This window comes from Gastrolobium bilobum, unplaced genomic scaffold (assembly GCF_033153095.1).
Source record: "Gastrolobium bilobum isolate Gb01-03AN ecotype WA unplaced genomic scaffold, APGP_CSIRO_Gbil_v1 utg10862, whole genome shotgun sequence".
NCBI classification, from domain to species: domain Eukaryota; kingdom Viridiplantae; phylum Streptophyta; class Magnoliopsida; order Fabales; family Fabaceae; genus Gastrolobium; species Gastrolobium bilobum.
The window spans coordinates 122,927-242,233 of NW_026897833.1; the positions used below are offsets into that span (position 1 = coordinate 122,927).

The 119,307-nt window shown below is 32.7% G+C and overlaps 9 protein-coding genes across 12 annotated transcripts; 5 read left to right on the forward strand and 4 right to left on the reverse strand.

Moving 5' to 3' along the window:
- Positions 1-5,942: 5,942 nt before the first annotated feature.
- Positions 5,943-23,645, forward strand: LOC133310717 (anaphase-promoting complex subunit 4). Its single transcript, XM_061511688.1, has 19 exons — positions 5,943-6,134; positions 6,238-6,349; positions 6,583-6,674; positions 7,295-7,378; positions 8,094-8,333; positions 9,178-9,258; positions 9,882-10,018; positions 10,232-10,392; positions 10,467-10,567; positions 10,663-10,737; positions 11,525-11,704; positions 12,929-13,011; positions 13,086-13,184; positions 14,564-14,668; positions 16,336-16,477; positions 16,647-16,874; positions 16,985-17,137; positions 22,588-22,669; positions 23,416-23,645. Exons 1-19 carry the CDS (start codon positions 6,066-6,068, stop codon positions 23,508-23,510), a joined length of 2,319 nt encoding a protein of 772 aa, XP_061367672.1. The 5' UTR covers positions 5,943-6,065; the 3' UTR covers positions 23,511-23,645.
- Positions 23,646-24,604: 959 nt separating this feature from the next.
- Positions 24,605-30,487, reverse strand: LOC133310718 (calmodulin-binding protein 60 B-like). 2 transcript variants are annotated; one of them, XM_061511690.1, is made up of 8 exons: positions 30,055-30,487; positions 29,729-29,804; positions 28,885-28,943; positions 28,024-28,517; positions 27,789-27,949; positions 27,513-27,716; positions 26,801-26,975; positions 24,605-25,757 (listed from the first exon to the last, which is right to left on the reverse strand). In XM_061511690.1, the coding sequence occupies exons 1-8, from the start codon at positions 30,165-30,167 to the stop codon at positions 25,204-25,206; spliced, it is 1,836 nt and encodes a 611-aa protein (XP_061367674.1). In that variant the 5' UTR covers positions 30,168-30,487; the 3' UTR covers positions 24,605-25,203. The 2 variants fall into 2 exon arrangements, with proteins under 2 accessions (XP_061367674.1, XP_061367673.1); XM_061511689.1 differs by having other exon boundaries at positions 26,741-26,975.
- Positions 30,488-33,659: 3,172 nt separating this feature from the next.
- LOC133310722 (ribosomal RNA-processing protein 17) lies at positions 33,660-35,794 on the reverse strand. Its single transcript, XM_061511696.1, is given in 4 exon segments — positions 33,660-34,232; positions 34,234-34,391; positions 34,925-35,033; positions 35,556-35,794. Coding segments are annotated over 4 exon segments (714 nt in total). The 5' UTR covers positions 35,775-35,794; the 3' UTR covers positions 33,660-34,004.
- A 2,092-nt stretch (positions 35,795-37,886) lies between these two features.
- On the forward strand, positions 37,887-41,720 carry LOC133310720 (sphingosine kinase 1-like). Of its 3 annotated transcripts, XM_061511691.1 has the most exons (10): positions 37,887-38,313; positions 38,407-38,529; positions 39,100-39,200; positions 39,282-39,354; positions 39,533-39,619; positions 39,728-39,805; positions 39,951-40,021; positions 40,427-40,723; positions 41,030-41,152; positions 41,280-41,720. In XM_061511691.1, exons 1-10 carry the CDS (start codon positions 37,986-37,988, stop codon positions 41,469-41,471), a joined length of 1,473 nt encoding a protein of 490 aa, XP_061367675.1. In that variant the 5' UTR covers positions 37,887-37,985; the 3' UTR covers positions 41,472-41,720. The 3 variants fall into 3 exon arrangements, with proteins under 3 accessions (XP_061367675.1, XP_061367676.1, XP_061367677.1); XM_061511692.1 differs by lacking the exon at positions 38,407-38,529; XM_061511693.1 differs by lacking the exons at positions 37,887-38,313; positions 38,407-38,529 and having other exon boundaries at positions 39,279-39,354.
- Positions 41,721-46,080: 4,360 nt separating this feature from the next.
- On the forward strand, positions 46,081-50,910 carry LOC133310721 (sphingosine kinase 1-like). Its single transcript, XM_061511695.1, has 10 exons — positions 46,081-46,511; positions 46,597-46,719; positions 46,858-46,958; positions 47,037-47,109; positions 48,578-48,664; positions 48,782-48,859; positions 49,004-49,074; positions 49,457-49,741; positions 50,098-50,220; positions 50,348-50,910. Exons 1-10 carry the CDS (start codon positions 46,184-46,186, stop codon positions 50,537-50,539), a joined length of 1,461 nt encoding a protein of 486 aa, XP_061367679.1. The 5' UTR covers positions 46,081-46,183; the 3' UTR covers positions 50,540-50,910.
- Positions 50,911-70,485: 19,575 nt separating this feature from the next.
- Positions 70,486-84,310, forward strand: LOC133310716 (B3 domain-containing protein Os07g0563300). Its single transcript, XM_061511687.1, has 14 exons — positions 70,486-70,744; positions 72,139-72,220; positions 72,360-72,458; positions 73,560-73,884; positions 74,000-74,342; positions 74,458-74,554; positions 77,290-77,464; positions 77,934-78,013; positions 80,063-80,107; positions 80,192-80,455; positions 81,453-81,502; positions 81,897-82,010; positions 82,689-82,759; positions 83,060-84,310. Exons 1-14 carry the CDS (start codon positions 70,605-70,607, stop codon positions 83,815-83,817), a joined length of 2,643 nt encoding a protein of 880 aa, XP_061367671.1. The 5' UTR covers positions 70,486-70,604; the 3' UTR covers positions 83,818-84,310.
- Positions 84,311-86,587: 2,277 nt separating this feature from the next.
- On the forward strand, positions 86,588-87,502 carry LOC133310710 (syntaxin-124-like). The gene has a single exon (XM_061511681.1). It carries the CDS (start codon positions 86,588-86,590, stop codon positions 87,500-87,502), a length of 915 nt encoding a protein of 304 aa, XP_061367665.1.
- Positions 87,503-90,861: 3,359 nt separating this feature from the next.
- On the reverse strand, positions 90,862-92,771 carry LOC133310728 (vacuolar protein sorting-associated protein 28 homolog 2). Its single transcript, XM_061511704.1, has 2 exons — positions 92,606-92,771; positions 90,862-91,972 (listed from the first exon to the last, which is right to left on the reverse strand). The coding sequence occupies exon 2, from the start codon at positions 91,824-91,826 to the stop codon at positions 91,197-91,199; it is 630 nt and encodes a 209-aa protein (XP_061367688.1). The 5' UTR covers positions 91,827-91,972; positions 92,606-92,771; the 3' UTR covers positions 90,862-91,196.
- Positions 92,772-107,570: 14,799 nt separating this feature from the next.
- Positions 107,571-108,155, reverse strand: LOC133310712 (uncharacterized). The gene has a single exon (XM_061511682.1). It carries the CDS (start codon positions 108,153-108,155, stop codon positions 107,571-107,573), a length of 585 nt encoding a protein of 194 aa, XP_061367666.1.
- Between the last annotated feature and the right edge of the window lie 11,152 nt (positions 108,156-119,307).

Below are 119,307 nucleotides of genomic sequence, written 5' to 3' on the forward strand. Positions count from 1 at the left end.
TCAAACAAGTTTTCTATCCATTTCTGCTCCTGGGAGCAGAAATTTAAAAAGAATTGATTCCGAGAAAGCTGTCATGCACACCCTAAACATCAGAGAGATTACAATAGAGTTTGAGGATAACTCTTCCATCAAGTCAGAAGTGTTTGAATATTCAAGAGATTGTTTAATGTTATTTTAAAAATAAATCATGTTAACATTTTCAAACTAACCCAAATGTAACTAAATATTAAAAAATCCCCTTATAGAATTAATAAGTACAGATAAATAATTTACTGAGTCCTAATTTATTTTATATAATTAATTATAAAGCATTACCCTAACTAACACAAACTATTCTAAACTTTATATAAAATAGAGAGTCTGCGTACAAGAATTGCCTCCACTCCATACTCGCTAGTTGGATTTAACTTTGGTTTATATATACCTTCAGAACCAAAAAAATAAATAAATTCTGATTGCAAACCTTACTAGGTTCATTTTTTCCCGAAATGAAAAAATTCCTCCTTCAGTCAAAAACTTCATGTAATTAGCTTCTCTCCCTGCCATCTCTCGTTTGTATATTGAAATTACTTTACTAAGATTACTAGTATTAGGAATTAGGATTAGGGTTTCAACTTGCCAAACTTATAAAACCGAGAGGATCAAAATTACTTGTGTTAGTCCCTCATGCATTCAAACATTTCAGATTAGATAATAGAACAAAATAAATATGAAGAAATTTTCGTTTCTTCATAGTAATTATTGTTCGTACATTTATTCAATTGGACATAGTTGAAGTCGTTTTTTCTTGGAACAACTCAAACCACTTTGCCATCCACGCACACCCATTGACCCACAAAGATAAGGTTACAATTGATATTGGGATTAATGTCAAGGAAGTGGCGCCGATCTAGATTGAATGTTTGAGTGATGGTGGTGCAATTTTCACTTTCTTCCACGCCATGAACTTTGTTACATATGATATCGAACTCTCCTCATTCGTACATGGAATTACTTTTGTTTTTAGTGTTAAAAATTAGGATTAGGATTTCAACTTGCCAAATGTATGTAAAAGAGAATCAAAATTACTTGTATCAATCCATTCATGCATTCAGACCGATCACTTCAGACAAATTGTGATGATAGAATAATATAAATATGAAGAAGAAAACTTCCTTTCTTCTTAGTTTTTCATACATTAATTTACTTGGACATAGATCGAATACACTTATTTCATACATTTAAACATATCAATTAAGACTGTATATATTTATAATGTGATAATATAAGAATGGAGAAAAACTTGTTTCTCCTTATTGTACATTAATTCATTCGGACATATATCTAATTTGGATTATTGGCACAACTCAATTCACTTTGCCATCCACACACACCCATTGCCCCACAAAGATACGATTACAGTTGATATTGGGATTGATGCCAAGGAAGGAACTCTCATCTAGATTGAACGCTTGAATGATGCTCAAGCAAGTTTCACCTTCTTTCACGCCATGAATTGTGGTACATATTGGATGTGCAACTGCAAAATTTATATATACAAGTGTTAGACAGTGGTTTTTTACTATCATTTTAGAATTTATAATCAAATCACCCTTATACATTCTAAAATCACACTTCTCTCATACTACCTTTCCCAATCTCCCAATCACTAGATAACAATTTATAACTAGTTGCATTTATTCTAAAGTACTAGTCAGATGAGTAGCACCTCCATCAGACAATTAGTGTGACTATATCATGTGTCTGTTATCATAACTATATATTGCATCCGATAAAGTAAACTTTAATAAAAAAACTACAAACCAGTGTTCCTATAGTAGCACTCAAAATATATTACTGATTTAAGAAGGCAATTGGAGACTTACCAGCTGGTGTTGGAAGACTTTCAGCGATTAACATTGTCATGAGAAGAAATGATAAAATCAGAGCAAAGCTGATGTTAATAGACTTCGCCATTCTTCCCTCTTCCTGTTCCCTTTTCAATTATTTTTCTCTAATTATGAAGTTGTGGCTTTAAACATTGTGGTTTAGTTTATATAGGAGAAACTCAATCTGCATAGAGACAACTAGTTATCGAGGTATGTCATTTAATTTTAAGATGGAAGCCGGCTATACCTTAATTCTTTGCAGGCAGCTTATATATGATAATTTGATATAATTTATGTGCATTTTAAGGTATCTAACTGTCATAGGTCGATGCTTCTTCCCTCACCTCTTGTAACATTGTGAATTTGTGACAGTATATTATACAAGAAGCCGACTGTATAGCAGCCTACATCCTATATATGAGTTATTACATGTCTTTTTGTTTTATACACAACAAATTCTAGGAAGAGGAAAGATGGACTGTAAGGTTGACCAGAGGTGAATTTAGATTTTTTTTTTTTTTTAGATAAACCCCATATATCCTCCACAAGAAACAATCATGTTTGAGTTGAAAACATCTATATTATGGTGGGGCGAACTTTCCCAAAGAGAATTTTTTGTTTTCACAAAACCTTGAACCAAAGACCTTGCTTATAAGCGAAATCTAAGCATGTATAATTTGATCATTCTAATTATTACTATACAAATAAAGTGCACATTTAGTATTCCAACTAAATAAATTGCACATCTAGGTTCGATGAGACATTGTGTAATTGCTACCGAGTCTGCATCGATTTAAGTTTTCAACATTTACGTGTAATATTACTTTTCGACACTAAATACTCTGCCAAAAAAAAAAAAAATCATCATTATCTTTTCACTATCAAGTGTTGTGTAGCAGCCCATGTGATCATAAGCAGCGAAATAACTATTAGTTTCCTGTATGCGTTTTAAAACAGGGTTAGGATATTGTAACAACCAATAAGTATTATTATCAATGTTACTATAATCAATTTCACCGTTAGATCGATTATATGGATCCAACGGTTATATTTATTTTCACTTTGCATGGTTATGATTCTCCATATTTAATATTTTCACATTAAATATGAGAAATCATAACTATACAAAGATGGAAATAAATATAAAGTATTAAATATGGTGAATCATAATCATACAAAGATGAAAATAAATATAACTGTTGGATCAACATAATCGATCTAATGGTGAAATTGATTGGTAGTAACATTAGTAGTAACACTAATTGGTTGTTACAATTCTTCCCCGTTAAAATATTCTCATATTTTATATACACTATATTTTTAATTGGGATGGAATTAATTTATATCTGTGTAAGAATAAAAAATCTTATATATATTATTAGTTGTATATTCATTTGTATGCAATGGCTTATGTAACTAACAAAATAGAACCATTAAATATAAATAGCATCAGCGCCCAAGATTGAAAGTGCTATAACATACATTGGTATAAAATTATCTGTTCTTTTTTAATAATTCTGTAATCTTATTTAGTATGTTGTTAATAATTCTGATTTAACAACTTTCCCTTAAAAAGTATTATTTCATAACACATGTTCTACTGTGTGTGTCTTTAATAAATAGAGAGAATTTCTTTTGTTCCAATTTGAAATCTGATAACACATTTTATTATGTGTGTATTTAATTATAATTAATGTGTTTGTGAACGAAGGAAAAAAAGTTATTTCTTCATTATTTTTAATTTTTCGTCCCTTGCCTACCGATTAACAAAAAAAATAAATAAATCTGTTTAACAAACATCATTTTTAACCATTTTTATTTTCAGTACTGAAAATAAAAAAATAAAACAAAACTATTTTTTTTGGCAATACTCAAAGTGGAGAAGAAGCAAAACTGTATTCTCATTTCTGGTTTATTCATCAAGTACAAAAGTTAATGGATCTATTTATCTCATGTTGCATTTATCTCATGCAACAGAGACAAGATAGTGTGATTCACTATTTTTAAAAAAAATAATCATAATAATAAACTGCACTAATTTATCTCTGTTACCTGATATAATTATCTCATATATAACATGAGATAATTATTTCCCAAAAAGTTAATATAGTAGTTGAGTTATCTACACATGCTTGACACAAGGAAGGAAAAACAGAAAGCAGTTACAAGAGTACAATTGACTAACTCTAATGCCACCTAAGCATGATAATAACTGAAAATAAAGAAGCCGCAAGCTGCATAAACATTCGGCTTTTTTATTGTACAAAAGGAAATTTTCAAAATAAAATATTAAAACAACTTAAAATCGAAAAGATTTACCAAAGTAATGCATTTAAATGCGCAAGGGATGCGCATTTAAATGCTACGTTCAAGTCGTGTATGAGGTTGGAGATGGATAATTTAGCCATAGTCATTATGCTACGATAAACCTTCTAGATAATTGTAATCATGTACATACAAAATGACAGCAATGGAATGCCAATCTTCGGGCTCGCTAACTTTTATTGAGTTATGTATGGCTAGTTGTGCACCCACGTCATGGAATTAGATAGCAAGTGAGATGGACGACTTTTGAATGAAAATTAGACACGGTAAAACTCTAGCAAAATAACTATGATTAATTATGTCTGTGTTACTTGACAAACACCGATTTGTCCAATGCTCAAACGCGCCCCTATCTCATACGTGAATTATTGACATAATTTGTTTTTCGTCAAAAAATTTTACATCAGTTTTTGACTGAAATTCATTGATTTTTCGTCGAAAACTTTTGACGGAATTTTATTAATTTTTTGTTAAAAATTTTCAACTGAAAATTTTTTGTATAATATTTTCGATGAAATTTTTAATTTCATTGAAAAAACTGTTATCAACAAAGAGAAACTCGATGGCCTAAATTCCGTCGAAAATTTCATTTTTGACGAAATTTTCACCATTTTCAACAGAAAAATTCGGTTGAAAAAATGGACTTTTGTAATAGTGGCAATGGACGCACATTATAATGTAAAGCTTAAATGATGATTTTAATTAAAATAAATAATTCTTACATATCTTTTGCCTGCATACATGTATTTGTATTTCATAAAAGTTTAAATTTTTTTTTTTGATAGACTAAAAGTTTAATTTAACTTGTAAACAATTTTTACTAATTATACCATTTACTTTATTTTTTAACATGTACTTCTCACTTTAAAAGATTAAAATATGACAAAAAAAAATAGGAAAGAAGCAATGATAGTGTTTTTCGGTTCTCTCACTTTAAAAGATTAAAAACGAAACAAACCCTTTCTTTCTCATTATAGGAATTTGTATGAAATAAATTGATTTAAAAAATAAAAAATCTAAACAAACTGTTTGATTTTTTTTTTTTGTGTGTGTGTGTGTGACAATTGATTGATTCAATATGAATCTTAGTTTTCTTTATAAAACAATTATGAATTAAATTGATCGAATTATACATAATTATTTTATACTTTGCATACTTAAGGAGGACATGGTGTCAATTTGTTAAAATTTTTACATAAACTTGTCGTTTTTATGGAAAATTATATTTTCATGTTTCTCTCATATTATACTTATATGAAAAAATGTGTCTCTTTTTTTAAAAAAAAAATGTTGGAACCCATATTATTTGTCTCTCAATATGAAAGAGCTTGTTTCTTATTACATGAGAGAAATAATATCCATTTTTATTTATGAGAAAAGTATTTGTCATTTTAAATGACATAAAGTTATGTTATTTTAGGAGAGAGATAGACACAAAATAATTTTTTTATTTAAAATTTTAATTAAAAAAAACACCTACTTTCTCTCTTCCATGATTTTTATTTCTTGTGTTTATCTCTCTCATAAAATGACATAACTTGTGTCATTTAAAATGAAAAATATCATACCCTTCATTTATTTAATGATATTCTGTTAATACTTATTCTCTATTTTGCTGTAAACAAAAGCAACATATTTCCATCAAACGAAATACTTAACTTTGAAGTTGAAGACAGAGAAAATAAAAAATAAAAAGCCCGCCCCGGAGTCTCGTTCCCTCCCATTTCTTATATCTTAATTCTTACTACCACCTTCACTGCTACACTGCTTAGGGTTTTGCTTCGCCCACGGCATTTGCTCTTTGCTTAAATCAATTTAACTGAATCACTTCACACTTTAACTTTTTGATCAAGTTCAGCGTTTGTGTTAGATATGGAAATCGACGAATCATGTCGTGTGCTTCCCTTTCAGCTACAATTCGATAAACCTCTCGCCTCCCAGGTTTTTTTTGCGAATTTCATGTTGCATTCTGTAACTGGCATTTAGATGAGATGCACCATTTTTATAGTTTGTTTGTTTATGTGAATGAATTTTGGAATAATAGATTAAAATTGCGGAGTGGAATCCCGAGAAGGACTTGCTTGCTATGGTTACTGATGACTCTAAGATTTTGCTCCATCGTTTCAATTGGCAACGCTTGTGGACCATATCCCCAGGTCTGTCAACGATTTCGCTATTTGTTTGTTAATTGATTGTGAAAATTGCTTAGTCGGAACATGTGATATTCTATCATGTTCTTTGTGAAATGGTTGAAATTTGAAACTTCCTTTAAAGAATAAACACCGTTTTGGTCTAGTCACTCGTTTGGATTTTGAAGTCGTGGTTGTGTATCAAATGATACTACAACTGCTGTGCTTGGTCGTTAATTGTATGTTTCTTTTTCCTGTAGGAAGATGCATAACGTCCTTGTGTTGGCGTCCTGATGGAAAAGCAATTGCTGTTGGGCTTGAGGATGGAACGTTGTCGCTGCATGATGTTGAAGTGGGTAGTAGTTTTTTTTCTTCTTTTTTGCAGAATAATCTTTTTAGGCATTTATTCTCGATCAATTCTATACACCTAATTATGTTTTAATAAATGCTTTATTTCATAAGGTGCCCTGAGAAATTTAAACGGAAAAATGTATTTTTGGAGCTTCTTAGAGTTCCTAGACTGACTGTTTATTCAGAGTTATACCAGAGTAAACAAGCTGCTTCATGTTTAGTGTCAAATATGATTTTGTTTGTTACGTTGATGTATTGAAATATTGGTTTGAGTCTATTGTTGTGCACTTTTACCATTGTGACGGATGTCTATACAGGCCATAATTCTGGACCAAAGTCCCTACTTGTTCAATATTACTTTGATAATAAGATACTTGAGATTTGCTAGTCTAACAAGTTAGCAATAAGGTATTCTTCAATCCAAGGAAGAAATTCAGTAAGAATCCAACAATGTGCTTGAACAGGCTTGTTTTCCTGGTCAATATAAGAAGATAGAGAAAGTGGATCTGTTCCTTTTGTGGTGGTGCTTTTGTCTTTCCACCTATGTGTGGATAGGGTTTATGGTTGGTTTCCTTTAAATTTTTATGGTGTAACTAATTCCTGGTATTTTGTATAAGGCAGAATGGAAAGCTGTTAAGAAGCTTAAAGTCACATTGTGCCTCCGTCATATGTCTCAACTGGGAGGAGGACAGTCACCTAATTACAGTATGCTTCTTCCCATGTAATGGCTAATTTTGATATTTAGTAGTAGTTTGATTTTTAAAAATTGATTCAGAGGAATGTCTCGAAGATATTTACTATCTACTAAAATAATGTTTTTATGTATACCTTGATTTTGTAAAATCCAAATGGCACATGATGCTAAGCCATGTGTTAAACCATGGACATCATTTTCTAATGCGTAGTGAATATAGTATATGCTGATCATAAAGTTCAGCTATCACACCATACATGAAGTATTTCTTATAAAATAATCTGTAGCATTGTAATTCTTTTAAGATGATTTCTGTTTGGTTTGTGTTATTGTTCATGGTTATGATTAAGTTGGAATTAGAGTTAAAGATTGGAAGAATGCGTAAAACATATGGTGGAACAAAAACAAAGCAAGAGGAAAACAATTTCAAAAGTATAAAATACCAATTACATTCTTATGGTTTATTGTTTCTCTTATTTCTCCTTGTTTTACTAATAAAAGTTTGTTCCAAATAAAAACACCTATGCATTGTTTCTTCAACAGAAACTATGCACAAGTACCATCCCACATTAATATTTCTTATATCAATGGTATACGACTACTCACCCTTCCCCTTTCTGTAGGGTGTATTTGCACGCTTTCTCCTCTTTTTCATTTTTTGTGAAGGGGTTGGATTGCATTGCATTTTCCAGTATTTTAATTTTTCCTCCCTAAATTTTCTTTCAGGATGACTGTGGTCACACTTCAAAGTATGAAGATAGAACCTCTCGATTCTTTCCTCCTGCCCCAAGAGTTCCTCGTATGCCCGGATTGGTATCTGGGGATAATGGCTTCATGGATGATGGTGAAGATTCATTTCAAGAGCTGTCAAATTCCTCCCACCAACGATTCAACATCCTGTGTAGTGGAGACAAAGATGGAAACATTTGTTTTAGTATATTTGGCATCTTCCCTGTAGGGAAAGTTGTAAGTTATTGTCTGTCATAGAAGTTATCAATTTTCATAACACAAATTAATTGCTGAGGTGTGATGTGGATTGCCATCCTAAACTTTGGGATTGTGTTAGTTGATTTATTACTTTATCTCCTTCCAATCAATTTGATTTTTTTTTTTTTAAAAAAAATAATCTCTGGAAACCTACTAAGCTGTATTTCAAGATCAGAATGCTTAAGAATTAATTGAAATTTAGTTTGCAGCGATAATTAATATTTGATTGTCTGGCTTAACTAAAGTAACTGCAAATGCTCTCTTAGTTAGTTTCTACGCTAAATGAGGATAACTATTATGGTGCTGTTGATTCAATGTAAATCTTAATGCTGTAATATACCCTTCCTGCTCGTACATTTTTCCTTATTGGTTAGTGAGCTTAGCATAACTTTTCACTCCAAGAAATTTATAATACTATTGAAATTTTAGGGATCAGAGAGAGAAGAGGGGGAGGGAGGACAACAAAGCATGTTTTATTAATGAGATTCTAAATAATCGTGATACATTACTTTAACTTACTAAAAATAATGACTACGAAAAGACAACTATGTGTTTACTTTAGGTATAGTATAATCTACTACTTAATTAACTAAGATTTTCCTAATAACATAATAATTGTCCTATCTTAGAAGATATCACACATACTGTTGATATTTTTCTGAGAAAACCAATAAAATTTTTGCAGACAAACACTTCTAAAATAACCAATACTAAAAATTAATACCAAATTAGCCTTGTCTATTTTTTATTGCCTTTATTTTTTGTTATTATGTTTTCTTTTTCAATTAATATTAAAAACTTCTTATGCCTGTTGCTATTTCAGAACATACATAACCTCATCTTTCCTGCTTCCTGCGATGGTGCAGAAACAACTCATCAACTTTTAAATGCTTCCATACACAAGGTAGATTCTCTTTCTATATTGACTGCTGAACATAATTTGAGGCACCCTTTCCCCTTAGTTGGGGACAGAAGCAGGAAAATACAAAACTATAATTTGATGCTTGAAATTAAATAGTATGATTTATTAGCATATGTATGAGTATTTTCAACTTATGAAATATGAGAGATGGAACAAAGCGAAATTCCACTGAGGCAGCAGAATGAACTATGTCAAGGATGACAAACTATCTATGTCTTTGTTCGAAATTCTGCCAAAAGATTAGTGAACTGTTGGACCCAATGCTCTGTACTCAACCTTTAGAGGAGAAGGGGGGTGAAAGTGAGATTCCATGCTTAATGCGTATTAATGCTTGAATGAATCAGGGAAGAAAGAAAAAAGTTGAAACTACAACTTGCATAAGTTAATTAGTACCTGTAATGAATCAACTCCTTTAAAAGTTTAAACTTTTAAGCGAAGGCACATAAATGATTTCATATTACATTTCTAACTCTCCCCCATCATGCTAGATCCTTTTGGGCTTGAAGTTTGGCCAATACACTTCCCCCCATCAAACTTCAGTCCACTTCTCTCCCAAAAGCTTAAGCTGATTACTTGTAGAAGCTGATGTAGTTACATGTCACTAGGTTGCTTTATCAAAAGATCTTTGTCGTTTGATAGTCATGTGCTCAGGAGACCTTGTTGAAGTTGGTGTTCACATGGCTGGGCTTAATGAGCATGGCCTGCATTGCTTAGCACTGGATACATCTATATTTTGGAATAGGTAAACATTATTTGAGAAATACAATGTTCTACTGTTACATGACTTGAATGTTCTACTTTTACAATCTTTCGAGATGCCTCATTTTTGTTTTGTAAAATATAAAACCTTATGTCTTTGAGAGAAAAACAAATGTAAATGATGTGGTCATGCTTTATAAGGGACATTCCTTCTGCCTCTTATTTCTGCAATTCGATTCCCTCTACCTTTGTATAGGAAAAATGAGCTCCATCAGGTAGCTCAACAAGCTTCTAATATTGAGGATTTGACTGAGGTTGTTCGGACATCGTTATCAGTTATGTGTAGGCAGTGGTCTGATGCCATGCACACATTTCAGGAGAAGTTCAGCTCTTTGTCTACTTTGATTATAGATCACGGTAACTGAATAACAGTTATAGGATTCATTTTTGTTATATCCTTTAATTCATTTGTTTCTATCATTCATGACTAGGATTTGATTCCTCTCCTCAAGAGGAGTTTTTGAGCCTTTTGGGTGGTGCAAGGACTGGTCCAGCAGTTCATCAATTTCTTGTTAACACTCTTGGTGAAGTGGTATATGGACAGCCTTATCTATCTTGTCATGTGTTTACTTCTTCATGAAAAGTTTATGAATGTAGTTTTCATTCAGAAAGTTTATTGCTTTACAGGGTGTCAAGCGTATTTCAAAGGTTCTTTGTGGTGCTGGGAAAGAACTTCAACGTATTGTCTTGGACCACCTCCAGGTGCAACATTGAACTCTCCCATCTGCAGCAATATTTACTAATTGATCATAGGCTTTTTTCTTGATCAATGAAGACTGTGTCAAGGTCTTTTTGTTGTTTCTGTAACTTTTCTTCAAGCCTCATAAGTAGGTTAGACGTAGGTAATTTCACTCCTGCCATGCCTTTGCAAAGTAGGCCGATGGCCAAGCCTCCTCCTAGCACAATGGTTTGGGTCATTAGAAGCTGTTGCCTTGTGGTCAGCTTGAAGTGTCTGAATTTCAATGTCTTTTAGAAGTATTGCAATTGAATTTATAATTCTAAAGCTGAATTTCAGTTTTTTGTCACAGAGAAACCTTCATATAATTTTTTTTCTTAAGTTTTTTCAAAGGAAAAGTTAGCTTCACCTACTTTTATAACAATGATGGAGAGTACGTCCAGGAGATCAAAACTCAATTAGTGCATGGCAGTGTATTGTATCAATTGTTAAGATATATAAAATCATTCGTGTGTATTCACCTAATGAATTAAAGTTTTTGGATGATTGGTTCTTCCATTCTTGACATGGGATTAGAACTTGTTAGGGACCCATTTGCAAGGTATTGGACTTGGAGTCTCACATTGGTTATATGGGCAACTAATGTGGGGTTTATAAGGCCTTGGGCAGTCCCACCCTTTGAGCTAGCTTTTGGGGTGGTGCACCTCAAGGTTCTTATCAGAACTTCATTTGCTTTTTAATCTATTCGAAGTATTCATACAAACTCCACTCCAAGCTCTTATATATGAAACTTTAAGAGATGTATTTTGTCAGCCTGCTGCAGAAGTTATTGTATTCAGAATGGGAGAACTAAGAGGGCTTTCAAGATGGCGTGCACGCTATCACGGCATTGGCTTGGATGAGTCACTTATTAATAATGCAACAGAAAAGGCTGGTATGCTACTTGTACAAGTTGAACGATTTATGAGGGTTCTTTCATCTGTCGTGCAGCAGGTGTGCCTTTTTTAAAGTTTGAAATGGATCTTGCAGAATTTAGCTTCATTATTTCCAATGTATACTCTGTTACTATCAACATTATAATAGTTTCATGATTTTCAAATTTATACTTTCATGCGAGCTGTAATAATAATGCAAAATCTGTGTATTGTTCTATGACTAAAGTATATTAATTCACTTATAATAAATAATTAAAAGGATAAATTTAAAAGGAAACTCAAGAACGAACATGGACAAAGACCGGGGGGGGGGGGATATAATCAAATATCGATAATTCAGTTAGTCATCAAATCTAAATTTCAGTTACACGTATATTCTTGCAAAGATTCCAAAATATTCCTAAACATTCCTAAACTTACTAACACATGTAAACCAGCTTAACTTCCAAGTGCCACTTTGGGTATCTGGTGAAACCACAAAATTACTTTTGTAGTCAAAAAGCCGGAAGTAACTCTTGGCTTTTTTCTGCTTTTTGTGGGGTCAAGTGTGATTCTAGAAGCAACAAACAAAACCAAACACCCTACAAATAGTCCTTCGTAAGGTAATAGATATCCTGATTAAAACAAGTCCCCTGAACAATAGGTTAACAATTTAATGAAGTCTTCGGTCATGTAGGAACTTTAAATTTCTAAACTTTTGATCAAGTTGTAACACTTAACAATCAATTTTAAACAGACTATTGCAGGTACACTCATCTCATCCTCATTAATGTACTATGTTACATTTGGCATCACCTTTAAATCCACATGACGAATTTGCTCACTGAAAAGAACTGGGGATATAAACTATCCAAACCAAAATACATAGGAGTTCATGACCAATTAAATATCTTGTGTGAATAAGTATTATATTGATTCATTTTTTCTTGAATTTGAGTGATTCGTGAGAGGTGTTTCTTCATACCTATAGCTTTTGTTACTTGTTTTTCCATCAAGTTAGAAGCAATACTTTTTAGTTGGATGAACACTCGACTCTAAAATGGTGATGTATGTATTATCTCATTTTGTTTGAAGCTTTTTTTTCTTTGAATATGTATCTATTTCTTATGCTATGGTTAAGTGAACATTTTGTAATATCAAAGAGGAGTATTTAGATTTCACTTGTTTGAACAAAAGCAATGTTCAAAAGATGTCCGTAGATGCATTTTTGTATAAGCATATTCTGTCTGTTAATTTTGTTTTTGTTTTTTTTTCTTTTGGTTTCCTACTTTTCATCAACCAGTATTCGAACTTCTTCAACTGGCTATTAAAGTGTATAAAATTACTCATGTCAGAGCCAAGTGACCAGCTTCTACCATATAACAGGTTTGATTAACCATTCCTTACTGTTTTGATTGTAAAAGATGTTTTCTGTCTGAATCTAATTTTGGTTTTGGCAGTGAACTTGTTATTATATTCCTGAAGTTTCTGTATGAACAAGATCCAGTTAAACAATTGCTGGAAATATCAGAAACAGATTATGATGTTGAAATTGATTTGTAAGTTTTGTTTTCTACTCCCAATTCGTTTATTATTTTATCCAAATTTATTGTCAATTTGCAATGTACATCACGATCAAAATAACATATCTTTGCTTTGTGATAGTATTGGCACAACTCTAGCTTGTACAGCTATTATAGAGATTTGAATGTTATTAACACTTCACACTTGATATTTCTATTTCTAGGAAATCGGATATGGATGAAATGGTAAATTTAATAGTTATATATCAAGAAGGTTTATATATCATGTCCAGGAATTTGATTTTCAACCTCTGCTACAAATTCAGAAATGCTATTGAGGAAGAGAAAGAGAGTAGTAAAAGAACAGAGGCGAGAAATCCACCATAGAAAAAAAAAAGGAAGAACCACGTAAAGCTTGCCTATCTCTTTACATTTCTTGCAATGAAACCCTCCAAAAAAGTGAAATTCCTTTAGTTGAGCACCATAGAGAAGCAAAGAAAACTGCCTTACACATAGGAGAGAGAGAAGCAAAAAGTTGTACTTGAAAATTCTGGCATTCCTTTCTAACCCATAAGCACCAAATTACAGCGTACACTACACACCTCCAAAGGACTTTCCCATCTTTACTCCTCCCAAAACTTCAGAAATGACATAATAGAAATTTCTTACAACTCTGGAAGATCAAGATTCACCAAAATTACCAAAGACAGAGTCTATGCCACAATAATCTAGCAGCTGAAAAATGTAAAAATAAATGACTACTATTCTTGGAATTAGTGAAATTAATAATTCAAACAGTAGGGGAGAGCTTTGTATTCTCTGCAAGTCTGCATGAAATCATTTGTATTTATCCTTCTAAGTGCTTAGTGCAAATGAAAATTTTCTCCTTAGAGGGAGCTTGGACTTCCAATGGGGATTTGCATGAAAAACAGTTTTCCTTATTTGGAGAATAAATAATGAACTGAAATAGTATTTACTAGAGCACACTCCAAGGGAGTTTAAAAACCAAATCCTGCTATCTACTGAAGAATGGTGAGCAGGGTTAGCAAACCAAAAAGTGATTCTAGTTCCAAAACTTCTCTGGGGAAAAAGGAAATTCCAGATTAAGTATTCTGGAGAGAAAAGAAGTTGCTAATGATATAGTAACACGGAGAAGATTAATCATTCAGAAGGTGGTGGAAATAAAAGAAGAATGAACCCCAACCCATAAATCTTCCCTAATTTTAATACAAGATGCATTCCCAAATCTAAAAAAAGTAAATATAGGAAAGAAGCATGAATGAATTTCCAGTAAGTGATAGAATGTTGTGTAGATGGTCTTATACAAAATATTCAGAAAGTGTGCATGCTTTATAATAGTTTGTTCATATTAGTATGAATTTCTGATTCAAATATGATTTTGTCAAATTCTTCAGGGAAACAATGCAAAGAGTTAGAGAATTAGTTCAGTTTGGGGGATTTTCTGACACTGAATATCTAAGGAGAACATTGGCTAAAGAATTTCAGCAGATGGAATTCAGGTATTTCTCTTTGCCCTTTCATTCCTTCTAATTGGATAAGGTTTGGTTGTTGCTGTTGGTTTTGCCTTTATGTTGCACTCATCACCAAGTTACTGACATGATAAATCAGAAATTATTATGAACAATGTTGCAGAAATCTTGCGAAAATGTCATGAAAAAACTATTTTCATTCTTTGTAAAAATGCTTATTCCATAATAAAAAGAAATATGGAATTGTTCTCAGTTCTATTACCTAGAGAATCTTGGTGTATATGAACTCTGAAGCATTATGACTCTTTCAATTTATTACTCTACCAGTTTAGATGATGAGCTTGAATGCATACAATCTTAAAATAGTACTAATGAAAAAGATTTTCTTTTTCCTGTTTTGAAATTGATTTATGTGACTGCAAAATTTTCCTTAAGCTAAAAGGAAAATTCTATAGAACTGCAGTAAGACGTGCAATGTTATATGGAGCTGAATGTTGACCAGCACATAGGCAACATGAACATAAAATGGGAGTAGCAAAGATGAGGATGTTAAGATGGATGTGTGGTTATACGAGGATAGATAAGATAAGAAATGAAGATATTCGACGTAAGGTAGGAGTACTATCGGTGACTGAAAAGATGAGAGAACATAGATTGAGGTGGTGGTTTGGGCACGTAATGAGAAGGCCCCTGGATGCTCCTGTAAGAACAAAAGTTTACTACCAAGAGTTTGACGCAAAGAAAGGTAGAGGTAGATCGAAACTTACTTGGGGGAAGGTAGTAAAACCATAGTAGTTAATTGCGCCGCAATAGCGCCGCGAGCCGCGCTGTATGGGCATTGCGGTGCCTCACCGCAAGAAACCGCTTCGCGCCGCATCGGAACGCAACAGCGGCCATTGCGATCACAAATCGCGGCAATATTGCTGTCATAAGGCAAAATGTCAATTTTTCCTAAAGTTAAATGTGTATTAGAAAATTTTTAAGGATTTTTTAGTTTATTTGTGTCTCTTTCTGTCACTTCTGCTATCTCTGCCTTTAAAAAATGTTTTTTTTTGTCATTATTTCTGTCATATATCTATTCCGCTATTTCCGCAACCGCAACCCGCTATAGCGCTATAGCGTTTTTCAGGGTTGGCCGCGACATACCGCAATCTGCATTTGATAACTTTGAGTAAAACAAGACTTAATGGAGTGAGATATAGATTGGCGGGCGGAATGGAGAAAAGCTATTAGCATGGTGGAGGGTTAGATCTGTTGTTATTCCTATATTCCAGATGGTCCCTTTTTAGTCCTTTTCCTCTTTATTTCCCCCCTTTTCTTCTTTTCCCTCTCTTTTCCTTTATCTCTTTTCCCCTTCCCCTTCCCCATCTTCTTCCTTTTTCTTTTTATTTATTTATTTTTTATTTTTTTACACCCCTTTTATTTTTACTTATTTTTATATATTATTATTATTATTATTTTATTTTTATTTTTATCCTTTCGTATCTTTCATTTGGGTTAATCTACAACTGACCCCAATTAGTTTGGGATATTGATGTTGATGTTTGAAATTGATTTACCTCAAAAACTTGCCCATTTTCACTCAGCAGAGAAGATAATAAAAGTTAGGTCTTCTAAATCCCAAATATATCTTTTTCACATTGTTCCATGTCACTGGATTTCTTTCAGATTTTCATTGTGACTTTATTGGTTTTCAGCTTTAAAGAGGCTTTTCAAATGCCTTTTACTATAATCTCAAGAAAGATACTTTGTGAGGATTTATTACCACTGTTTCCTCTTCCTTCCTTGGCAAAAGAATCTTCATCCATGAGAATTCCCACTTCAGTATCATATTACGAGGTACTTCTTGATATAATGAACATCTTTGCTAATTTTTTAATATTCTAATCTAGTGCATATGAGGCCTTTTATTGTAATATATCTAGAGTAATTTGAATTTGGTGTCAGTTGGCTTCTAAATCTATCAAACTGCTGTATGCTTATTTTCTTCATTCCTTTCTTTCTGTAGGATTCCTCAAGAGCTTCTTTGTCACATTACACTAGTCAAAATCAGTTCGTCGATTACATATCTTTCCAAGTACCTGATGAGTCTTTCTCAGATATAGTAAATTGCATATGCATAGTCAGAGGATTTATGCACGACTCACACTGTCTAAAGAAGGGGAATAGTTCCTTGGAAGCTGTTCTGTTACGTATTCCTGTTGATTATCAATGTGTGGATCTGTCTTTGTATAAGGTAACATCGGAGAAAATTGGAAATATTTCAAACGACCGTTCCAGTCCCAATTTATAACCTAATAGCAAATCTTGAGATTTGATATTTTTAAAATGTGTTGTTTGAAATAGGATAGTCAAATTGCTTTGTTACTAAACAAAGCTACTACTACGTCAGAAAGTGCTGGAGATGCTTGTATGATGATTCTGCAAGCTAGTGATCTACCATATGTCTCTATATCAAGATCTGCTTATATAGATGCCTGGAGGTTACAAGAACTGAAAGTAAGTCATACCATGTCCGTTGTTTTCATTGTTGATGGATAAATCAGTTATCTCTGTAACCAATGCTTTTATAAATTGCTATTTATAGAAGTTCAAATTCATTAAAGTTAAAACTATGGACTTGAGGGTATTTGCAAATTACATCATATGTTTCCACTTCTTTTAGACCACTCTTGTTCTTATATTTGTGAGTTGTATATGTGGTACTGTTTCTTTTTCCTTTCCTTTTTGCTTATCCTTATATCTCCTCAGAAGGGAGAAGCTCAGCCTTGGTATATGTGCCAATAGTAAATACAATTTATAAAAAATGGGAAAAAGGATAATAAAACAAGTAAATAAGGAATAAATATTTTACGTAGTATGAATACCGAATACTGCGTATAAGTCTAGGTAATTGTGCAGACCTAGGAAGCAATTGAGATGCTCCAGGAATCAAGGAGTAAATCTTTGGTGTCCAGAAGAAACACATCCTCCTAAGGTAGGGAAATTCCCCTTGTTTTGTGCATCTATTCTGTATAATTCTTTACTAATCCAAAGGCCGAGAGAGATTAATTTTTTTATCCTCAATCATGTCATTATGGGCTGTCAAGAGTCAGTGCATCCTGTAAGTTTAAACTGTCGGAGCCCATGAATGGCTCTTATCATTATGATAGGAATTAACTAATACCAGAAATGTAATGAAGAAACAAGAAACAGATTCTGATATAGATTTAGCAGATTCAATTGAATTCTGCTACCAAATTACAAACTTCAACTTCTCAAGACAAGAAAGTTACAAATAAAAGAGTAAATCTGGAAAAGAAAGATAACCCAAACACCCTCCCAATACAAGCCCAAATTTCCCAAAGTGCCTACTATCATACAACTTTCTCTATTTAACCACGGTGTCATCATGCATTCTGTTAGACACGTCAGCATAGGTGCATTCTGTTAGACTTTTTGTCCGCATAGGTGCATTCTATTAGCAACTATATTCTCCCGTAACAGCATAGGTGCTAACTCAGCAAGTGGGAGTGATTTCATGCATCTCTTCCTAGCATAAACCTTTTGGGGCCTAACAATTCTCCCCCACAAAACTCTCACCTTGTCCTCAAGGTGAGAAAAACCAATGATAATTTCCCCCTCGATCCTATTGAGGGAATTGTGAAGGCCAACTTATACTTGAAGCATTATGCTTTCTCCTAAGATCCCATTGACTTTGTGCATTAAAGCCATCGTGACTATCACACACTTGAAGAGCATTCAATGCACGAACCTCATGGTTGAAGCCAAAATAAGAATAAACCTTTGAAATCCCATTATCTGCATTCTTCACTCTTCCAATAATGGGGAAAATGATCCTAACAAAATAGTCCAACTCTTTACTTGCATTGCAGCAGCCCCATTCCATATTAGACTGTTCTGAATCGAAATGTCGTAACCATTTCTTCCAAACAGCATCCAAAAAAGTAGCTTGGAATTTTAAATAGTTGAAAATAGAAGAGAATATATTATTAAGTTGTGTATAAACTGTACAAAAGGTTCTCTATTTAAAGAGACTACATTACCTATTAGGCTAAGTCCAAGGAAGATTCTAAAATACAATAACAAATAAAATAATAATTATTATTTACAACACTCCCCCTCAAGTTAAGGAATAAATATTTATCATTCCCAGCTTATTAGTAAGTTCTTGAAATCTATCTGAGAAAAGTCTGTCAATATTTCAGCTAATTGACACCCAGTGGGAATGTACGGAGTGGAAATCAACCCGTTATCAAGTTTCTCTTTGATGAAATGGCGGTCGACCTCAATATGCTTAGTCCGATAATGTTGAACTGGATTATGAACTATACAAATAGCGGACTTATTATCACATAGCAGCTTCATAGGTCCCTCACATCTTATTTTGAGATCATCAAGTATAATTTTCAACCACAATAACTCACAAATGCCTTGAGCCATAGCTCGAAATTCAGCCTCTGCACTTGACCTGACAACCACATCATGTTACTTACTTCTCCACGTCACCAAGTTACCACAAAAAAACATACAATAACCAGTGGTAGAACGACGGTCAGTCACAGATCCAGCATAATCGGCATTAGTGTAAACTTCTAAAAAGAGATTGCCATCATGCCTGAATAATAGTCCTTTACCAAGAGTGGCTTTAAGATACTGAAGAATTCTTTCCACTGCCTGCATGTGTTTCTCCTTTGGATTATGCATAAATTGACTGACAATACTGACAGTATAAGCTAGGTCTGGTCTAGTATGAGCCAAATATATCAGTCTCCCAATTAGCCGTTAATATTGTCCTTTATCAACTGGAGGACTCTCTTCTTCATAACTCATCTTGTGATTCTGCTCAATAGGAGTATTAGAGGGTTTACACCCAAACTTTCCTGTTTCTTTAAGAAGATCAAGGACATATTTCCTCTGGCTGATAAAAATTCCTTTCTTTGAATGAGCTACCTCCATCCCTGGGAAATATCTCAGTTTCCCAAGGTCTTTAACTTCAAACTCAGAGGCTAGTCGTGTTTGCAGAATATGTCTCTCATAATATCATCACCTGTTATAATAATATCATCAACATACACAAGGAGCAAGTGAGCTTCCCATCTTGGGAACACTTAAAGAAAAGTGTGTGATCTTCTTGACTCTGTTTGTATCCAAAGGTCATCATAACCTTAGTAAACCTCCCAAACCAGACACGAGGGGACTGCTTCAATCCATACAAGGCTTTTCTTAATCTACAAACTTTATTTTCTCCATCCACAGAATCAAAACCAGGCAGGATTTCCATGTAGATCTCTTCTTCTAACTCACCATTAAGGAAAGCATTCTTCACATCAAATTGATTTATATTCCAATTGTAATGGGCAGCAAGAGATAACAAGACTCTCATAGTATTCATTTTTGCAACTGGAGCAAAAGTTTCTTCATAATCAATGCCATAGGTCTGAGTGTAACCCTTGGCGACTAACCGAGCCTTATATCTCTCAAGAGTACCATCAGAATTATACTTTAGGGCATAAACCCATCTGCACCCTACTGCTTTCTTTCCATTAGGTCTATCAACAACCTTCCATGTTTTATTTTTCTCCAAAGCATTCATCTCCTCTTGCATGGCTTGAGCCTAATTCTCATCTTTTAATGCTTCGTGTACTGATTTTGGGATTGAAATAGAATCTAGTACTGAAACAAAACTTTTGTCCTGCACAGAAAGGTTAGTAGAAGAAACAAAATGAGAGATAGGGTGTTGAGTACAAGAGGGATTAGAGGAACAAAATCTTTGGGGACAAGATCTTTTTCCTTTTCTTAGGGCAATGGGTAAGTCATCAGAAGCAGAAGCAATGGGTAAGTCATCAGAAGTACTAATATCACGATCAGAAACCAGAGATTTAGGACTTACCAGTGGTTCAGACGATTGAGGTTGTTGGTGAAGCAGTTTGGGTTGTTTCTTTCTATGATATACTGTTGTAAATAATATTTATTTATTTATTTGTTGTATTGGGCTTAGTCCATTAGGTCATATAGTCTCTTTAAATAAAGAACTCTTTGTACAGTTTACACACAATTCAATAATATATCAGAATACCCTTTTTCAAGTTGGTATCAGAGCTCTCGATCCTGAAGGCTCTGCTTCCGCGCCTATTGCCTTTTGAGCAAAACCCTAATTTCTTTGCCTCTTGCTGCCATCAGCAGCCACTGGAAAAAAAATTTCGGGGACCTTTTGGACCAAGAGGACCACCATTGACCTTATTTTTCTTCGATCTATCATTCTACGCACCGTCTCTCAGCCACAAACGACCCAAACACCTCCGACCGCCTCCAATCAGATCTGTTTTCACCTCTTTTCGATGACTTTTTAGGTTCGGTGGTTTTGGTAATCATGGTGGTTCGACTACCACCACCGGTGAGTGTGGTGTCACCAGAACATGTGAATTCTGAACCTTCCTCATATTCTTTTGATCTTTACTTCGAATAGCTCCTTCGTCATGCTCTTTCGTTCCAAAACTTCATGGTTGTTCTCTTGGTACCATCATTATCTTCCCTTTGTTTCTCCATTTTCTTTGAGTTTCAACAACCACTCCTTCGATTGTAGGCTTCTCCTCAGCAGTCTTGATCTCCTCCTTGTCAAGTGTCAACTATGTGCTTCATCTTTACAGCCTTTGTTTCTGGTTTTGGAAATGCTGCTGCTGCTTCCTTCTCCACGATCTTTGCCTTCTTCTTTTCCATGTTCTTTGATTTCACTTTGTAAAAAAAGTTTGCAATTCTGACTTTGGAAAGTCGAATACCACAACTTCATCTGCACACATATCTCAGGCTGGTATTTTTTTGTAGAAATACCTTCAAAAAAGTCCACCACCTTGCATTCTGATTAAGCCAACTCCTACATTTGCACCAACTAAATGCACTTCCTCTAAGCCCTTTCACCACCTCTGTCAACTTCTCATCTTCATGTATTTTCTCCGCCTTAAAATATTGTTTCATTTAGATTAACCATCCCCAAACTTCATCATCTTCTCCGTAGAACTTGAGAATTTCCTTTCTCCATAGCTTTCTTCGTAACAAAGCCATGGTTCAAAGCTACTCGGATCGGATAGCTCTGACACCAATTGATAGGAATCAACTAATACCAGAAATGTAATGAAGAAACAAGTGAATTCTGCTACCAAATTACAAACACCAAGAAAATTACAAATAAAAGAGTAAATCTGGAAAAGAAAGATAACCCAAACAACCTTCAGAGCAATTCGAGCAGCTCTGTAACGCTCCTGATACAAGCCCAAATCTCCCAAGAATGCCTACTATCATACAACTTTCTCTATGTAACCACGGTGTCATCATGCATTCTGTTAGACATGTTAGCATAGGTGCATTTTGTTAGACTTTTTGTCATCATGCATTCTGTTAGCAATATATTCTCCCCTGACAGCATAGGTGCTGACTCAGCAAGTGGTAGTGATTTCATGCATCTCTTCCTAGCATAAACCTTTAGGGACCTAACACATTACCACACCTCCACATTGTTTACTGCCCTATTTGCTTTGCTAGTGTCAAATAGCTGATAATAAGATCAGAGCCATGTGAGACGTGGTACATCAATTTCGAATAGTCATGCTAGCAGATTTGGCTATTGAGTCTGCCGAGAGAAAGAAGTCAAATAACTTTTTGACATAAATACAAAATATCAGACCAACAAAATGATGGAATGTTATGGACCAGATTGAGAATCAAGTAATATTTCAAGGACTGCATTTGTTTTTTTGAAAAAATATTAAATATTTTCCCCTTTCTTTCCAGCTTAAAACTAGTAAACTACCATGAATTAATCTCATTATCTATGTTCAATATAGTAAATTCCACTAAAGTGAATTGCTTACATAATTTAACCTTTATGAAGCTATATATAATTTCTATATTCCATCATTATAGTCATGTTTTTGTAATTTATGTGCATCCAGGATTCTGTCGCTTACCTGCACATAGGGGATGAGAAAGCTCGCACCATCCCTCATTCTGTAATTGCTCCGTTGGCAGTTAGTGGTGAGTACTCACTCTCTCGTTTTCTGTCTTAAAAGCATCAAAATTGTACGAGAACAATCTGCCTAGCACAAGTTCCTGGGAAATATCAAAGTGATGGAGAACTTATACCATGCTAAATCATAAGTATATTCTAATTCTACTTAACCGCAGAATATCTGCACCCAAGTTTAATTACATGCAATATAATTGGTACGAACTAATATCATAGTGTGGGGTGTTGGTCTTCATCTTTCGTGCAGCTAATAAATCGGAATAAGACGTAAAAGATTGACGCATAGTATACATAAATGCATGTTATGCATACGAATTCCAATTTAGGAAGTCAACAAAACATATTTTCGCTTAAGAAAAAAAAAATCAACCAAATTCGGGAAGAATTGTTTTTTCCATTTAGTCTTCCATTAACATTTATCAGTATCCAGATGTCCAGGTTTTGACGTGTTAGAATTTGGAATGCATGTAGGTTTTGTATTATATGTTTTAGAGAAATTAGATATGGGGATCTACAGATTTATTTTATTATATTCAAGGATCAATCATTAAACGGTTCTTGAAATTAATTTTTTTTTTAAATAACAAACTTCTGAATTAAATGAAGTCGATCCTTTTGAATAATAAAAAATTTTCTCCCTAAGATAGTTCATCTCAGTTTTTCATTGTCAAACTGGTTATTGTGTTAATCTGACTATAAGCAATTCAACTGGTTAACTGTGTCTCCTCTGTTCCCTCGTATAACTGGCGAACAGCATCCAGAGGCGTGGCTTGTGTATTTGCTGCAAGGAAGCGTGCCCTGGTCTACATTTTGGAGGAAGATGAAGATGAGGTCTCAGATGCAGAATAATTCGCTCCACTGAATTAATTTTTCCTTTTTTAGCATTTTGATTTGTTGTTATTTATTATTATTATTATTATTTTATTTTTGGGTAGGGGTTGTTTGGATAATCTGTTGCCTCGTAGTTCTTTAACATACAGTTGTAGCAAGTACATATCCTTATTAGCGTTCGTTTGAAAGCACGAAATTAAATGAATTGTTTCTCCTAAGACTAGACGAGTATAGCCTAAAAGTTGAAGGAATAGTTGAAAAACTCAGTAGTATAATTTTTATCCCACTATCCACTGAAAAACTTTTTTCCTTTGATATGGGAAATACGATAGTGGTATGAAAAATAGAGGGAAGGTATAGCACAACATATATTCTCACTAATGAGATCTAGTTTAACATGGTAATTGGTGAATTTCTTTGTGTAAAATTATCTTTTACACATAAAAAAATGTATAGGGTTCATGTGAAGTCATACGAAAAGAAGAGAGAAAAAAAAATGTAGATTCTATATATTTTGATATTTATATAGGAGATAAAATTTATTTTTTACAACATAAAAAATATTAATTCATTTTTTATATAAGAATCGAATGCTTTTATTTTGTCATGATTTTATTGTATTACTGTCGAATCACAGGGTCAGAATCAACTTATATTGGTGTGTTATACTCAATTTTAAACATTGGTCTCCTTTATATTTAATACTTCTAATTATTTATATATAAGTGTGATTAATGACAATTAGAGCATTTAGATATAAATGAAATTAATAGCTAAAATCAAAAATAAAATTCTTGTTCTTATATAGTGGTTCGATACAAGTTAATTATGTCTCATATATTTTCAAAAAGTACTCAATCCAGAATTTTGTTTCTTCTTTTATCTTTTAACTTCCATTCTGTGTACCAAACATGGCCTGGAAATAATTCCATATTTTGCCAATAGTTCTAAGCCACTGCATGATCATGTAGGCTCCAGAACTGGGCTAGCTGCCACCAAAAACATATGAACTGTGAATTGTATATTCCACAGTTAATTGATTTTATTTCTTTGCCAAGTATATTCAGGTATATAACAAGTGAGAACCAGCATCTTTCTCAGTTGATGTCCCAAGACTACTATCCCATGAAAAGGTATGCAAACTTGTACGGCTACTGAAACATTCATTTGGCAAAGAGGCAGTAAACAAAAGTGCTCCAAGTGCTCAGCACTTCAAATTATTATAACTACTACGCTACAGGGCAACTACACAACAAAATACATAAGCTAGTTAAACATTATCCATCATACTGCGCAAAAACTAATAAGACCCCATAAATGTAAAGATCCTAGTTTCCAGAGATTCCACACTTAGGCCCTGCCAATTTCAAGCAAAAATTGACTTCAGTTTAAAACAAGCAAACTGTCGAGACTTTACAACTTGTAGACAGGAACGCCTGGTGGAAAATATCACAAGCAAAGCAGCTATATAAGAGTTGTTGCAGAGTGAAATTCTTGTACAGGCAGAGATCTCTGCACAACTGTTTATGAGTTAAGACACAGTGAAATCAAAGTCAAGCCTGTGCCAAATAATTCAATCCAGATTTCATGTCATTGCTCATGCTACGAAATTTTAGCATGATGGCAATTTTGAATCTCAGCAAAGAAGCCTTCCATGATATTTCCAGAAAAATTGTTCAGATCATAAAAATGAGTAGTACCTCCAAGTTCTCTACGAGTCATCCAATTCAACGAGTTGTGCCCGTCTCTCGGCAGCCTTCTTCCGAATAAATATGCCCCACCTCAAAGCTGCCTTGAGCTTGAGCCAGCCCACAACAGCTTTTCCTGAGGAACGGTTTGGCTCATCATCAAAATTGTACCTCACAGGGGTTGCAGGCATGTATGTAGATGAACTAGGGTATCCATCTTCATGGGCATTAAAGGAAGCATGTGCTTGGCCCCCCAGGTTAAAAATACGGAGAAGATGCTGCATATCTTCATTTTCTAGCATCTCATGGCTTCTAATACGGATCTCCTCCTCTGGGAAGAAGTCTTCAACTCCTCTGTATGTTGGATTTGAAATGCTGGCAGTCTGGAAGCCATGTGTGGCTGATTGTAGTGGACCAAGAGTGAGCCCATTTTCATTTGTTGGAAGTTGAGCTTGGTGTGAAACACTAATCAACTGGTTTTGTATTGAAAATGCATTATCATCAAACTGAATAGAAGAATTATGATTAGCATTCGGTGGTTGCATGGAGTATCTGGTAGTTGTACCATCATGATAACCTGCAGACATTCATATATAGCTATAAAAAAATTCCCCTGGGCTCACCATTTTTTAAAGGGCAAACATCTATTGTTAGTAAAACAGACAAGAGATTAACATGCAATGAGAGTGATAGAAACTGAATCATATAATCAGAGAACAAAGAGAATGCGCAGCGTTTGGCCCAGAAAATATCTGAATTTTCAGTATATTTCACTGAAGGTAATGCTGAATGCAAAGAAACCAAAAGACAATTACAAATGGAAAACATAGACAAATTACAGTGACTGATCCTAATTACAGAAGCTGAAATTCTAGAGGAATTATAGAGCCCCTAGTCTCTCCCAAATCACCCTAAGGTGCCCAAGGTTCCAAAATGCCCAAAGATGCCTCTCCTCCTTTCCCTGTTGCCTTTTAACCACCACACCCTCTCTCTTTGCCAACTCATCACTTCTAACAGAATTAGAGCCTTCCAACAACCTCACCTCTTGAATATTCCTTTTATTAGCTAAGTCATCCTTCCTAAATGATTCCCTGTGGCAATTCTTATGATAAACCATTAGTGGGGTTCCTATCAGAGAGCAGCTCACTACATTGGTCCTGTAATGCTGTAATTCTCTTCTGCTGACATTTACCACATGGGTTAAAGTTTTCACTACATAGGCATTACAAACTTATCCTATCTAAACCATGTTCGGCACTCTAAATTCCATTTGCTAACTTTATCAGATTAAAGAGAAGAGGAGAGGAGAGGAGAGGGAAAGTTCGGGTAGGGGATACAATCTGTCCACTTTTAGTGAAATTGGGTTTAAAAGAGAAATATTATGAGTAGTGGGTGTATGAACAAAGTGAACAAAAAATTGGCAAAAAAGAATACAGAGAAGAAGAACGGCAGGAAAAGAAAAAAAGGAGGGAGGTTCAAAAATAATGTAAACTAAAAACAATTGCAAAGGCGTTTTGCTTTTGTTGCTAATATAATAATGTTTTACTGGGTAATATATACCTCCAACTGTTATTCCTGAATCCATTGAAGGCTGGCCTGTATGTTCTAGAAATGGCAAACTTGGGATGGAAATCTGCGGAAATGAGTTTGAATATTCCTGGGGGCCCATTTGAGCCTGACGATGAGCAGTGTCCAAAGTCTTATCCTGACTGTAATTTAGCAGAGACTTCCCATCATACTCAATAACATGCATCCAATTATCATATGCCTTCTTCACCAACGTGTCTACATAAACCTACAACAAAAATCATCAGCATTTTAAGAAATTTCATCTTGTCTTTACCTATGGTTTTGAACAGTAAACATTTTTTAAATTTCCATTTTTCCTTTTCTGGAAGAGAAGAATTCCTACCTTGTCTTCGTAATACTAAAAGTCTACAATAAGTTGCATTAAGTCAACTGCCTACCTGATCTATTCACACAAGTACCAGAAACAACATTTATTATTGATACCCTATGCCTGAGTAAGGAGTTTAAACTAGCAAAAAAATTACATAACACAAGAAAGACTCGAACAATAAAACAAAACTAAGCAAAAAAATTGCAGCCAAACACAGGACATTGTTATGTTAACATTGTGAAGCCAATTATGCACATAATCTTTTAGTTGGACACTTTCAACATGAAGAATTGCTTGTGCAACAACCAGGTTGCAAGGAAAAACCAAACTTTATTTACATTATAGCATCAGAGATCAGGTTAATCATATCTTGGAAGAGTTGTGGTCCGAATTAAAACATATATGAAAAAATTTCTGTAAAGGCGTGCTTACCTTCTGACTCTCAGAGAGGGAATCAGCAGAGTAATATTGGTCGCTGGCAATTAAGCCACCCAGTTCATAAATATTGTTGAAAACAACACCCACGTTTCTTGCATCATCAGGATAATATACATAAAGTTTTCCACTGAGAACACAAGTCTTTGCATGCTCAACAAGACTATCCCACATCTTATTTGACATGCCGCTCCCAAGAATCTACACAAGGATAGTTAACCTATGAAAACCTTTGACAGATAAAATAAAATGGACATAAAACTGGATTCTTACATTCCGCAATCTCTGAGGGTCTCTGACCACAAGTCTTAGGAAGTCTTCAACAGTATATATTCCTGCTTTATTTAGCCTTTTGTGAAATGACCCATCCTTGCCAATCTTCTCCAGTCTCCAGACCTCGTCATTCAAAGCAGGTGGGTAGTGTTTCTTGTATACTATAATCCAATAGAAGTTTCATTACAATAAGTCTTAGAATGATATAACAAATACAAGGAAGTTATGAACTTACATTCTCCACGATGATCCTTAACAGTGAAAGCTTCTGTTTTGGCTTCACGAATACGCATTCTCTCACAATAACCCGAGGCAACTTTTAGCCCCAACCTGAACTTCCTACTCCTTATCCAGCTTGAGTTGTCTGTAAAAGTGAGCTCACCCAGTGTTCCTACACCCTCTTTCAGTGTGACTTGCAGATCGCCAGTCAGAAGAGGCCTTTTTCCTTCCCGCTCTTTCACAATATGACTCTCAAACTCATCTTCACTCCAAGTATCATCATCTTCATTATTGAAATCCCCCTCAAGAACAATGACATCTAATTTGACACATGACTCTGGGCCCGATGTGACAACATGGCCCGTGTTTGCATCAATCAAAACAATATGTACGGTTGCTCCTTGCTCACCCTCCACTTTCCCACCAGTAAAGAGGGGAAGGGATAGCCTGGTCTTGAAGTGCAATTGTAAATTTTTGCCATCAGGGCCTTCTATGCGCTTTGGAGAAGAACTGAATTTTACTTTTGAGTATTAGAGAAACAAATTTTAGATATTACAAGCACATTGCGATAATATAAGCTGAAATAGACACACAAATCACCAAACATTGGTCACTAAATTTTGACTTTAAAGGATCTCCATTAAGCTTATACCATCTGTCTAATTCCACTATTCCAACCTCTAGCAAAGCAAGTTGATGCAGGAAATAATCTTGTCATGAAAGCATAAGCAGTGAAAAGGTAGGAGAACTTTTATATGATAAAAGTATTAAATTTTAAAGCATCGTGCAAGACTTAATTTACATTATAAAACCATGTGTTACGCAAATATTCCTCATACAAACATTTTTTAACAAGCTGAGGGGACACAAAAAGCACCTCCCAGTAAGCTTGGCAGGGCCTAGTTTTGCCAAAGCACGCTCCACTTCTTCACTAACCTGAACAGCAGCAAGCCAGAAAAATAAGAAATAAGACACAAATCCATAACAAAACATTACTCGTGCAAGGTAGCATACATTCACTTCATTAACAGAGTTGTTCCTTTAAATTATATTTGACAACACTCGGACACACAGACACTGCAGGACTACTTATTCCAGAAAGCCTCTCATAGATGAGTAAATTGAAAAGGAAAAAAAAATATTTTTAAACTTAAAGAAATATAATATAAAACAATTAAAGTAGCCTTCACCTAATAGCTTAAGCTTTTGGGTTGAAATATTAATAACATGGTATCAGAGCCTCTGTGACCAAATAGTCACAAGTTAGATCCTCACCGACCCCATTCAATTAATAAATAATTAAATATTGTGGAGTTTCTTAGCACATGTATATGAGGCTGTGCATTGTCACCGTTCAAACCCAATGAACTTTTGTGTAAGGGGGCGCGTTAGAGAAATATAATATAAAACCATTAATGTGACATTTACCTAATAACTTCAGCTTTTGAGTAGAAATAATTCTTTACAATTACTTTACCTTTTTCGATTTGAATATCAGAACACTGATTTCCTACCCAATTCTATCTAAGCCTGAGATCGAGCCAAGGCCTACCGGACTAAAGGATAATAAACGGGGGTTGCTGTTTTAGGGGCTGATTGGGCAAGCAGTATATGCAAGTGATAACTTCAGGTAATATAGTCAAACAAATCAATTAAAAAAAAAAAAAAATATCAGATTATCATATTAAGAATTAATACCACAATGAACTGAATTTTCTTACAACTCTGCGTAAAATAGGCTCCAGTGATGAGCAAAGTTTCTGCAGACTATCCACCTTCAGGGCTTCAACAATTACACTGCACATTAATATAAATAAATGAATAAAAAACAATAAATGCATCCATAAGCAAGTTTAAGAAATCAAATTAAGCTTTAACAGATGAAAACATAAGTGCTTAACATTAAGGTTAAAATTCAAATTCACTACTTCTCCATCATTTTCATGCAAATATTATTAGTAGCGCAAAGTGATAACAATGTTAACGAACAATACAATTCAGGGAACTTGAAGAATCAGAAAATAGAAGCAAAAAGCTGAGTTATAACCTAGCCAAAGCAGGTCGCTTCCGATCTGGTTGTCCTTCTTCAGCAGAACTCGAATCCAAACTTCGCTTCTCCCTCGCCACACCGCTCGATCTCTCCACATACCTCCCGTTCATTATTCCAACTCCAAACTGAACAGCGTTGTTTGGTTACCGAGAAAGTGAAAGAAAAGATCAGAACTAGTAGGGTTTTTCAGTCACGTAAACCTCAACAGTTCAGTTTGACTCGGAACCTCAAAATAAAGCCAAAAAAAAATTAAAAAAAAAAGAGGGAAAAATCTGCAGTTTGCTCTACTTTTCCTTCGTTTTCTCGGCAGCCAAACGAAATAAACGAGAAAAAGGAAAAGGAAGCGGGAAAGGTTGAAAGGTACGGAATCTGAGAAATTTCCGGGAAGTGTCTTTCCGCTTCAAACGCTATTTTGCAATCTGACGCTTATTTTGTCGCACGCCACAAAACACTCCCAAACTCCGTTTTTTCGTTCTTGTCTGAGCATATAGATGAACAGGAGATCTAGGCCGTTTATTGTGGATCATTATCGATGCTTTAAGATTTTTCCACGTGGAGTGATTGGGTCCGTCCGATCATTATAAGGTGGCGTGGTGCTAGCCGTCAGATTTTAGATGCTAATGTTTTTTCTATTTATTAAGGTTTGAATTCAATTCACATTTTCAGCAGTAATAAATTTATCTTAGGTGGTGTTTGGTCGGCTACCTGGTTCATCCGGGGAGAGATCGAGCTTCAAGAAATAGTGAACGGTCTTATTAATACACAAATGTATAACTCTCCAGAAATTTCAATTGCGCTTATATTCATCACCGTAGGAATTGGGTTCAAGATTTTCAAAAAATTTCCTATGCACCTGAGTGTGGGGAAGAGTGATGTCCATGTTTGGTACAGAGTTTTTAAGTATTTCTCCATCACTTCTATTTGCATAGCTTTCGAGAAATGTTTGTAAAAAACAAGGAAAAGTTACTCTTACAAAAGACATCTTCATGGTGGTATTTTCTTGTTAACCGGCTAAATGCAAGATGGGCAACCAAATATAGACCAACTTACCCTCGTCGGTGAAGAAAGATAAACAGTTTACTTTTATTGATGCGGTTATTAAAGCTAAACAGACCAACTCGATAATATGACCAACGTACCTCTGCAACGAAAATTGATGCAGAGACTAAAATCATATCGTTACTGAGGCAAGGAGAGGGTGAGAAGGAGGGAAAAAAGGTGAGGACTGAAGTGAAGGTGTTTGAGAATGAGAGAGAAACAGAGGTAGCAGAGGCAAATTCTGAGCTTGCTAAGAAAAAAGCTATGTGGGAAAAGGCGGCGCAGGTGGCGGAGGTGGAGGCCACTAAGGCTGTGGTACCGAGAGAAGCAGAGTTGTAGGGAGAGGTTGAAAAAATGAATGCTTTGACAAGAACAGAGAAGCTTAAAACTGAGTTCCTCATCAAAGCAAGCGTTGAGTACGAAACCAAAGTTTGTTGATTTTTTAAAAACAAGATTATTTTCGTAAAAACAAATTTTTTTCCCATCTATATTTTAACTAAAGCCAAACATAGACTTTATAAGTCTTACCTAATTTGCCCGATAAATTTTTTTTCCACCAAACAATTTTTTTTATATTTTTCTACCAAACTCACTTTCCAACCATTTCCTTATCAATTACATTTTTCTAGTATTCAAAAAATTTCTCCTCAACCAAACACCTCCTTATTGTTATAAAATGGATAGGGAATACAAGACAAAGAAATAAAATTCTGCAGAGAAAGAAAATGTATTAAGATTTTTATTACAAAGAATTATGAAGGATGTCCTTATTTATAGAATTTTTTTTTCACTATTTACACAAATGATTTATGCGTACGAATAGTAATTATTACGCGTATCAACAGTACTGAATGGTTATCGGCATATAATCGCATATGAATAGTATTGAATAGTAAGCCGTGTATGAACAGTAACCATGAACAGTACTAAACAGTACCCCGCGTATGAATAGTAATCATGAACAATAATCTGTGTACAAGTGATTACACTACTCATAATAAAAAAGCTATAGCGGTAGGGAGGTAAAACATTCACAAATTTATTTCATAACATTTATGCGTTTTAAATAGCTTTATAGCAAAATTGAGATTGTTAACATTCTTCCTCCTTCATGGCAAATACATAGGCATATTAGTTTAATGGTTTTATTAATCTCATGTTAAAGGAGATAGTTATCTCATGTCATAGAGATAAATTTATGGACTCCACCACTTGAAAATATAAAAGAAAAGAAAAGAAAAATATGGCACAGTTATCGAAGGGTGTGTAAGAAAGAAAACTTATCTCATGTAACATGAAAATTGTCTTTCCCTTAGTTTAAACTATAGTTTTCTCCTGAAATTCAATGTTTGCACTCCACTAACAATATCTCTGTTACAAACATCACTCTTAGATTGCAATATGACCAATATGTGCTAGTCCAAACCTAATTTTAGGTCTTTAATTGTTTGATTAATTATATAAAGGTTCTAAATATGTTTAGCGGATTTGATATATGATGTGTAAAAAGTTCAAGACATCAAGTTTAGGTCTGATCTGTGTCTTGGGCCTCTACATATTATCCGGCTAACTTCTCTAAATGCGGTATAAATTTTTGGTGCTATTGTTGCACCAAGATTCAGTGCATCTCACCAATGAGAGCATTACACATCATAGGAGAGAGAAAAAATTTGGCAAAAAAAAAAAAAAAACTTTAGCTGACATGTAATATTTTTATTTGTGGAATATACTGAATCTTTAGTGCAAACAGTAGCATCAAAAATTTATTCCTAAATGCGAGGTGGTCCTTCGATTTCAGATGCAACCAAGTTTTGTCCAACATCAACCGAGTAATATATAAATCAAACCTTAGCCTATGCTAGGACTTCATTAAAATATGCCTCATCCTCATCTATTCGTGTTTGAGAAGTTATTCTGCTACATATAATGCATAATGAATATCTCAAGTTACGATGTATAAAGGTAGGATGAAAGTTGACAAATTAGCTTAGAATGTTGGAACATGGAAGTTTGAATGTTATAAATATATAGTTGGAAGTTTAGTCTCCTTTTTTCAGCAAATATGCATGCATTAAAGACAATTGAATTGAGATGCAAACATACGTATAATACCCAAACCTTGTTATTTGTTCTGGTGCCCTGCAATTGGAGATCCACACTCGTGGTAGTATCATATTCCGTTAGCCCAAAATGAAGATGATATATTTCGATTTTGGTTAAATAACGCTTAGTTTCATTAAATTTTTAACTAAGTCACTAAATGAGGAAAGTTATATTGACATAATATAATTTGTAAATAAAAAATTTATAAATTTAACCTTCCTCCACTAAAATTAATAAACTTTTAACTATTGTTCTTATTGTTTTAAATTTTTGTAATTAAATCCCTAGAGGTCAACAGTCGTTTGAACTCTTACAAGTTTTGCTGATATGGCATAGAAAACTCTTGGTTAAGGTATAAATATAACCAACTGGCAACCGCTCTGATCTTTGAAACCAGCTTTAACTTATTATTAGCTGAGTACATAGACTTCGACAGAGGATAAAGGGTTTGATTCATTAGAAAACCCTACATATGGATGAACTATAGCATCAAAAAACAAAAACATAAACTGAAAAGGCTTCTCTTTGGGTCAGAAGCTGAAATTTTAGAACCCAAAAAAATATGTAAAACTAGAAAATTAAAACTATGCATGATTTGAATGTATACAACACAATAATATTACCGATTAGCAAAAAAGAAAAGAAAAACAGAAAACGGAAAACAGAAAAATTAGGTGTTTGTGTCTGCCATCGTATCTTCCTTAATCCTTAAATTCCCCATAATGGATCAAAGCTAAAATCAGGAAGACACATGACCCCGGCAGAAGAAAATCCAGTCATTGACATTAGGAACCATGTAACCCCAACTAGATAACTATGAAACAAGCCCAAACTTTGCAATAAGCAAGCATGAGTTCTCCCTTCTCAGTAGATAAGTTGCTGAACTCAATAATCACCTCCACAAGAATACAGTTACTTGTAGACTTGAGTGCCCAGCTACCATTACTTCTTTCCCGGCTTCTTCCCTTTCTTTTTATCTCTCTTACTTCTTGGCTTTGGCCGTGACTTGTGTTTTGCAACCTTTTTAAAAGATTTCTTATTATTTACCGGCACATTGTGCCTTTTATCAGCTACAACAGAAAGGGGGGACACTGCTGCCATCTTCCTTTCACTAGGATAACTTTCTTCTTCGGGGTTGATCTCACTTGTTACGACTGTGACTTTCAAATCAGCATTTTCATATGTCTTTGTTCCTTTCAACAACAGAAGGTAAATCCAATTATCAAATGAGTCACAAACCGAAAGCAGAAGGAAATCATACATCATATGCTAAAATTCCATTAAATAGCTTGACATTTATAAGTAAAGAAGCTTCAGACAGGTTTTAGTTAAAACTTTAAGCTACTTAAGTTAAACACGATGTGTAACTCTGGTCACATGCCATGATGAATGATGAAGGATTCCCTGTGGATGCATGTATGTCCAAAAAGGAGCTCAAAAATATTCTCATGCTTTATCAGTTTATCACCAACAAAGTATGAAATGACTCGTGCATAAATAAACCGATAAGAAACAAATTGACTCTATCAAATGTAACTATATAAGGGTTCAAGTATGGAAAACAACCTTTTTACAAAAATACAAAGATAAAGCTATGTAAAATTGACCCTCCCCCCTCCCTCTCGTAAGTCGGAAAGTCTTGTGTACAGGGGTTTGTCCATGTAACTCTATTCAACTTAGAGAAATATCCCAATTTACACAGATGAAGAGTTAAAAAAAAATGTACCAGAAGTAGATTCAACTTCTTCTTCTTGGCACTCGTCAATTTCATCTGGTCGAGAGTCAGCGGTTGGTGCTACGCCTCCATACATAACAAATTCTCTTTCCAACTTCCTCTGCAAAATTAGTCCACTGAGATAGATAAGAAAACTAAACATAGAAGTGCCTTTGCAAATATGCAAAACCATAATGCAGACATGTAATTCTGTGTCCCGAGTCTCAAGTGTCATACAACAAGGAATTTGAAAAATGGGAATGCAGAAGATTCAATTCAACCCAGACCCTCCAATAGGAATGAAACAAACAAATTACTCCTCATATAATTTCTTCATATCCAAATTTTAGCAATGTTCTGATACGAACCTGGGAGAATCTCACCCTAAAAAAGATTAAGCCCAAAAAGTCTATATAAACCCCACACTGTAATCTTATTTTTCTGACGACAGACTCCAAATCCCATACCTTGCAATTGGATTGTAATATGTTCAAGAGGGAATCATTTGATTCCTATGAATAATTAATTATTTTAATGAATCATAATATAACAACAAAAGAGCATGCAAGTAATTAGAGAGCAGTGACATGGGAATGTAAAAAAATAAATGAATAATTATTGGAGGAAGAAAAAAAGAGTACACCTTTTTGCGCTCCTCGCTGCGTTTCCGCCTCAGCACCTCCTCTTGTTGTTTCTGGGCTTCCTTCCTTCTCTTCTTCTTTCGCTTGTGAAAACCACCGACATAGTCCTGAAGATCTTTCTCGTTGAAAGTGACACCCAAAGCTTTGTTCTTTAAAGCCCTCTTCTTAAGGTGTCCCCCTTTCCCTTTCCGCTGCAACACTCCCACTGCTCCCTCTTCCATCTCCCCTCAACCACAACCTACTGTACCAAAAAACAAAAACCCTTGCTTTTCGTTGCTCCATTATATAGTTGTAATTTTAAACAATTTTTTTCGCTCAAATATTTAATAAATATGATATAAAAAAAAAAAATCAGCTAGAATTTAAAAGAGCATAAATTTAAATAGAAATGTCTTCAAGATTGAAGAAAATAATACTTTACATCAACCCTAATTACCTGTTCAACGGCTCGCGATATTTTCACAACTTTCAATTCTTCAAACTAAGTGTGAGACTAGTTTTGAGTTAGGCTTAAAAAAATGTATTGAATTAAAATTTTAAAAGATTATTTTGAGATAAATTTTTTTAGAGATTTTAAAAGACTATCTAAAATTGTAGTGATTTTAAAGATTATTTTATAACACATTTTTTACGATCAAAATTTTATAAGATTGTATTTTAAAAAAATTTAATAGAATTTGTAAGATTTGAAATGACAATATGAATTTATAAGATTTTAAAAAAATTATATGAATTTTTAACAAATATTCAAAGGTGATTCTTAAGAAGGATAATCAAATCAAAAATTTCTATGTACAAATTTTATTAAAACTTTGTGATATCTTTACATGTTATTAGTGTGATAGAGCATGTTATTCATATTTAAAAAAATTATTTCATTTTCACCAATATTTTTAAAATATTTATTAAATTATTATATGAAATTATTTATATTAAATGCAAATGTATTTATCCCAATTTAATAGCTCATAAAGTGAAAAAACTGACATATGTACTATGCAATGGGCTTCTTCTACTCATTATCTTGTCAAATAGTAACTTGCATTTATTATGGTACGAGAATAGTTAACATTGTTGAGTAGATATTGTTTTAACTAAGTGACAAAAACAAGTTATGTAATAATAATATCAATTTTTTCTTGTTATTCTACAAATGAATATTGAAATTTTGTCTTTCATTGTGTGCCTAATATCGTGCATAAAAGGTCTTGAGAAAATTTTATCGGTAATATACTATTTTTTAAACATGTTTATCGTGTATTACCCGTGCTATGATTATATAAAAAAGAATTGAACACATCATTAGAGACACAATCACAACCATAACTCATTAATTAATCATGAGAAGAATAACATAAAAAGGAATGTCAAAACTAGAGAAAATATATGAGAGTAAAAAAAAGAAGATACCTTGGCTTTAAGAAAAAGTTAGGATAGATTGTGAGATACTATAATAGAGAAATTTCAAAAAATCCCAAAGGTTAGAATGAGATTGTGAGAGAGGTGTGTTATTTATACTTTTCACAAAAAAATCTCATAAAATTCACACTAATAGAAAATCCATTAAAATCGTCAGATTTTGTAATACCACAAAATTATTTTTTATTTGTTTGAAATAATGATTGAATACCACCAGATTTTGGACGAATTATAAAATAATCTTTTAAAATTCTAATCGAATACACGTGATTTTTCTACAATCGTTTAAAATTCTAATTGAATATCAATAAATTTTTTATCCAAAAATAATTTCTTAAAATCTCAATCCTATACATCCCCTTAGTTACCATTAAAACTCCTCACCCCCTCCTTATAAATAATATACACATTTGGACTAAAAGAGAATTCAATCTTAAGATTTGATAAAATAGAAAAAATTCAGAACGAAATAGAAAAATTAGATAAAAATAAAATAATCACTTATATATATATATATATATATATAATTTAATAAATAAGGCGTATTAATAATAAGAGATTACTTTAATTTTTAAAAATGACGGCTTATTTTTAAACTCCCTTAAAAAAAATATGACTTCAAAATAAATAAATTTAAACACCCTCTTTTATAAAAAATGACTGCTTGTAGTATTCACAGACGGTGTGTGAATATCCCGGAAAAACAAAATAGTTAATTAGTTAAAAGAGATTACTCGTCAATCGTCATATATAAAAAATTAACGTCACAAACACTACACATATATCAAAAATTAAAATGTAGATAATTAATATTTTTAAATTTTATCAATAAAGTAGTGGGGTCAGGAAAAAGAAATTAATAGAATAATTTGGGTGGCGTGCAAACGCAAGCAAACTTGTTTATTCATAACCCAAAAGCCATAAGCATTATTTTGTCCCCCCAAAAACCGGTTTATTTAGTTTTTTTCGGTCTAGTGGTTTCAATCAAACCGGTCCACCGGCTGTCGTACAAAATGGACCGATCCGATGAACGGGGCCCCACAATAATCTCGGACCGGGTCGTCGTCAACGGGACGGTAACACCACTAGCTCTGCTCAGCGACGGGAGACTTTGGTGGCCGGAGGGAAGTCAACGGAGTTTGACCATCGAAAAAGAGGTTATTGGGTTCGTCGCCGACGGTCCCAACATCAAGCTCAAAACCGTGGTGGAAGCCAGAGATGGCTGCTGCGCTTGTGGTAGCAGAGGAAGACTGGTTAGAAACGACGTCGTGTTTCGGCCCTCGTCGGAGGAATCGCATAGGCTCTGGTGTCAGAAGCTTCGCGAAATTATCGATTCTCTCGGTAACTAATTTGAATCACTTTGTTTTGTTTGTTTGTTTGTTTCGTTAATTTTGTTGGTTATGTGTGGCAAAGTTTAGATTTTGAATGGAACAGGACGCCCTAAGAGGCTTTTTGTCTTTGTTAATCCATTTGGGGGAAAGAAAGCTGCTACCAATATTTTTCGTGACCAAGTAAAACCTCTTCTTGAAGATGCACAATTGCAACTTACAGTTCAAGGTTTTGGTTTTTTTTTCATTCATTGCTCCATTTTTTTTAACCTTTCATTTATTTATTTATTTTTGAGATTTCTCCCATTTATTGATTATTCAACTAATCGGGTCGAGCCAAGAGAATCATAGTGTACCCTGTGTTAGTTGATCCACATGCTTCATGATTAACCCTTCCTTTAGAGTTTGTTTGAATTTTTTTTAGCTTAGAAGCTATAAGCTTAAAAAAGAAGAAGTTGAAAGCTGCTTGATAATTACATAAAATTTTTAAATTAAAAGTTATTAAAAATACATATTTCAAGAAAATTATCTTTCTCTATCTTTATAACTCTTCATTTAAAAAAAATCTACACAATTCAAGTAAAAGAGCTTAAAAAAAAAGCTCCTTCTAAGAGCTTTTAACTTTCAACTTTTTTCTTCATTATAAAAAAAGAACTTTTCATTGTAAGAGCTTTTCCCAAAACCTGTTTGGCCTAGCTTATACTTAGTTTCTAGCTTAAAAAAAAGAGTATCGAAACATGCACTTATTCATTTAGTTAATTTGTGTGATTAATATTATTATTATTATTTATTATCACAGAAACCGAACATCAGCTCCATGCAAAGCAAGTTGTTCAGTCCCTTGATATTTCCAAGTACGATGGGATTGTTTGTGTTAGTGGAGATGGGATTTTGGTCGAGGTTAGTTCATTGGACATTAAGTAAATTGTTGTTGGTTGCGATAAGTAAGTATTCAGTTACTAGGTCCCACATTTTTAGTAGGTTGTAAATGGACTGCTTCAAAGGGAGGACTGGGATACTGCAATAAAGATGCCCCTTGGAGTTGTTCCTGCAGGTTTTATCCTCCTTTTTCCGTTGTGTAGACAATGAGTGTAGTTATATAGATTTAGTTATGTTTTAAGATTAACTTAACTAAATCTGTATAAGTGTATAACTACATTCGTGGGAAGTGGTTTAATCTTCTAATTATCTCTTCCATGACATTCATACAAAATGAATGGTTCTATTTGAAGGTACGGGAAATGGCATGGCAAAGTCTCTTCTCGATTCAGTTGGTGATCCTTGTGCAGTAGCTAATGCTGTTCTAGCCATCATACGAGGTTTCAATTCATTGTCATACCAACATGTCATATCCTGACCAATAACATTGTTTTTTCAGTGTGCTAATATAAACTATAAAGTACTAACGTTATATTTAATGCTGTCAGGCCATAAGCGATCCCTTGATGTGGCCACTATCACGCAAGGGGAAACCAGATTTTTCAGTATATTGATGCTTGCATGGGGTAATTACCTTCACCATATATTGGATTTTGGCAATGAGGTGGACGTGCAAAAACATCTAAGACAGTTGTGCCTGCTTCTGGTTCTAACCCTGAGATTCACTCAGACATGTTTATGATATCCACTGAAAATATTATTCTATTTCAGGTCTGGTGGCCGATATTGACATCGAGTCTGAAAAGTATCGGTGGATGGGAAGTGCTCGTATAGATTTTTATGTTAGTAAGCCATGTCATAATATTACCATGTCATGTTTATTTATGACACTTTTCTTTCATTAAATGTGTCTCTTGATATGGATTATTGTTTCAGTTATCTAATACTTGGGTTGAAGGCAAGAACATAAATGATATAGCATTTAATCATCATATAATAAAGTCATGTACGTTAATTGGGGGCAGTTTACAATCTAAAGCTGTTTGTGCTTATGTAGAATGCTTTAAACTAAAATCATATTTTGCTAGTAGTCTTTGCCGATTCCTATCAACATGGTGCACCCACACCTCAGTGCGAATCTAGAACAATAATATGTTTTCATTGTTATACTCGTGCTACAATTACTTTGAAGTACAATGATTGAAGTTATTTCTAATTTTTTTCTTTTTCATTACCTACTGTTTTAGAGTCTCACTCGAATCTTCCAATTGAGGCATTACTTTGGATGTATTTATTTTGTGCCTGCACCTGGGTTTGAAGCTTACGGGGATTCCACTAGTTACCCTGGCAATTCTACTAACAAAGTCAGCAACAGGGATCCAATTGATGTGGAACCTGTGAGGTTACAAAGGCTCGGTTATAAGGGACCTGAAATTAACGTGGAGAATCTGAATTGGAGAGTTGTAAATGGACCTTTTATTTCTGTCTGGCTTCACAATGTGCCTTGGGGTGCTGAAAACACTATGGCAGCACCAGATGCTAAGGTTGGTTTTATGTGTAAGAATTTATGCATATCGGATTATCATTTACTCTCTTACACACTTTTACTTAATGTCATTGTGAGAATTGTTTTCTATTTCTAACATCGCAGTGTTGGTGACACTAATAGTAGGATCAATATATACATATAAATGAGGATTAACTATTTGCATATTAATTTGCCTGATTTTAATGACTACTACTGATTTGCTCCTCCATCGTAGGACATCATTACTTATAATAATTGATAATAGTCGTTTGGAGTGATGAGTTTGACAATTCTTTTTGTCATTTCAATTTGGTAAATGCAGTTCTCAGATGGTTATCTTGACTTGATCATTGTGAGGAATTGCCCAAAATTACCATTGCTGTCAATGATGTCAGAGGTGAATAATGGAGGTCATGTAAAATCGCCATATTGCATGTACCTAAAGGTGTGGTCACCAATATGTATCAGTGCAATACTTTTCCTTGTAATTGCTTTGGGTTCTTAAGTGTCCCTGCTTTGATCTATTTGCATAACAAAATTTGATAATTTCTGTATCTTGCAACAAATAATAGGTGAAAGCTTTCATCTTGGAACCTGGCCCACGCTTGGAAGACCAAGAGAAGGAAGGGATCATAGATGCAGATGGTGAGGTTCTGGCAAGGGGGAAAGGATCGTACCAGTGTGAGCAGAAGGCTTTGATGGCCTATGATAAACTTCAAATAACAGTGGATCAAGGTTTAGCCACTATTTTCACCCCTATATAAAACTCTTTGACTTTTATACCCAACAACAACAACAACAACAACAACAAAAAACGAAAGAAAGGAAGAAAAAACTCTTGGTTTAACTATTTTCCTCGGTCCATTCTATTCCAACATTCCATGCCTTTAGTCTGCAATTGCACACACGTAGATATATAAGTTGAACCTTCCACAGTTTAACGAGTTATTTATATTGTACACTGTACAACACATGACAAAGGAATCATATTTGTTTGAAACAAGTTTGCTTTACACCACCAATTGGTGTGGATAAGAGAATTGTTCTATTTTAAATTATCGTGACGCAAATGTTTTTTATTTTTTCATCACCCTTTTTCCTCTGGACTGAAACACCTAATCTGTTTCAACATGCCTCTTTATAATTACGAATTTGATTAACTTAGAGAAAACTTTCGATTGAAATGTGGGTGTGAGTAGATCCTCCTCGTGTGGTGTTATTAATAGAGCTTGACTTGTCCTGCAATTACTTCAAAAGTCTTGTATATTTTTTTCCATACTTGTTGGTTAAAATCATGTATTTTATTTTTTTTTATTTTTATTTTATAAAGCGTGATCACAAATTTATGCATTGGTAAGAATGGCATGTATTAATATTCAATCTCTTGCATTTTTAAATGCATATAGGGTAAAATATATGGGCTTATTCACTCATAATGTGAGCTTTTCAAATATTATATAAATTTAGCATATGCATATACAAAATGGCCACATGTATGTTTATTATCAACTCACATCTTCACATTTATGAGATTATTTGCTCAAGTGATAATATTAAGAGCATAATTCGTGGATTATATAATAAAGATAAATTGTCTTGATAATGCTGGTGAACTTACATATCAGGCAGTTAAAAATTATCGTATGTCAATTGAAATTACAGTTGAATAACTTGTTGCTAATGATCATATCTGAAATGGTTTAGCATATTAATTATTAAACATATTCAATTAATAACTAGGTCATTGCTTATGAGAATAAAGCTCCCGTTTTGATATGGAGATATGTTATTTTATATGCTGCATTACTTGTACGCATCATGTTAACAAGTTATCATAAAATCTCTCCATTACAATTGACTCATGGTTAGGAGCCAAATGTTTCTAATTTTGTAATTTTTGGATGTGCGATTTATGTTTCAATTACTCCACCATAACGACTAAAGATAAGTCCCCAATGATAGTTGAAAATATATGTTGGATATGAATCTCATGAAGATTTAGTTAAAAACAAAATTTGCTTATTGTTATCAGTTTTTCCAACATGATGGGGAGAGAATAAACAGTTAGAAAAATATATTAATTAGAATGCATATAATTAGCTTATATAAATCATCACACAAAGCAATTATAAGAAAAATATATTATACATCGACTGCCAAAATGTTTGACTATTCAACAAGTCTAATAATCCAACCGTAAATGCTTCAATTCAAATTGATAAACTACACTTAAAACATGGAAAAATGATCGGTTCCAAGGATAAAATTACTCAAGAAAAGGAAAGAAACATATGATCAAGATGGTCATAATATGGAGACAATTGCTAATCCTGAAGACATAACTTTTATTAAACCTCAAGGGAGGTTCAAGTACCTAAAAATAATGAAAATGAAGAGATTTCTATTAGTTATGTCTTTACACGAAAAAGTTGGAATCGTAAAATTATAGTTCAATATTTTAGCAAAAAATGAAATAATGAAACAAGACAAGAATATTGAAGCTAATTTGTTGATAAATGTAAACAAATAAGTACTGGCCAAAATATAAAGACACAATTCAAACGTAAAGCTTTTGGACCTATAATCCAAACATATGAAGGTGTAAAGCCAATGAGATATAAATGTGCAAAAATATAATGAGAAAAATGAAGTAGTAAGATATAAAACACAACTTGTAACACAATGATTTTAACAAAAGCCTGTCATTTATCATATGTAATATATATTATCTTGTGGTGGATGTGATAATCTTCAGATATCTTATTAGTCTGGTAGTACATGAAAATTAACATATGTTTAACGGATGTTACTATAGCCTCAAAATGCTTGAAGCATATAAAAATTTTCGGGAATTTTTTTTGAAAAAACTTCAAGTTCATTAAATGAATTAAAGAAATAAAGGTGTATGTGATGTAATCTCCTTAATATAATATTTATCTATCAATTGACTTATATAGAGAATATTTTAAAGATATTTTACATGGATAAAGCACATCCATTGAGTACCCCAATGATTGTGAGCTAGTTTGACATAAATAAAATATTCATTTAAACCCCATGCAGAATAATAAAAAAATTTCTTGGAGCCATATCTTAGTTCAATCAAAGCAATCTTACAAGCGTATAATAAATGATGAACATCCAACGAGGAGTTACAAAATCTTATAATGGATGTTTGACTTTTGAACTTTATATCTTTTTCCCATTATTTTTACATTTTATCTTTCTTATTGGTAAATTTGTTAGTAGCATTTAATTCTTCTTTGATATGAAGATATTAGAATAATGCAAGATATTTACCTGAACCACACAAAGGCATATCACAAGCAAGATTTCCATCACTAGTGGAAGCACAAATATTTCATGGCGTTCAACAAATTTGTTCAAAAGATAATTTGGCAAACATTGCCTAATTCAAGTTTTGATAAGCTGATATGTGAGTCTGTAATTTATAGACTCAGAGACATTAAATATGATGTTATAATCACGGGGAGTAAAATATATGCTACACTCTTTTTTTTCTTTACCAAGATTTTGTCTCATTGAGTTTTCATAGTAAAATTTTTAATGAGACAACTTGTAATACATATTATTAGAATATTTTGTTTTTCCTTTACTAAAATTTTCCCCCACATTATCTTAATGGGCATTCAAGATGGAGTGTGATAAACAATATTACAGAAAATTATTTCTGCAGTTAATGCAGATAAGTTATCTGCATTTACTTTCAAAACGATGTCGTTTTGGATTGAAAGATTAAAAAATTATAATTATAAAGACTATAATAACTCTAAAATAAATTAAAATTACAAAAATACCATAATTTCTGCCTAAATACGACGTCGTATTGGGCTTACTGCAAATAACTTATCTGCATTAACTGCACTAAAAACGAACCCATAATATTATTGTGAATGACCACAACTTTTAAAGAAATAATGTGTAACTTTTATAAATTCTAATATATAATTAGGAGGATTCAGTTTTATTATTTATTTTATTATAACTCATTATTGGTGAGGATATATGAATAAAGACCATATACAGATCTTTGACAATGAAAATTATTCTTCTTTCATTTTTGTACTAATTTTCTCTTTTTCTTTCTTCTCTTGTCGTTCCTATATTCTAGTTAACTTTTAGTTTCAACAATGACTTCAAAATAAATAAATCTAAACACCCTCTTATATTATTCACAGACAGCGTGTGAATATCCAGAAAAAAGAGAGTTTATTTGTGAAAAGGGATTACTCATCAATCGGCATATATAAAAAAATGGAATTAATGTTTTACTTACGCATAAAATTATATCATTTTATATGAGAGAGAAAAATAGATAATGAAAAATGTGAGAGAAAAGAGTGAGAGGTTTTTTTAATTTAAATTTTAAATAAAAAATATTACTTTTAATTAAAAGAACTATCTTTTAAAAGAATAAATATTTTTCCCATAAAAAATTAATGTCATAACCAAACGGGTTGGTCAAAGTGATACATGATTAACCAAGAAAGGATTAACAAAGGACTAGAGTTTGCAAAAGACAAAGGATTAACAAAGGTAATCATTGAAAGGACTCTTTAACCATTGTCACTCTGTTTACCAAGAAAGGTAATGCACTTCGAGAAAGCCACCTTGTGTCTCGAATTCGAAGATTAATCAACATGAATTGGTCTGTGAAGGTGTAACACACTTGTAGGAAATGCAAAAAATGTGCAGATTGGCAAACCAACTATCTACTACGATGTAACGAGGAGACAGGCTATAAAGTCTTTGAGGCTATTCTAGTAGATCTTAGAAGACGTTTGGTAAAAGAGAAATTTTTTTTTATCTGAAAATTTCAATTTTCAAAAATATGATTTTTACGTTCAATTGACAATAATATCCGAAAATTTAAAAATTTAAAAAAATTAATTTTCCGAAAATCTTAAGAAAAACCACGTAACAAACAACCCTTTATAGCTTTATTTTTTGGGGGAGTCCCGTATCTATATATTTTCTTAATTTTCTCTTTGGTTTTGTGGGCGACTGCCCTTTAAACTATAAAAAAATAAAAGTGATATATATTTGATTCAGTTTAAATAAATTGTAGAGTCTAATACAAAAAAAAAAATTGCGGGAATTAGTCCCGCCATAATATAAATATTCCTTAATATGAATATTCCTTATTCGAATAAAATTACCTTCCCTGTAGTATACTTGTGATTTATTTAAAAAAAAATAAAAATAAACGTCACAAACACTATTTATTAAAAATTAAAATGAAGATATTTTTAAATTTTTAAATTTTATCAATAAAGTAGTGGGGTCAGGAAAAAAGAAATTAATAGAATAATTTCGTTGGCGAGAAAATAGAAGCAAACTTGTTCACCCAAAACCCAAAAGGCATTGGCATCTTTTGTCCCCAAAAACCGATTTATTTGTTTTTTTTTTCGGTCTAGCGGTTTCGATCAAACCGGTCCACCGGCTCTCGCACGAAATGGACCGATCCGATGAACGGGGCCCCACAATAATCTCGGACCGTGTGGCCGTCAACGGGACGGTAACACCACTAGCTCTGCTCAGCGACGGGAGGCTTTGGTGGCCGGAGGGAAGTCAACGGAGTTTGACCATCGAAAAAGAGGTCATAGGGTTCGTCGCCGACGGTCCTAACATCAGGCTCAAAACCGTCGTGGAGACCAGAGATGGCTGCTGCGCTTGTGGTAGCAGAGGAAGATTGGTCAGAAACGACGTCGTGTTTCGGCCCTCGTCGGAGGAATCGCATAGGCTCTGGTGCCAGAAGCTTCGCGAAATCATCGATTCTCTTGGTAACTAATTTGAATCACTTTGTTTTGTTTGTTTGATTAATTTTGTTAGTTATGTGTAGCAAAGTTTTAATTTTGAATGGAACAGGACGCCCTAAGAGGCTTTTTGTCTTTTTTAATCCATTTGGGGGAAGGAAAGCTGCTACAAATATTTTTCGTGACCAAGTAAAACCTCTTCTTGAAGATGCGCAATTGCAACTTACAGTCCAAGGTTTTTTTTTTTTTTTTTTTTTCATTCATTGCTCCATTTTTTAACCTTTCAACTTGATTCACGTGCATGTTGATTAACCTTTCATTTATTGATTTAGTTAATTTGTGTGATTAATATTATTATTATTTATTGTTACAGAAACCGAACATCAGCTCCATGCAAAGCAAGTTGTTCAGTCCCTTGATATTTCCAAGTACGATGGGATTGTTTGTGTTAGTGGAGATGGGATTTTGGTTGAGGTTAGTTCATTGACTTTTATTGTTGTTGTTGGTTGCTATAAGTAAGTATTTAGTTACTAGGTCCCACATTTTTAGTAGGTTGTAAATGGACTGCTTCAAAGGGACGACTGGGATACTGCAATAAAGATGCCCCTTGGAGTTGTTCCTGCAGGTTTTACCCTCCTTTTTTTGTTGTGTAGATAATGAGTATAGTTATACAAGATATAGTTGTGTTTAAGATTAACATAACTAAATCTGTATAACTAGACTCGTGTGAGTTGTTGGTTGTGACTTTGCAAAAAAAAAGTATAGAATTCAAAAAGAATTCAAGTATCGTTCTATGGGAACGGGAAATTCAATTTCTTTTGGTTATTCCTTTTTTATTTTTCTTGAATATGAATGTAATGGCTTTTTCAATGGAAGTTATATTTTCTAAAATGCAAATTATAGTAAGAATGGTAAGAACACATTTATATGAGTAAAAAAATGAATATTAAAAGTTTAGAATTTTGATTTCAATGATTTTCCCTTAAAAAATTGCATGTATGCGTTTAACCGCTGTAGCACCTATAATTGATGGAATCTGACTTTTTGTAGAACCTCACTAAACTTTCCCAAATTCAGTTATAAAATGATTCAAATTAATCCCTTAATCTTGAATCATTTTATTGATGACTTGTAATCAAATTCTTTCTTAGATTATTCCTAATCTTGAAAACTTGAATTAATGAAATCATGAACTCAAATTTCCCAATACAAGTTCATGCAATAATCTTTAAGCCCATCCCCATGGAACGTAAACCAAGAAATATTCACTACTCGAACATCAAGAACATGCACAACAATCTGAATCAGTTAATGGGTACTTGTCATTTTCATCAGAATTCTAGATAAAGGATTTAGCAATGCATGTTAAAGATTAAAGCTAAAATGAAATCTGAAATAACAGTAAACATAGTTTTCATTCAAAAATACCAGAAACAGCAAAAGTAGAAGGTAACAGACCGATATGTTCTTCAAGTTGAAATTGCTACAATTAAAGAGAAACTAAAGAACGAAGTTACTGTTCCAGGAAGTTGCATGCAGAAATCTCCTCTTGAATCCCTTCAAGAATGAGATTCTCCAAGAAAGTTTCAAAGAAAATTAAGCCCTCCAAAACGTAAAACTGATTACAACGAAAATTAAAAATCTCTATTCAACGAAAATCTCTCTTCTTCTAAAATCTGAGTTCCCCCTCTCTCTTTTTTTAACGAAGACTCTGACTTTTCTTCAACTAAAGCTTCAAGTTGATTTTGTCCCTTAGATCCAAGGAGCATCCAACGGCCTTCAATCTTCCATCTCATCTTTTTCTTTTATCTTTTCTTGCCAAGTGTCCTTTTCTGTGGTAAAAAATGAAAATAATTAGTGAAAATCTAAATTGCCTTTTTTTTTTACTTCTTTTTACCAACTTGGGTTTACTCTCTTATATTTGGCCCAATTTCACCTGCATTGTGACAAAATCAGCCCATAAAACATAGGATAATTACCACTAAATTAAGTAGAAATTAAGACTAACATGAGTCGGGTTTAATGGGAGGTGTTTTAATCTTTTCATAATCTCTTCCATGATATTCATATAAAATGAATGGTTTTATTTGAAGGTACGGGAAATGGCATGGCAAAGTCTCTTCTTGATTCAGTTGGTGATCCTTGTGCAGTAGCTAATGCTGTTCTAGCCATCATACGAGGTTTCAATTCATTGTCATTCCAGCATGTCATATCCTGACCAACAACACTTGTTTTTTTTTTTTTTCAGTGTGCTGATGTAAACTATAATGTATTAACTTTATATTAAATGCTGTCAGGTCATAAGCGATCACTTGATGTGGCCACTATCATGCAAGGGGAAACCAGATTTTTCAGTATATTGATGCTTGCATGGGGTAATTACCTTCACCATATATTGCATTTTTGGCGGTGAGCTGGATGTGCAAAAGCATCTAATCCAGTTGCTTGCATCTGGTTCTGACCCTGACATTCACTCCGACATGCTTATGATGTCCATTGCAAATATTGTTCTATTTCAGGTCTGATGGCCGATATTGACATCGAGTCTGAAAAGTATCGGTGGATGGGAAGTGCTCGCATCGATTTTTATGTTAGTAACCCATGTTATAATTACCATGCCATGTTTATTTATGATTCTTTTTCTTTCATTAATATGTGTCTCTTTATATGGATTATCGTTGGGTTATCTTCTAATACTAGGGTTGAAGGCAATCACATAAATGATAGAACATTCAATCATCATATTATAAGTCATCTTCTTCAATTTGAGGCAGTTTACAATCCAAAGTTGTTTGTGTTTATGTAGAATGCTTTAAACTAAGAATCATATTTTGCTAGTAGCAACACACACTTCAGTGCAAATCTAGTCCAATGATATTTTCTTTTTGTTATACACTTGTACTACAATTACTTTGACTTATAATGATTGAAGTTATCTGTAATTTTTTCTTTATCACTACCTACTGCTTTAGGCTCTCATTCGAATCTTCCATTTGAGGCATTACACTGGATGCGTTTATTTTGTGCCTGCACCTGGGTTTGAAGCTTACGGGGAGTCCACTAGTTACCCTGGCAAAGTCAACAACAGTGATTCAATTGATGTGGAACCTGTGAAGTCACAAACGCTCGGTTGTCAGGGACCTGAAATTAACGTGGAGAAGCTGAATTGGAGAGTTGTAAATGGACCTTTTATTTCTGTCTGGCTTCACAATGTGCCTTGGGGTGCTGAAAACACTATGGCAGCACCGGATGCTAAGGTTGGTTTTATGTGTAAGAATTTATACATATCGTATTATCATGCGCTCTCTCACACATTTTTTACTTAATGTTATAGTGAGAACTGTTTTCTATTGCTAACATGGCAGTGTTGGCGACTCTATTAGTAGGATCACTATATACAAATAATTGAGGAATGACTATTTGCATATTAATTTGTTTGACTTTAAACCTTAAGGACTATTACTGTTTATAATAAGTACCGTGGAGAATAAATTGATAGAAACACTCGAAATTTGCTCCTCCATTGTGGGACATCATTACTTATAATTGATGATAGTCTTTTACAGCCATGAGCTTGACAATTCTTTTTGTCATTCTAATTTGGTTAATGCAGTTCTCAGATGGTTATCTGGACTTGATCATTGTGAAGAATTGCCCAAAATTACCGTTGCTGTCAGTTCTGTCAGAGGTGAATAATGGAGGTCATGTAAAATCGCCATATGTCATGTACCTAAAGGTGTGGTCCCCAATATGTTTCAGTGCAATACTTTTCCTTGTAATTGTTTTGGGTTCTTAAGTGTCCCTGCTTTGATCTATTTGCATAACAAAATTTGATAATTTCTGTATCTTGCAACAAATAATAGGTGAAAGCTTTCATCTTGGAACCTGGCCCACGCTTGGAAGACCAAGAGAAGGAAGGGATCATAGATGCAGATGGTGAGGTTCTGGCAAGGGGGAAAGGATCGTACCAGTGTGAGCAGAAGGCTTTGATGGCCTATGATAAACTTCAAATAACAGTGGATCAAGGTTTAGCTACTATTTTCACCCCTATATAAAACTCTTGACTTTTATACCCAAAAAAAAAAAAAAGGGATGAAAAAACTCTTGGTTTAACGATTTTCCTAGGTCCATTCTCTTCCAACATTCCATGCCTTTAGTCTGCAGTTGCACACACGTAGATAAATAATTGAACCTTCCACAGTTTAACGAGTTATTTATATTGTACACTGTACAACACATGACAAAGGAATCATATTAGTTTGAAACCAAACAAAGTGGACATAGTTGGCTAAGGGTTTAGTCCATACCCCACAAGAGTACGAGTTCAAACCCTGCTAACCGATGTGAAGACTTTGTTGGTGAGTAATATATAATCTATCCTAGAAATTCTCAGAGGTTGGGGGGTCTTTCTTGACTCTAGTTGGATACCGATGTCTAACTCCACTTAAACTTTCCGTTTAAAAAAAAAAAAAAAAATTAGTTCGAAACAAGTTTGCTTTACTCCACCAATTGGCGTGGATGAAAGATTTGTTCTATTTTAAATTATCATGACGCAAATGTTTTTTATTTTTTCATAACCCTTTTTCTTCCTGACTGAAACACCTAATCTGTTTCAACATGCCTATTTATAATTACGAATTTGATCAACTTCTTTTGATTAAAATGTGGGTGCAAGTAGATCCTCCTCGTGTGATGTTATTAATAAAGCTTGACTTTTAGTGCAATTACTTATTTTTTTCCCAATTGGGTTATGGATTACCTCACTTGTCTAGTTTGAGCGCCATTAAATCCATATAGGAGTTGGTTTTTTCAATATTATTTTTTCCATTTTGAGGACTCCATCTGTAATTAAGAGTAAATATCTTATCACTTGAATAAATAATTATTGATTAAAAGCTTTTATTTTTATATAATAAAGCCTGATCATAAAATCATGGTTTGGTAAGAATGGCTCGTATTGGAATTTCAACTCTATTTGAGTTAGGAGCAAAACGACAAGTCAAGAATCGAATACAGGTTCTTTCGAAAGAGAAGTGTATCACTTTTACTATGTCAAACCATGCTGCTTAGGGACTTAGGGTGATCGTCCCTTGAAATATGTCTGTGTTCTGACAAATTTATATATACTTAATATATTTTTTGGAGTTACCCAACCCTAATTATCTCTTTGAGATGAGTTGGCTCCCTCCAGTATTCCCACGAGCTTCGACTCTTTGAGCCGGCTATGAGACTAATCCGGAGTGCGGGGGAACAGTGATGGCTAAAGGTTCAGCCCCTCCCCAAGATATATACTTAATATATACTTAACACATATGCGACTATATAAAATTATAAATTAGAATAAGTGTATTGAGTATTTTTCATGTTGTAAAGTGAGTATTTCTGTGATGACAGTTTATTAGCTAATCACAAATTAATGGATTGAAGGTTGGTTAATGTATTGTGTCAATTTAAAGTTTTAACCTTGATTTTTAGTTAGTTATTCTTTATTAATGAGTCATTTTTAGGTCTTAAAACTTCATTAAAACTAATAGCATGTTTTAATCTTTTCAATTGAAAAATAAAAGATAAAAAAAACCAGAGGCGCATGCAGCAACCCCTTGCATGCCTGTACCGCAGACACAACGAATTGACACATACAAATGGCCCACTCAGTCTCCAACAACTTCAGAAAGTTGAAATTATTATACAATGGAATATGATCGGCGGAAGTTGTGTGAACATGTCAGAGGGAATTCTTAATTACAATTGTATCAGTAAAAAAAGAAGAACTTCAACTTTTTTAAAAAAAAAATATTAGACAAATATTCAATTTTATGATTACATGATGAACTATGGTCAAGTCAAGAAAATGTGACGTTGCGGTTGCACCCTTCGTTTACGTTACAACGTTGCTTGTTTGTCTTATGATTGCAGACATTCATTATATAACAGCGATCTTGCACAGGCTAGGTGGGATGTTATATCATAACTTTTAGTTTTTTAAATAATTTAAGTTGTATATAGTTATTATATTACATATTTTATTTTTTATACATTTATAAATTTATAAATTTATATACAATATCTAATTGTACGAGTCTTTCAAATATTATACATGAGTTGTCACGTATCATTTGTACTTTTTCAAAGATAAAAAGGTTATGTACTTTTACTAAACTACTATTATTTATTTGCGTATTATCACATGTTTGAATATATTTTTTGTTAATTATACAATTTTATATTAATGACATATTTACATGTATATTATCTCTTGTTTATAAATATTTAATTATATAATTAATTTCATATTATATTATACTTATAATTTAATTTTAACGCATACTTTAGATGTTTTAGATATAAAGACTATGAGCTTTGATTTTCTCTTGTTGTATGAAAAGTGTTTTCTTATATTGTTACCCTTCGATTTGTATTTTTTTCTTTTTTTTTCTTAATAAGTGTGAGGTCCACCATAGTTGAGTCTCACCATGAGAATTCAATTCTCATGCAATATGAGAAAATCAAAGTCTAAAAATTATATGTATGAGTTTTTATATAATAGTTTAAATATTTGAAATATGTAACCCGTTGTTATTGTTATTTAGACCATGTTGAAATTTTAGGGTTTAAATAATGAAAGCAAAAAGAAAGAATAATTATTAACAATGAATAATAATATTCACATTGAGGTGTTACTCCATAACATAATAACCTGACTGCAGCTATTTAACTAACCGAAGCCCACTACTAAAACAACTAATAACCCTAACATCTTCTAACTATATATAGCAACTATATCTCAATTATTCTCCAATCAACTTTGACATTTGTACGTTATAATGTGTATTTCAAGAACAATTAGAAATCTCTATGTACACTAAAATATATTAACTGTATGTGTTGAGATATATAGTCTTACATTGATTGTGTGGACAACTAATGTGACCTTTATAAGGCTTTGGGCATTCCCTTCCTTTGAGCTAGCTTTTGGGGTGGTGTATCTCAAGGTTCTTTACATGGTATCAGAGCTTCGCCGCCCTCCACTTTCTCTTGTGGCGTTTCTTAACACCGGTAGGCTGAGCCTGTTGCATTGTCCACTCTTCAAGTCCAATGAACTCTTGTGCAAGGTTCTTTAGAGTATGTACACACAAAAAAAAAAATATTAACTGTAAGAGTGGTGCCACACAGCCCAAATGGTAGCTTGACTTTACTGTTAGTGATATATTTTATTTATTTATTTTATACAATGATGATATTGAGGTTTGAAGTTATAAACTCACGCAAATTATCTATACTTGGGTTCTTACCATTAGACCAATTCTATGACTTATTGTTAGTGATATTTATCCTTTAAATTAGAATTACATCGGGGCTTAGCCCCTCTTTATTTACAAAAAAAAAAATTAGAATTACATCTCTGAGTGATTCAGTGACAAAGAAATTATGGAATAACAATCGGGATTTTCATCATTCACAACGTATTACCAAAATGCAAATGATCCATAAATTTTTCTATTAAATCTGCAAGACAATTTTGAGGTGCTTTATTGCAATTAGAGAGCAGTTTCTGAGGTTGAAACCAAACGGTCTTCCCCCATGGATAATTAAGACGAAACCTCGGGTCCCACGATCATATGCATCTTTTCATAGCGGATCACTGCGATAGAGGTGGTAGAACACTCAATTTGTCTAAAAGATTGACGGATTGATTAAGGCATTGTTTAATATGAAAGAGGAGAAAGAACAAGAAATGATACAATAAAAAAGAAAATAACATACGAGAGAAGTAAAAGAGTTATAACTTGTTCGGAAGTCTACCCACTTAATGTGATCTTCCGCCTCAAAAGTATTAGTCTTGGGAAACCAAAAAAATAAAAAAAAAGAAGTTATAGCTCTTGTTATTTTGTATTATTCAATAAAAAGGAAGTAATACTTATAAATTTTAAATATATACTGATGATCTAATCATGTTCATATACAATTGAAGTAATTAGATCAAGTGCGAAGATCATAAACCGTCATTGCTTTCCTTGATGTTTTGAATGGTTGTTGTAATTGAAGCGAAAATCTTCTGTTGTGCCATCCAAACTCTTCTCTACAACTCAAATGGTGTGCAACCCTTATGCACAATGAGCTCAGGGACTCAAGAAGCTGAAGCTACACCTTTTTTTGTAAACCCTTTCCATCAAAGGGATTAGTAATGGTGTGTATAATGAGTGGTTGTTGATGGCAGGCCAGAACCAAAAAACGGTTGATGATTGTAGACCAAAAACAAAATTAGGTGAGACACTAATACTAACTCCATTACAATTGGACAAGGTATTAGGAAGCACAAGTAGCGAACAACGCACTCCAATAATGAATGAGTGATTCCAGCAATAAGTGAGCAATAAGTGGAGGACATAAGTGGACCACATAAGGCCACACCACTTTTACTAGCATTCTCTCACTTGGTCCATATATCCCATTATATACTATAATGAGAACAAAATACATGAATTATGGCGATAAGTCCTCTAATTTGTATGGGTATTATTTTTCATGTATTACGTTGTATTATATTTCTCAAGCCCATATAACTTAATGAATAAACCCATTGTTTATTTTGAGTCTAAACTTTATTGATATTTCTTAGAATAATTAACTATAAATGCACATAAACTGAATGAGAAACATCACAAATAGAGTGTTATTAATATCATATCATTATTACAATGAAAATCATATATGGGAACCAAGTCTCATCCTTTCTACATGATCCTTAAATTTAACTAGTGGCATGCCCTTAGTTAAAGGATCAACAATCATTAATTCAGTGCTAATGTGTTCAATACCACTGATTTATCTTTAACACGTTCTCTTATGGCTAGATATTTAATTTCAATATTCTTGCTTCGATTACCACTTTTGTTACTCTTAGCTATAAAAATGATAGCTGAATTATCACAATATATCCTTAATGGCTTAGAAATAAAATCCTTAACTCTTAGCCCAGAAATGAAACTCCTCATCTATACACCAAGTGAGGTAGCCTCAAATCAAAAAACGAACTCAGCCTCCATAGTGGAAGTAGCAGTCAAGGTCTGCTTGACACTTCTCCAAAACACAGCTCCATTGCCTAGCATGAAAATAAATCTTGAAGTGGATTTTCTCGAATCAATGCAGACAACGTAATCTGAATCTGAGTAGCCAATTACTTCCAAGTTGTTAGTTCGTCTAAGCCTGGATTACTTTCATATCTTCCTAATACTCCAACCGCAAAAGCAATGCCAGGTCTTGTGCAGACCTAAGCATACATAAGGATTCCAACAACTGAAGCATAAGGAATGTTCTTCATTTGTTCGCACTCAAGATCATTTTTCGGGCAATAGTTTAAATCAAACTTGTCACCCTTTACAATGGGAGCTACACTTAGTGAACAATTACTCATCTTAAATCTTTCCAAAACTTAGTGAACAATTATTCATCCTAAATGTTTCCTGAAATTTATTGATATAGGTTTCTTGAGACAAACCAAGAATACCCCTTCTTACGTCTCTATCTATTTTCATGCCAATAACATGAGGCATCACCCATATCCTTCATATCAAAGTTTCTAGAGAGAAATTATTTCACGTCATATAGCAAATCATTATCATTGGTTGCAAGTAAAATATCATCCATATATAGAATAAGGAAACAAATTTTGCTCCCACTGACCTTCTGGTATATACATCGATCCATGATGTTCTCCACAAAACTAAATGAAAAGATAATGTCATAAAATTTCAAATACCATTGACAAGAGGATTGCTCCAATCTATATATAAATTTCTTAAGCTTGCATGCCAATTGCTCACCATCACTAAAGAAAAATCCTTTTGGTTGTTTCATATAAACCATTTCCTCTAAATCTCCATTGAGAAAAGTTGTTTTCACATCCATTTATTGCAACTCTAAGTCAAAATGTGCAACTAATGCTAGAATGATACGAAGAAAATCTTTCTTAGATACAGGAGAAAAAGTCTCCTTGTAGTCGATTCCTTCCTTTTGATTAAATCCTTTGGCTATGAGTCTTGCTTTTATACCTCTCAATGTTGCCTAATGATTTTTTCTTAGTTTTGAAGACTCATTAACATCCAATGGCTTTTGCACCATCAGGCAACTGAACAAGATCCCAAACTCCATTAGATGCCATAGAATTTAGTTCATCTTTCATAGCATTATACCAAATATTTGATTATTTACAATTCATGGCTTGTGAAAACATTTCAGGATTATTTTTGGCTCTAATGTTATAATTAGCTTCTTGTAGATACACAACAAAGTCATTTTGTATCGCTGATTTTCTTATTCTGGTAGATCTTCTCAATGTTGTTTTATTATCTTCTCGAGGAACTTGTTCAACTGGTTGATCAATAGTTTCTTCTTGCTCCTTATGAACAACTTGATCTACTATATTATCAGCAAGTTGTGAATCTTGAATGATTGGTTGTACAACACCCGATTAAGATGGAGGGGTATTATCAACAACCAATCTCAAACTTGAAGTGGAAGGTTGAGCAACTAAATGATCTTTCTCAGAAACAAAGTCTCTGGATTGATCACTCCCACTAATCAAGTCATTCTCAAGAAATTTAGCATTTCTTGATTTCATAATCCTCGTACTATGAGATGGACAATAAAATTTGTATCTCTTAGACCTTTCGGCATATCCAATGAAATATCCACTAATGGTCCTTGGGTCAAGCTTGTTTTCTTGTAGGTTATAAATTATGACTTCAGACGGGAATCCCCAATAGCGTACATGCCGCAAACTCGGTTTCCAACCTTTAAATAACTCAAATGTTGTCTTTGGGATAACTTTAGTTGAAACTCGGTTTAATATGTACACTGTCATTTTAAGTGCTTCAATCCACAAGGACTTAGGAAGCTTGGAGCTACTGAGCATACTTCGCACCATATTCATCAATGTTGGGTTTCTTCTTTCCGCTACACCATTCTGATATAGAGAACTAGGCATGGTGTATTAGCAATTATCCCATGCTCTTTAAGAAACATCACAAACAGACTAGGCATTTGTCCATCTTCAGTGTATCTACCATAATATTTTCCACCTCTATCTGATATCACAATTTTAATTTTCTTAACGCATTGTTTCTTTACTTCCAATTTAAATACCTTAAAGACATCTAATGCTTCATACTTATTATTAAGCATTTAGAGATACATGTATGAAAGAAATGAAGTATTTATGACCATATATATGTCCATGTCTAGACAATAAATATCTGTATGTATGATTTCTAACAATTTAGTACTCCTACTAGCACCATTTTTGGACCTGTTTGTTTGCTTTCTCTTAAAACAATCTACACAAGTTTCAAAATCAACAAAATCTAAAGTACTAAGTACTCCATCATTTACTAATCTCTTAATTCTTTGAATAGAGATATGTCCAAATCTCTGATGCCACAACATAGAGGAATCTTCATTCATAACACATCATTTCATGCCAACGTTAACATGCATAACATCATTAGTGGTGTCCTTTTGCAAATTAATATAGAAAAGACCATCAGACAATGTATCATTCCCAACAACCTTAGATTTTATAAAACAAACTGAATCATAAAATGAAAAAGGAATATCCAAAACTAGTCTTGACACTGAAATTAAGTTCTTAGAAAAATTAAGAACATAAAAAGCTTTTCCAAATTTAAAACAAAACCACTACTTAAAATCAAATTGTTGGTCCCAATGGCCTCACGAAACATTATTATTGGAACACTACATGCTTAGTTGCACACGCAACAGTAAGTGTGAAATCAATGAAACCAAATTTCATAAAAATATGCAAAAGTCCAATAGCTTAAATTGTGAATAATTCCAGAGATGCTCAGTATCACATGATAAGGCCATAGGCACGTTTCACGAAATCACAAACGGTAACATGCTCACAAAAATCCAACAACAAACTTCCAAAAGTCACCAATACTTTACGAAACAATTCACCAAAACCAGTTTCACTAAAACAGTGTCTAAAACCCATCGTCTTCAACCTTTAGCACATCAATAGTGTCTAAACCCCATCGTCTTCAACCTTTAGCACATCAATAATGTCATCTTCAACCTCTAGCCGGTTCCAACCCGTATAAAAATGCAACGATTTTCAGTCATTTTTACATGAAAAATTCATAACTTTTGCCCAGAAATACCAGAAATCTTTGTTCTATATGATTTACTTTTTAATTTCCTTAATTGTCAAGTCATTAAGACATATAACATGTAATATCATAAGACAAATAACAATTGAAACTAATAATAGTAACATCACAAAAACATCAGAAACTCACAGAATAGTATTATCGTAACACTAAGCTCGTGCTCAGTTGCACACGCAACTGTAAGCATGAAATCAGTGAAACCAAATTTCATAAAAATATGCAAAAGTCCAGTAGCTTAAATTGTGAATATTCAAGGCATCACAATTCAAAAGTAATATAAATAATTTCAGAGATGCTCAGAATCACATAAGGCCATAGGCACATTTCACTAACTCACAAACAGTAACATGCTCACAAAAATTTAAAAGCAAACTTCCAAAAGTCACGGACAATGTTAGCTAACATTAAACAAATATTTACAAAGATACTTTACGAAACAATGCACCAAAACCAGTTTCACTAAAATGGTGTCTAAAACCCATCGTCTTCAACCTTTAGCACATCAACAATGTCATCTTCAACCTCTAGCCGGTTCCAACTCATATAAAATCCCAACGGTTTTCAGTCATTTTTATATGTAAAATTCTCAACTTTTGCCCAGAAATACCAGAAATCTTTATTCTATATGATTTCCAACTCTAGTTTCATTTATAAGGCACTTAAATCGTGATTTTCAAAAATCAAATTATTGAAGAGACAACCACACAAAGGCAAGACAGAGGTCACATACAAGCTTGATACCAAATGTAAATTTTAAATATATACTGATGATCTAATCATGCTTATATACAACTGAAACAATTAGATCAAGTGCGAAAAATGAAGATCATAAATACCTTCAATCATTGCTTTCCTTGATGTTTTGAATGGTTGCTGTAATTGAAGCGAAAAACTTTTGTTGAGCCTTTCAAACTCTTCTCTACAACCCAGATGATGTGCAACCCTTATGCAGAGTGAGCTTAGGGACTCAAGAAGCTGAAGCTACACCTTTTTTTATAAACCTTTTCCATCAAAGGGATTAATAATGGTGTGTATACTGAATGGTCGTTGATGGCAGACCAAAGCCAAAAAATGGTTGATGATTGCAGACCAAAAAAAATTAGGTGATACACTAATAATAACTCTATTACAAGTGGACAAGGTATTAAGTGAAGCACCAGTAGCGGACAACGCACTGCAACAATGAGTGAGCAATTCCAGCAATAAGTGAGCAATAAGTAGACGATATAAGTGGACCACATAAGGCCACACCACTTTTACTAATAATACTTTCATTCGTTTAATTGGTTTCATTAGGTAAAGTAAAGTAAATTAATTAAAAATGTACATAAACTTATAATGAGATTCCAAAAAATTACTTCCCTTCCCTCAAAAAAGAAAGGCTTGCTTATCATCTTTCCTCATCGTACATTCTCTTTGCTCCATTTGCAACCTCCCATCCTCTTGCACACACATAAATCTCTTGATTTGTCTTTACGTGTATTATAAGAAGAGATTTTAAAAGAATTGTATTACTGTTAGAGGGTATTCACTATGAAATGCACAAGATGAATGAGACATATCCATCTCAAGAGATTTTATGTGATCTAAAGGCTCACAATGTATACTTTAAATAATTAAGGATGTTGCGCTTAATTCTTAATTAATAAAATTATAGAGCACTTGTGTTACCAAAAAAAAATAATTATAGACCACTTGACATTAATTGATTTTCAAGTCTGAATAATTGCTTTAAACCATAGGGAATACGATTCAATGCTAAAATATTTAAATTATTCATCTTAATATTAGAGAAATGTTTTACTTACAACTTTTTTTTTACAACCTCTTACAATCATATCTTGACACTGTTGATTTTCGTCAATCAACGGTTATCATTTCTTGTAAATTAATAATTAATTAATGAGTTTAATTTGCGAAAATAATAACCGTTGATTAGCAGAAATCAACGGTGTTAAGATATGGTTGTAAGAAGTTGTAAAAAAAAAGTTGTAAGTATAACCTTCCTCCTTAATATTATATAAGAAAACATTAATTATTACATATTGTTTTAGAATAATTAAAAAATATGAATACATGACATTTTTCGGCTTGACTAATAGGCACGTATTCAAACTCTGTAATATGTAATTTTGGCTCTCTTATACCTCCATTGAAATAAATCATGCTTTACACAACCATAATATTAAAGCACATATCCAGATCATATCAAATATAATAAATATAAGATTTACACCGTGTAATCAATGCAATTTAAGGCAATTATTACATACCATAAAAATAATTGCCGATTTATATACCGTAGCCACTCCATATATAAAATTACTGTACACAATGAAAAATATGCAAGGCCAACAAAATTCATTCATTAATGACATAGACTTAATATTTAATGCAATGCCTCATTGTAATTCAATCGAATCAATTGATGGCAGCAAAAAAATACAAAGAATTGCATGGTATATTAAAGCAACTTAAATAGCACATATCAACAATTAATAATATGCAAGTTAAAATCACTAAACAAGATTCATAGCGCTACGCGTACATGCAATTTAAGGGTGTTTATCAACCGATTCAAATTGCGATAATCGAACTGAAAAACCGATAACCGAATAAATCGAAAATCGAAAAAAAATCACAAATTTTAATTGGATTTGATCGATTTTCGAATTGGTTGATGAAAACCGATCTAATATATTAATTTCCCTCTACCTACTTGGGCCTTTATCTAATCATAACCCAAAAATTTCTAAACCCATCAACTAAACCCAAGAAAAAATCTAGTCACATCTCATCAACAAAATTTCATTTGTACAGAGCTTCATATCTCATTGCAAAAAAAAAATGCTATATTATCTTTTACTGATGCTTTTGTATTTAAAGAAAAATTACAAAATAATATATACAAACGATGTTATTTGCACAATAATCATGAAACAAATTTTACGATTTTGAAAAAACCGAAAACTCACCTAATCCAAATCGAAAAAAATTGGATTGGATCGGATCAGATTTGAAAAAAAATCCAAATTGAATGGATGACTACATAATCAAAACGAAGGGATTGAATCGGATAATTTTTGCTTCCAAAATCGATCAAATCCAAAATGCGAACACCTCTAATGCACATTTAATGCTGATAGCAATAAAAGTGAAATATATTATAAATGAAATAAAACATCCAATATAAATTCTATATTTTCAATTCAAAAAATTAAAATCTAAAAGGGTAGCACAAAAGCCCATCAAATGTCTGGGTTGTTTTTCTTTTTTACTATAAACACAAAACATTATTTCCTTATGAGTCTTAATCATAATTTTTTTCACTTCTCTTCTATAATCGATTGAAGATAAAGAGAGACTTACTCATCGGTAACTAATCAATTAAAGAGAGATAGAAATCAAACACCTCTTGTAGTTGTTTACAAATGTGTAACAGTGTGAATATAAAAATTGTACAACCGATTATCATTAGTCTTTTACCCAAAAAAATATATATTTAAGATAATCAAAGACAAGATAAAAAAAAGAACAACAGATCGAAGCAAGAAGAATCAAACTTACAACTTTACTACGATTTGGATTTTATTGTCATTTTTTTCTCGCATATATCGGACAGCTAATCTACCCCCCCAAAAAAATGGGACAGTTAAGTTATTGAGAGAAGCTATATATGTGGGTGAAATTGGAAGGTACAAGTTGCTATCTTGAACTTGTCAATGACACTGGTCTAATTTGCTTGCTTTACTTTTCTTTTTTGTTTAGCTTTTTTAAACAATGTAGCTCTCTTTTAAGTTTCTTTTATTTTATGGCAGTCTATGCATATACGTCGAAACTATAAACACGAGTAGGTAGCTATTAAAAGCTATCGGAGTTGGTTGTATATTCTTTTGTACTAAAACCAAAATTTAAAAGAAAAGAAAAGGAAGAAAAAAACAAGAAGAAAGAGGAAAACCCGTATGCAAGAAGTCTCCGGACAAGTTAAAACCGCTTGAATTTTGAGTAAAAATCTAATCTACAAATGCACACGGTGCACCCCTGCAGGCACATAATACAAAGAGTGAGGGTTTTACGTAAAACACACAACACATGTATACAGAGAGATTGGAGAAATTAATGTTATCCCTCTCCTCGAAAACCAGCAATAAATGCTTATTAGATGAAGCTAGCTAAAATGTCTTCGCTGTTACGTGCGTTTGTTTTGGTTTTATTTTATTTTTATATAACGAAACCACTGATATTTGAACTTACTATTTCATATAAATTATCTAAAACTTTCACTGCTAGCTAGATCAATTTTAGTGGCTTTTTATTTTAAGTTTATTATTTGAAGTATATATATTTTTATTGTGATAATTATAAAAAAGCTATCTTGTTTTCATTTTTATTCCTATTTTAAGAATTTATAAAAATATTGAAAACAACAAATTCTTAATTTTATCATTTTTTGTACAAATTTTTAAAAATAAGAAATAAAATGAAGATAATTAATATGGTATTTTTATAATTATTAACAATATATCAATTAAATATCAAAAAATGAAATGTACCTATAATTTGCTTTTTAGTATATTTGAATATAAATAATAATTTATAAAAACTACGTAAACTTTATAAGTATATACATCTCCATTTCGCATTGTTCTAACTTCTAACTTTAGGGCATGTTTGGTACATAGTATATGATAAAGCCTGATAGTATAATACCTAATAGTATAAGGCCTGATTAAATTTTAGTACTATCCAGTATTTGGCATGATATTGTATAAGATAATATTATCCAATGTTTAGTAATGTACTGTATAATACTAGATAGGATAAAAAAAAATATTTTTGACAAAATTACCTTTTAATAATAAATTTATATAATTCTTCTAAATATATCAGATGATATTATTTTTTATAAAAATCTGTTGATTAGTGTGTCCAAAATATATATTAATTTTATAAAAACCCCATTATTTTAAAAAATTATATAATGAAAAATTATTTTTTATTTTAGTATACTAATATTAAAATAATATATTAATTCTTGATAATTGCATTGGTTAATACATCAACCCCTTATCATGCTTAATCCTACCCTCCTACGCCTGATTAAGTTATACATCATTTTATATAAAGAGATCCGGCTGTATAAGCTTATACTATACGATGGTCACACCAAACAACTAAAAATGTCATAACATATAATATGAGCTTATACTATCAGGTCTTATACATCACACCAAACAGGCCCTTATATATATTACTTTATCCCTATCTCATCTGAAAATAATAGAAACTAGCAGTTTTTTTATATACATCCTAGCATATTTTTTTAAAACTATAGCAGATCGCATTATTTAGAGCCTGTTTGAATTCTCTTTTTTAAGCTAGAAGCTACTTATAAGCTAAAGTTAAAAAAAAGCTAAAAACTGTTTGGTAATTACATAAAAAGTTTAGCTTAAAACCACATATTTCAAGAAAAACCATCTTTCTCTATCTCTATAACTTTTCAATTTAAAAAAAAAACACATAATTCAAGAAAAGCATATAAGAGGTAGGGACTTAAAAAACATATAATTCAAAAAAACACATAATTCAAAAAAAAAAAACACATAATTCAATTTTCTATAATTCATTATTAGTGAACCAACAAAGTAATTTATCCCCAAATGTTCCTGAGTTGAGCTCAATTGAACCAATCAAGGTAACGCTTTTGTTTGAAATGAAGTATAAGTTACTGCTTACACTGTTACAAACACATCCAAATTAAGGCACATGAATGTATACATTTGCTTTGCTATATGGGTGTCAACTTGTCCTTGTGTGCGAAAATTGCAGGGACTTAAAAAAATTCTTTAAGTTGCAAAGAACAAGCCGCGTAAAATAAGTTTTGGCTTAATTTTTTTGGTCTAGATTTTCTCATCAACCACATATTGACCATCATTAAAAATTGCCACAATTAACCCTAAGGGGTGGTCCAAATGGTAAGCGAATTATGTCTAAGGAGCGAACTATTATGACTGAAAGGTTAGTGATTTGATTTTAAGGCTAAGTAATTTGGGGCCAGTGGTAAAAACATTTATGCTCTATGCCACAAAGAAGAGTCTCATCCAAATGGATGGGAACACCAGAAAAAAAATACACAATTGTTTCATCTATGTGGCTTGAACCAATATATACAGTATGAAATGAAGAGTAGGATTGATTCAAATGATAATATAAGCTTCAATAGTCGAATTGCCAAAAAAGCATGGTTCAAATCTTGGATATGATCTTTAAGGATAGATATGGATACACAACTTGTAAAATAACCAATGCAACCCTACAAGAGTCCTTTGGGTTTAAAATATAGTTTATTGCATAGGCTTATTTCTTGGTTATACCTTGTGCTGATTTAATTTCATTCGAAGGTGAGGAGTAGGGCCAGCAAAACAGGCTCGGCGCGGGACATGTTGACTCATTTTTTGGCTGGGAGGGGTGGGGCATGTTACTGCAAAATAGGTTCGGGCCGACGGGTCGCCTACTTTGCCACCTCTAGTGAGGAGTTGTGAGGATTGAACTCGATTGTGATTCCATAGTCACGGGGGCTTTGATACCATATCAAGCAACCAATTCAACCTAACAACTTAAGTTGGTAAGTGATAGATCTTTAATAGTTTTATATTAGATCTCTTTAACAAAACTTGACTTGGGATTAATCTCATACCTATAGGGTCTTTTTCCTCCATGAATCATGAAAATACCTAAGGACCTAATTAACTAGTCTTAAAATGATAACTAAGGTTAAGGAATATCACTACAAGAAATCAAGTATACAGAGGCAGTTCTAATCGCCTCTAAATGCTTGGGTTGGCGGTTCATGAATCGCTTTGTTTACCACCATCACGAGACACAATGAGGTGGTTCTCACAAACTGCTGAAATAACCGCCCAAAAATACATTTTGAGGAGGTTATTTTAAACGCCTTTCTGATGCGGTTACTATAACCACCTCCAAAATACGTTCTGAGGTGGTTATTTTAACCGCCTCTAGAAGATATTTTGAGGTGGTCATATTAACCGCCTCCAAATAAAGTGTAACCGCTCCAAAATAGCAATTTAAATACCATAATTATTTACACGCCAATATTTTTATATTACTTTTATATTTTGTTTAAATAAAAAAATAAGAGTAAATACCCTTTTTGGTCCTCAGCAAATTTCACGATGCCCGCTTTAGTCCCTAGCAAATAAAAAGGCCCATTGTGGTCCCTAAGAAATTCAAAATGGACCCATTTAGTTAAATTTGTGGTCCCTAAAAGACTAAAATGGGTCCATTTTGAATTTCTTAAGGACCACGATGGGCCTTTTTATTTGCTAGGGACTAAAGTAGGCATCGTGAAATTTGCTGAGGACCAAAAAATGTATTTACTCAAAAAATAAAGATACAAAGTATAAATTAAAATATTTCTTATTTTATTTAAAAATAATATAAGAATAATATAATAATAATAATAGTATAATATTATAAACAATAGTGTACTTGTATTCAAGTGTAGGTGTGTGTTAGTGTGGGTTCTTATATAGAAGGGAATGGAGAAGGAGGAGCAAAATTCATCCAATGTGGGACTTCAAAGTGAAAGTGAGATAAAAATTATTAATGTGCAACAACCATATTTGAAAATTTATATATAACACCAGATGTTTCAACTTAAAAATCTGAACGGTCAGATTAAAGTATTACAAGAGAAGAACACACTGACCAAATTTGAGGACGACCCATCGACTGAACAAAAAGATCTCCCTCTTTGAATCTCACTGTTCGACAAGCCATGAACCGCCTCTAAATGTGCTTTGTAGGCGATTAAAATATCCGCCTCTAATATACATTTGGAGGCTGTTGACGTGAAATCGCACCCAGTTACCATTTAGAGTCGAAATTCGAGGTGATTTTAATGTAACTGCCTCTAAATGGTCAATAGGGGCAGTTATTTTAATCGCTTTTAGTATACATTTGGAGGCAGTTTCACATCAACCGCCTCGAATCAATTTAAGTGCCGAAAGAACCGTCTCTATGTGTCACTTGGAGGCGGTTTAAGGAAAATCGCCTCAATTAAACTGTCTTTAAATACCAATTTTCTTGTAGTATATATATGGGATAATATATAATGCCTACTCTATTTATTCATTTCTTACACTGATAGATCAAAATCTTAACAGTTTTGAAAAAAGTAGGTAGAATAGGCAAAAAAAGGTAAGCATATTGTTTCTTAACGATATTGAATATAAACCATTACTGTAGTCTCACCCATAAGCTAAAGTTTTTGGGTTAAATTGGTTCTTAACTTAGTATAAGAACTTCGGTGTAAAGAGTTCGATCCTCATCGTCCCCATTTAATTAATAATCAATTAAGTGTTGTGGAGTTTCTAAGCGCAGTTAGGTAGGTCTGTGCATTATCGACCCTTTAAGCCTAATGGGCTTTTGTGTGAGGGGGCGTGTTAGAGAAGTATAAAAACTATTAACGTAACACACACACACACACACATATATATAGTTTGATTTTTCTGCAGCTGTTTTACGTGCAACAATGACAAATTTTCCATATATATGTTAAAACATTTTATATGGGGAATCATAACCAACAAAGACCGACACGCCCCGACATGTTCTGACATGCGGTCAACATTTTGGGACACGCGATCAACGCTTCATCACACATCTGACATAATTTTTTTAGGTGTAAATTTTATTTTATTAACAAAATACGAAAAAATAATTTATAAATCATTTTTTTTTGTTTTGGAATTTGACATGAAAAATTAACAAGGTACGAAAAATTATATTTGCTATATATTATGTTATGGAATTTGAATGTTTGATTGGTTCTATGACTTATTATGGGTTGTTATATGTATTGAATATAAATTATATCATATATTAAAAATATTATTTAATATCAAAATATGTCCTAACGTGTTAAAATATGATATTTTTTAGAATTAACGTGTCAGCGTATCGTGTTGTATCCCGTGTCAGTGTCGGTGCAACATAGATCATAACCATACAAAAGATGAAAGCATTAAATGTGAAGAATCATAACCATACATTTGTCATTGCTGCATGTAAAACAACTTTAGATATGATTTTACCATATATATATATATATATATATATATATATATATATATATATATATATGGAGAGGGTTCTATCTATAAACTTTCTATTTATAAACTCTTACAAACTACATTATGTAATCCCGGAAGTACACTAGGTTACACTATGTACTTCCGGGAGTACATAGTATAATTTACAAAAATTATAATTTTTTTTTTGTAAACAGATCCTTCCCGTATATATATATATATATATATATATATATATATATATATATAATAATAATAGTCTTTTTCATTATAATTTTTTATATTTTCAACCCAAAACGACGTCGTTTTGGGAGAGAATGTGGATAACTTATCTATACTCACTTTAGAAACATTAAAGCCATATATATATATATATATATATATATATATATATATATATATATATTATGGTCCATTTTTTCTCATATTGCTAGAAAAAAATTATCTTATGTTATCTATTATAACTATGTACTCCTGGGAATACATAATTATAATATTAAAATTATTTCTCTCTCTCTTTACGTCAGCTGACAACTTTGAAGAAAGAAAGAAAAAAATAACTTTAATATTACAACTCTGTATTCTCTGAAATACGTAATTATACTGGATGACATAAGATAACTTTTTTTTCTAGCAAGTATGATTTCTCATATTTTTTCTAACAACATATGAATATGATTTTTCATATATATATATAGTCAAAATCATATTACATCGGTGTAAGTCATACTTTCAATCCTCATAGTTGATTTTTTTTTTTTTGGTAGTCATAGTTGATCCTAATTATATCTAATCACTTGTTTGTAGCTTGTATATATTTCATTGGCAAAAGCCACAAGCATGATACTGCAAAAGGAGGTCGGTCTAATCAAGTTCAAACAACATTCTTAACTAACAAGGAGAAGACAAACAAACTTACATGCATTTTTTCCGAAAGTTTGCAGATAATGTAATTAACTCTTGTGCTTATCTCTCGTGATCTCCGTCACACAACTTTTGTATCTATATTTCTACATGCATATCAGAAAATTATTCATGCTCGATAACTTTCCATACCTAATTAAAGATCATACAATTTAATTAACTAGAATTACAAAAGTAAAGAACAGTAAGGTGTCCTTCAAAACAAAGTAGAAAGTAGAAGCATAAAGAATAAAACTATAGTCGAAACTCCCAAAAGCAGATAAAAAGTGCGCGTGTACTTACAAACCCCAGCGAGGCAAGTACGCCTTACGAGTCAAGACTTACGTGATTGCATGATTCCGCGCGGGCCATGCACGATAATTGGCTAACCCCATAAACAACTCTATTTCACCCCCCACTCTCGCGAGTCAACTAAATTCTGTTGTACTCGCTTGTTCCTCTCTCTTCACGTGGGCAAATTGGTCTTCTTAGTCTGCCACCCGTCAAATCCACTCAAATTACCACCATGCCAATGCATGTTCTTCGGGGACCATCTCATGTGAAAATTTACATGATCATGATCATGTCATGTTGAGAATCATAACCATATAAAGTTGGGTCAATGATAATAAGTGAGGAGAGAGAAAAATAATAAAATAGATAGTTACAAAATCATAACTATACAAAAGTGAATAAATAATAATAAAAGAGGAAAGAGAAACAATATTAAAATAGGTAATTACAAAATTATAACCGTTGATTTACCTTTGTATGGTTGTGATCTTCTTACGTGATCATATCATGTTTTTTTTTTCAGATGAAAAGATTCATTTCCATGTTCCTCCCTCCTCCGTGAAATACAAGAGCCATCGTATTCATTCAACTAGAATTAATAAAAATTTTAGTATGAAATTTAATATTAAATTTTATCTAAATATTTAGTCACAATTATTTAACTACGTTAAAAATATAATTAATTTTTAAATATAAGCTGGGCAAGAGTCCGTACACATAACATGGTTCCGCCGTTGGGTCAATATCCTCTCAAATTAAAACACTAATCAATTTGAGATTTTCAAATTTAGGAAAAAAGTTCAAGATATTTTTAAAAATATACTTTCCTATTTTATTATAAATTTTATTAGAATATCTTATATTTTTTTCTCAAATAAAAAAATAATGCCGTTTTAATTGATTTGGGATTACAAGATATATTTTAACAGTAGAAATGTTAATCCTTCAAATTATTAATTAACATTGTAACGGAAAAAGGTAGGAATCAATAAATACTCTATTAATTGATGAATAATATTTTTAATATTTTAAAATTGGGTCCGGATAGACTTATACTGTCAATTTTGTGGTTAATTTGTTGATGCGTTAATTCTATTTATATTACACAATTTTAATTTATTAGATAGTGAGCCAATAAATGCAAATAAATTAATGACAAAACTTTGGTGTGAATTTTTTTTATTTTTATAAAATAAATATTTTTTGAAAAAATAAGTAATTTATCATTTGAAGATATGGAATGAAATTCGGATGAAGCGAGAAACATGGTTTAGAAAGGGAAGAAAAAAACGACGACGCCGGATATTGCGAATAAAGTTCCCACCAATAGCATAAAGGCAAATAAAAGCCCAACGAAACTGTTCTGTTTTGTGTTTTAAAACGCAAGCACGCACGCACTTTCTCTCACTTTAACGTTACTACTACAAACAATCGCTCTCTCTCTCTCTCTCTGTGTGTGTGTGTGTCTGTATCTCTCTCACACACACATTCACACATATGATTACAGATCAGGCCGCACCAACCGTTCGAGCTTTCGCGTTTTGCAGAAGCATCTTCGAGCTGCTGCGGATTCCTTAGGGTTTTATTGTTCGTTTGATTTTGATAGAGAAGTTTCAATGGCTTCTGCTTCGTCTTCTTCTTCCTCGTCGTCCAAGCTCTGCTACAACCCTGACTGCAAAGAATTCAAGTCCGAAAGACCTAAACAAGGTTGGAAACTTCGTTCCGGAGAACGAGCCGAGCTTTGCGATCGATGCGGGTAACTGATTTCGCACTATTTTGTTGACTTTTAACGGCGTTTTCTTTCAATTTCTTTTCTTTTTCTTTCTTTCTTTCCTTTTATGCCGTTTCTAGGTTTCTCGAGCTTGGCATTTTTTTTTTACTTTTCCTTGCAGCGAGTTCCATCATGTTGTTGTGTTATGTTACGTGATTTGTATTGGCTGAGATATCTTGGTTTTGGTGTTGCTTCTGCAAAATTTGTGTAAAGTTTACTGCTTTAGCTTCTTGTTTTGGAATTTAGCTGTGTTATCGGGTGTTTTGGAATTGTGCTATGAATTGGGGATTAGTTTTAAGCGACATAGAGAAAACTTTGATGGTTTTGAATTAAATGCCCGGTGGGTCTCTCTCTCTCTCTCTCTCTTTGATTCCACTAGTGTTGGTTACGCAACATGAGCCTGGGTGGAGTGGAGTTAACCGTCTCTCATTCATTAAACCTATTTTACTTTTTTCTAATGTAAAAGTCTGGAATGAGAATATGTGATTAACGATTGCTAATTTATTTTAGTGCCATTGTGTCTCAGTTTTTATAACTTTAATACAATATCTCCGAGATCTCCTTTAAAAGGGGGACCAAAGGGGCCTTTTAATTAATTTTTTTCTTTTCTTTTTTCTTTTTGGTTCTCTACACTTTTGGGAGTTTGTCTTTTCCTAATTTTTCTTGGGAGATGTTTTACTCTTTAAGCTATGTTTGGATGGAGGATAATGAAGTAAGAGGGAACGGAAGGTAACTGGGAGTTTTTTGAAATGGGAGAGCTATAGCACCATATCACATGCAACCTGCCTTTGTGCCATGCTATGTGCGCCATATGCTCTATATTATCTTTGCTATTATAAAGTTCCGTGATATCTTTATATTTCTGGTCATGGATTACCCTAAACCCCATTCTTTTTCCTATTACACTTTGCATCCGAAAAGATCCGGTTTGTATGAGTTCACTGGCGACCCAGTTCTCTCTTCTCTGGCAACCTCTGTACCTCTTCCCCGGTTATTACATTCTTTCCTTTGCTGGGCTGGCCACACTTGATTTCTTCCATCCAGTGATGGCTGGGAGTTCTATGTGTTCTTTGGTCAAAAAGAATTTGTCATCATTGCATAAGTGTATTTCTTATCTCTTATCAGGTTAGGTAACACATGTTGATCTAACTGATTGCATAAATATTTTTCATTGTTTGCTTATGAAGGAAAGAAAAAATAAATAATTACCTTTTGAATGTTTGTACTCACTAATTCATCTATTAATCAAGAATTTATTTGGACATATTTTAACAATTATTCCCATTGCTTATCTCATTTTTAGTTGTATTATTATTTTCATATATTATGCATATATACTATTTCTTTTTATAAAATCTGGTTGTTACTGTGATACTTAGTACTGCTTTTGAAGAGGGAAGATTTTGCGAAACTTTTCACTTGAATGCTTCTGGTTGGAGGAATTGTGAGACTTGTAGGAAGGTGAGCCAAATATTCTTTTTGTAATTGCTTAAAGTGCTTTATGTATGGTACTACCTTAGATGCTAAATAAATTTACATAGGCTCCCCAGGCTGTGTTTGCATTATTTAGTTTTAACTGATGATGATTCTTTCTTTGCAGCGGATTCATTGTGGATGTATTGTCTCAGATAATTCCTTTATGCTGTTGGATCCTGGAGGAATTGAATGCAGTGGATGTGCAAGGGAACATAGTATTTTGGTAGGTTTCTCTATAAATTGTGAGGACATTTATTCCCCCCTGTTGGAAGAGGTGTGAATCCTCTCCGACAGATTTCTTATGTGTTCAAGTTTATTTATTGCATGAAACAACTGGAAGCATGGGTCTAGTTTATTGATACGTTTCAAAAAACATCACATGTATACTTTTTTTACTGGCAAAAACCTGTGCTCAATACAGAGAAAAATATTTTCTTTTCTCCTTTGAGCGCAGGTTTTTCTTTTCTGGCCCAAGTGTATCTTATTTTTATCACGATTTTCCCCCTTTATTTTTGGGCCTACATATTTGACTTTTCTAGCATGAATCATCATGTGGATGATGTGCATCCTTTTTACATCTTTTCTGGTGAAATAAACTCCAGAAGTTTCCATCTTATTGTGAATGGAGACTAGAGAAAAAGATTCTTCTATTGTGAAACCAAAAGTTCCTTGATCCTTGACGGTTAATCAGAAAGAAAGGGATATTAACCAATTCATTTGAGGTCTATGCTACAAAATCAAAACATGTTGAAGTTGGAAATTCTTCTCTCTATCTGGCAAAAAAATAAAATAAAAATTCATTGAAATCAATTATGACGAGTGTTGCATTTGTTACTGTTTTAAATTATTATTTTAATTTTCCTTCCCTGCTCTTTTGATTAAATTCTGGATTTACATGTTGTCAAGAAATTCAAATGTATCCAAATTTTTGGTTGTATAAATTCCTGAAAATAATACTTTTCAACACCCTTTTGCATTAAATTTGAACTTTTTTCTCCATCTTTACCCTCCCTTTTACCTTTTTTTATTATTATTACTTTTTTTTGTGTGGTGTGATGTCTAACTTTCTGAATTCCGATCTAGTCTGGGCTTGCTTTTGTCTTTCCCCGAGGTTATCCTAAGCTAAAAATATCTTATCTGGAAATTAATATTGTGTTGCTAGTTTTGGCTTATATCTCTTAATCATAAATTTCATGATGAGCAATTGAGCTCCGATTCATGGTTATGAATTGATGGTTGGACAGTATTTCATTATCATAGTCTGTTTGTATGCAACATTGTTTGCACGGTTACCTTATTCCTTATATTCCGTTATTTGTGTCAGTCGTCGATCCGGCCATGGCCACAATCTTTTTCCTTTCAAAATCGTTTGTCTGATAGACTTAGAGACCTGCCTGCAAAAAGTTGGAATCAATTACTTAGATCTGGTCCTGTACCATGGAAGGAAGCACCCAGTCTACTCAATTCAGTTTCTTCATCTGACATGTATCCGGATGTGTCCTCTCTAGTTGAATTATCAAATAAAGTTGACAAAATTTATGGCAATGAAACGTTTCCTGTCTCTTCCTTGGAAAAGAAAAATGAGGATTTGTCTGGAATATCTAATTGGAGCACTAAGCTTGGTTCACGGGAAATGATGCTTATGAATGGTAATTATGGCTTTGATCTTCTATTTTCACATTTTTCTGTTATCAGGTGGGAGATGAAGGAGTCTCTTAATAACATGGAGATAGCTTCATGACTTGATTCTTTATTATATTGCAGGAATGAGGAATGAAGACAAATCAAGTTCATGTTTAAATATTTGCCAGCAGTCTCCTTCTCTGAAGGAAGATTCATCTCCACAAGCATTTGGTTTGTCTATACCTTACACTTCTCCAAATGAAAGAAATGGTCAAATTGGGGTAACTGGAAATCATCTACAACAAAATCCTCCACCTCCTCCAGGAAAACAATTTAGTGGCCCTGTTCATTTATCACTTGACTCATTAGGTGAAACTCAGGTTCACAATGGACGGCCTCGAGTAGATGACCGAGGAAGAAACCAGTTACTACCACGATACTGGCCCAGGTGTACTGAGCTGGAGTTACAGAAAATATCTATTGAGTATCCTTCAAATTATGAATCATGGTCATGATTTTCTTGATATTTTTAATGTGCTTCCTTTTCTGTTGTGTCTAAAATCATAGATGAAAGGTAATATCCCTTAACTTCATACAAGTTCTAATTCTGCCATTACTCCATTGTTTCAAAAAACCTTGAGTGCTAGTGATGCTGGGCGAATTGGGCGTTTAGTGCTACCAAAAAAATGTGCCGAGGTTAGTCATGAGATTCCCTTTTTTGAACTATTATTAATGAAAAAAAATCTTTTTTGCATTGAATATAACTTATGTGGATGCATAATGTTTGTTGAAATTATGGAGGTTTAGGTAAGGAAGGAGAGAAGAGAAAATAAACATACTGAAAAATATTCTCTTGGGTATAATGATGGTGAAATTAAAGATAAAGCACTAACTCCTATTTATAGTGATACTAGACTCCTGATCTTAATTAAACATGGATACAAATCGAAATCGTGAAATATAATGAAATATGGAAACCATTCCTAAAATACCATCTAAGATATTTTAAAATATTCTTATTGTACTATGAATTTTTTTCTAGGTATCCTAACACTTTTCCTCATGCTAAAGCTTAGCTTTTTTTTAGTCAAAAACTGTTTTTTTTTTTTTGGGGGGGGGGGGGGGAAATCACTTTTACTACAAAGTCCATTTGGATTTCTGCTTAAAAAAAAGAGTAGAAGTCACAAAAAAGCCAAAAAAACCTACTTTTTGAAAGCTAAAAAATTTGGGATGACGACTAAAATGCCACACTATCACAAAAAATTACCTAAATGCCACAGACCGGAAATTATTTTCAAAATGCCACGTCCCACGTCACCTAACTCGCTACAACATCGGGGGAGTTAGGTGTGGACACGTAGCAGCAGGTTCATGGCCACCCCGATGCACAGTGCAGCGAGATTACGTGGCAGACAATGTGTCAAACTCGCTATGCTGCATAGCATGTTACGTGCCAGCTTGGCATGTTATGTGTCTGACATGTGTCAAACATGTCAAACTCGCTATGCTGCATAGCATGTTACGTGTCAGCTTTTCTGACACGTGGCCATACATAGCATATAATGTGTAAGTAGCCCAGCAGTCTAGCATTTTTAGTCTAATAAATTCATAGCTCCTAAAAATAATTAATTAACAGTTCTAAAATAATTTAAAGTAATAAAAATAAATTAAACTAAATTAATTAATAGACATAAATTAAATTTAATTCATTAACACTCCTAAATTAAATTAAATTACTTAACAGTTAAATTATTTTTAACTTAATATAAACTAAATTAAATAAAATTAATTAATACTTCTAAAAATAATTAATTAACAGTTCTAAAATAATTTAAATTAATATAGACGAAATTAAACTAAATTAATTAAAAAAGAAATTTAATTTAATTCATTAACACTCCTAAATTAAATTAAATTATTTAATAGTTAAAAATAATTTAAATTAACATAAACTAAATTAAATTATTTAAAACACCTACATTAAATTAAATTAATTAATACACATAAATTAAATTAAATTAACAGTCCTAAATTAAATTATTTTAACATAAGTTATTTAAAACTAAAATATTCAAACCAATATTAATTTTCCTTAAATCATTTTATTTGAAAATATAAAATTCGATAATTAAAATTATCCTATAATTTATTAGACCACAATGATGCAAGAAATGGGAAGGGAAATGGTGAATTTATTAGACCAAAAATGCTGGACTACTTACACATAATATGCTATGCAGCACAGGATGTATGGCCATGGCCACGTGTCAAAAAAGCTGACACGTAATATGCTATGTAGCATAGCGAGTTTGACACGTGTAAGACACGTAACATGCTAAGTTGGCACGTTTGCTATGTAGCATAGCAAGTTTGACATGCTGTCTGCCACGTAATCTCGCTGCACTGTGCAGCGGCTTACGTGGCCATGAACCTGCTGCCACGTGTCCACACCTAACTCACCAGATGTTGTAGCGAGTTAGGTGACATAGCATTTTGAAAAAATTCCGGTCCGTGGAATTCTGATAACTTTTTGTGAATAGTGTGACATTTTGGTCGTTGTCTCAAAAAAATTAGCTTCTAAAAAAAGCAGAAGTCAAAAGTCAAATATTTTTTAAAAAATTTAAATAGCTTTAGCTTTTGTAAAAAACACTTCTAAAATAAGCAAGGCATAAAAAGTCATCTTTTTACAAGCCCATCCAAACGGGCCCTAAGTTTTGAGCTTGTTACACTTAAACACATGAAAATAAAATAAACTAAAAAGATATAACTTGGTGGCAGGCAGCAGCATTTGGGACCGGAGATGAATAGTTGCCAAAATAATGACTAACTAAGGATAGACACCAGAAAGAATGTCAAGAAACCAGAAAAGAACTGATGTGCATGTTGCAATCTGTGTCTCAAGTACATAGCAAAGGCTCTATTATATAACTGGATATAATAATTACATAATAATAATAATCAATGTGGAACTACATCCCCCACAGTTTTCCACTCTATTTACAATATTCACAACAAAGCACATGCATCCAGTAGAATTAGTTATTACTCATTATATATATGTGTGCTTATTAGTTCCTCTTGTAATTAATGGTCTATATAGTATAATACCTACCTGCTTGGGCTGATTAAACACACTATTTTACCTTGAATCTTCCTCTCCTAATTCAATAATTATCATCTTTACAGTGGCTTGATGGACCATGTCTAGTTTGTGCAATTTCTTGTCTCTAAAGCTATTTATTTTTGTTTTAAGTGCAGTTTAATATATGAAGAGTAGAAACCCTCACTGTATTATTTTGGTTTTCTATGTGCAATTATGGGATTGCTTCTGGGCATTAACAATATATTCTGGTTTATTTGGCATAGCCATCTTATTTTGTCTTTGAGCGTTTAATGTAATGTATAATTTGATATTCTGCTGCATGAGACAGGCCCACTTCCCTAAAATTTATCAGCCTGAAGGACTGCCGCTCAAAATCCTTGATGCAAAAGGCAAGGAATGGATATTTCAGTTTCGCTTCTGGCCCAACAATAACAGCAGAATGTATGTTTTAGAGGGTGTCACTCCCTGCATACAGTCCATGCAGTTGCAAGCTGGTGACACAGGTACTGAAGGCAATTAATGTGTTGGAATATACGGAGTATTCTTCTTGGTTCACTCCTAAGCTGTACCTTGCTTTTTCATGTGTCAGATTTGCACGAACCTTCCTTGTTGTCCAGTCTGCTTTGGAGTACTTCCACATATGAACTTGATGCTGTTTTATTTATTGAGATGATTTTTGTTTTCTACAATATACGATATGTTTGGTGTTAAAAATTGCTTGATATAACATTTTTCATATTATTCATTTGTTTTTACAACAAAAACCAAGGCCTATCCCCCTATGCTGTATTTAGGTTTTATAGATTTATCTGCTTGTATTTAGGTCTTGCTTTTGTTAATACCTGTTGAATTTGCTGTGTTATGTGCTTGTCTTTTTTTCTCATTGCTCTTCTGTGTCTTACCATCGCACTGTCATTAAGTGATTATCATTCTGAGTTCTTGTTTTGTGGCTGAGCTGAAATTATTTTTCAGTAACGTTTAGTCGGTTGGAGCCAGAAGGGAGATTGGTTATGGGGTTTCGAAAAGTTTCAGGTGCTACCCCATCTGATCAGGTATGGCCTTTAACAAGTAAAATGTATAATTTTTTGAACTGTGGAATTTATACGCCTCCTCTTGAACTGTACTTTCTTATATGCCCTCCTAGTGGTTAAGGCTTGTTGTGGTGGTTGTGTAATTATATGTTTTAATTAGGTGTGGAAGTTAGATCCATTAATCCATTATTCATCTAGTCAATCCATATCTAAATCCAATCGAATCCATCCAGTTACAACAATAGATTCAATGGATTGGGTCAGTTATTATAAATGGATGGTTAATGAATCAATCAAAATTCTTATTGGATATCCAATAATCAAAATGAACTGACACAGCACAACATTAAACCTTTTTTCTTAAATATTTTTATATTTTTCTTCAACTTTATGCCCTATAGAAATTATTTCTCTCTCACTCTGTATCATATATTTTTTTGTCTCTGAACTTTTTTTTTCTGTGGAAACAAACACCACCACATCAAGGCTAAGAAAATCTTCAGCCAATAAGACCTCTAGCTTCTCTGAAGAGCAAGCATTCTATGTTGGTTCTTGTTCAGTTCTGCTGCTGCTGCTTTTTTTTCCCTGAACTGCTTGCTTGCCCGGGTGACTAATGAGAGTCAAAGAGAAAAAGTGAAGGTGTTCTGTTCCTAATTTCCTTCACTTCAATTAACACATAACTGAAGTTAAATACTGCAACACATCCATATATTTAACAGAAGTTCACATACAACACAAGTGGTTAGACCTCTCCAAGTAGCACTGTCCTTCACTAACTACCCTTACACAAACCAATAACTGACTGCGTTTCTAACTCAGGATTAATTTATCCTCTTATTACAATATGGAAACTGTCCTAAGCGTTGTCCTAAACTGCCTGTATTTTCTAAACTACCCATAACTTCCTATAACTAACATAAAATGTGTGCTCCATCACATTATTACAACATAGTAACTACACATTATTCGTTCTAGTATAAACCTTCAAAGGTTTAGGACCACCAATTCCCTTGTATATATCTGAAGGGAATGGGATGGAGGTTTTAGAGAGAGCAAGGGAAATTATGTAGTGGATGAGCAAGGGTGGAGGAGGGAGTTGATTTACAGGGCGAGGGGGAAGGGTGTTGTTGGGTTCTATTTGCAAAGTATGGGACTTGGAGTACCACATTGGTTGTATGGGCAACTAATGTGAGGTTTATAAGGCCTTGGGTACTCTCACCCTTTGAGCTAGCTTTTGGGGTGGTGCATTCCAAGGTCTCATCAAATGGTATCAGAGCATCCATCACGTGGAGTGTGTGTGGGGGCACGCACTAGGGAAGCGTGGTGGAATGTTGGGTTCTATTTGCAAGGTATGGGACTTGAAGTCTCACATTGGTTGTATGGGCAATTAATGTGGGCTTTATAAGGTCTTGGGCAGTCCCACCCTTTGAGCTAGCTTTTTGGGGTGATGCATCCCAAGGTCTCATCAGGTGCGTGCGTTTGTATTTTAATAAAAAATTATTTTAAATGAATGGGTTGGATATCCATCCATCAAAATGAGTCACAGATAGGTTGGATGATTTGAACAATTTTTTAAAAGATTCTAAATAAATTAATGGCTTATTTTTTATTAATCCATTTTGATCTATCAAAACTCATCCTATCCATCCATTTGCCAAACTAGTTTGAATGTAGATTATATGGTTTATTGAAGCTGGCTTAGGTCAAACTCTAGCTGGATGCTTGCAAGGAAAGCTATACTTGTGAAATCAATTAGGTGTTATACATAACGAATCAGCATTCGCCTGTACAGAGAATTTTTCAATATAGGATGAAGGTTCTATGATGCCCTAGTGTAGTTCCTGACTTCAAGTTATATTGTCCAGATTCAGCTTAGCTTACCGTGACTAATCATCTAGTTGTGGAGATTTTGTAATAGATGATAATCCATCAATTTAATAAATCAGTGTTTATTTATGCAGTTGCATGTTTTGTATATTATACGTCCATCCATTTATATATAGTTTGCTGAAATTTTGGATGTTTCAAATGAAAATTTACATCTATTGTTTGTATATTTCCTGTTTGCAGGACAATGAAACAAATAAGTCTGGAAATGGATTCTCTGCGCTTGAAGTTAGTGTCACAAAACTAATGGCACTGGAACTGCAAATATTCATCATTTAAGATATTCTCACTTGCTTTCAATCTGTTATGTAGGTTGAGCTGGCTGATCCTAATTCATGGTCTAAAGTGGATAAGTCTGGCTACATAGCAAAAGAAGCACTGGGGAACAAATCTTCAATCTCTAGAAAGAGAAAGAGCAGCATTTTGGGTTCAAAGAGTAAACGTCTAAAAATTGAAAATGAGGACCTAATAGAGCTGAAGATTACATGGCAAGAAGCTCAAGGCCTGCTCCGTCCCCCACCTAACCATGTTCCCAGCATTGTGGTGATTGAAGGTTTTGAATTTGAGGAATATGAGGTACCTTTCTTCTTTCTTCACATCAGAAATGATTCAAACTGTTAATGTTATACTTTTTAGTGACATGATATTCTGAAGCTATATAAGGTTAAAAGATGTTCATTTGGTTGGATATTCCTAAGAATTTCTGATAGAGCACAACAATGCTCGAATAAAACAAGTGGTATAGTTTTTGTGACAAACACTGGCAGGCACATTTCTTGTAACAGCATGATATGTTTGTCCTTTAAAGGACCACAGATATTGTTAACATGTGAAGTTGTATCATGAAAAACCCATTTCCAGTTATTGAGGAAGAATCTAGGAAAATGGTCCTAAACCAAGGTTACATTAATCCTTTTAGTGTTTGCAAGGACAAGTTGAACCTTTCTTTGGTGGTGATCACCGATAATGAGCATTGATATGCTTTCTCAAATTCATATAAATTTAATCAAATGACATTTCTACTTTGGCCATGATGCAGGTAATACAATTGATCCATGATGTTGATTTGGTTAGGTGAAGTGTGACCAATCTATAATATGTAGTTGTAAGACTTCCAAGTAATGTTTGACAATTGAAACTTCAAAGTCTCAGGGTCAAAGTACCGGGATATAAGGGGAATGGAAGAGAGTTAATGGGTGTATTTTAGTACCATTTATTATCCTCAACTGACATTAGTTGAACTATTACATAATGTGACATTTCATGTGTTTTCTTGTTCTTATATTCTTTACGGTTTTTTATCAAGTAGGAAATTGCATTATTATTTGTATATGCTAGTTGCTAGTTGCTTGATCGTCACATTCCTAAACCTTTCTTCTTCCCTTTCCTCTGGTAGCCCTTCAAGATAAATACATCTTTAATTGAAATACTAAAGTCACTAGATTGGTGCTTATAATGTTGGATTGATGATCATAGTGTGTATCTTTGTTGTCGTCTTTTTGCTTTATTCCACTGAAAGATTTGGAAATTGTTATGCATTGTGGAATCCCTTATGCTGAGATTGCTTTAACAGGATGCTCCTGTGCTTGGGAAGCCAACCATTTTCACCACTGGTAATGTGGGGTAAATCACTTATCCTAGATTTCCATCACTTATCTGTGATTAGATCCATTGAAATATCTTCGGCATAGTTTTGAGAGTTTGTAGAATGATGATCTGTTTGTTGTATGAATAGCATGGTTAACAGAAGTCAAGGAAAATTGATATTTTTAATTTTTGTTGTTTTAATGATGACATGTGGTATTATGAATTGGTAATGCTTTCTATTACCTGAAGACAAGCATTGAAGGGATATTATGTGTGTATTCTATTGTTGTGCGTGTGTTATCAGTTAACACCTAAAAAACGTTTTATACTTTTTTTTCTACAATTTAATTGACTTATTTATCCTGGGTAATTTATTCTGTTCATTTAACCAAGTATATAAATTGCCAGTAATGAGCTTTATTTGTGCCAGTGAAAAGATCCAGTGGGCTCAATGCGAATTTTGTCTTAAGTGGCGCAAATTACCAGCAAGTGCACTTCTTCCATCAAAATGGACATGTTCTGATAATTCATGGGACCTGGAAAGGTACAAGAGTGATCCATTCTCGTAGTTTTCACATGCAGTTTTGGTCCATTGTGCATTTTTTTTCTATTCTGTTTCTTCTGCTGCAAATGTGTGGATGAAATTAAAGAGCATTCCCGGGTGAATAAGAATGGATTTCATTTAGACCATTCATACTGTATGGTTATGGGCCAACCGTGATGTGCGATGAGAGAATGTTTCATTATTTAAGATATATCCAGACTATTTACTCTCATAATTTAGAAGTGGTATATCCATGTATGTCTTGCTTTATTTTGGATTCTTTTGACATCAGATCAGATGCTAAGATAAGCATTACATACATAGGTGTCCAGCACCAATATTTTATGCCAACGTACAGAATGCTTGATAGGAACCTAACTTTGTTTATTCTGTTTTTTGTGTTTTGGTTTTTGTTTTTAGTTGGATTCTTGTCACATTGACTATATTTTTTATACTTTCTTTACTTAGCATACCCTTCTACACGTACTATGTGGTTTGTGGGAGAGAAAATAGAAACCGGGAAGATAGGAGCTGGAAAATTTTATGAAACCATGCATCATCATGTTTAGATTCATTTTCACGTTTCAACTTGTTCACCTTATTGTAATTCTATATGAATATGTAACCAACCAATACATTAGTGAATTACTTTATTCTTTGAATCCTTCATGCTACCAGATCTTCGTGTTCATCACCACAAGAGCTGACCGGAGAACAGCTTGAGAATCTGCTACCCTCTCGTAATGCAGGTTTGAATTGTTTTTTTCCTTCTTAAAACAATGTCTTGGATTCCTTCTCTCTAATGATGTAGTAGTTAAAAAGGGCAAACCCTGGTGCATAAGGCTCCCAGTCTTGCGAGGCTTGGGGTGAGGGTTGATTGTACGCAATCTACAAAAAGGCTACTTTCAAACTTGAATCCATGATCTTCTATTCATAAGGAGAAATCTTACCGCTGCTCCAAGACTCGTCCTCAATGATATAGTATTTAATATAATGAATTTCTAAACTAGGGTATAGTAACAACTACATTAAATGCATTTCTTTGGCAGCTGTTTCCAAGAAAAGGAAGGCTGCCAAGCAGGATCCTGATAATGTTGAGGCTTTAGAAGGACTTGACACACTTGCAGACCTAGCTATCTCGGGAGAGTGTGAGGCACTCCCGGCTTCTGTCCAGGCCACAACGAAACACCCACGGCATAGACCTGGCTGCTCTTGCATTGTTTGCATTCAGCCTCCAAGTGGGAAGGGCCCCAAGCATAAGCAGACATGCACTTGTAATGTATGCTTAACAGTGAAGCGCCGTTTTCGTACCCTAATGTTACGGCGTGAGAAGAAACAATCGGAAAGAGAGGCAGAGACAACACGGAAAAAGGAGCAGCAGCTGTTACCTTCATCTGAAATTTTGATTGATGATGATTCACTGGCATGTAATAACACGGGAGATAATAGCCCAAACCAGAACCGGGAGGGCGTTGATGGTTCTGATGATAATCCCAAACGGATAAAATTATCTGCCTTGCCATTCAAAGGCCAAATTGACCTCAATATCCAGCCAGAGCGAGAGGAAGAGTTATCACCTAGTTCTGATTCCGGTAGCATGGTGAAGGTGCTCCCTGATGCTACTGAAAGGTATATCAGACAGCGGTGTATGTTGAAATCTGCTGCTACAGATTCATCAAGCAGTCAGTCACAGCGAGTTGGAGATGGAATGAGAGAAGAGGAACTAAGTAATGGTGTTGTAGCCCTTGGAAACAATAGTCATAATGCTGATCAGGAACATGCCCAAGCTTTGTCTATGAATGTGTGAAACTCCATATTTGCTAGAACTTCCGGCGACATGTTCTTGCATAGCCATATAGAAGTGGGGGGAACTTTTTGCTATACATTTTTATCCACTTCGGTTTCTTGCTTTTTCAGTCTGTACATAAAGAGGGTAGGAAAAAAAAGGGCAATTGGTGAAAAGCTAATGATATATTCCGGTAATGTTATCGGACATCACAGCAGTTAGTTTAGGGAAATTATTAAATGCAGCTGAATGGGGTAGTAGGTTGAAGCTATTTATTTTCTTGAGATCTCAACTTGCCACCTCCGTTCAACAACATTGAAAAAGTAACTAGGCCTAATTTTTTCCCCCAATTTTTTTAGCCTCTAAGATGTTTCTAGTAAATGAAAATGAAGATTACCAGCTAAAGCAAGCTAGTTTAGCCTGTTGATTTAGCAGAGTATTTTGTTAGGGTGTTTGGCTTGTTGGGTCTATAAATAGTTCATTAGTGTAAACATTTGAGATATTTTTAATGATTTTATGAAATTAATATTTCCTTTATTTAAAGAGCATATGAACTTGAGTCAGGAACATTCTTCCCATAAGCACTTCTTTTTTTGGTAGACATTCCTATAAGCACTTTAGGTTTGTTTAAGGTGGGGACAAGTTGACTCACACATCACCCATATTCAATTAATAAAAAAAATGCCTTAAGTACAAAGTACAAATCATGAAGACATCTTTTGTGATTATGAAATTAATTTTTTCACAAATAATCTCTCTTCCTTTCCCCTCCCCTTCAATTCCCCAATCAGATATGTGACTTTATTGTTGAAAAAATCTCGTTGTGTTTTTTTAATACTATTCTAATCCACTTACGTTAATTACTTGCAATCATAATTGTAATAATGTTTAGATTCCTTATTTATGACTTACTCCCTATTTATTTATTTTTATTTGTTTTCAAATTTCAATTCCCTTATCTTTTAGGGAGAATGTTTTCAAAATTCAAATGAGATTGTGTATTATATCTAAATTATTTATTTTGGTAGTCTGTGTAATATCTAAATTAATCAATAAGCAACCCACTAATATACATTAAATTAGAATAATTTTTTTAGAATGACTTAGGAAGTGTTCGACTTTGTTTTTGTTTTTTAAAATTACTTTACAGAATAAAAATATCAAAACAATATGTTTGATGAAATTTTTTATGAGAATAGGTGGTAGCGGGGATGACAATTGACAACGGCTCCAAGTCTCCAACAGCGATGAATTGGAGTGAAAATAGAAAATTCATGAAAACAAGAATAAGAAAACAAAAATATTTAAATTGTGTTCTTTTCTATTAAAAAATAATATGGAGAATAAATTGTCAAAACAATCCTATAAAAAAAATAGGAACCCAATTCCCAAACAAGATTTGTTTTGTGTTTTAGTTCTTGAAATTAGAAAAATATTTTGTAGAACTAAAATCAAATAAAGCCTTAATCTCTTAACCTACTCTATTTAAGAAAATGACACACGTAATTCTTAACTTCTCTTTTTCAAATTTTAAATTTAAATTTTTTTCAAATTAATTACGCACATTATCTTTTTAATTTTAAATATTTTTAATATATATTTATATATTTATGATACTTTTTTATTTTACTTATAATTTTGTATTTTACTTCAAACTAATCATATATATTCCCTTATACATTTGCATATTTTCTTAAATATTTTTCAATTTTACTTGAATTTAAAAATACCCGTACAAGACATGAATAATGAATTTTTGGTAGTTGTTATTGTAAAACACAATATATATTTTTTGATAAATAAAACACAAATCTAATACAAGAGATACGATGCTCCGATTTCTCGAGCCTTCTCTTTTTTTGGCGGAATTAGAATTTGATGCTATGATTTCGTACTCAGTGCAAACGGCTGATTTGAATGAAAAGTCAATGTAGTCTTACTCAATTTTAATTTTTTTTATAACCTCAAAAAGTATTTCTTATTTGATGTTTATGTATAAAGCAATATAATTTATCCTCAACAAAAATTTGTATCGCTTATATAATACTAAATTCACTTAAATCAATGATTAAACTTTGTAAATAAAAATTAAGAAATGCATAAATAGAATGACTCAACAATGGAAAGTTATCCATAACATGCTTGATTCTAGCTAAAATTCTTCGTTGGGAGAAAGCAAAATCTATTTAACTTAAAATGGTATTGAGATGGGAACTTCTATTTAAAAAAACTATAATTTCAGCTCAAATACTCCTAAAAATAAAAGAGCAAAAGGGTTGATTGAGAGGACAGAAAAAAAAGATGACCAAGTCATAAACCAACTTGAGTACATTTAGAAACAGCAATGCCATTTGTTAATAATATATGAGGAACTAGTGGTGTATCAAACTTCTAAACACCCTTTTTTTTCTCATTAGTATCAAGTCAATTTGGCTGGTCCTTGTTTCATAGTTACCATAAGCCTCTAGAGTACCACCACAAGAAGAAGAAAAAAAAAAAACTTTTCTCCTCAGAACCTTTCGTTGGTGACAATTACTTGTTTTTGCCACCTTCTAGCTTCCTACCCTTTAGTTAACTGATCATAATCCAGAGGAGGATAAGGGCACAAACCCCTCAAGATTTTGTCACAGAAAGGAACATACACAACTTTGTTAGAAGACAATTATCTATGTTCTTATGAGCTTTCAGTTACTGGATTTACCAAGTACACAATAGACCACTTAACAAAGAAAAAACCAAAAACAAAATAAACACAAAGAAGGGTTAGTCATTGTTCATTAAATCTGCAAAAATGAACGACCTATTCTCAAGCTCCTTCAAAAAATACAGTGACTTGAAGCAGCAATCATACCTTGATGATGTGGAGGCTGGGAAGGAAGGCATCAATCTTGATAAATTCTTTGAAGATGTGGAGAATGTAAAAGAAGAAATGAGAGCAGTTGAAAAGCTCTATAGACAATTGCAAGAGGCTAATGAAGAGAGCAAAATTGTTCACAATGCTAAAACAATGAAAGAACTTCGAGCCAGAATGGATAAAGATGTTGAGCAGGTTCTAAAACGTGTCAAAATCATCAAAGGAAAGCTTGAAGCTTTAGAACGTTCTAATGCAGCAAATAGAAACCTTCCAGGGTGTGGTCCAGGTTCTTCAGCAGATAGAACCAGAACTTCTGTGGTTAGTGGCTTGGGAAAGAAACTCAAGGATATGATGGATGATTTTCAAGGGTTAAGAGCAAGAATGCAACTTGAGTATAAGGAAACAATAGAAAGAAGGTATTTCACAATAACAGGAGAGAAAGCAGATGAAGAAACTATAGAGAATTTGATATCAAGTGGAGAAAGTGAAAGTTTTCTTCAGAGAGCAATTCAAGAACAGGGTAGGGGTCAGATAATGGATACCATATCAGAAATTCAAGAAAGACATGATGCTGTTAAGGAAATAGAGAAAAACTTGATTGAACTTCATCAAGTGTTTTTGGACATGGCAGCTTTGGTAGAGTCTCAAGGTCAACAACTTAATAACATAGAGAGTCATGTTGCACATGCTAGTTCTTTTGTAAGAAGAGGCACAGAACAACTTCATGAAGCTAGAGATTATCAAAAGAGCTCAAGAAAATGGACATGTTATGCCATAATTCTTGTTATTGTCCTCATTGTTGTGCTCCTATTTCCTCTCTTGACATCACTTTTACCTCATTTGTTAACATGAAGAAATGAGACATAGAAGTCCCTTGTTGAGAACATTGCATCCTCAGGTGATTATGCATTCTAAAATGATCATAATTATACCTTGGACAGGTGAAAACAGTCATGAATTTCGTATGAAGAAACATTCAGAATGGCTTATCTGAAGTTCTTCTAGCATGTGACCTTGCTGAACCAAAGGATCCATAGAATAAAACAAAGTTATTCTGATTTTTTGGTTTTGGATTCCCATAGAATTGTAATAGGAAGAGAAGAACAGGAAACATGAACTTGACAATGTTGTAATAACAGGTTGACACATTTTTGGAACGGATACACATTTGAATTAGCTTTCTTCTTTTTCTTCTTTTTCTTCTATTCTTAATTGTTCCTACCCCATGATTGAATATCAAGTTCTTCAACCATTCAATCATTGCATGGATGGGTAATATATAGTATCCAAAAGAATTCGATCAGCCTACAGGGATATCACTCTTTTGAATTTAAAAAATAAACATAAAAATAAAATGGTATGATTTTAGAATTAAATCAATAAATATTGTGTAGTATATATTTAGGGTTTGGGATGTAATTTTGAGGTTTGGTAAAAAAAATGTACAATATTTTAATAAAATTCATAATAGAAGATGAAAGTAAATTTTTTAAAATACTCGTTATTTTTTTTTTCCTCCTAAATCCCAAGATGATGTCATTTTAAGATTATAGGAGATAACTTTATTTACAGTTGAAAAAAAAAAAAAACTTTTCCCATATATTTATTATTATAACTCTAAAGCTTCAAATCTCTTGACGCATTTTACAGATATTTGTTGGCATGCATTTAAAGGATGTTTTGATGCTGCACCAAATGTTTCCAGTGATAGAGGGGAAAGCCAGGTTATGTGATTAAGAAATTTCATGTTAGTCAGATACATCATCTTAAGGGTCTAAATACTAATTTTATTCTGGGGTCAAACATTAGCTTATATATTTTAAAAATAAGTTAGAAATTTTTTAATGGATTTCCAAATAATATTTTGAGCGCCGGATGTTATACATGTTCAATAGCCATAGTGATTTTTTATTTTATTTTTTGGATTTCATAACTTCAATATAACCTAGAGCCTAGAGGTACAAGATTAATCTGGAGTAGCATGACAATTATCCATAGTATTCTTGATATAGTAGCGTTATATAGCCACAAAAAAAAAAAAAAAAAGTTAGAACAATAGTATAAATTCCTCATCCATTATAATAGTTATCACATAACGGAAAATTTAAATAAAAAAAAAACCCACCTCTACTCGCTGCCCAAACTAAGCAAGCAGCAACCGTAGGTATTCTTCTCAGCTGGGATAATGTTGTGTGAATTAAGTAACATTCATCCACTAGGAGTCTTCTCTTTTTTCTTCCCATGTAATTATTATGTTGCAATATCATTATATCTTTTCTTTCGTCCATGCTAAAATATCATTTTCATCGCTTAAAACTTGTGTTAACATCAATTTGGTCATATCAATTTAGTTTCTAAAAGATAAAAATTAACATCAATTTTAGTCCATTAAAAAAATTGTCATCAATTCAGTCCATCAATAATTGAAAAATGACACTAATTCAGTCATCAATTATAAGTAGTTGATATCAATTTAGCTCCTTAAACATAAGGAATAATATCAATTTAATATTTCAATCTTTTGGTTTGTGCACAAAATAATAATTTTAATATGACTTTTCGTTATTGATAAACTAAATATTATTATCGGAGGACTAAATTATATCACCTATCATTTAGGAGTTAAAAATAATGTTAATCCAACCTTTCTCACAAAATTTTGTGGCAAAGCCTAATGTCTGGCAAGCTTATGCCTTAGGCAGGCATCTCGAAGATTCGAAAAAAATCTAGCCACGTCTCATCAACTAAATTCAAGAAAAAATTTAGCCACATTTTATTAGCAGAATTTCATTTGTGTAGAGTTTCATATCTTATTGTCCAAAAAAAAACTATATATTGTTTACAGATGCTTTTGTATTTAAAAAAAAAAATTGACAAAGCCAATATATACAAAAAATATGTTATTTGCACAATAATCATGAAATAAATTTTAATTTTTCAAAAAACCGATCCAATTCAAATCGAAAAAAATTAGATTAGATTGAATTGGATCGGATTGGATTTGAAAAAAAATTCAACTGAATGGATGATTACTTGATCAAACCGAAGGATTGGATCAGATGATTTTTGCTTTCAAAATAGATCTAATCCAGACCGCGAACACTCCTAAATGTGATCAACTTATACTGATGTAAAAATAATAAATCTTACACCAAATCTTAATCGCTGATATCCGTGAATCTAACGATTATAATTTATTGAAAATTAATAATTAATTAATAAATGTGAACCAATAAATTATAATTGTTAGATTCACAAAAGTAAAAAGTTAAAATTTTATATAAAACTTATTATTTAAATAGAATCCTTCCCTATTATTGTTGGATTGACGCAATTCCTTAAAATTGAAGAAAGTGATTGGTTCACATTTGTGCTTGCCACACCCATAACGTGTGTAGAGCCAAAACGTTGGGCAGTAATGATTTGTAGTACTCAATAAGAATGATAAGTTCCACGTATCTATTATAACAAGTAGAGATATGCAAGAGTCGAATTGAATTAAATTTTTTAAAGAACTGAACCAAACTCGTTTAAACCAATTCGGTTCAAAAAACTAAAGATTTTTTTTACCCCACACCGATTCGGCTCGCTTCAAAACCAATTCGGTTCGGCTCAGTTCGATTCAAAAACTATTCGATTTGTTTTGAAATCAATTCGGGTCGAATTTATTTTGAAAAAAAAAAAAAATAAACAAAAAATTAAAGAAATAAAGTTCGGTTCTTAAACTTGTTTCTAAAACTAGTAATTCGGTTCATCAATTGATTCTTTAAACACCAATTTGGTTCATGAACAAATTCAGATCATAGTTCAATTCAATTTTTTAATTATAAATAATACAATTCTTGTCGTAGTTTAAGTCAATTTCTATCTGAAGTTTAAAATGGATAAAAAAATATCACAAAATGTTTTGTTATAACGGATTATAAACCAAAGTCAATTTTTATACTGCAGGTAGAGTAATTTTAAAATGAAAAAGATTATATTTACAAACTCTTACAAACTACACTAAATATGACCAATCATACTTCAATCAATAATATATGACTAATTATGCTTAGTGTAATTTGTAAAAAAAAATTGTAAACTGACCGTTCTTTTTTTAAAAATAAATCACATAGTAGTAAACTATAATTTCCCATGAATAAGCACACCATCTCGTCTTGACTTGTATTTTAGCAAAACCAATTCTAGCTAACTGACTTTTCCTTTTAATATATTACTTATATCAGGTACAAACAACCCCACATTTTTCTTGAATCTTTGAACTACATCAAGTAATATAAAAGAGAGACAAAGACAAACCACTGTAAAAACTCACGTTTCTGTAAGATTTTCACCCTTGCTAGTACAGAGAAGCTCAAACAAAACAATATAAAATAAAGCTTTACTGATCAGCACAAAGCCATAATATGTAAATATCCAGGATCCAGCCTTAAAAATGCATAAGCTGTCACCAAATAGAAAATTCCTTTCCAATCAACAAGATCAGTAACCAAAGGTGGGAAAAATGGAAATTCGGATTCAATTTACAAACACCACCACTCAATCATGTACCAGCATTAGGCAGAGCTGCCATAAAGGAATTGTAAGAAGACTCAAGATCAAAGTGAAGCTGCCGAGCCTGTTGTTCTGTCAACTCATCAGCTGCACCCATCTTAGCTAACCTTGCAATCCATTCCTTCATTTTTGTTTTCCCCTCAAAATCAGGTGGCAGAATTGTCAACTTATTGAGTGAAGCATTAAGGTCAGAGAGCAAAGGGTGCACCTGATCCACAGCCACCATGTTAAGTTTCAAGGAATCCATTGCTGTAATGAAATTCTGCACACACTCAGCCACAATGGCAGCTGATGTGGATGAAGAGGCCGCAGCAGCCGCCCGGTGCTCCACGGTAGCAGGCACGCCAGAAATCACAAGGCGATTAATTGCTGATGGGCACTCCATCTTGTAAGTGTCTGCAAAACGCTCAATGCTAGGCACAGTGTCTTTGAGGGTGGAAGCTAAGGTTTTGAAATGAGCTATTAGCTTCTGGCACTCTAGCTCATATTCCTGAGGTGAGATTATGTCTCTAACATAAGCTTTCTCAAGTCTCTCAGTGGCCTTTATAATAGCGTAGAGCTCAGCAAAGTTGTCATACATTTCTCTCTCCCGCTTGTCATTCCATAGCTTAACCTCCATAGTACTACTAATGAGTATATGAATACACTGTATTCAGATGAGTATATGGATACACTGTATTCAGATTAGATTACACAGTGGTTTTCGTGACGGTGGAGGATTGGAGAAGAGAACGGGACACGCGCAAAGAGAAGGGTCCTTCTTCACTGGAAAAAAATACACACCATAACTCAAAACATAGCCAGTAAGTTAACTACTGCTAAGATCACAACACCACAAGTGGAATCCAAGAACTAATACCATTATTTCATCACATCACACATCAAAATGCAAACAAAAGTTACAAAGCGGTGTACTAGATGAGTTACATATTCAAAGTTGACTACTGAAATAAAGACCCAACAGAAGAAAAATTCTAAAAATCCTAACTTTCTATCAGATAAACAAGAAGTGATTCAAGATAGTCAACCAAACATGTATTTCTGTAATTTCTCTTTTGAAATTGAAAACGAATGCAAAATGGGTATTTAAAAAAAATAAAACTTTAAAGAGTTCTAGGTTTCTGGAATTTTCTTCAAATTTCTCAGCAAACAATAAACAGCACAAGAAGGGGGACATAAACATTGACGAAAACAAACAAATCAGCATGAGAAACAGTTAGGCATGAAAAAAAAAACCCATCTCAAACAAAATCCAATTCCCAAATCCTAAATTCCCAAAATCGATAAACCTAAAACCAATAATAAAGAGAAAGCAGTGAATAATTAACAACATATAAACATAAATTTGGAAGAAGAAAAAAAAAAAAGATAGAGAGAAGAAAGGAAAGAGAGACTTACAAGAACCGAAAGACGATTGAAATTGAAATGCTACGAGGGAAGGGGGGAGTCCCTTATGGTTTTGTATAGAATGGATTGCATGAGATGAATCTGGTGCGGTGCAGTCCACGAGAGAGAAAAGGGTTTGCGTGTGGGCTCCCACATGTTATTATTGCTGCACTGCTTACGGCATCGACGTGTAGCAGTTGGAAACCAAATAACTAATAAGCAAAAGCAAATGCTCAAATCTCAATGCTCTTTCATTTTTCCCTCTTCTTTTTCACACTATTTTGCAACCTCCTCAACAATACAATTTATACAAAATAATTGTTGACTATTTTGTTGTTCTTCTTGGAATACATTCATGTGAAATCACCAATTACTATTTAAAAAATAATAATAGATATTTCTTAACCTAACCTGACCTAACTATTTTGAACTAACTTTATTATTATTATTTTATCTATTGCAGGTCTACATTTTTTTGTCAGAGTGATATAAATGTACTACACCGGTCTATAAGAACCTATAATTTAACCTATATTAAGTCAAATTTATCTTATTATAAATAGTTAAATAGAACTTTTTTAGGCGTTTTTTTGTATATGTGCCTATTAGCCTATAGGTCGACCTATATTATATTATTTATTTTAAATAAAATAAATAAAATATTATTTTAATAATTTTAAATAATAAAATACTATATATTTTTTTAATTATTGAATATTTAATAGATTTAAACAGGACACAGGCCTAGGCCAAGACTTTTGTTTTTTAAATATAGGTCAAACCAGACTTGTAATTTGGACCTACACAGATCAACAGGCCAGGCCAAATAATTTTTTTTTGTATATGTTTAACCTATTTAAGTCAAAGCCTAGACTAGCTTAGCTTATTTACATTCCTAATCTTATACCCTACACTACACCAGCCAGAATCACTTCTCCACTTATTTTTAATGAATATGAATTTTGGGGTTCCTCAATAAAATTTGAACTATTCAATCGTAAATAGTTCCTATAGAAACTAAAAATTTAATGATTACACAATTAAGATGAATATTATTGTGCATTATTGCTTAGTGACAAGACACTATCAACTTGTTCTATTTGGATTAATAGGTTATAATTAAACATTGATCCCAGCTCATTCTTTCAATGCTAGATTTGAATGGAATGTAATAATGAATAAAAAATGGTAAACTATACATAATTGAAACCCTACCATGATGCTTTGATAGTCTTTTTGTGTGGTCTCTTTCTCTTGGTAGGAATTTGATTTCTCTTTTGGTTGTTTCACTGATGAAGACTACTGCCTAAATCTTTCGATGGCAGTCCTCTGCATTTTTTCCCCATGTTGTTATATTTTATTTTTTATTTTTTTTTATAATTTTATCACAAACCTAACATTTTTTTTATATACATGAAAAGATTGTCTTTCAATTTCTCTAATTTGTCTTTATTCAGTGGTTTAAACTTTTGTATTGAAATAATTATTTATACGACAAGGAAAAAACAAAAATTAAAACTTTAGATTTATGAAGTAGGGTCATCACCTTGAGAAGGTCATAACCTTCAAATCTATTGAGCAAATTTGTAAATTATCTGATCAAAGTACGATAAAAAAAAAAAAAAAAAAAAAAAGCAGCAAGGTCTCTTGTGGTAGGAAGAAACGTTATTTGAAAGATAAAACTTGGTCATTGTGATCGACCCTTTGAATGGTGATTGCTACATAGTTAATCTACTATTCCCATTTGGGTCCATAGATTGTAATAAATAATTGAGCAAATGCTTAGTTACATATTAACTTTAATTTCATCCTAAATTAATTAGAATTAGATTTGTTTATGAAATTAAATAAAAAATAAGAAAAGAATAAATAAATATATAAAAATTTAAATATTATTTGAAACATAATAAATAATGACTCTACCCTACAATGTTAATAGCATTTATTTATCCTGAGACAATTACATGTCAATTCATTTCGCATTTCATTATGTTCTTATTTTTCCTGAATTAAATTTCGGTCGATTTTTTATTATTATTATTATATTTTTATAACAAACTTATGTCCTTTGAGTTAGCTTATAAGGTTCTTCGAAAAATATATCAATCCATGTACTCAATTATCAAGCTATAAGTAAATTTAAAAAAAAAAATTCCTGCAATCCATTGCTTGAGAGATGTAACTGTCCGCGCTATGAATTTTTGGTAGCCCAATTAGATATGGGATTAGCATCAGTTTATGGACCAAGAGGAAATATTAAAACGTGGCCCAATTTGAATATATGTTTAAGGGGTATGTATATCTGTAGGCAACACTTAAAATTACCATCAGTCTTAAATGTCTCAGGTTATAAAATATATATCGCGTTTTTTTGTCTTTTTTTCATTGATTTTTTTTTTTTTACTTTGTACCAAAGGTCATAGGAGTTAAGAGTTTCCAAATCAAGTTTGTTTATAAAAGGTAATAAGAGTAAAATAATAAGTAAGGGAAAATAGGAGATAAAAATTATTTCCTGCAATCCTAAAATTACGTCATTTTTAATGAAGAATATTTTAAAAAAATTTATTTGTTTTTTTGTTATATAAATTTTATTAAAACATACTCTATTAATTGTTCCAACTCTCAAAATAACATAATTTTAAAGTTGCTGAAAGTAATTTTATCTCATGTGATAAGAGAAACGATAAACTCAATAAGTAAATATTTTTGTAATGCATCCTCTCTATATATATATAAACAAAATCATTATTTAGAAAGAGTGAAAGAAATGGGAAACTCTCTAGGTTACAAAATTTATTTATCCCCTTACCAAGGGAGAAGGAAAAAAAATATGTTCGGAAACAAATAATTTCCTACAAAAAAAAAATTACTTTCTGAACTCCCGCCCCCCTCTCCTCCTTATTTTTTGAGTTCGAAGTTTACCCAAATTTAATTTGTTGTAAAGATTATAAATTAGAACAAAGTGATAAAACTTTTTAAAACCTTCCATCGGATCCTTATATTCATAAAATAAATAGTACTATTGAATTAATTTGCACGTAATCATTAATATCACAATTTTTTATCATTATATTAAAAAAAAATTGTACAATTCTCTCACATCATTTGTTTTGGCACTTATCTCTTCCATACTTTAGAAATGTTTTTCACAAGAGTTAAAGTTATTTATATTTTCATAAAAAATATTTGATTTTTGACTTCTACTTTTTATAGAAGCTAAAAAATTTAGCTTAAAAAAAGTTGGATTTTAACTTTTTTTTTGTGACTTCTGCTTTTTTAAATCAGACATCCAAATGAACTTCAAGTGCAGCTTTTTTTAGAGAAAAAACAGGTTTTGGAGAGAGAAAAAGCTCATCCAAACGGGCTCTTAATGGCAACACTAACAGCTCGTTTGTGTTTACAAATCTAAAACAAACTTTGTTGGTAATATATGAGATGTCTAGAAATGGAATGACATTTACTACTCTTTTGCTTGATGTTGGAATGAATGAAGTTTACTCTCTCAACAAACAAATATTAGTAATTACCTTTTTTCTTCAAAGTGCTCACAGATAATTGGGCATATGAACATACAGAGGCCGTATGCACGGACACAGATACAATTAAGGGCATGATAAATTCTTGTATTGATGGAAGTTTGATTGAACAGGGAGTGAATTTGATCACTTTGAGGAGATCAGAGCTGATTGCTTTCAATTTTTTTCTTTTTTGCAACTATTAGTAGCTTACTTAGTTATCATTATGCTTCTATTTGGGTTGTTTTCAACTATGTTTCATATATTAGAAAATTATTTGCCTTATTCAAGGGAGGAATACTCATAAACTTAACATATATGCATTAACTATCCGTAGAAGATTTTCCCTTTAAGGAACTTCCACAATAGTGCCTTTAATTAGCTCTTTTTACAATGGAACGTGAAACCTTATGGTTCCTTGTATTTTTGCAATTGGTAGTTGACGTTTTATCTAGTGCAAATATTTGGTTTTCTTCAATTATGAAGCAGTTTCACCCTAAGCAAAAGATGGTTGTTGCTAGAGCAATTGGCTTAGGAAAATCTACTCCATTAACCAATATTTTAAGAGAAGTTCCTAATACTAAAAGAACTTTGGAAGAGTGTGCAAAGTTTGCACATGTTTCTCAAAGAAGGATACAATCAATTGCTCATGCTCTTTCTCAGAATGATGACATATTTATTTTGGTTGATCCATTCAATATTATAGATGCATCTGCTGCCACAAAATTGTGTGATGAATACATCATGGTCATCATTTGTAGTGATGAAATTGAGACTCTCACCTCGAATGAGCTAAGTATTGATATAAACTTGATCTAGGTGTCCGCTAAAGGTGTTGAGAAAGAGCACATTATCCTTCTAGTAGCCAGAGCTCCTAAGACTGTAATTTAGAATGCTCTAACCTACATGGATTTCGATGGAAATTGGCATTAGCATCAAGTTAACAAAGGGAACCCTAAGCAGGTATTCCCCCTTTGCAACTGCAAAGAGGATGTCAATAACAAGGTTCATGTAGTGCTTGATAAGTTTGCTGAGCTCAAACTTCAATCTGTAGGTGTTAAACGACAAGAATACCATGAGGAGTTACCATCCATATTAAAGTATTTATGCAAGGTTGAAATTGCAAATCTCCTTACTTGTGCAAATAGTTCTTAGAGAAAGTTGTTGAACCAATTCCTTTGTGCATGCAACCTGGAGTGTCCTTTTTGTTGTTGCCTTTACTTACATGTGAAATGCAGAAAGACAGGGCAGCTGACATCTTGAGCGTGCATCCTTGTGAATTTAGGCCTGAGCGCTCCAACAAACTAGGAGATGAGTTTGAGCTGATCATAAACCGTAAACCTCTAACAAGACTAGGATGTTGGGGCCTCTTGATTGATATACACATGGAAGTTGGACAACTTGTCATTCAATACTGGAAAAAAAAGTCATGGAATGAAGCCAAACATAGATCACAGGCTTAAGAAATTCAAAGTTTGAAATATGCATTTATCATTTGCCTTATAGCATTCAAATTTATGGATGCAACCAGAAAAGCAAGCCTTGCCAGATTCATAACTCATTCTAGTCAACCAAACTGTGAGATAGGAAAATAGAATGCCTTGGGGAAATAAAATTTGAAATACTAGCTGAACATGTTATTTCTATTGTAATTGAATTGGCATATGACTCTAGCTTTGAATGGTTTAGTGGTGCAAAGTTTTTCTATCTGTGTTGTACACTCATATGTCCCTGCATTATTGCTCAATGTATCATCTTTGATCTGGTTAGTAAAGCAACTCAACCTCAAGGACGAGGTTGGTTTAAAGAGGGATGGAATATAGTAACCCAAGTATTACACATTTGATGTAAGCTACTAGAATCTTCTTTATAATTTGCTAGGATTTTCTATATTTTATTTGAGTAATTTTCTTTATTATTTTTCGTTAGTCTGTTAAGGCAAATTTGGTGTCACTTTATGTTAAATAGAGAGCATGAGTAATGAAAAAGATGTCAGAAAAAGATGTTAGTAATTATCCTTTGTCTTTAAAGTGCTCACAGATAATTGGGTATATGAACATACAAAGGCCATATACACAGGCACATATACACTCAAGGGCATGATAAATTCTTGTATTGATGGAAGTTTGATTGAACAGGGAGCGAATTTGATCACTTTGAGGGGATCAAAGCTTACCGCTTTCAAAAAAAAATTCAACTATTAGTAACTTATAGTTATCACTATGCTTCTATTTGGGTTGTTTCAGCTATGTTTCATATATTAGAAAATTATTTGTATTATTCTAGGAGAGGAATACTCATAAACTTGACATATATGCATCAACTACCCGTAGAAGATTTTCCCTTTAAGGAACTGTCACGAGTGCCTTGAATTAGCTCTTTTTACAATGGAACGTGAAAACTTATGGTTCCTTATATCTCTGCAATTGGTAGCTGACGATTTATCTAGTGAAAATATTTGATTTTCTTCAACTACGAAGCAGTTTAAACCTGGGCAAAAGATGGTTGTTGCTAGAGCAATTGGCTAAGGAAAATCTACTCTCTTAATAGATATAGATATTTTAAGAGAAGTTTCTAATACTAAGAGAACTTTGGAAGAGTATGCAAAGTTTGTGCATGTTTCTCAAAGAATGATGCAATCAATTGCTCGTGCTCTTTCTTAGAATGATGACATATTTCTTTTGGTTAATCCATTCAATGTTATAGATGCATATGCCGCCACAAAATTGTGTGATGAATACATCATGGTCATCATTTGTAGTGAAGAAACTGAGACTCTCACCTTGAATGAGCTAAGTATTAATATAAATTTGATCTAGGTGTCCGCTAAAGGTGTTGAGAAAGAGCACATTAACCTTCTAGTAGCCAAAGCTCCTATGGCTGTAATTTAGAATGCTCTAACCTACATGGATTTTGATGGAAATTGGCATTGGCATCAGGTTAACAAAGGGACTCCTAAGCAGGTATTCCCCGTTTGTAACTGCAAAGAGGATGTCAATAACAAGGTTCATGCAGTTCTTGATAAGTTTGCTGAGCTCAGACTTTAATCTGTAGGTGTTAAATGACAAGAAGACCCTGAGGAGTTACCATCCATATTAAAGTATTTATGCAAGATTGTAATTGCAAATCTCTTTACTTGAGCAAAGAGTTCTTAGAGAAAGTTGTTGAACCAATTCCTTTGTGCATGCAACATGGAGTGTCATTTTTGTTGTTGCCTTTACTCACATTTGAAATGCAAAAAGACAGGGCAACTAACATCTTGAGCTTGCATCCTTGTAAATTTAGGCTTGAGCACTCCAACAAACTAGGAGATGAGTTTGAGCTGATCAAAAACCATGAACCTATAACAAGACTAGGATGTTGGGGCCTCTTGATTAATATGAACATGGAAGGTGGATAACTTGTCATTAAATACTCGAAAAAAAAAGTCATGGAATGAAGCCAAACATAGATCACAAGCTTATGAAATTCAAAGTTTGAAATATACATTTATCATTTGCCTTACTGCATTCAAATCTATGGATGTAACTAGAAAAACAAGCCTTGTGAGATTCATAATTTATTCTAGTCAACCAAACTATGAGATAGGAAAATGGAATACCTTGGGGAGATAAAATTTGAAATACTGGCTGAACATGTTATTTCTATTTGAACTGAACTGGCATATAACTCTACCTTAGAATGGTTTGGAGGTGCAAAGTTTTCTTATCTGTGTTGTACACTCATACATCCCTGCATTGTTGTTCAATGTATCATCTTTGATCCAGTTGGTAAAGAAATTCAACCTCAAGGACGAGGTTGGTTTGAAGAGGGATAGAATGTAGTAACCTAAGTATTGTGCATTCCTTATAAGCTACTAGAATCTTCTTTATAATTTGCTAGCATTTTCTATATTTTATTTGAGTAATCTTATTTTTATATATATATATATATATTATTTATTTTTATTTTTATTTTTATCTCTTCGTACCTTTCATTTGAGTTCATTTACCACTTACCCCAATTAGTTTGGGATAAAGGTGTTGTTGATGTTGATGTTAATTTTTCGTTAGTTTGTTAAGGAAAATGTGGTGTCACTTTATGTTAAATAGAGAACATGAGTAATGAAAAAGATATCAGAAAATTGCAAGACAACTCTTACTCTCTCTTTCCATCCCTCTTACTCTTTAATCTTCCCTTTACTTCTCTATATTAATCATCTTCTTCTTTAATATCTTCTGTGTATAACCAATTGTACCATTATAGACACGGTCAAAATTACCAGTGCAGGTTGTTTAAATAGGCTAAAGGAAGGCTATGTAATTCAAAATGCATGGTTAAAATCCTCTGACAATGGTCATGTTTGGTAGAGATATTCCTTAACAGTAGCCTTGGGAAAACCTAGTAATAATAACATCATCAATTTAGACTAAAGTAAAATGTTTATTTTGTTCATATAAAGATATATGTATTAGGAAATATTACGAGTCTATAGATTCTCTCATCTTTCATTTTATATCATGTGAGAATTCTTTGTCATTTATTCATATATGAATAGTCATAATTTTAATAACAAAGTCATAAAATGAAAAAGAAAAAAATGATCATTTTAATAACGGTTCATCTATTAATGAATGACTATGATATTAAAATGAAACACTAGATCGTAAAAAAAAATTGAAAAAGAGACGAAAGCTTAACCTACTTTCATAGGTCTAAAAGGACATGCCCCGATATATGTTTGTGTGGCTTGTTTGGTTTCTATTACAAATAATTTGTGGTTTTAAAAATTTTGAAACGAAAAAACTAGTTTGCTAGCTTCATATTTCATGTTGGTTTCTATTGGGTTTAGAATCTCACCTCCTTCTTGCTTCCAACAACAGCAAAAATCAACAAATAGACTCCTTTTCCTTGTAACTTTTTGTTTATCTTTTCCAACATGTTGTCTTAGCTATTGTGTTCCTTCTTTTTTCCTTTCTTCATAAACTCATAATTGAGAAAGTCATATTAGCTTATCAAACAAACTCATCAAATTCTTTTTAAGTAAAGGTATTCATCGACATATTTTAGAGTTATCAAATTTGCAGTTCTAGCACGAGTCACATCTTTCTCACCACCATTGCAATTTTCCATGGAGTTTTTACTTTTATGACCTAAATGAGTAAATTCTTGTTATTTGTAGCATGACAAGTAGCTTCGTTATCCAACTACCACTCAGAAGAGACACCAGCCTTTTCATTCTTCATCATTCCAATGAAGGCTTGAGACTCATGTTCATTAGTTAATATATTAGCCTCATTTTGTGATGTTTCATTTTTTGGCTTATTTGTTTGCTTACACTATATTGCCAGTGGCCCCACTTTTCACAGTCATGGTACTTGTCCTTCTTCTTCTTTTTGAAGATAGTCTTTTTGGCCTCTAATTGTGAAGTGAGTTCACTATTTCTGACTTGGACTTCTTCTGAGGTTTATTGGAATATGAAACTAAGTTTACAACTGACTTTTGTTGTCCTACTTGTTCCAAACTCTTCTTAGAATAGTTTTGATCCTCAAATGAATATATATCTTTGATTCATCCAATCCAATCTATTCTTTCAATCTGTACATTTCAGTCTTGAAGGAATTTCGTTCAGTAGGTAACTTACTCAACACAAGACAGACAAAAAGATTATAAAACATATCATATTTATCATTTTTTTAGTTTGTTCATTTTGTTGTCAGGTTTAAATAACTGAGATGATATGAATCTAGGAACAGTATTAACGGGTGCAATCCAAATTTCATTTTGTCAAATTATGATAGCTACAGAAAAATAATTCAACGAAGCATTCAATTAGATGATTCAAGAAATCTAGTTTAAATCAAATTTGTGGCATCTTAAGCTTGACCCACGATCAAGAATTTTGGCTTCAAAATATTTGGCATATTTTGGAAGATAAGATTTGGAATGTGTTTTGAATTTAATTAGTTGCAAGATTCCTATCACTATCTTCACTTAATTATTAGATTTATTTAACTATAATAGTTTCCTTATTTTTAAGAGTTTTAATTTTGATTAGTTTATAATCAACAATTCTTATCTTTAGAAACTTTCCTTATTTTTAGAAGATAGATATCCTTAGCTTTATGTTTGCTTTTAATAGGATTTGAATCGTGTTACGATATTTCCTTATCTTCGTAATTTATTTCTGATTTAGTTTATATTAGGATTTGATTTGTATTTTCGTTTGTAATTGACCTATTTATAGGAAAACTATCAATGAGAATGAGGACATATTCTATTCATAATTTCGAGAGCTTTCTCTTTGGTTCTTTGAACAATTATCGAACTTATTGGAGTTCTTCTGTGGCATTCACCCTACGACTTATCAAACAGATTTCCACCACCATTTGTGGCATCTTCGATTATACCAAGGTTCTTAACTATTTATAGGTAACGGGGCACGATCTTTTCACCTTAAACCTAAAGTAGAAATGGTCCTTGAGTCCTTATTTGTTGTTGGGTTTCGTTGTTCTCGGTGAGGTTCGCATCATGAGAGGTGATGCTTGAATTCATATTAAAGTTAAATTCAAATAAATTCTCTACTAGAAGAGTTTTGGAGAACTCCTCTTGGTTTTGGAACTCAACATTCAAGTGATCCCATATGTATTTCATTTTCTTATACTCACTATAAGTTATAGCTAGACGATGATTTAGAGAGTTTAGCAAATAATCTCTACAAAAATCTTCATATTTGTTTCATTGCTATTCATCCACATTTTTTATGGTAGATACAAAATCACTTAATACAGTGTAGAATATTTAATGCTCTTTTATACCAAATTGAACACATAATTTCCAACTATGAAATTAAGTAACATTAAATGATTGCAGCTTTATAATTTCATAGGAACTATGTTTAGCTATTTTTAATTAGATAAAAGTTATAAAGAGTGCACTTTGGAGTTCACAGAATTCATAAAGTTAAACAAAGCCTTTAACTTTCATCAACCACCCTGTAGAGTTAGAATTTGTCAAAATAGATCGAGAGTGCCCAAATCCTTAAGATGGACCCCTATTGCCAGAAACTTGCAAAAATATTACCCGGCTATTAGAATATTCCCTTATAGAAAATTCTCTATTCTGCTGGAATATTCTTGGGAAATATTCTTTTTTCGCTAAAATATTCTTTCACAAGAAATCATACCTGAAACTTTCAATGGTTGTATCTCCTTTGTTTGACCATTGTTTAAGGCGAATGACTAGTCAAAATGATCATTTCAACGTGTAGAACAAAGCTCAATAGGTTCCACTCTTGAAAATAGCTAAATTTTTTGGGATTTGGATCGAAAGGTTGTGGGTGCAATATCTTCAAACAGATCTTGGAAAATCTTTCTTTCAAATCACAAAAGTGATTATGTAAGATTCCAAAATGAAAATAGAGCATCTTGCCTCACCACCCACTTCAGATTTTTCTTCCCACTTCCCCTTTCTTTCACATTCAGACCCACTCATCATGTCACTCACCTAGCCATTTATTTTTGTCTTCCACTCTCACTTTCCACTTAAAATATCACGATCTCCATCTTTTCTTCAATTCTTCTTCTCTTGTGGATCATCACTGATTCTTAAGCCACAACAGAAGGTTTTCAAAGGTGGAGAGGAAAGGGAAAATACTCTTCAGAATTCAAGAAATAGAGGTATGGTTGAGAAACTAACATCACTATCAACTAAGTCCTTTTAGAGAACACTTCTTCTTCTTCCTTGAAAACTCGGTTATGATGACATGCTTCAAAAATCAAGTATCCTTTTGTGTGGATTATTTTGTATCTTAACATATTTTGACGATTATGATGATTGTTTATGCTTTGGTGGGTTATTTTTCATGAAAGGGAAAAACTATTTTGGGGTAATTTATGATGAAAATATTTTGTATTATACTATACAATTATTTTTCTGATGTATTAAAAACACATATAGATGAATTTGAACCACTATTAAGGAAGAAAGATGGTAATTTCATGAGATATGATGAATTCTGATCGAAATCTGGGTTCTATCGAACAAATAATGAATTACCAGGCAAAAATAAACAATTACCTGATGAACTTTGAAGAATTAATCGATTACTAGTGAACAGTATTCAATTACCTCGAATAGTAATCGATTATCATTGAACATTAATCGATTACCAGTGAATAGTGAACAGTACCGTATATATGAACAGTGAACTAGTGAACTTGTATAAATGAACAGTGCATGTGAATAGTATCCGAATTTTATTTTATTTAAAACATGTAATATTGAATGCCATGAAATGCTATTGTTATCTATGAGTTATAAGTTTATATTGCTACAAAATATATGTATACATGTTTATGAGAATAAGTATTGATACTATTAGATACAGGCAGCTGCTATATGCAGATGCGATAGCTTATCTGGAGCTTAAGAGCCGTAATAACATGTTACAAAAAGAATGATTGATACAACTTATGTTATTATTATAAGATGAAGTACATATATAGTAGCACAGGGGGGACATAAGATTTCACATAGTAGCTTTAAGATGACGACTAGTATAGTTTTAGTTGACACCCATGAGAGACACTTCACGTATCTCGAACTCAATTTACATACAGGTCAACTAGTGCGCAGAACACACATTTAGCAGATTGGACAAGGCCAAATGCTCAGAAAGCACACTCATATATATATATATATATATATATATATATATATATATATATAGGAAAGGAATTCTCATGTTATAGGAGAATTCTTTCTCCTACTAGTGATACATCAAAATGTGTGCAACAACTTTTTTTTTTTTTTAATGGGAGGTGGGACCCATCACATCTTATGTCTATAGTAGGAGAAAAAATTATCATACAACATGAGAAAAGAGGGACCCATATATATATATATTAGATTTGCCAAGGTCAAGTGCACAGAATGCACACTTAGCAGCTTATCATAGTAGCCAAGGCTACATAGTTTAAATATCAGCTTATTATTATTATATGAGGCCAAGGCCATACAACTTATGTATTTATTATTTAATGAGTAGTTTTCACATTAACAATTGATGATAAAATGATAGTTTTGAAAAGCATAGGTATATGTTTATGGTCTAACTTTGCAGGTATGTATGTCTGAACTTTCGAATGCCACTTGGTATTTGGTCGAGTTAACTTGGTTTAGAATAAGGAGTTGTCTCTTTAGGTACTTACTGAGATTCGCATCTCACCCCTGTTGGAGATTTCATTTCAGGTAAAAAGGAGCAAGACGGTGGACCCGGAAGTGCTTGATCTATTTTCTTAGATGATGTTCTCAATGTTAAACAATAATTGTGAACTTTATATTTAGTCGGAGTGACTTAAAAATAGTGTACTTGAAATTTAAGTATCTAAGACAATCTTGTAATGTATTGACTTTCAGTTTGATAATAATGGATGACTATATAATTATCTGCCTGTTATTTTATTTATGTTTGGTATGTCAACTCATGTCAACTCTGGATTAGGATGTTACAGAATACACTTGTTAGTTCTTCTCAATGAGATATTCGAATTAACACCTTACTCTCTCAAATCTGACACACAAAGCTAATACTTAAGACTGTTAGAGGTTATGGGTTTGAGAAAAAATGGTTTGGAGTTGCTTGAATTATTATACCACTGGTTGGCCATCCCGATCCTCTTGGATCGAGCAATGTTTAATAAGAGTAACTTTAAAATATTTAAAAATAAATAAAAGAAATATTTAAGAAACTATTTTATATTACCTCATTATTTTACATAGCTATCAAATAAAAAGAAAATAATTAAAGCATTCATTTCTCTATCCAAATATACCTGCATGTTATCTTCTAAGTAGTCAAGATCACAAAGTAAAATAGTTATTTGGGAAAGGAAGGAGTATAGATTGATGTTAAAAAAATAAAAAAGAGGAGAATACACTTTTTTTTTTTTGGTAGACAGAGGGGAATGCACTTTATTCAAGCTCTTATTTGAATATAATAAATGGAAAGAAAAAGGAGCGGTCAAGTTTTTTTTTTTTTTTTTGGTGAAAAAAGGAATGGTCAAGTTTGTTGATATAAAATTATAAATACTGTATTTCCGAGTCAATTGTAAACTCTATTTTAAGACAAACATATCTTTCACCAATTCCACCACATATAAATTAAATTATATTTACCTTTGTTCCAGGAAATAATCAACCGAAATTTCTTATGAGCTGCGTATATCTATTTAAATAGTAAGCGAAATGGAAAGAGACTCCAAATGCCAACGGGAGATGATTTATTTGCTTGACTTTGAGATTATTACAACTTCAAAACTTATATTTAAATTAAAAAGTCAGTTGATAAAAGTTGAACTCCATATCAACTATAAATTCCTCACTTATGTTCATGATAATTTTAATATGGGAAAAAATGTTTGTCATTTTAAGATAGAGATAGATACAAAATAATTTTTTTATTTAAAATTTAAATTAAAAAAAATCACCCACTTTCTCTCTCCTATGATTTTTATTTTTTGTGTCTATTTCTCTCCTAAAATGACATAACTTATATCATTTAAAATGACAAACACCAAACCCATTTATATGTATTTTAATATTGTAGAATAAAAGTTTATAAAAATTATTAATTAAATAGTATCGATTATAAACAAAAGAAAATAATTTAATTAAATTAACTTTTATTAAAATATTATTTTATATTATTCTATTATACTATCTATCACTTATTAATATTAAGATAAAATTAAAAAACAATTAGTTTTCTAAAAGGATAAATATAAAAAGAAAAACAATTTAAAAAAAAAAAGCTAAGAAAGTAATCAGTGTAACATTGCAGTCTTCCACCAAACATAAAATAGGGTAGACACTTGAGAGTGAGAAGCACATTTTCATGCATGCAATTAACAAATCCAATAAAAATGTCAAATTGAACATCACATTCATGTTATCGGAATATCCGTGTTTTTTAAATATTTTCAAGACTTGAGCAGCTAGTATGAACCCATTTTCATTTAAATACATAAGGGCGAAAAAAGAAAAACTAATTAAATAAGAAGAAAAGGCATGAATTGGACCCATCCCATCCCCTAGGGTAATATGAAAAAAAAAAACTAATAAAAAGAAATAATTTGAAAACCCCGTGCAAATATTATATTACTAGCCCTACATATACCAGTTAATTTTTATTTTAACTTTTTTTTTTTTTTACTTTTTTGATATTTTCTAATTCCGGAAGAATAATATCATTCCATATATAATTTTTACAGAAAATGTTATACTTATCACCTTTTCTATAAGCGTTAGATAGGAGTGACTAAAACAATAGGAAGTTGAGAGGAAGAGTGGAGGAGATGGAGAAAAAAATTTATATCAAACGCGTCGATTTGATTTCATCTAAAATTTTACATTGAGAGAGGTAATAAAAAGATGGTAAACTTAGTTATATTTTCATTATACAAAAGATCATGAACTAGGAATCATCTCATGTACCGATTCAGAGACCGTTCTTTTTGTAACTTTAAATCTTCATTGAACTTTCTTATAAAAGCTTCGGCGCGCTGATTCAACTCGTTCTGATCAAGTGAGGTCTCTTTCCTCGAGCTCGCAGCACATACCATGGGATGATTGGGGTCGATCCTCTTCCTCCTCTCCTTAAACGTCTCTGATTTCTTCTTCATTACCATTTCTTGACCCTTTGTTATCTCATTCCACACTTCCTCCATTGTAGGCGATTCTAATAATCCATCTTCTTGGACTGCGTTCACCGTCACATGCACGTCCAACGAAGGCTCTAGACCTTCTTCTATAGGCACAGGATCATAAACCGGAGGTGAATGAGAACGGTGGAACATGGAGGAGGCGACGACGGTGATGATGATAATGGTATTTAGGAGGAGGAAGCGGTAAGGTGGCTTGAAGCACGAGAGACACAAGTTCCACGTGAGAGGCACGTGCATAACCAAGAATTCTTTGATCAATCGAACTAATACATTAAGTCCCAACACAATGAACACAAGACCAGCGAAGATGAAGAAAACTTTGAGAGAAATGAGTAATGACATTTTGAAGAGTTGTTTAGTTTGGATAATTGAGGAATACAAAGGTTAGGTTATTTATATAGGATAGGAGAGGGTAAGTCATGATGAAATGTGAGCCGTTAGATAGAGAATTATTTTGATTTAGGTGACAAAAGGGATAGATCAAGTGGCCTACTTCGTTGTTCATGTGGTGTGTTGGCACCAGCTAATTTTTTTAAATGGTATAATTTTTTTTAAAAAAAATTATGGTACAATCTTACTATTAGTTGAGTTTTTATAAATAATACAATCTTAGCATCAGTTAAATTTTATATGGTTGAATTTTTTAGCGCCAACTGAGTTTTATTTCTGTCTCCGCCACTTATTGCATGGGTGACATGCTAATTTCCATACAACTATCTGATTGAGATGCTATATTCCATCCCAGTGATCTAAGATTCTGAAGTCTTAAGGTTTAATTTTGTGCAATATCTGATAAAGGGACCGTACAATGACACCCAAAGGTAAATCCATATATTTGGTTTGGACATGTCGCACCGTGATTATAGGAGTTTGTGGATGAAATCTGCACGAACAACATACGGACTTGAATATCCTTAACTTTTTTTTTTATGCTTTTGCTCTATATGGATAGAAGATTGTCCACTTGATCAAGCATAGACTTTAGCTCTACTTGGTCCCTATTGGTGACTCGTAATAGATAAAATGGTCGGCTCAATAAACAACAAAAAGGTATAAACTTTAGAGTTTTACTCAATTAATCGATAAATTAAATTGATTTTTGTTTGTCTGAATGAAGAAAATACCAGGTATGATGTGGTCGAAAAGAAACCATAATCCCGAATGGATTTGTAATCTACTTTTTTTAAATATTTTTTATTAATTCATTTGACTAATCTGATTTGAGCCCAACATAATAAGGGCAATAAATTTTTCTCTGCCAAATTTTAAATACAACTACTCATTCAAATTTAAATTTGAGACTACTACTTAAACTTGAACATTCCATTTGGTGAAATAATAATAGAATGAAAAATTACTGGTCTGTAAATTACAAAACGGTAGGATTCAACAATATATCTTTTTTTCTTTTTCTTTTTTTTAAAAGTATTGAGTCTAATTGACGTTAGTTGTCTTTCGTTAGTTTGTTTTATGTAAATAGAACCGAAGATTTCTCTGCGAATGGTAGTATGATATGACTGACTTTAGAATTGAGATAATTTCCTCTTACTCTTAATGCTTTTGTACAAAATAAATTACTCTTCAGGTATTGAACCGGTTTGATATACTCTCTGGTCAACAAAGGTAAAGTGCAATATGAAAAAAATGCATACCTATTTATTAAGCTGTTGTGTCTTTTTATTTATAGGACAGAGAAGAATATATGTTACCTATGATTATAAAAAGAATCTTTGATAAGATCATAAAAATAATAAGAAATTAAGAATCAGAAATGATAAGGATTATCTAACATCACAAAAATGATAAGAATGACGAAGATGATATTGATTAAGAGTTTAAGACCAAGTAGCTATGATCTTGAGAGATTGCATGCAATCTCTTAGATTGCCATTATTAGCATTTATTATGATGCTGTATTGGCGGTGCGAGTGGATCCTCTCATGTGAAAAAGTGGTTATGTGGTCATGTTATTTGATCATAATAACTCATTTAAAAATTATACATTTTTCTTTCTCTTATCTCATAATCAATAAGTGATTGTGATCAAATAACATGATCACATGATCACTTTTTCACATGAGAGGATCCATTGCCATGAACGATGTCATGGGTCCGTATATTGGCCCAAGGATACTTTGATATAATCTTTTTATTTTAATCTTCAAAAGATATAAAAAAAATAGATTAATCATTATAAAAAAATATATTAAACAAATTATATTTTTTCTTGATATTTGTAAATAAGTTTTGAAAAAAGTAGATTCACGTGTAGCCACCATTCCTTTCTCGGTGAATTAGCCACGAAGGCAAACAAATTAATAACCATTTTAACGACTTCCAAACATAATTCACCCAGAAAAGAATAATAATTTTAGAGATGTAATTTTTATTTTTATTTTGGATAACAGAGCAAAAGATTAGAGATGTAATTTTAGTTACTACGAATGCGAGCTCAAAACACGATAGCTGTTAGTGTAGTTTGAGTTTTCCATATAAAATTGTAAATAATTTAAAACATCTATAAGTAATGCAAACACTCATGATTTACTCACAAAGTAGGTATTGTAAATACACTATATTTTAACGAAAAATATAAAAAGTCATCAACAAAGGCATAAATATTATAACTATATACTGTAAACCAATATATTAAAAGAATGACTGTTCCAAAAGACTTCGAATAATTTATTTGAGCAAATTTCGTGGGAACTTGGGGAGGTTATGAATTCCAAGTTTGAGCGTGTCGGCAAGAAAACAAGCCGCATATTTGCATTTTTAACTCTATCATTAAATAATTAATTCAACCTAAAATTTTAACTTAATAGGTAAGATTATAATATTTTTTTTTAAGAAAAGTTCATCAATGTGCCTACTCTAGGATCATCTATGTCTTTGTGATTTTCTTATCACATATGTCTTTATAGTTTGCAAAAAAGTATATTTTTTTATTACATATTTTCCTGTGATTTTTTATCTTTTACAAACCACAAAGATATATGTGCCAAAAAAAATTACAGAGGCATAGATTAGGGCATTGATGAATTTTTTCTAATTTTTTTTTTATATTTTTCTAACATATCCGTTCATTGAGTGTCCATTGGATTTGAAGGGGATTGATGCATTAGATTTAGTCTATAAGTATTAAGAAATTGCATACTATTTAAATATTTTTATTAATAGAATAAAAGCAGTGATCGAACTAGTAAGTCATAACCACTTATTACATCGGCTCTGATTTCATATATATAAAGAACTAATTCAACTCAAAATTTGTTAGGTAGAATTACATTACTGATTTTTTTATATTTATATAACTATTTGATTTTTTCACTATTATGAATAGGGAGAAGAAATTATTTTATTTTAAAAGAAATAACTTTTGAAGGAAGAAAACACATCCAAACAAACCAATTTGTTATTTAAGTGAAGTCTCTGTTCTATTGGTAAACAAAAGAAAAGCAGGAGCCAAGCTTTCGATTTGTCAATGGTTTCAACCTTTTAGGTGGGAAATTATGCGGATAATGCATGGGACCCATATTATTTAACTGGCATTGGCAGGGAATCATATTAATTAATGGTAAATGGTGACAACCATGCATTTGGAAAATGTAGATTGAAAAATCTTACACTTAAATATTAAATATATGTTGCCCTATTAAATAAATGATTATACTTATATAATGTTACATAAAAAATACTATTTGGTCTTACACAAACATAAAAGAAGAGAGAGAAAATGAGTTGAGGAAAGAGAAAATAAAAAATTGTGGACCCCACGTCTATTTGTTCGAGTAAAAAACTTACGTCATGTTACCTAATAGATGTATTTCTCTTAAATAAATGATACACTTTTGGCAAATCCAATACTGTTTGGCTGCTTTTAGAGATAAGCAAACAGTAATTTTAACTCATTTATATATCACTGGAATAGACAGTAAGAATGAGATCATTATTGCATAAAAATAAAATAAAATAAAAGGAAAATTATATTCTTATGTTACATAAGATTCATCTCTCATGTTACACTCACATAAAAAAATGTGCCTCATTTTTTAAAAAAAAAATTGGTAGATTCCATTTAATTTATCTCACAATATAAGATAATTTCTCTCCGACATAAGAGAAGTAAAGCCCAAAATAAAATGATAAAATCGAATAAAAGGATAAGAGAGTGTAACAGCAACGGTTAACCTAACACTGAAGTCAAGACTCAAAGACTAGTTTTACGTCACTCAGCAAGGAGAGAGTATTTGGTGAGGCGGAAATATGATAGTCCCTTCCAAAATGAAAAAAAAGTAAAGATTGAGAGGAAAAAAACCAAAAAAAAAAAAAAAGTAAAAATGAAAGAAAAATTCCTATTTATAATAAAGGGAAATAATTTTTTTATGTTGTAGGAAAATACTTATCTTATGTTGTAGAAATAAGATTGCAAGTGGGACCCATAGGTAAGAGGAGAGAAAAAAAAGAAATGGGACCCACCTAACTTTTGTGTGTAAAAAATGTAGTTATCTTATGTAAAAGTAGATAAATATAATCCTATAATAAAAGACCATTGAATAAATAACGGACGCTAGCATAATAAATTTTTTCCTCCGCAAAAAGTTTTTCTGCACCGCCCATTTCTCAGATGTTACCCTTAGGCCTTACCCATAACGAAGAGAAGTACGATGTGACCTTCCCAACAGTACAGTACATGCTACACATCTGACATCCCATTTCACACTCCAATAATAAATAAATAGAAGTTATAATTTTATAAGAAGAAAGTCCTTTACTGGTCCATTTCTACTTTGTCAAATTTTTTTAATTTTTTTTCTCATTTAAGCGATTATTATCATCTATTTTGTACTAAAATTGACACAGGATACAAAACATAACATAATACGACACATTAATATATTAATTCTAAAAATTATTAAATTTTAATATATTAAAACATATTTTGATATTAAATAATATTTTTAATATATAATATAGTTTATATTTAATATATATAGTAATTCATAATAAATTATATAATCAATTATATATTTAAATTTCATAATATAAATGTAAAAAAAAGAAATTTTATGTCTGTTAATTTTTTAGTTTAAATTTTATAATAGAAAATATTTAATTTATAAATTAATTTTTTATATTTAATTAAAAAGTAAAATAAAATTTAAATAAAAAAATATTAACTATATATCAAATACGTGTTGAAATGTATTGTTGTCCAACACAATTTTTTTTATTTTCAAAAGGGCGTGTTCGTGCATCAGATATTTTCGAGGATGATAGATTTTGTTGGTTTTAATGTCTTTTCCAAGAACACAGTCTCACCGTGTAAACGTCTAATCAAGTATATAATTAATGTTCAAAACATGACTTCCTCATACCTAACATTCCCCAATCCAATAATAATTGCTAGAAGGATAATTTTGTATTTTTCAAGAATTCCGAGTCGTCGGGCATTTGGTCCAAAACATCAAATAAGGTGAGTGCGTATAATTGCCTATATTAAAATGAGAAATATTTTTTTCAAGTTACATAAATTTTTTTATCTCATGTCACAGACACATCGCAATCTGAGTCAGCATTTTTTTTCTTTTAACCGTGGGATCCACCTAATTATGTTTCTACATGAGATAATACTATCTCATGTAGCATGAGAAAAGCATTGCCTGTCAAAATTGGCATAAACTTGGCTTGGTGGGTGCTTATAATTGTAAATGGTCTTTATTTCCTCGATTTTGTATGAGATTAATTTGGATAAAAAGTTGACTGGGCGACGTTAAGGGTTAATAGACTCTCACTTCTACGATACTATATTGAGCTCAAAAGACTTATTTAATTAAGGGTCCTTTTTAGATTTTTATGACAGGATTCTTGGCAAAAAAAGAAAAAAATTAATATATTATTATTATTTTAATAAAAAATTACAAAAATATAAATATTTTAAACCAATTTACGAATTTATTGAACTGAGTCGCGCTCCTGGTGGCCACGCAACAAGTCGTGCCTCATGGAGACATCAATTGTGCAAAGTCGCGCCCCACATAAGCGTGATTGGTCTCCAATTAGGCGTGACTTTGAACCATTCACACAGTGACATGTGATATAAAAATTAATATTTTGACCGTAAAACTTCGAAAGGCTGTAAGTTTTGACTCAGATATTGGAATTAGGTGATTTTTTTTTATTCCACAAAATTTTTTGAGATCTAGGCAATGACATCTCATTGAAGGGGATTCGGATAAAAATGTTTCCAATTTTTTTTTGAATTTAAGATATTCTACCGTAAAACTTGAGAAAGCCATAACTTTTGACTCGTCTTACGAAAGAGGATTGAACCTTGAATAGGAACTTTCATTGAATACACAGAATGTACAAAGTACATTTTTACATGCAAAAGAGAGTACTTATAGTACTACTATCAACCAAAGAAATAAAGCCATGTGGCCACTTAGCTAACTAACTAAGCTAATAGAGAAAATAATAAAACATGTATAAAGGACAACCATATAATTTAACACCTCCCCTCAAGTTGGGAGGTGGATGTCCCTAAATCCCAACTTGTCCATGAAATTATGAAAGAAAGCCAGATGCAGAGCTTTGGTAAATACATCTGCAAGCTGTTGAGAAGTTGTTATAGGCATCAAACAAATTAATCCCTTTAAGATTTTCTCTCTTGTAACATGACAGTTAAGCTCAATATGCTTGTTGCGTTCATGAAAAGTTGGATTATGAGCCAAATGCACAGCGGCCTGATTGTCACAGTATACCATAACTGCACTTGGAATGACAACATTGAGATCATGTAAGAGATAAGTGAGCCCTTGAAGCTCACAAGTAAGTGTAGCTAGTCCACGATACTCAGCATCTGCTGAAGATCTACTTACGGTTGTTTGTTTCTTAGATTTCCATGAAATCAAGGATGAGCCAAGAAACACGCAAAAACCTGTGGTAGATCGTCGAGTATCTGGGCATGTAGCCCAATCTGCATCAACAAATCCTGAGAGTGAGAGAGTTGGTGGAAGGGAAAAATAATCCCTTGGCTGGTGCACCTTTAAGGTATCTAAGAACTCTGTAGGCTGCATTAAAGTGAGCTGTCAATGGCCGTGAGACAAACTGACTAAGTTGTTGGATAGCAAAAGATATGTTAGGTCTTTTCACCAAAAAAAGGATATGTTAGGTCTAGTGTTTGCAAAGTATAGTAAACGACCCACAAGCCTGCGGTACTCTGCTAGATCACATGAGGCACACATGTGACTTGTGTGAGTCACGACCTTGCACATGAGTCGCGTCTACCACATGAGGCGCGGCAAATTGATTTTGCACTGCAATATTTTCGTAATTTTTTATTTAAATAATAATATTTTTTTTTATTCTACATAAATTTTCGAGATCTATGCAATGACATCTCATTGAAGGGATTTCAGACTAAAGATTTTGTTTGAATTTAAGATATTTTACCGTAAAACTTCAGAAGGCCATAACTTCAGAAGAGCACTTGATTCGGACACCTGAATCAAAAGTTACGGCCTTATGAAGTTTTACGGTCAAAATATTGACCTTTTGTGCCACGTGTTACCGTGTGAATAGTGCAAAGTCCTGCCTGTGACTTGTGTGAGGCACGGCTTTGCACAAGAGTCGCGTCTACCACATGAGGTGCGACAAATTGATTTTGCACTGCAATATTTTTGTACTTTTTTATTTAAATAATAATAAAAAAAATTTGCCAGGATTCTTCACTCTCTGCATTAAACGATTATAGATCTATTAGAGAATATTTTTACAGCTACAAATATCTGTCTTCATTAAGATATTTTGAATCTACTATTTTATGAGCGATTACTCTGTTAAATTCGAGAGTCTTGTGCCCTTACATCATTGCCTCCTCTCTCAACCTCTATATGAGATACTCCCTCACAAAAATTTGGTAATACTGAGATACTTTGTTATATGGGTTTTATTAGTATCATGTTACATAACTCAATAAAACTTTCTTACACACACAATTAAAAGGTGGAGTCCACATGTCTTTTTTTATCTTACATCATTCCACTTTCTCTCTCTTCTTTATTGTGTGAGAGTAGGAAAATTTCCTTATATCCTACAACGTTATACTCATAAAACCCTTGTTATATATATATAAACAAATCTCATCAACAAACTGTTGAAACTAGAAACTAGAAAAAGCATGGAAAGAGAAATATAGAAGTCAATGCGTTTGCCCATGGAAATGGAAATTGAAGTTGCGTAAATATTTTATTGACTATTTGCAGTATTGTTAATGTATTGGAGGACTATAGCCATTCAACAATTGGTATTAAAATCTAAATTTCGATGGCAATTCAAAATATACAGACAGACACTGGACAAGTTCACATTTAAGTTTTTTAAAAATTAAAATATCTCTGTTTCAAACAAAATTTCAGGACGTGAAAAGCTACTTAGCTATATTTTAAATATAAAATAAATAAAATTCCTATAATATCCTTGAATTATTGTAACAGTAATATATTTTAGTTAAATTATATATAATGAAAAAAGAAAAAGTAAAGCGATCAAAAGTAAAGAGGATGAATATGGATTCAATTTATTTATGTAAAATTCAAATACGTGTAATTTATGCATGACATAATGACTAGGACAGTTTATTTTGTTTATGGCAATTATCTTCATCGAGCAGTTAGTTATAACTCCTCTATAAATACATACATATATGTCTCTGAGAAGTCATACCTAAACTGGCATGAAATGCTTTATTGTACAAATATTCAGCTATGGACAAAGATTTAGGCCAACTCTAGCATTCTGGAATGTAAAACACCTCAAATAAATAAAGGCAATTATTAAGTGGCACAGATTGTGCATCTAATTGTGGATGATAGGCTGAAGTCATGGCAGGTGTTGTGCCTTGCAACTTGAATAAATGCTGCCAAAAGCCACTAATAAATACCTTATCTTTGTCCAATACAATGGATTTAGGGATGCCATGTAAAGTCAACTTTGCGGGTTCCATAAGGATACTTTGACAATCTGTCTGTCACTAATGAAATGACAGTGTATCCAAATGACAATGTTCCAATCCTATGATGAAGTCCATGGGAATATCTTCCCAAATTTGCTGAGGAATAGGTAGTGGTTGTAGGATTTCAGCAGGAGTGTATGACTGTGTTTGGCTTGTTCACTGATAGAACACTGCTGCACATATTTCTGAATGTCACTTTTCATTCCAAGCCAGCAAACACACATAGGAGAGCTATGATACTCTTCCAATATTTGATTAAGGAATGAGCCTCCCTATGGAATTACTAATCCACATTTCCAAAGTAAAAGCTTATCAGTAGCAGATAACTTGCTATAAGCATGTTGCTTTGACTCACATGGGAGAGTTGTTATTTCCTATGTGAATCTGCATTGATGGCCTTTTTAATTCCTATAAGAAACTGCTCTTTCGCTCTGATCATGCCAAGTGAAAAGATCTCAACAGGGCACCAGCTACTAGATTTACCTTCCCCGGTTTATATTCAATTATGAAATTATACCTCAAAAACCACTGCAACCAACTCTGCTGCTACAGGGTTTAAATTACAGTGATCCATTAAATTCCTGAGGTTCTTTTGATCAACTTTTATTTCAAACTGGTGTCTAATTAAGTAATTCTCTTGAATATGCTGACTGTATTTGTCTTCCTTGTGAAATAAGCTCTTGGATGTTTATTCTATCTCAAAACAGCCCCCACATCAGTCCTAAAGAGCATCTTTTTCCAATGGGAATGGTTGTGAGAAGTTTGGAAGAGCTAACACAGGAGCCTCTGTGATTGCCTTGCTCCAACTACTGAAAAGCATGTACTTCATTTCATTAGGACCCCATGTGAAAGTATTCTTTTTCTGCAAGTCAGTTAACTAAGCAGAGCTATAGATGCATACTGCTTAATGAATCTTATGTAGTAGCCAATCAATCCCAAAAATCCTCTCAACTGCTCAATGTATTTTGGTTCTGGCCAATCTAGCACCTGCCTCTACTTTTCCCCTATCCATGACCATTGACCACCCTTTTAACAGAAACCGTATGACCATGTAATCTACCCCTTCTGCCTAACAAATGTGCAATTTGTGTTCCATAACACCGCATCTCAATCCAAAATCTTAACACATTACATTCATGGTTCATTCCATTTATATTATCCTCACTTAATCTATTTCTAACCAATGCGAAACTTTGTTGCTCATTCCTTCTTCCAATTTTTCAATCTGTTCTTTGTGATTATAAGCATATCTTTATGATTTGACCTTTATGTGGTTGCTTCCTTCCACTCGTGGTAAAGCAAGATCCTGGTCCCTTTGAGGTGGCAAAGCACTGAAACAGTAGGTTTATTGAATAAATTTTTGTAAGAGTACGATAGCAAGGCTAGTTCTGATTCTAGATTATGTGGTAGTTCTGAAAATATGTCTTGTGGAGTATGGGGCTTGTAACTGAACAGTGAAGGCCTTAACTTTGTAATGTTGTGAAACTGTGCTGGTGCAGGTAAATTTTCGTGATTCTGTCTGATCAAGTCTTTTAATAGAAGAAATAAATTGAAATTATGAAAAATAAAATAAAAAAATAAAACAAAGTTGAGAACAAACTCCACAATATTAGTGTCAAAGTTTTTCATGTATCTTTATGTAACATTTACTGCACAATATAAGTTTGAGCAAGTATATGAAGGAATTGCTATATTGGTCCAAAATTTTAAATTCGTCAAGTTTGATTGTTCAAAAGCCAAGAAAGTTAGTTGATTGGTTCCTATGTTCCACCTAAGCCGGCGATCTTTGTTTGTTTGTTTTTCCGTAGCGTTTTTCCTGTGGCACATTTGATAGAAGATAATTTTTTTTTTATCCAGAAATTATGATTTTTAGGAATATGGTAGAAAATTGAGTTTCGTAGAAACATTGCCAAAAAATTGTTTGATAAGTTAATTTTTTTGATACTATGTTTGGTTGTATTAAATTTTTTCTTTCCACGAGAATCTTAAAATATCACTCTCTGAATAGTATTTTAAAAAAAATTACACACAAAATAAAATTTCAGAATTTTTTTTAGAAATCTCATATCAAAATGTGGGTAAATAAGATTATCACCTTTAGTTTTTCAGAAATTCAAAAAAAAAAAACTTCTACCAATTACCAAACACTCCATAGAAGTCATCTTTCTCATTGACCTTGTGCTCTAATATTCTCTGGAGTCATTGAAGTCTATATCTCAAATGAATCTCTCCATGCAACATGAAAATATATAAAATAACTTAAGCTGTCTATAAACAAATGAATAATTTTTTTCTCATTATTCTAAATATGCTATCTGTAACCATTACTCAATGGTATCAAATATTTAGGAAGGATAATATATTCTTATAAAAAATTATTTTTAATATGTTCTTATAAAAAATTATTTTAACCCAAAAATTTAAATTGTTAAGTGATAGATATTCAATATTTTATATTGCCTCTCTTCAACACACCAT

Coding starts and splice junctions, on each gene's coding strand:
- LOC133310718 (XM_061511689.1), bottom strand. CDS start 30,167: ATGAACGGGAGGTATGTGGAGAGATCGAGCGGTGTGGCGAGGGAGAAG. Junction 28,944..29,728: donor AGCCTATTTTACGCAGAGTT/GTAAGAAAATTC, acceptor GCTGCTGTTCAG/GTTAGTGAAGAAGTGGAGCG. Junction 28,518..28,884: donor CCTGCCAAGCTTACTGGGAG/GTGCTTTTTGTG, acceptor AGTAAAATTCAG/TTCTTCTCCAAAGCGCATAG.
- LOC133310712 (XM_061511682.1), bottom strand. CDS start 108,155: ATGTCATTACTCATTTCTCTCAAAGTTTTCTTCATCTTCGCTGGTCTT.
- LOC133310716 (XM_061511687.1), top strand. CDS start 70,605: ATGGCTTCTGCTTCGTCTTCTTCTTCCTCGTCGTCCAAGCTCTGCTAC. Junction 73,885..73,999: donor GGAAATGATGCTTATGAATG/GTAATTATGGCT, acceptor ATTATATTGCAG/GAATGAGGAATGAAGACAAA. Junction 77,465..77,933: donor GTTGCAAGCTGGTGACACAG/GTACTGAAGGCA, acceptor ATTATTTTTCAG/TAACGTTTAGTCGGTTGGAG.
- LOC133310717 (XM_061511688.1), top strand. CDS start 6,066: ATGGAAATCGACGAATCATGTCGTGTGCTTCCCTTTCAGCTACAATTC. Junction 6,350..6,582: donor CTTGTGGACCATATCCCCAG/GTCTGTCAACGA, acceptor TTTTTCCTGTAG/GAAGATGCATAACGTCCTTG. Junction 22,670..23,415: donor TGCTCCGTTGGCAGTTAGTG/GTGAGTACTCAC, acceptor ACTGGCGAACAG/CATCCAGAGGCGTGGCTTGT.
- LOC133310728 (XM_061511704.1), bottom strand. CDS start 91,826: ATGGAGGTTAAGCTATGGAATGACAAGCGGGAGAGAGAAATGTATGAC.
- LOC133310720 (XM_061511691.1), top strand. CDS start 37,986: ATGGACCGATCCGATGAACGGGGCCCCACAATAATCTCGGACCGGGTC. Junction 39,201..39,281: donor GAGATGGGATTTTGGTCGAG/GTTAGTTCATTG, acceptor CATTTTTAGTAG/GTTGTAAATGGACTGCTTCA. Junction 39,620..39,727: donor TGTTCTAGCCATCATACGAG/GTTTCAATTCAT, acceptor TAATGCTGTCAG/GCCATAAGCGATCCCTTGAT.
- LOC133310710 (XM_061511681.1), top strand. CDS start 86,588: ATGAACGACCTATTCTCAAGCTCCTTCAAAAAATACAGTGACTTGAAG.
- LOC133310721 (XM_061511695.1), top strand. CDS start 46,184: ATGGACCGATCCGATGAACGGGGCCCCACAATAATCTCGGACCGTGTG. Junction 47,110..48,577: donor CCTTGGAGTTGTTCCTGCAG/GTTTTACCCTCC, acceptor TTTTATTTGAAG/GTACGGGAAATGGCATGGCA. Junction 49,075..49,456: donor GTGCTCGCATCGATTTTTAT/GTTAGTAACCCA, acceptor CTACTGCTTTAG/GCTCTCATTCGAATCTTCCA.